Here is a 144,179-nt window from a genome sequence, read left to right on the forward strand (position 1 = left end):
CGGTTTACCTGGTAGGCGTGGCTAGCAGTCGTTTTTTATTAGCTAATCTCGATTGCGTAATTGTTACACACTGTTGGTTTTTTCGTTGTATCTTCCTGGTTTTTAGCTCTATTTCTTTCAAACCACAAAAGGTTAGAGTTTCAATAGTTAACCTATTCACCCACCGATTTTCAGCATACGCGGTTTACCCTGTAGGCGTGACAACATATTGGTGTTATTTTTCGTGAATAATCGCTCATAACTCTTTGCCTGTTTATCGTATTCCAGCCAAGGTTGGTACAGAGATGCGCCTTTATACCCCCCTTCTTCGTGCCAAATTTCAAGGCGATCGGATATGGCGTTCGCGTTTTATAGCGGTTTTTGTAAGTATGCGAAAAGATGAAGTAAAATAAGAAGAAAAAAACGAAGAAACTAAGCCAATTTTTGAAGTCGCATATCTCGAGAACGCTTGAAGCGATTTCGCTCAAATTTGGAATGTGGAGTGCTGAAGGTGGAGGGAGTGAGCACAGCAAAAATCGTCTTGTTTCATCAAGGCAGCACAGAGCTACGGAGGTGCGAAAATTGCGTTTCCTTTCTTCCTGTCAATATACTCACGAGTGTTACGCGCCGGCTTCTTGGGCCGCACGACACACTACCGTGTGTCTTGATTCTTCAAGTTCAAAACTTTGTGATCTGGAGGAAATTCAAACGAGGACCCAGAACTTGTAGGTAAGGACTTGCTGTGCATGCTAGGATCATGTGAAAATTGTTTCTCTACAAATGTTTCCATTGTTTTAACAGAATCTTCATGCATCCATGTAAGCAATAGATTCTTCCGTGTCAAATCCTGATGCAAGAAAACATTTCTGTACATATCCTGGTAACCTCTCTTTCATCAACGATAACAACTCTGGTGAAGAAACATCCGGCGAGGCAAAATCAGAATCACTACGAACAAAAACTAAATAAAAAAGGCATCAAAAATAAATTTTTAAAATGCATACCATCACTGCATGGCCACTGAGCTGGCGAGGGGCGAGGCTCTGGTTTAGCTATCACACTATTGCTCGCTGCTCACTAGGCTACTGGTATCTCGAGTTAGACACAGCTACTCAATCAACCACGTCGCGGACAACGTTCTATCTCTCTTGAATCCGTAAAAAGTCAGCTCAAACACTTTGAAGTAACGTTCAAAGTTATAGGTTCAAAGAACAACTAGGGCAGAACAGTCTTAGATACAGAGCGTAGGCGCGCGCTATTAAAATATCCGGAAGTCTCCTGAAATAAACGGAGTTCTAACGAGCCAAAGATTCCTGGGGATTTCGAGGGATTCCAAACGAGTTGTACGGGATTCCAGCTCGTGACGGACCCCTCGGAACCGTGACTTATACATACCGAACACGTTTTTCGAAATGGACTTGGCTAATGAAGATGTTGAGTGGGATACGAAGTTTACCGTTGATGACATGTGCCAGATGATCTACAAGTGGATGAAGTGGACATACGACAACATTACCAAGGATGCGCGAATCTTGTTCAACTTTCGTGACCTTCCGTTTTGCATGACTGTTGCTCCTGATCGCCTACTTTATGTGGTCCGTTTCCTCTCCAAGCTTCCAGTTGAGCATCGACCCTTTGCTCTTTGCTTTGAAGATCCCTTTGTGGAATACCTACCAGAAGAATTAGAAGCGTGGACAGCCAGCATGAGGAGGACCATGACAGCTATGGCTGGAATGATGGGAAAATACTTGTGCACATTCACCAGAAGTGGGATCTCCAGACAGCCTCACAGCTTGATTGTCTTACTGGTGGTGCAGATGGTGTGTGGGCCAGCCTGTTTGAAGAAGGTGCTGCTTTGGGTCACGCTTGCTCATCCATCACCATGATGAACCTAATTCGGCTTGGAAACACCAAAGTCCTGGAGAATTACAACTGTGTTGAATTGAGGAATGCTGCCAAAGAAGTTACCAAGATTACAACCGGGAGAAAGCCACACCCCAAACAAGTGCTGTATGGAGAACGTGCTACTGATTTAGTATTTGGCTTCTTGGGTAATGGTGATTTTGACATGGCTAAATTTTTTGGGTGTGATGCACCTAATCGAATAACTACACTTGCGACAACAGATATGATTGTAGATCGGATGGAGAATTTGTAAATTTTGTATGGCAAGAGTCCACATTTCACCGAAGAGATAACCATGAAGATGAAAGAACAGATGCTTTTGGATGTTCGCAATGGTAGAAAAGAAGAGTACAACAGTGCAGCCGGTCTTGCACTCTTATTTGATAGTGCTGGAGGAAAGCTTACAGAAAAAATGGCTGATGCGATTGCTCAAGTAGAAGTCAAGTCATCATACCACAAACAACTCATTGATGAGATACGGGAAGAGTGGGACAAATGGGACAAGAGAGATAAGGAACAAAATGATGGCCGCTTGCAGTTTGATAATTTCTACCATGGTTTTATGCAGTCGTATTTTGGGTGCTACCGATGTGTGACCACGAAAAAAGCTATTCATGCACTTGACATAGATGCACTTGACATAGATAAGGATAATTATGTCGACTGGAAATAATTTCTTGTTTACATCAAATGGGCTTTGCGCCAGTACCCAAATGTTGAAGATGCCGACTCACTGATGAGTATTGTTTTCGAGAAAGGGCTCATGCTTGCCATGCAAGATGAGAGGGTAAAGGACGAGGCCTTCAACCATATTAAATATTGAACACCATACTATCTTCATCAGACTAGTGTTATAATGAGCAGTATCCAAAGTAGTTGTACATGCACTGTTTTGTTCTAGTAGCATTTTTGAACATTAATTCCATGTTGAAGATGTGTGTAGCTATTAATGTAGTGTATATGGTTTAAGGTTTATATAGAGGGTTGGCTTACAAATGAACTCTATTAGCAGCGATGACTTACACATACACATAAGTTACTTGCTACACAGCAACTATTGTACTTGTACAAAACAATCAATTATGGCACGTGACAAGTAGAAAAGTTTTTACCACATCGTGCATAATAAACAACTGTCACACAATAACTAGAATTGTGTTGCTACTTAATTGCATACCTTTGTGGTTATGTAACTGAGTAAGAATAGTAAAATCATAAAGCATGAACCATTTCATATAGCTGTACCTTTAGATACCAACACAGAAGGCAGAGGTGTTTACCACAGCTAGGCCAAGGAGCCTAACAAAAAATTATTTTATACAGTAGCCTTATGTCAGTAAAGCAAAAGTTTGCAGAAAAGCTTGGAGGGCCTTCTGGATGGGTCTGCTCATTTACTTTGTAGGTCAGGCCCATGCCCAGGGAGGAGTTCAACCCTATAAACTGGAAATTTTATTTTTGCTTTAAGCATCTTTCCAACTAGTATGTGCTATAGCATTCATTACATGCCTTCCATGGCTTCCGCATGTGGCTTCCAGGGCTGCTATTTTGACTCAGGTTAGAGCTACTATATTTTGATTAATTCATGTATCATACAGTACGATAGTATCATACAGTACGATAGTACTGTATAGTAGGGACCACGAAGGAGTAGGCATAGCCCATGACATAACATCACCCAAAAACCAGCCTCAATTTTTCCTGTCGACAATGAAGCAGTATTGGTTAGTAAAGCTAAACCCAAACAAGCTTTCAGATTGACCAGAAATGCTTTCAACAGGTTGCTACAAAATTTTAAAAATAATTTATTTAACAGAATTTTCTACTGACTGAATACCTGACTGCCTGACTGCCTGATGCCTTCAGACAAACGTAACTTGATAATGGCTAAGGCTACGGGCTTGTTTTTTTTTGTTAGATGTCGCTTCAGCCCGAGAGGTGCCTTTTGGTATACCACAGTACATACAATGCATTCTTCATGGACTTGCCAGTGTCCTCCTTTGTGTCCCATTCATCTTTGTTGACAGTGAAAAGTGTCGATTTGGCAATAGCACATGATGGCTTTCCTCAAATCGTCTATATATATATTAATAGTGGCTGTTTTGATTGCAAAGGTGCTTTTCGAACAGTTCTTGATTCGTACTGCTGTGTATAACGGATTGAACATAACTGACAATGAAGCGTAATGGATACTTCACTTTTCAGATGATAATAGATATAACTGGGACGCGTGGCACCATTTCTTTCTTTCGGTATGCATGGACTGTAGAGGTGCTTTTCAAACAGTTCTTGATTCAAAATGATGTGTAACAGGTTGAACATAGCTGCAATTTCAGATGCACTGTGCATGGGTTCACCATTCATAATAATAATAATATTTTCAAACAAACAAGTACACAGAAAAATTTGGAATTTTCAACTAGAGTAGGGACCATACGAACATAGCACATTGATAAAAAGTACTGAAACAAGCTGGAGTAGTGCACGATATTAAATCACAGTAAAACAATATGAAGTGCTATATACATGTACGTACTGTGCTCAAGATATTTCTTATCGTTTTACTGTGATTTAATATCGTGTACTACTCCAGCTTGTTTCAGTATTTTTTACTGATATGCTATGGTCCCTACTCTAGTTGAAAATTCCAAATATTTTTTTTTTTCTGTGTACTTGTAGCTGTAATAGTATATATACGTAAAATTTGTGTGTATGCATAGATAATACACATAATGCATGTATGTATGTTTTCCCTAGCTGTGGGTACACGTTTTCCAAAATTCCAATCATAGCTCAGAATAGAACACCAGACCGGATGGACACTGCAACTGCTAGACTGTGAAGTATAACATAAGTAAGCCTGATTTGCTGCATTCAATGATATAAATTCTAAAGTGCCAAGAGTGTGAGTCTGCTGTTTTAACATTTAGATATATGGCTATCATCCATGTTTGGACAATGGTGGCTTAGCTTATAGGACCCTGAGCATGCAGTCTTAGAAATGATGAAGAAGTGTACATACACTACAATCCCTTGTTTGCATCACTGTGCAATGGGCTCATGCTGAGAGGAAATTGTGTCAATGTGTGAGAAGTTTATAATTTTAATCATTACATGTATTTCTGCATTTAAGCAATTTGAGGCTATTTTCAGGACATTGAATACTAAACCTTTCTCAGCATCTGGGGGCACAGCCCTCAGACCCATCTGGAGTCACCTTTAGAACTCCCATCCTGTGTATGGATCTGTGTTTAACATTATTAATTTGTGACCAGATCTTGGAAAACCTACCTTTTGGGCACAAGCAAACTTTTTCGAAAAACTCAAATGAGAATTTCAACACTTTTAAAAATTCATTTTTTTGTACATTTGGATAAAGCAACTATTAAACCTTCTTGCTGTGAAGTTTCATACCCATAGCTCCTTTTTCCAAGGAGATATGGATGATTATATCAGACCATGTAGTAATTTCACATATGTGGGATAACAATTAACGTACAAATTGGGTGATTTGTTCAGCTGCTGGAATAGCTAAAACTTAGTTTTAGACAATGACACATGGCATTTAATTGCAGAAAAGTACCAATACTACTTTATTAAACTATCAGAAATGTATTTAAAAGTATTTTAGATGGTAATAATGGAATTATTGGTAAACAAAGTGATTTGTCACTATTTGTCATCCTTAATCACTTACAGAATTCAATACATTACCATAAAAGTTAGTTTGTAATGTATAGGACAGGAAATTGGCTATATCTCAGGAATGCTTTAAGATATTAAGCTGAACTTTTAATATAAAATAGATGAGCACCCAGTCATTTAAGCTATAAAACAGAAAATTGACCAATGTGCCAAAAAGGTAGGTTTTCAAGATCAGGTCACATTTTATCACTTCATGGCACAAAAGGCCTGAGCATAGCATTAACTGTGCAACTGTTATTTTACATGCAATTATATCTTTAATATAATCAAACGATACAGTTTTGCTAACAATGGTATCGGGTGTGTTGAAGTAAATATATGCAAAATTAGGAAGTTTAAGTTGGAATAGGGATTGCATTGTGAAACAAGGGAATAACTACAGAGTGGTGAAACAAGGGAGGCTTTCTATGCTTGCAGATATACTAGTGGACATTGAATCCCTATACTTCACAGGGGAAGATCCAGACTTCTAAAAATGGTTTCACTCTGGAGCATGTTAATGGTAGCTCTTGTCTAGCTACATACCTAGTTGTAATATTTCAAAACAAACATTCACTTCCCAGCAATGTTTCATTCACTTTTAACCTTACAATTGAGGTTTCAAGAAATGCAACTGAAGCAGTAGCTGTAATATATAAAACAATAATATAATTGTTTTAGAGGTGCTTATTGTGTGTAAAAGTGCAGGGTAGTAGTTCCAAGTGATATTGCAGAAAACGGGTATTTTGTTGTGGAAACGTCTTTTAACAAGTATTTATTTGACTGATTATCTGATTGTAATTTTACTGATTAAAGAAAAACTTGTCAGCAGATTATCAAGTGATAGCCATCATGCAAGACTATTATTATTATTATTATTATATTTATTTATTACTGTACAGCAATCAAATGATTATAACACACAGGTGTGATCATAAAAATTACTTAAGTTATTACAAAACTCATTAGGGGTAGAGGAATTAATTACATCAGCAGGGAGTTGGTTCCATAATTTGATGGTTGATAGGAAAAAGGAAAATTTGTATGCATCAATTAGAGTCATTGGTTGGTGATAGTAGCCCTTCCTTAAGCTTGAAAGTTTGGGGGTAAGCTCATCTGTAGGCACAATCAAATATCCGTTAATTATTTCGTAAAAAGTACTTAATTTAACTTGAGTTCTTCTTGCCTGTAACAATGGTAGATTAAGAGAGAAGTTAGTAACACTTGAATACCTTGAAAACTCAGTAAAGCAAAAAACAATCTTGCAGCAGTTCTCTGGATTGATTCTAGCTTGCTTACTGTATATTCAACAAGGTATGCAGCATATTCAATGGATAAACCATAATCTTGTAACATTTACATTTAATGTGAATAGGTCCTGGGAATTTGCGTAAGTTATGATATAAAAGTTGTTTACTTGTTTGGCCTTGTTGGTAATCCTCTGGACATGCTCATTCCATGAAAGGTTTCTTGAAATTGTTACGTCAAGATATTTGGTATGAACAACTTTGACAATAGGTACAGCTTCAATGCAGTAACTGAAGACAATGGGTTCTTCTTATTAATAAATCTCAAAAAATTCACATTTGTTGGAGTTAAACTCCATCTGCCAAATTCATGCCCATTGTACGAGAGAATCTAGATCTTTTTGTTAAGCATGATAATCAGTTTTAGACTTTACGTAGGAGTAGAGCAATATGTACATCATCGTATGCAACTTTACTTTAGAGCGTACTCGAGAAGGTAAGTCCTTTATATACAATAGGAAAAGCAGTGGGGCTAACACTGTGCCTTGAGGAACTCCTGATGATACTGGGGTTGGATGGCTCTTTTGGTTATCTATGCGATGTATTGGTTAGGAAAGATTAAGAATGTACTATAATAGTGCTCCATGAATTCCATAGTGGTGAAATTCTTGGAAAAGACATGCATGAGGTAATTTGTACCATCATGTAATACAGAATATGACTGGGTTAAAGTAAACGATAGTGTCAGTATGAATGTTGCAAATGTTTTAACCAGTATGTATCCAATCTCATTGATCCCAATAGTAATGCTGTCACCAGCTGCAGATGTTTATGGACATATATTAAAAGCAGAAAACTAGATCACAGAGGAGTTGGTATGCTGAAACATCAAGGATCTGTCTATACTGACTCACAGAAAAAAAGCAGATTTGCTTGCAGACCACTTTTCATCTGTATTTACCCACAAAGTTGCGTCTCATATTCTAGACCTAAGTGGTGAAACATTACATAGTATCCCACAGATTATAGTGCATTCAGATGGTGTGGCCCAGCTATTGTTTAATATCAAAGTGAGCAGAGCATCTGGACCTGATAACCTTCAAGCACATTTCCTACAAGAGATTGCATATGAGATTGCACCAATCCTTACTGTTATCTTTCAAGTGTCATTAGACCAAATTGTTTTACCAAGCATTTAGAAGACAGCAGCAGTTGTCCCAATTTTTAAAAGAGGTAGCAGATCCGATCCAGGCAATAATAGGCCTTAACTTGCATTTGCTGTAAAACCTTAGAACATATTGTATAATCCAGCATTACCAAACACTTATAGTACCACAAAGTTTTATGTGGTGGGCAACATGGATTCCAACAGAAACGAAGCTGTGAATCACAACTAATCACCACCATTAATGATTTTGCCAAGTGTCTTAATGAGAAGGGTCAATGTGATGTCCTCTTGTTAGATTTCCATAAGGCCTTCAAGGCACATTGCTTTTTACATGTTAGATGCTTGATATAGCTGTTAATCCAAGGCTGGTGGTGCTTAGTTTAGGCTTTGCCAAAAGGGGGTCCCTTTGAACCCCCTAGATGCTCCCCTGCTTCAGTCTATTTAAATGTCCACTAGTATAGACCATGCAAGCACTAAACTGTGGCACATCTGTCAAAATAATGTATCCACCATTTTTTGAGGGGATAACATACACATTCTGTGCTAGGAAATTTTTTAATGCTAATACAAAGGAATCATACTGAATTCGAAAGATAGAGTAGTGCTGCTATAAAGTAAGTTACTAGGTAAAAATACATAACATACTTGTTCCATGGTGAGTTATTCCACTTACAGAAGGTTTTTGCAATAGAATTAATGCTCGATACTTTTGCCCTTGCTATTGTGGAGAAGGCAGGAGGTGATTCTTACACAACAGCATATCATCTGCAATTGTCACCAATTAACTAAACAATATCTGCTAATTTTGCTGTACAATATTAAGCTAAGAATGCTGTGTATCATTCATTACTGTCACATTGACATAGTAACAGCTTCTCAATATACTAATATCACAAGGACTATAGCTACTAATGAATGAAGTTTCTATATATTACCAATGAAATTATACAGGTATACACAGTTGTGGTTACATAATCCAAACATATGCAAATGCAACAGCTAGGTGTGAATTGAGGCAGTTGCTATATATAGTCACATTTTCAATGCAAGGGGAAAGTCTACGTTAACCACAAATGATCCCCATCATTAGTCAGCACTTTTATAACAACAAAACAGTGTATATATTTTTATACAACCCAGATCATATATACAGTGCACAGTTGACTGTATAATTATATACATTGTAGTGAGAATTTATTTTGGCTGTATGCAGTGCATTTGCTAACAATGAAATTACTCATACTGTTATTGTGTAAGTTGTAACATATTATTTAGTTACTGTATGCTATATTATATAAATTAATTGTTCTTTGCAGTACTTGTTTGTTGTGTTAGCACTGGTTATTGTGTGGAATGCGGGAGCAAACAGTGCAGCAGTTGGACATGGCTTTTGTATGACTATATATTTGACACAGATAACTGTAGAACGCAAGGAAGAAATTACTGGATAATTAACCTGATATTGAGCTTTATTCCACTACCTGGGATTAGTAGCTTATACAGAGGAAAAAGAATTGATGGAATATTTGAATTATTTCATGGAATCATTTCATATTGTTTATGTGCAGCATTAGATGATATCTCAAGAGGGCAAAGAGCTGATGATGGGTTTGGAGTAGGCGTGATACTCTTTACTTTGGTTGCGGATGGAGTAAAGATAGCATACATGTACTGCTTTGAAGTAGAAGCAATGGCTGACCTTGTAATAATAATTCCACTTACAATCCTAGCATTGTTTGCGAGTGTCATTAATTCTAACTACAGGTCTCGTGGTGTAGCTATTGCTCTTGGATTAACAGCACCAACAGGAATTGTAAAGTGGATAGAACACATAATTATGACTCTCGGAAATTTGGAGATGGACGTGAATAAGTGTACCCTGGTGTCAATTTTTAAGTAAAAAACTGTACATGCAATCAATGCAAAAACAATATGGGCTATATAGCTATATATATGTCAACAAGGCATCAGATATACATGTATGCGTAGTGTATAGAGCAGCTCATGTATTTTCGACCCCCATGAGTGTTCGGACGCGATATTTCCTAGAAGAACAATGAGAGCCGATCATTTATGGCACTATTATGAAGACCTATCACTATAACCTCCATGTATAAAATTTGAAAGGATTTGGTTATATCGTGTGGCTGCAGTGACCTTCGAAAGCCACTGTCCAAAAAAATGGATGCTCGGACAAAGTAACGTTCGTTCGGACTCCTCCATCTCTACCCTTCCCATGCAACTCAAATGCTATTGTGTGGTAGTGATTGGTAGAGCTATCCTTGAGCTATCCCGTGATATAAGCAGATTAGATTTTTATCAGCTACAGTTGCAGCTATCGCCTTTTTCCGAGACGTGGTAACTTGACGAATCGTCGGACACAAAATTGCAATTATAATTCCGGACACAGCAACTTATTGCGATTACTTTGGCATTTTTGAGTTTAAGTATAGTACTAGCTAAGGAACATTTGAAAACAGCTATTTAGGCACCTGTGTAGAGTGATTTTTTATCAATTCGAGATGGAAATAGTAGCTACCTCATTTAGCTACAATACATTAGGTCTAGAATAGCTACATAAAATTGCTCAAACTTAATAATTTTATATATTTGAACTTACTTGAGACAAGAGAGGTAAGAAATAAACCACAACAATACACAGGAGGTCACCACTGCTTTATAGCCTTAGTGACTGTTCTATTAGAGTATATTAAATTCTATATTAATTAAACTTCGTTAATTGCATCCATAGTATAATTTTATGCATATGCAGACTATCTAAAGGTGAATTAGTGCGAAAACCAGTTTAAAAACTGCGTTAAATTAATATACTCTAATAGAACAGTCACTAAGGCGATAAAGCAGTGGCGACCTTCTGTGCATTGCTGTGGTTTATTTCTTACCTCCCTTGTCTCAAGTAAGTTCAAATATATAAATTATTCTAAGTTTTAGCATTTTTATGTAGCTATTCTAGGCCTAATGTATTGTAGCTATATGAGGTAGCTACTATTTCCATCTCGAATTGATAAAAAATCACTCTACACATGCACAGGTGCCTAAATAGCTGTTTTCAAATGTTCCTTAGCTAGTACTATACTTAAACTCAAAAAATGCCAAAGTAATCGCAATAAGTTGTTGTGTCCGGAATTATAATTGCAATTTTGTGTCCGACGATTCGTCAAGTTACCACGTCTCGGAAAAAGGCGATAGCTGCAACTGTAGCTGATAAAAATCTAATCTGCTTATATCACGGGATAGCTCAAGGATAGCTCTACCAATCACTACCACACAATAGCATATAAGTTGCATGGGAAGGGTAGAGATGGAGGAGTCCGAACGAACGTTACTTTGTCCGAGCATCCATTTTTTTGGACAGTGGCTTTCGAAGGTCACTGCAGCCACACGATATAACCAAATCCTTTCAAATTTTACACTTGGAGGTTATAGTGATAGGTCTTCATAATAGTACCATAAATGATCGGCTCTCATTGTTCTTCTAGGAAATATCGCGTCCGAAAACTCATGGGGGTCGAAAATACATGAGCTGCTCTATATACGAAAATATATTCCATTTGCATACACACTGGTCACTGGATAGTTCACATGCAAAGTAGACAAATTTATATATATATTTTTAGAATAATGATGAATACCGTATAGCGGGTTTTTCTAGCGGACAAATTTACTTGCGTAAATAAAATCATGCAACACTTAATCTCACGAGGTGACAAATTCGCAACATTAAATTCCTCGTGCGAATTTATTACTCGTTGTAATAAATGTTCGCGTACGAGATGGAAAGCAGTGAAGTTTGTTCTCTTTGCCGTGTTTCTTTGTATCTATGTTTGTATCCACGATGAATTGATTCAGGCGCCTGAACGGCCCTGAAGTTCGCCAGGAAACGGGTAGGGTAGCCGCGTTCAGCGGTGTTTGTTGAAGAAACACGTGTTGTGTATTATGATTATGATTATTATGATTATTATTATTACTGAGCAGTCAGCCCTGCTGGTGTGCTCAGATTTGCCCGAATACATGTAACACAATTACAATAATGATTGTAGTCCAGCTCTAAAAATGTCAGCGTCTGCAACTTCAACAAGATCTACTGGTAAGGAGTTCCAATCATTAATTGTTCTTGAAAAATAACTATTTTGGTGTGCTGTGGTAGATACATGTGGTAAGATGTAGTGCAGTGGATGGTACTGTCTCGTGGATCGTGATGTTGGTAGGTAGTATGGAGGAATTGTAAGTGATATTTGTTGGTAAAAAATTTTGTGTAAAGTTTGTAGTCGAGATAATTTGCGGCGAGTCTGGAGAGTTGGTCATGAAAGCTGATTTAACATTGAGGTTACAGAACTAAGTCTACCATAATCATTCATTACCCAACGTGCTGCTCTTCGTTGTATTTTTTCTAGCTCTAAAATATCTCCAGTTTGGTGAGGGTCCCAGACGTCAGATGCATATTCTAGTTGTGGCCTGACCATTGTTAGATAAGCAGATTCTTTAACTTGTTCTGAACATTTGTTTAAGTTACGTTTCAGGAAATTAAGTGTTTTAGATGCTTTAGTAACAATACTAGAAATGTGTGGTGACCAAGATAGTGATGTATTAAGGATTACTCCCAAGTAAGTATGTTGATCAGATAGATTTAAGATGTGATTATTGAGGGTATAGATAAACTATGAATTATAGGTGGGGTCGACCCGTTCTCAGCGATTTTCGAATTTAGCAGACGGTTTTTCCTGCCTGTTCTGTGGAATCCATAACACTGGCCGTTTGTTACTTTGTTCTAAGGACTAGTTTTGTCACAGCTGAGCAGCTTAAAGCGTGGAAAGGCCTTGAAGCCTATAACCAGTTTGTATGCTAGTGGTTGGTTATATTAATTATACTGAACTGGAAAGTCACTGGCTGGGTAAGGTATATATTTCTTTATTGAACCATAGCCTCTGGTTGAATGACTATCTTCTTACATGTACAGTTCATTCTATACACATACAAAGTTGTAGTTATATATTATGTGTTGTATAGGTTTGTCATTCACAGATGATGAGTGAGATGCCACTGTGCACATGGAAAATTCTAGAGGAGACCAAGTCATGTCTGCTGTTCACGTTGCAATTGCAAGGCTGGCCTTGGAGAAGTCTGTACACATATACTGCATGTAGCAGTAGTGCTTTTTATCTGGTTCACACAGACAATTTTGAGGAAACAGGAAAAACAAACTTGTGCTTTTGCCAAGGTCCAGAGAAAGGATCCACAGTTGGTTGTGACAACAGTAACTGTAAATGATTTTACTTAAGCTCATGGCTGTTCCAAGGGGAAAGTGGTACTGCATGCCCTGAATGTAGAATTTGCCACAATTTCTAAAGGAAAAAGTAACAGTTAAAAACTACTTAAGTATGTGAGGCATGCCATATTATTTGTTGTACAACCATTCATGTAAAATAAAATATTTACTGTACAATTGTCCATTAATTTTAGTTTGAGTCACATACATTGATTAAAGCACAGCAAACACGGATTATTCAATCAATCAAAGGTACCTGTTCAATGTTGTTAGTACAGTACCACCTACTGAGTATATGGATAAGCTCTTTGATATGGATATACCCTCTCTGGAGTTTGTACCTGTTGATGCTGAATCAGTGTCATTGATTGTATCTTCTTTACATGTTCGGAAAGCTACTGGAGCTGATGGTCTTTCGACTAAGTTTATTAAGGCATCTCCTTTTATGTTAAGACTTATCACCGTTTTGATAAACAAGTGTATTGAGTCATCCTCAGTTCCTTTTCAATGGAAGCAGGCTATTGTCACACCGGTTCCCAAGCGAAAGCAATGCACAAGTCTAACTCATTTTCGTCCAATTTCTGTACTGCCTGTTTTGTCTAAGGTTTTGGAGCGTGTGTTGCACAATCAGATTCAATCACACCTTATGAAATATCATTTACTTTCTTCCCATCAATCTGGTTTTCGTACTGGTTATTCGACTCAGGATTTGCTACTGCGCGCATGTCACAGATAAATGGCTGAGAGCTATTGACGAAGGTAAATATACTGGTGCGGTATTCTTAGATTTGGCCAAAGCCTTTGACACTGTGGATCACTCGATTTTGTGTACTAAGTTAATGTACTATGGCTTTCGAGGGTCATCATATGACTTGTTAATTAATTACTTAGCTCAACGGCAGCAAAGAACTTTATTTCAATCTAAGATGTCTAAATGGGCTGCTGTTTCTATTGGTGTCCCTCAAGGATCCATCTTGGGTCCCTTGCTTTTTGCTTTATACATAAATGATTTGCCCTCGGTTGTAAGTCACTGCTTACTGGATCTTTATGCTGATGATGCTGAATTACATTTTTGTGGCTCGGATTTAAGGGTAGTGGAAAATGGTTTACAATCAGATCTGAATTCTGTGGCTACATGGTTAGGGAGCTCACGTTTGTGTTTAAATGTTGATAAGTCTAGTTGTATGCTCATTGGTAGCCGTCAGAGGGTGACAGGTCAGACCCTTTCTGTCTCAATTGGTGGTAGTGTGTTGTCTCGGGTGCATTCTGTTCGGTATCTTGGAGTATTAATTGACTCTGCGTTGTTTTGGAACTTGCATATTTGTAATATGTTGTCTAGAGTTAGATCAAGACTTGCTTCAATTATTCGGTTTGGGTCTCTGCCACCTGCAGTGTTGTGTGTATTATATTCAGCATTTGTGATGCCACTTTTTGATTACTGTGATGTTATCTGGACTCCATCTACGGCAAAACAGACTTGTATGATTGAAAGGATTCATTCCAAATTTATGCATAAGCTGCCGTCATCTTTCAGTTCCAAGTTTCAATTTACATTGACTGAACGTCGCCGTTTTCATACGGCTATTCAGATTTTAAAATCTTTACATCGAATTTCTCCTCCTTATTTACATGATATATTTCAGTTTTCGAAGGATGTTACTGGTCATCTTAGTCGTAATGTTAAACGTTTATTTGTTCCTAGAGTGTTTACCAACTATGGCAAACGAACTTTTTTTCTACCGAGGAACTGTTTTATGGAACAACCTTAAGTCCACTGTTACTGGGGCTGCCACTTTGTCGTCATTTCGTAATTATTATCTTAATTCTTAATTCCTGTGTAATTTTGTCTATGTATCCTTAGTTGTGTATGTATGTTTGTTTGTTTTTTTTTTGTATATTATTAGTTATTGTATGTGTCTATTGTATGTTTGTTCAGGGCTCCACTGAAAATCAGTTTTACTGAGTGGACTCCCTGCTTAAAAATTACAATTACAATTACAATTACAATTACCTTTTCACCTTTATTTTGTCTGATCAAATGAGTGCAATTGGAAACCTTTGCTGGACAGCTAACAACTGACACATTCCACGTGTGCAATAGATATAGTTAGCTTAACCTCTGCTGCTGACAGTTGACTCTTTGTGAATGCAGGAAGGTGCAATGTATCTTGCATGGCTCCCAAAGAAATAGTAACATCAAATCCACGGTCTGCCAACATTATATTCCCTGGCAAGAGTTTCTTCAAAATAGCTACCAGTGTTCTGTTAACTATTTGTCAGTGACACCCTAAACCTTGACATTCTGGTAGCTTTGTCAGCTGGCAAGGTCCTTCTCACACAATCAAATGTAGCCTTTAATACTCCTAAGTTAGGTAAACCGGCGTGTGCTCCAGTGAAATCGTCACTCACAAAACTTTCCTCACAGAATGGTGGTAGAGGTGAGGGTATAGAGGTTCAGTTGCTTGCTCAGTTAGTTCATGAATAGCTGTCTGGCAATCAGTAAGTTGATCCTGCACAGTTCCAGAACCATCACAATCTGACTTCTTATCAACATTCACTTAGCTGCATTATTAGCTACCCAGCCAGTTACTTTTCAGTTCAGTACGATATAAACATCCTTCCCCAACCACTAACATACAAACTGGTTGTAGGCTTCAAGGCTTTCTACGCTATAAGCTTCTCAGCTGTACGTGACAAAACTTGTCCTTAAAACAAAGTAACAAACCGGGTACAAACGATATCAATGGATTCCACAGGACAGGCAGGAGGAAAGCTCGGAAAAACCGTCAGCTAAATTCGCAAATCGTTGAGAAACTGGTCGATCCCACCTGTAGTTCATAATTTACCCTTGTATCGCTCTTTGTTTCGTCAGGAAGGCCTTCAGTCTAGCTTGACAATATCTACATTCGCAGTTCATATCAATCAGGTGGTGCACCAAAATGGCGTCTCGGTAAGGTTTACGTAATGTCGATCACGTGCTGAAACTGCTCTATACTGAAAATAAACTACAAGCGCTTACATTCGCAGCCATAACTTCCGTTTGGATTAGTCTACAACGTTGTAATGTGGCTTAAAACGTTCACCATAGATCAGTACATCAGCCAAGGTATAGTATTAGCCCTGTAGATACTTGCGCATATGGATATGAAGGCGGTTTGGTAGAAGAAACGATGACAATGTGTTTACGTTTACCGCATCGTAAACAAACGCACGTGACATGCATACCGTTGTAGCTGGAGAAACGAAACAGAGATTTTGGAACTCTCCATGAACAGGCGAATGAGATGGTATATAGTTTTAATCGATTTGCGTCTTCCTTCTTCGAGTACTGGCCCTATAAAAACTTGCGTCGTTTTTTTGTAGCATACATAATTTTACGAATTATTTTTAAATTTCGATTTTCAATATGCTTGTGCGAACAAGTCGGGTTTTTGCTGAGATGGTCACATATTTTATAAATACTCATTATTACCTATAGTATTCATTTTTATCTTGATTAATGGAAGGCATAGCCCTGGTTAACTTAAAAGGCTGTCGCATGATCAAAATTCTGGATATTAGTTAGTAAACTGACTAAGTAACACAAAGGCATGACATGGTTGTGTTACAAGGACTTGAAATTGTGATTGTTATATTTATACAGAATAGCTAGTAGTGGCAGGCAGAGTTGGGGTAGTTACTTCAGAAAAGTAACTAGCTACTAGTTACACGTTACTTTTATCCCATGTAACTTAGTTACAGTTACAGTTACTTTTCAAAAGGTAACTAAGTACTCTAGTTACTAGTTACTTTCATAGTATAAATTGTGACTTGTTTTTAGCTTTTGTAACATGCATTTTGCTCAGAAATGTATCATTAATGGATGCAATACATACATACACTTAAAATAACAATTCTGTTGCTCTTTCAGGTCAGTTTTAATTAATGCTATTTCTGTTACTCAAGCTGAATCATAGAGAACAGTACATAGAATCTGTCTACTTAATGTGGCTGTAGCATATATGGCACAAAAATTGAAGTGCTCTTGCTTTTAAAGCATAACTAGTTATAGTTACAATGTAACTATTGTAACTAGTTATAGTTACAATGTAACTATTGTAACTAGTTACCATTGTAACTTAGTTACTTTCAGACAATTACTCCTAGTTACAAGTTACTAGTTACAAAGTAAGTAACTAGTTAAATTACTAGTTACTTTAAAAGTAATCCGTTACGTAACTTAGTTACAAAAGTAACTAGTTACCCCAACTCTGGTGGCAGGTTAAAACAGCTGTACCGCACCCTCAAATAATGCTGGTGCAGCACTATTCAAAGGGTTGTATTCTAAACCCCTACAGCGCAAGTCAAGTAAATACAGTACATTTTCAGTGGCTAACACACCATACAAACTGCTGAATGTGTATGTATGGTGTGTATAAGACACATACAACGAAGAAAGTCATACACACATTGACTACAAAGGATAAGACAACTACAGTACTAACAGTACCATGCCAATCATTATAATTTAATTTGGTTGGTTTTCACGTGAGTCTCATTCAGAATTTTTGAACGACAGACAACCGACACGCAAATCACTGCAGGGGCGGTTTTAGGGAGGTTTCTGCTCTGAACTATCGCGCGACCCTACGATTCTTCTGGGAGACAAAAATTGCAAAGAGTTATACATTTTATGGCTCTTTCTATTGGCAAAAGTTCATAATTTTACCTTTGAAATCACGTTCACAGCGTTGAAAAGCACGTAGTGACCTTTTTTTTTTGGTCTTCAACTTGCAGCCAGAGTTGGGGTAACTAGTTACTTTTGTAACTAAGTTACGTAACGGATTACTTTTAAAGTAACTAGTAATATAACTAGTTACTTACTTTGTAACTAGTAACTTGTAACTAGGAGTAACTGTCTGAAAGTAACTAACCTTCAGTGCTGGTCACTGTAAAGTGCTAATAATAATAAATAATAATAAAGTTACAATGGTAACTAGTTACAATAGTTACATTGTAACTATAACTAGTTATGCTTTAAAAGCAAGAGCACTTCAATTTTTGTGCCATATATGCTACAGCCACATTAAGTAGACAGATTCTATGTACTGTTCTCTATGATTCAGCTTGAGTAACAGAAATGGCATTAATTAAAACTGACCTGAAAGAGCAACAGAATTGTTATTTTAAGTGTATGTATGTATTGCATCCATTAATGATACATTTCTGAGCAAAATGCATGTTACAAAAGCTAAAAACAAGTCACAATTTATACTATGAAAGTAACTAGTAACTAGAGTACTTAGTTACCTTTTGAAAAGTAACTGTAACTGTAACTAAGTTACATGGGATAAAAGTAACGTGTAACTAGTAGCTAGTTACTTTTCTGAAGTAACTACCCCAACTCTGCTTGCAGCTAGGCTTAAGTTGCAATTCCACAGAACCAGAAACCCCCTCTGAAAATTTCTAGATCTGCCCCTGCACTGTATAGCAGTCTGGCGCCCGCCTTGTTCGCAAAAATAAGAATAGGCGGGGGGCGCCAGATTACTGGTTGTAATAACCGGAACCAGAAGAATGGAACAGAACAGAACGGAACGGAATGACCAAATTGTTGTGCTTCCAGTGTAACGCCGAAAATGGTCAGGCCGGACTGCTACAGTCCCACCCACTGCGTGTGCCATGCCCATGCATCAAAAACATAGCTAGCTATCGCGTGGAGTATTTTGGCATAAAGCGACACACCGCCGGTGTCGGTGGTACCGAAATGTTTAACAAACCTGATTTTAAGACTTTAGCAGAGAGAAGAAATGAATCAAAATTGATATTTTTGTGAGTAATAGTTAGTAGAAATCAACACAGATGACATTCTTTTCTCCCGACTACCCTATTCATAATACAAGAGGGCACCAACTGAGATTTTTACCACCTTGTTGTTGTTATTAGAGCTTTACAGTGACCAGCACCTCCCACCAGAATCAACTCCTACCACTACTTTTTCCCTTCAACACTCAACGATGGAACCATCTTCCAGAATCTGTATTCAAGTGTTAAGTCTTTACTACGTAACTTAGAACTAGCTCGAGTCAAACTAGCTAGCTATAGTGTGCTTTTTATACACAATTTTGAGGTCTTACACAGTAATATAATGTATAAATAAAAAGTCAATCATGAAAAATATCTCATTGACCATGAACTCACACAAAAATCTCTCACTGAATCATATTAGGCTTCTCATTTTGGGTGCAAAAATATCACACTGTTAAATCAATTTGAGTTTTGAGGTAGCTATACATTATATTATAAGTTAGCACTGTAGCTAGGCTGGTGGCACGATGGTAAGATGCTTACAGCATATAATCAGCCCTGCAGTCACTAAGAGCCTAGTTACCACTCCAGTGTTGCTGTTGAAGAAGAAAACATTGTTATTATACTGCAATGTAGTGACAGTCAAAAGATGGTTCTGGCTTTGATATACACATGCTGGTGGGCAAAGGACTGGTACTCTAAACGTTTAAAATTTCCCTGAGCAAAGTAATTAAAGTGGCAAACTGTTGCTACAGTATCAAAATTTACCCTTTTGATTTTACAGTGTCTGTGCACACCATGCAGTTAGGGGGGTATCTATGCCAATGTAAGCTAATAGTAGGGCAATTTGTTTTAGTTTTTGGCTTTGCTGATTATCATGGGCTAGACTATGCTGCAAATCTTTATTCTACATTGTATAACCTCAGACATCAAAATAAATTTTCTAAAATGATTTTAGACTTATTAAGTTAGGAAAACTACTTTACCTACTGTAGCTTTATTAAGTCTGTTTTGTGTAAGTAAGCACACTTTCCTCAAGAGTTAAAAAGCACAAACGCCATTTATTTATTTATTTATATACAAAGCTTTGTTCAATTACTCTAATAATATATTATACATCTGTTGACTAAATACTCTAATAGAACAGTCATTATAATTGTAGCATTTACACACTTGACATTTTGGATAGTCAACACTTTCGTGTTGTGTTTGTGAAATTTTAAAATTAATGATCTGCCTTACCCATATATGAGTTGATATATTATGTACTGAGAAGTGGTGGTTTCTCTAGTTCTGCCATGTCATGAATGGTCCCACTATTAGGCCACTCCAATTGGTAATTATGTTTCTGGTCCACTGCCCGCATCCTTTTTTACAGCAAGCGAAATTTCAGAAATACATGGGGAATATGCCCGCATCAGATTTTTGAAAAAGCTGGATTTCAGAAACAAATATTGGGCCGCTACAAACATGCTAAATCTAACTGCTTACGTGTCACTATAATGTCTTATCCTTGCTTTTATCAGTGAAAGCCTGCAAGAAATGGGCAGAGTGCATATAGTACGGAACGATATACTCTAATAGAACAGTCAGTAAATCACAAAAATACTCTAATTGAGCAGTCACTTCATTGTTGCACATGCTTTGTTGCTGAATTCCGCCCGCCCGCATCTAAAACTAAACTTCAGATGACCAGAAACATAAAAACAAATTGGAGTGGCCTTAACTGTAGCATCTCATCCACTTTTATGCTACCGTTTCTTTCTAGTCTCTAAAAGTTTGTTTGAAAAGCTTTAAATATACAAGCAAAGTTTTTGGAAAGCCTTTGGAATTGGCACACTACTTAAAGCCCAAATCAAAGATCTGCCATGAAATTAGAGTACAATTTAAACTCAAGACATTAAATCTCACTATCACAGCTACATCGATACACTGTTGGCTCTGCAAAAAAAGGGATCTTATAGCCTTTCCAAATTTCAAACATAGCATGTACAAGTTGAGTTGAATCCTGAGAAACAGATAAAAAGGAAAAGTGTCTAAGAGAAATAACATTTCAGCCAACCAGAAGAAGCCATGTCATGTCTACACGGTAAACAGTGTAACAGCCTATTCTGGCTTTGACCATATGGCACTTCTGTCCTTTCCAGATATTGTCTAGCTGTTTCTGGTGTATACATATTAGCACCACATATGCATATATTGCTGAGAACTGTCTATCCTATACCCTGTTTCTTTGGACTTAATTGCATGTGTGTAACTCTCCCTTGTTACAGTTTTTCTGGAATTTACCATAATTGTTATGCTGACTAATATTAATTTTGCAGCTTATAATTGCTCCTGGGAACATGAATGTTGTAAATTATATAATATACATCTATGAATGTATGGGGGGGGGGGTAAAGGGAGGCTCTTGACCCCCTCCAAAATTTTTTAGTATACTAAGATCGAGATACTCTAATAGAGCAGTCACTCTAATAAAGCAGTCACAGTATTAGAGCAGTGTTTAGTGAGCTATGTAAGGATTTTTATGTACTTTATCAGTGATAAATGCGTAGTTGGTGAGGTGGGCAGCTATTGTCAGCTGGCTGTGACCTTTTTTTTTGGTCTCACCTTACCAAACCAGAGACAATGTAGTACCTCAGTTCATTTTGACCCCCCCCCCCTCCCCCCTTTCCATAAGTCTGGATCTGCCCCTGGTATGCATGTATATGTAACTAAGTATGTGCATGTGTGATACGTCTCCTTGTGCAGAAAATGTCCATGCAGCAGAAACGTCCTTTCATTTTTGCACTATACATAGGAGATAGGATGCCAGCACTGGCAGCACGGTCAATGGGAACAAATTCTTCACATCCTTTTTGGGTCCCTAAATAGCGTAGACCTTTTCAGTTCATTCTAAACATAGCATATCGACAGAAAATTAAGGGAGTCCAGATATATAGAGGCTTACTTGATTATGAAGTGATAAAGAACAGTTTTTCATAACACCACATCCTTCACCTCAAAATTGGGGTTTTAATTAAGCAAGCTGTGTTTGGCTGAACTCACTATATGGTTGTTTGCAGCAATTCAAACCAACATGCAGACAAAGAGTTATGGATCACTTAAGGTAGAGTAATTCACTAATTTCACTGATGTATTTTCAGATTATCTGCAAACAGGGTGTGATTTCGTTTATACTACAAGAGCATCCTGCACATCTTCTTATGCACCAATGTTGCAGAAACTTGTTAAAGTCTCAGACTTACCAGGTTCTTTGTCTGGACATGGCAGCCTTTCAAAAATTGGTCTGATTAATATGTATAATCGGAAGAATTTATTTATTTGTTTACACATCACACTTGTATCCACTTAACTGTTATATCTCACAAATTGTGCAGCTATTCAAGTACCATATAAAAATCTACAGTTATTTAATTGTTTCAATAGTGAATTACAGGCTGCTACTGTAGCAATAGATGATTTATTAAAATCAGGCCTTAAAACACATTGATAAGGATGATAATTTGGTACAAAAGTAGTAATTGAACAAGGGACACCTCTGTACCTGTGACAATACTTGGAAATCATATATTTCCTACCTCAGTCATGGCTATACCATTTTACAGGCTGTATTTGACTGAAAGTTAATTAATGTACACTGGTATAGTCACAGGTGTAAATGACCTCCCTTGTTTGATTGCCTTAGTTATCATACTCAAAATATAAAACTTTAATTTTTCCTTACACTTATACCATTATAGTATGTTCACGTTGAGCTGAATCCTGAAAAACAGCTAAAAATTAAAAGTGGACTTTTTCTCAACAGAGTTAACATTTCAGCCAACCAGATGACTATTGGCAACAGCAAAGGTGTCAACAACAGACACGTACAGTTTGGCTCCATTACAAGTTTGGGAAAGGGCTGTAGTAGACACTGTACTTATATGGCTTCCCCATAGGAAATGTATTGTGAAAATTTTGATTGACCATAAATATTACGTCAAACATTTGAACAAAAAGATTTTGAAATATTTTTAGTGGGTCAAGCAGTATTACAAATAAGCAAAATTTTAAGATCGTGTGTAATTGCATCCATGAGATATTAAATGTTTTTGAGGATTCAGCTCAACGTGAACATACTTTAGTCAGGAAATTTTTGTATGAGATAAATTAGTCCAACAATAGATTAATGTGTATTATCATTATTTTGGTGGACAGCTTAACCCACAAAAATATTACCAGCGAATTTTTCATTAAACAAGTAGCTATTCACCTTGATACTGTATCTGCAGTCAGCACACAATGATATGTGTTATTGTATAGTTGATGGAAGGTATGGTTTCAATATTCTGTATACACTATAAACAACTCCACCTGTTCATATATGTTGCTATAACATTAATTGTCACTTAAAGTTTGTTTCTATTGAAAGTGAAATGTACAGTAACAATACTCATAGCATATACTGTAACAGGAACTAAAACCTTCTGACTTGTTGAAATAAACTCTACAAACAAGTTTACAAATTTGGGTATATAGCTATCATAGTTTATAATATTTGTTTTTAAAGTTAGAGGTGTTATAGCCCAAAGTTAGGGACCCGCCGATTATGCTGGCATAATTTTGAGCATAATAGGCACCTTTGAGCATAATGCCAGCATAATAGGTTAAATATTTGTACGATAGTGTAAATTCTTGCTGGAAAAATGACAATTGCAAATAAGATCGATATACTCTAATAGAGCAGTCAGTAACTCTAATAGAACAATCATCAACCTGACTGTTCTATTAGAGTATATCGATCATGTCTCTTACATGCAGCAAGGATTTATTATTTGTGTTCCAGCCACTCATTTTTTTCTTTCTATATAGTGTTAAACTAGTAGCAAAGTATATGAACTAAGGTAGGGTTTCCACTCAAAATTGGAAGGTGCTTCATTTTCTTGTTTCTGGAGATTTTCACTCAGATTTATCTTTAAGGTAAAGCAAACAAGTGCTAATTTGTTATTGAAATGTTTGCAACAGTCGCTATCATCACAATTTTAACATATGTATAAATATCCAAAAAGTAGTGACGTGACCAAAAATCCCTTCAAATAGGATTTCCACTGCAAAATAAGGTGATGCCTCAGCCTTTTTCATTATTTCTGATGATTTTCATGTAGGCTTACCTTAAGATAAAACAAACAAGTGCTAATATATTAGTAAACTTTCCAATATCAGTGCAGTTTTAACTGTAAATACCCAAAAAGTGGTCACGAGGCTAACAATCCCATTACAGCTATAAAGGATGTGCTATAGCACTACAAGATGTAGAAGTCTTCATTATAAGGCAAGAAAATACACTAATTGTGACTTCGGTCACCCTAAAATACAATGATTTTCTAATAAGCTGCCCAATTCAACTATTATGATATTTTTGGTCACGTGACCACTTTTTGTATGTTTTGTGTGTTAAAGTTATGCTGATATCCAATGCTACAAGCAATCCAATAATAAATTAGCACTTGTTTACTTTATCTTAAAGGTCAGTCTGTGTGAAAATCACCAGAAACAACAAAAGGAAGCACCTTCTTATTTTGAGTTGGAAACCCTAACTAAGGCATGAACATTGAGCATAATCGAGCATAATAGGTAAATATAGAGCATTAATTTAAGCATAATAGGTGAATTTTTGAGCAGTGCAGCATAGCATAATAGGTAAAATTATGAGCATAATCGGCGGGTCCCTACCCAAAGTACTTAACTAATAAGTGCGAGGATTGATCATGTTGGCCCATAAACTGCATGGATTCAAATGCACATAAACCAAATACTCCATGTCCTTATGCTACTGTTATTGTTACTATTACTGAGCAGACCTCTGTAAAGACTAGCACAGATCACAACAAACAAATTACAATTAGCTATATATACTTAATTAATAATTGTTGATAGACCAGCTAATATTTGCATAAATTGCCCAATGTCCTTATGGAGTCAATCATGTGCTGGGGTGGAGAATTCCAGAGTTCGATATTGGAGGGAAAGAAGGAATATAAGTATATGTTAAAGCATAGCGCGAGTGCTATATGAAAAATAAAGTACGAGGCGCGCGGCCGAGATGCTGAGGCTAAGCGACGAGTACTTTATTTTTCATATAGCACGAGCAAGGCTATGCTTTAAATGATTTATGGAACTTTCTAGTCGTGTAGCTTCACCATACACTAGGACTCGTAATTAACAAGCGTTGCACGAACTATTAGCAGCCTGAACGCACACAAACTAGTTTAACAAAGTAACTCACGCGTATTTCACCGTAGTTTGGCATAGTAGACGTTCATCGCGTCTTTTGGCAGGTTTTGCTCGCAACCCACAATCGATTCTATTGCGAGTCACATGGTGAAGTATTTCCGTGATATCTCCAGGACTTGTCCGTTTACATTAACAAACGTAACAGCAACGTTATCTTCTCCCACCCATCATCGAAGCATTTAGGTATGTCTATAAAAGCAATCCAGTGGTGGAACTCGTATCGGCTGGGGTGATTGATCACTCAGCGCGGCGACGCTATCAGCCTTCACCGGCTTGGGTGATTAGTCGTACTGGCGCGAGCCCCGTAGGCTATTAGCCTACACTAAGGCACGTGGGAAACTGTGCTTTATTGCCCACAAAGAGTGCTTTATTGCACCGCAAAGAGTGCTTTATTGAACGAATAAAGCACTCTTTGCGGTGCAATAAAGCACTCTTTGTGGTCGATGAAGCAGTTGGCCGGCTGAGAGTGTACTGTATGAAATTTAAAGTACACTTTTCCCTTTGATCTCGCCCACGCAAAGTTCTATAAATGTGACCGGATTTCATATAACAAGGCTTCCACACACACAAAATCAAACTTACGATTTTACCAGAAATGGATTGCTGGTCTAATATACTATCATATTTCACACTGTACTTCCTTCAGCACTGGCAAGTCTGGTTTCTGTAGCAGCTTTCTTCCGACCCTGTCAAAGCCACGAGTGTGAGATTGGCACCATTAAATGGCCATGGCTTTGTGATAATGGTGTGTAGTGAGCTGGGACTTCACAGAGAGCTCGCCAATAGTGTTCTCAGTCAATTTGGAGTAATTTGAGGGCCATGGAGGGCCATGGAGAGCCCAAACTTGGCCTCTGGACTCCAATCGTCTTCTTACTCCATTTTATACCCGTATATTAAGACCACCGTCCACCCCCACCCTCCCACCCTTAGTACTACCCCCACCCTCCCACCCTTAGTACTACCATCTGTGATATTATTACCCGCTCGAAAAAAGCTGCTCAAAACAGGGCAAATTTTGGATATCAGAAATGTATACACCCACTCAGTGATAGCTAGTGAACAGATGAACAATTGGTGCAAATTTTGTTTGCACAGCTGTAGGCACTGGGAAGTTATTACACAATGATTCCTTAAAATCGCCATATCTCCTAACAAAGCTTTGTGCGTCGAAGCCTTGTTTTGTCAAATTCAGTCACAAATGGAGATAATTATTGTCATTGGATGTATAAACCTCTTGCTATGGCCTCTTGTACACTGTTAAAAATAGGGTGTAATCCAATCACCTTTAGAGGAGTTCTAACTGCTGTTTAAATTAAACTCCTTTGAAGGGAGTTGTAGTACTCCCCAGGGGTGCTCTAGGAGCAACTAAAAGGTGTTACAAAGGCGTTACAATACTCCCTAAGGGTGTTCTAGGAATAGCTATAAAGGCGTCACAGTACACTTTAAAGGTGTTCTAGTGCTCTCCATGGTGGCATTTTGTTGAAAAGAAATGTAGGCTTGCTATAACATTCCGGTAACCTTCATGTTGATTTCAATTTATACGCAATGATTAACAACAAACCACATTAGCAGTACACAATTATATTTTTGCAACACTTTTATACTTATCACATGGTTGTTTCCAAGTCACTCTTATAGAAGTTAACAAAATGTATTTATAACCTAATTTTTAATAGAAGCATCCGATTGTGGGTTTCAATATACCAAGGTGTAGGCAAACACCCTTACAGTGGCTTAGCTATTATGGGGAATAAAGTGACATTTGTGGTGTTCGATAACACCCCTAGTGCTACAGTACTCCCTTAGGGTGTTGTAAATACCATGGGTGTACATGAACACCTTTACGATGGGTGCATCTGTAACACCTCATTTTAACAGTGTATCATGTAATATGGGTACTGGTGTTAGACTTGAGGCAGTGCAAGGATGCCAGTTTTAATACTGTTACATTTTTGCTTGGTTGTGTGGCTATTAAATATGTATGTAGCAGCCATTAAATATAATAAATATAAAATTCTAATAATTGACATGAAAGCCATACCACTTTATGCAATTATTTCACTAGTACTGATTTTCACAGGGTAGCTTGAAACTTGATCAAGAATAATGGGATTTAAATACTATAATAGCCTTGGTAGTTCAATAAGCAGGTAGCTGAACTGCAAACTGTCTGCTATAATACTACACGATAAAAAGAGCTACAAATTAATGTACCTAGTGAGAATGTAACAGTAGGGTGCATGCTTAGCTAACTATACTAGCAGTGTGACAACAAGGATCAAATTATATTGCTAACTTGATCGAACCTGATACACAAGCGCCGGTTATTCCTCACTAATCTAATAATTATTTCAAAGTTCTCTATGCAATGACAGTGTTCCCAAGTTCAGTGTGACTAAAAGGCTTGTACATTGCACAGCCTTTCAGTGTGCTGTGCAATGACAGTGTACCAGCTACTTCAATACCACTGAGTCTTTTGGGCAATTTTCTATCTCAACTCATAATTATATAAGATGAAAGTACCCTGTACAACAACAGTATAAACCACCAGCAAATCTTCATAATGCAACTGCTATGTAGAATAAACAAATAACAGTATAAACTATTCTGTCACTCCTCATTATTCTTTAACCCATACATTATAGTTTATAGGAACAATGCACCGCCTTTCTAATTAATACTATAACACATTGATAGTCATGGTGTAGGTACAATGAAATCTAGCTATGCTGAATGGTTTGATAAAAGACTTATCAAAGTCCAAAAACTACCGATGGACATTCTTCTAGATCTGCCAACTTGAAAGTACAATTACTCTAGTTATTAGCATATTTGTACTATTCCTTTGCTGCACATCATCTCATTATACAGCTACAAGGTCATGAAATTATGAATGTACATGAATGTACATGTTATTGAAATTAATTTACTATAGTTAGTTGTCATACTGATTGTATTTCACCACAGATTTCTTTGCACATCCAAGAAAGTAAAAGTGACTGGAAATAAAAAGAGCTGGGGCAGATTAAAGGGTGAGGGAGGGGGGTTCTACCGAAATTTTTCTGTGTTAATTTTCAGTGCTGCTCATTGAGCATAACTACAGGAACCTTAGACTTAATTCAAACATTTTTGATGTAGTTATAACTATAATAATAATATAAATCTATCTTTAGCAAACTACTACCCATACTATGCATATCACAAGAGGAACTAGATGGGTTAGAGCCTAGAGATTGAGATGTTCTAATAGAACAGTCATATACAGTGGAAAACCTAAGTTATCCGGACCCCACTTATCCGGATTCTTGTTTAACTGATTGAATCATGGAAATGACTGTTCTATTAGAGTAGTGACTGTTCTATTAGGGTAGTTGATGATATTGCTATTTCTAATAAGTTTCTTGTAAGGTTATTTATACACAGTTTCAGAGATATGGACTTTTCAGGCTTATAGACCACGCCTGGTCCCAAGGGGATTTGGATAACTGGGGTTCCACTGTACTGCAATAAACAGTCAAGAGTTTGCATAATTATAAAACACCATTGATCAGTTTAAACAACAAAGAAACACTTGTTCTAAGTTAAGTTACTGACTCTATCCACACCCTAGTTAATGTGACTATAGAAATTCTCTGGAGATGAAAGCTCATGCATTGGCACACCACATGCCAGCAATATCTATGTTTAAATGTTTTGCAATTCTTGTGCTTTAGTATAGCTTAGACCCTATTGTAATTCTGTGTTGTAGACCAGTAATATTAGAACATTCACTAAAATTCTTCAACCAAAAACTGAAAATTGCCACCAAAATCATTCTCAAAATGTCAATTTCTTAAATTTCTTTAAGAGCAGCCTATATAGACCTAACTCAGTAGCATTCATGCTTCCAGCATTGAATTTTCGTAAACATTCACAAATGCTTTTAGACAAAATTGCTACCAAATTCAATCCCCAAAACATAAATTTTTCAAAATTTCTTAGAAGAGGGAGGGTGGGAGGCATGCCCCAGACCTCCTAGAAAGCTCATGATTCACATTTTGTAGAGTGTGCTTTACACACTGTGGAGTCATTTCTACCAGTGTGTCCCCCCCCCCCCCCCCCCCCCCCATCCCTGGCAAAATCCTAGATCCACACATGGCCAAGAATGAATGTCAATACAACCAAGAGTTCATAAATTATAAAAAGAGAGGAGAGTGCCCTACTTCAGAATAGCCAGTACAAATGCATATCTTGAAGTAATACAGTTACCACTAATTGTTGGATTTTCTAGAAAGGGTTGATGTTTTGGTTCTATACATTAATATTAAAGAAGTATAAATTAACTGCAGTAAGTAGGTGGTCTTTCAATACAGGTGGTCACTAACACAGGTTGCACTGTACCTAGACACCTTCACTCTGTAAGACAAACTTGGCATGGCCTTGTTGGAGTGGTTATTGGAGGTGTACACTCCCATACAGCAATAAAATTCCACTGCATACAGCAACATAGTTCATTATATCTCTTGAGCCCATTGTGGTTCCACCACGAAAAGTTTATCAAACATAGAGCATCATGACCCAATTATTATTCACACAAATATTTGAAGAATTTCAATCAGCATTTTTGAAATATAAACAATTAAAGTTTTCAATAAAGTACTTTTGAACCATAATTAAGTAGAATTCTCATAATTTAGGGATCACTGGAAAGGTCAATCATCAGTCTTCCACCACTGAAAATTGTGTTTAAAATTTACACAGTGTGAAGTTACGGTCGATTTAATAACTAGAGAGTAGAGATAGACCGATTCATGGGATGTTCAAAATATTTATGGTCATAAATCAGAAACTATGAGATGTCTGAAGCTAAAAATTTGCATGAATGATAAGCACCACAAGTACTACAAAGACACCTAGTTTTGTGAAAATACAAGAGGTGATCCTAACTTCCTTGTTGAGTTGACATGGAATGACCCCATAATCACGTTTCCTCATACAGTGCCTTCCACTTGTGTTTATACATAGTTACAAATATGTGTTCACTGTTTTAAATATATAGGAATAGCCATATACAGCCCTATAGCTCAACCACTTTATGTAATATTCTGTGCATGTGCAACTTTCGTGATCTCTAAGGAAGAGCAGCATCAGTTGTTTTAGCTTGATAATAGTGTCTCCATGTACTATATAGAAGAGCTATATTATATAAAATGTCCAAATTATGGTTCAGTATATAGCTATTCCAGCAAAGTTGCCCAAGCAATACATTATGCCCAAATGAAATTCACACCAAGTGTTTAACTGTTAATTCTATCCCACTAAAGCCCTACATTAAACTAGAAGACCAGCTGCCAGAGATTCTATACTCTGGCCAGCCCACCAACTACTTGTTCTGCCACTGGTCACAGGATATGGATATGGACAAATTGTTGTTATTGTTTACAGTGGCCAGCACTGAAGGTCAAATGTACTACTGCCTAAACTTCTATTAAGTGTATGTATATACAACTTGTTATTGCTATAGCCAGGCCCAGGAGTAATTTTTATACACACAATTATGTGCCATATACACTATAACTTGTTTGAAGAGATGTCTCTTGCAAGTCAGCACTTGAGCTGTTTATGAATATGTGTGTCAAGTTTTTGCTTGACCTAGCAAGTGGGCTGGAGAGTATAATACTAATGAAAGTACTTTTATCTAGACGTATAGACAAAGACTTTCAGAATAATTATATGGCTGCTATTAGTAGTATACACGTCTTTTATATGTCACATGTTGTATGGTTGTAATCCAGTTACTTGATATATTATAGTAAGATATCTCTATCTGCAGGAGCTGTGAACATTTTAACTCATTGTTTACGTATAGTGCAAGGTACAGTATCATGAAGTGGACTGCCATTGTATTATATTGTATTTTGATCTCTTCATATGCTACTAAGATATATTATGTAATGCCAAATGATTCAACCAACACAAGTTGTCCATCTCAACCATGTGATACATTCAGTCATTATCTTCAGCAGAATGACAACTCTATGCCTACCATATCAAATGTTGAGTATCGCTTCCTACCTGGGGAGCACAATGTTACCAAAATGGTTGTTAGGCATGCTCATAACATCTCTTTGCTGGGCATGGTAGAAGATTTGTCCCCAGTTGTAATAAAATTGTCCACATATTTTGCCATTTTTGATGACTGTACAAATGTATCTATTGCTAAGTTAGTATTAGAATACAGTGATCCTGCTGAACGCAATGACCATGAGCCAATCATTTACATTGTTTCATGTGTATTTTGTATCATTGAACATGTGACACTTAACCACTTAATGCTATACATAGAAAATATGATGGGAAAATCTTACTTAGACCACATCACCATTAATATAGATTACAAAGTGGCATATAAATTTAGTATCCAGCATGGAATTCTTATTATATACACAGATGATCTACAGATGCCAAGCATTACAAACAATCAAGATATCATTCTTGTAATGAACAGCCTTATCATTAGGGGTATAAATTGTGAATACTATCAAAAGATTTTACATAGTGCAGTTAATGTTATAGCTATGCATATAGGGATATTAAGTAAGTTTGGAGTTACAGTCATTGTGCAAAATTCAATTATTATTAATGTTCAGTCTTCTATTCGTCCTATTTTGAGTACTGAATTACACTCACCAATACATAAATTCTCACATTTATTCTTTGAAAGATTTACTTTTAAAAATAACAAGTTTTCACATGATTTTACAATCAACAAAGCAGCTGTGGACATAAAATTTACTGACATTAATACATCAATATCTTTTATTGAGTGCTATTTTCTCTCCAATTTGCCATTTACTCCAGTAAATGGCTTTGAAGTTGCTAATACAATTCTTTTGTATGCTGTGGTAAAAAAAAATATCTTCCCAGACCCTATGTTCATGGCTTACCTAGCATAATGACTATAAAGAATTCTAAGCTGGAAGGAAATGGTGGTGTACAGCTAAGCATTAGAAGTGCTGGTGATCACAAGGCATTACTTTATTTTTGTGAAAATGTGTCTATTTTATACAACAATGCTACCACTTTCGCTGGCATTCCTGAATTAAACAGTTTGATGTATATTGAAGATGTTGACGTTATATTCAATGGAACAGTCATCATCAGTAAGAACACTGCTTATTCTGCAAGTATTATAGCATTTCAATCTAGTAGGATATCATTTTATAGCAGAGTAGAATTTTCATTAAACAACTGTACTGAAATCATTTCCTTACAAAACCAATATCCCTACATTATTGTTGCAGAACATGCTAATATAACATTTGTACAAAATGTATTTGAGCAAACAATTTCAGTGCAAGATAATGAAGATGATGCTATTAACCCACTATGTCTGTTTCAGTACATGAGTGCAGAGAACACAAATAATGTTTCACCTAGCCATTTCTGTATTATTTTCATTAATAACAGACATATGAGTAATGCGCCAGACAGTATAGGAAATTTTTTTCTCAATTATTACACATCTCACTGTAGGTGGTTACCTTTTGCAGCATTCCATGTGTACCATCCTAAGGAAATAAATCAACAGATAATCAAAATTTATGACCAAGGATTAAAGTTGCACTCTCACACAACAATATGCTATTGTTCTCAGTTTAGTGAGCACAATTGTACACATGATACACTGGGTCCTATACATCCTGGTCAGAGGTTACAAGTAGGCTTGTCTGTGCCATACAATAATGAAACTTCCATTGTATATGCAGAAACACATTCAGCTTCTTTACCAAACTCAGCTTGTAAGATTGCTCATCAATCTGAGCTAGTGAACACTTTAACAAAACAATGTAAAGTGGTAAACTTTACCATTGTTTCAACTATTAATGAAGAATGTGAATTGTTCCTAACAGCCCAACCAGATTTAAATAAGCGCTATGATGTCTTCCACATAAACCTTTTACCATGTCCAGTTGGATTTGTTTTAATCAATGGAATATGTGAATGTGACCCCATTCTTAATAACAATCATTTGTCTATAAAAATGTGCCACATTGATGACTCTACTATCCAACGTCCTGCTAACAGTTGGATAAAGAGTGATACGATATCAAATGATATTATGACAACATATTTCATATCTATTTGCCCAATGGATTATTGTTTACCACACTCATCACATTTGAATCTGGCTACTCCCGACTTACAGTGTCAGTTTAATAGAAGTGGTATATTATGTTCACAATGTCAACATGGACTTAGTATGGTATTTGGATCATCAAGGTGTATGAAGTGTACTAATGTACATATTCTTATCACTCTCATAGTAATAGTGGCAGGAATTGTTTTGGTAGTGTTACTGTACCTCCTCAACCTCACAGTTACTAATGGAACTATCAATGGAATAATATTTTATGCTAACATTGTTAGTATCAATGACCCTGTCTTTCTGGTAAATGATACTGTGTTTATGCCTCTTAAAGTGTTTATCTCTTTTACTAACTTAGATTTGGGTATTGAAACATGTTACTACAATGGGATGGACAGTTATGCTAAGGTGTGGCTACAGTTATTTTTTCCATTGTATCTGATATTGATAGCTACTTTCATTATCATAGCAAGTCGTTATTCCTCTAGAATACTACGATGGACATATACTAGATCTCTTCCTGTACTAGCTACATTGTTCCTACTATCCTACACAGGTATCCTCAGAGCTGTATCAACAGTGTTGTTCTCTTATTTTACCATAACTGAACTACCAAGTGGTCATCAACAGGTAGCATGGTCTGTTGATGCCAGTGTTCCATTGTTTGGTGCAAAGTTTACCATACTGTTTATCACATGTTCATTGTTATTCTTAGTACTAATTCCTTTCAACATCATCTTGCTGTTTACAAGATATCTGTTGAGATTTAAGACTGTTTATCGATTTGTTCCATTATTGGATGCCTTTCAAGGATCATACAAAATTAAACACCATTACTGGAGTGCCATATACATCATTGTACGAAATGTGCTATTTGCTGTAACTGCACTATCTCAACAAATCACTATAATTATCACCACATTTGGTATTTTAATACTTACTGTATTTCATGGATACATCCACCCTAATAAGAACAAATCAATAAACATACAAGAATTGATTTTGTTAGTAAACCTTACCATATTGTACACCACGGCTGCAGCTTTATATAACACTTCAATCGTTATCACTGTAAATGTCACGATTGGCTGTGCACTTCTTCAGTTTAGTGTAATTGTGCTATATCACTTTGTCACATTCACCCTTCACTGGAATATTATTGACATTTTCCAAATGGTCAAAGGCAAATTGATGAACAAATTCTACACTACAACATCCCATGAAAACACTTTGTTGTTTAACATTCCTGAACGCACCTTCAATTACAATGAGTATCGTGAAGGGCTTACTAGTGATGACTTTATATAAACCAGGCAGCAACTGTAGGAACTGTACATACGTAGCTAAAACATGTCTTCACTGTATAATTATGTCTTTGTATATAGCACTGGTATGTGTACGTTTGCATGTGTACTAAGCATAATACATGATAAATGAATATAAATTGATCGATGCCACTTGTAGTGTTAGTGCCGGTATCAATACCAGTATTAATATCAGTACCAGTATTAGAATGATGTATCGATCATAGCCAACCTTCCAATGTGACCACATTTTCACTCTGTGAAATGCAACAAATATCTGTGACCAGAATCAGTTTTAGATTTATACAATAAATTGTGCTCCCATTAAGACAGTTACTCACCTATTGCCGGGATTATTTAATCAAATTTGTTGCAATTCAAGACACTGACTAATGATATAAATTATTATCTTACATTGTATTGGAAATTCCCAAAATATTTGGTATCTATTGCCATACGTTTGTTTGTCTACACAACACATGTAGCTCTTATGATATGAATGATTACATTTTTATGCATTGCAAACATGACAAGCCTTGTATTTTCTCTGAGCCTCTTGAATAGTTTCTACTGCAGGTTGTCTTGCTGAAGACAGCGATAAAAATAACTCTTCTTTGTAATCTGTCTCTGAGATAGGACTCCATTCAGTAGGAGGTACACACTGGTAAAACCGATGTGCTATGGTAGCACCTAAAATGCTATGGCACCTAAAAGTGCTAAATTGTGACTGCCCCCTTCAGTCAAAAATAGCATCTAGAAGTGTTACCATAGCACTCCATTCAGTAGGAGGTATATATGAGTTCAGCTTCAGTTGGGTACCGGCAATCTATACCAAGAGAGCAAATATGAGGGCTTTTCACTTGTGGCATTGTTGGTTGTAATAATTATCCCACTGTGTACCACATTTGCTGACGTGCTTGCATTAGCATTGCTTTGAGGGTTCTGTTGAACCACTTAACCAGGTCGTCACATTCAGGGTGGTATGCAGTAGTGTTTAACTTCGTAATTCACAGCCTTGCACACATCGAGTGACTCAATCAGTTTGTGTCTCGGTCTGAAAGAAGGCCTTCAGGCACTTCATAAAGAGAAATGAGTTCCTTGGTCAATAGGTTAACTAGTCTAATCACATTGTGATCAAGTACTGCATACGCTAGGGGCTATTCGTGATTGGGCCTGCAAAAATAGGGCATGTGGGCACATAAAATTTGCGTACTTTTTCACACTTTGATTTTCCATAACTTTTTTGTACCATAATTTACAATATGGCTTTGAAATTTTCAGCAGGTATTAAGCAATTCATACAGGTTTCAGAATGCCAATATTCAATACTGGTACTGAGGTATGACTTGTTACATGATGGGGTATATTTTGTGCCCACATGCTCTATATTTGCAGACCCAGTCACAGTTGATAAAGTAGCCTTGAAACACTAGTTCCCACTTTCCATCACTGACTGGCTGATCCATGATGCCTGAAACCACATTAAGAAAGCTGTTTTACCATTTTCACAGTTAGTTACCCTGTAAGTAATCTAACTGTAAACTAACGGATGGGACACTGTAGATTACCTTTTGGTTTGCTTCTAAGATTTACTTCACAGTAAACTAACAGTTATTAGTTGGTCTAAGTTTTACGAATCAGAGTAAACTAACAGTTACTAGCTATTCTTTTTAGTATCAGCTGTACTATAACCTTTTGTCTAAATACTCAAAACTGTATGCTGTAGTAAGCAATGGTGGTAAGTCTCAACCACTTAAATTGCAGGGAATGTAGCATGTGCAGAAACTGTTAGTAGATTTGACATCTTTACCATGATGCACTTTGTGGACCAAGTCTGCAATCATAGGTTTTTGGGTTGTGTGCATGTCTTGAGTGTAGTCTGATCATTGTGCTAAAGTGTTTCAACAGAAACGTGTATCAATGTCAGCTTACAATTTGGTTCACTTTTTTTCATATATGCTTCAAGGGCTTTGAAAGAATCCAAGCACATATGTACCAAAGCAGCCAAGCTGTGAAAAATGTGCAGCCCCCAAACATAACTTGGGTGAAAAGGTTGTGAATAAAAGTTGGTGGTCAAGAAATGGCTGCAGCATTAAGTGACAAGTGTGGTCATGCAAATTATCAAGCAGTATGATAGTACTGTATATTGTAGATCATGAAGGCTTGTGCTTTTCTGGCCAAAAATATCACACCAAAATCAGCCTCACAATACCTTCATGGTGCCTTGCAGTATTGGTGAGTTATCACAATGAAATAGCAATCAGTGACCACTATGATCACGTGGTGAAGAAGTGTACTCTTCAAGGAGACTACCTATCAAAGTTTGGCTCCTATGGCAGTGGAGATGACCAATTTAATAATCTTCAAGGACTAACATTTATTGTTAAAGGTTTGTGGTGGACTATAGTAACTATACAGTTCAAGTACTTGACAACAATAACAAATTCTTATTTAAATTTGGCTCTAAAGGATCTAATCCAGGGGATTCATGTTATATTGCTCTGGATAGCAGTGACCAAATGTATGTGACTGACTATAGTAGTGGAACAGTAATTGTGTTTAGTGATGATGGTCACTTCATTAAGAAGATCAATTGTGACGATCCATTTGCTATTTGTCTTACTCCTGATGATTATATAATAACTACTAATGGTGACATCCTCACAGTGTTCAGCCCCACCTACCAGTACAAAAGGAAGTCAAACAGGAGAATTTCAATAACATTGATCCTTGGTATAGCAGTCAACAGTGTTGGTAATATCTTTGTTACAGAGCAGTACAATCGTCATCTTCAAGTTAGTACCACCTGACATTAATATTATCAGTTATGACCCTATTGTAAGTATTGTTTTGTACAATTTATGTACAACTTCTACACACAAGCCTGTAATAGGATTACTGTGTGATTTGTGTATTAGTATATTATTGGATGTGTATTAATAGAAGTTAATAAATTTTGTTATGGGAATACACAACAAAACAATAATATAACTGACGTACTGTATACTTACAACTCCAGTATGTAGATATATAATTATGATAATGTGTGTAGTGGGAACATGTCAGCTTAATAAGTTGTTTCATAGCTCGGCAAATCTGTATTTTCCATAGATCAAAAAAATTAGTAAAGAATTGAGCTAGTCTTAACCCCACTTTTTAAAGGTGTGGTTCACGTATCTTCTCAATACACACTGTGTCTCCAAATGAGCTAGTGTCATTTCAACACCATGCCCCCTTGTACTAAAATTGGGTTGCTAAACTGCCAGCCCAATACTCCTGAAAGTTTTGCTCATGAAATATAAAAATCAGTGAATACTACAATTACTCCCATCAGTTCACTTGAGCCAGGGGCAGGGCCAGTGCCTACCTTAGACATAATTCAAACCTTTTTGATAAAGTTATGACTAATACTGACTATGTATAACATAATAAATCTGTCTGTAGCAAATTGTTACCCATATATAGCACAAACAAGGGAACTAGGTGGGTTAGAACACCCTCTACAGTTACAAATCAAGATACGGTCATTTATTCTAATAAAAGTCAAGACCCTTCATAAGGCACAGGTACACTGACAGGTGAGTATCTTTACCATCACCATTACTAGCTGGATAAACATACATACACATTTTGTATCTTGTAATATTATCAATTTAAAATGAATCGCTATACCATACAGTGTCATCTTCCTTCTTTTCATGACAGTCAGAGTTATTAGACACATGCAGTTGATCACCTAATTTCATCATTGCCACTGCAGCTGTTAATTCAGTACACCAGTTAGCTATTGACAAAAATGGTACGTCGACACAAAACATTCCATTGGGTACTTGTGGAACAAATGTTTGTACTACAACCATAGTGTGTATTGACTTGTTTCATTGCATTGGCAAGTTGTGATTTAGCACCTGACAATTCTTTATTAGAAGCAGTCAGTCGACATTTGGTCAAGGAAAGATGCTCTTTTATCTTCTCATCTGCATGTTTCTCCAGGTCCTTATGCATCATCCTCCCCTCACACCCACATTGTGATACTCACACTGGATCATCTCATCCTGTGTGCTTCCAGGTCTTCACAAGGGAAGCCCCTACTTCACACTTGTTGGGACAGGTCAGGGGAAGCTTGGACACTGTTCCTTGTGTTCTCCCTCAATAAACTGATGTTCTCCTGCAATTTAGCAGCGTTGACAGTCAACCATATGACATGGACAGTTTTTTCAACATGACTGGTCAGATATTGTCATTGTAACATCTTCCCACATTCATTGGAACACTCACACTGACTGGCTACCATCACTGTTGCCAAGGTGATTGTTGATGTCATTCAGTTCACCCTGCCACTCACAACCTCTCTCCTTGTTAGTGCACATCACATGAAGACTTTTAACTTCTCTATCAACTTGTTTGTTTGTAAATACTTCATCTCAGCAAATAGGGCAAGCATCGGTAACAGTGGCAGCTTTCTTGACATTACCCAGACAAGACTTACAGAACACTTGTCCACAACACACACTCAGGTAAGGATCTTGGCTTGGAAGATGACAATTAATGTTACAGGCATAACGATAAGATGGAGTACATGAATTTGCTGTCATTTCATTGGGCATATGTGGCTATGGCTATAGTGCAACTAGACAATGAACATTAACACTATGGTAATACTTCAGGTATGTTACAGATCCAATTTTGGAAACTAATAGACTGCTCAGAAATTACCAAAAGTGACAATTTCTGGCAACCAAAAGTAGCCCTTTTCGACAACTTTTGATGGCTCAAAAAGTTTAGGCAGTGGAAGAAAGATGCCAATTCTAGCAAGTTTCTAGTTGCCCGTAATTGCCATCTTTGGCATATATGAGCAGTTCAAAAGTTGCCAAAACTGAAACTTTCCAAAATTGGCAACTATTATTTTGCTTTGAGCAACCACAACAAATGGTGCTCCAGCCTCCAAAGCTACCAAATCTGGTATTTTTACTTATAAAGGACGATAAACTCATTGACTGTGGGATTTAGTTTGCCAAAAGTTACCAGAAGTGGCAACTTTTTGATGCTGAGAAATTAGTGAGCAGTTCAAAAGTTGCCTAACTTGGTAAATTTTGGTTGCCAGAAATTACCATATTTGGCAATTTAGCTATTTCTGACAACTAAACATATCACTTTTTATGCAAATGCAAAGTTGTAAGTTTTTGTGACCAAATTGGCAAGTTCTTAACTACACAGAATTATCATAGCTATTAGACACTATCATAAAAATTCACTTATTTTTTGTTATTTTTCTTTTCGCAACACTTTAGAAAAACCACTATATTCGTGCATGCTTTAGTTGATTTTCTTCAAATTTGGAGGGCAGTTGAAACTGATTGCCTGAAGAGATATAATAATTGCAACTTAGCTGTGTGGGTGAATAGACTATTTTCGTGATATAATAAGCATTTTCTTAAAGCATCAACTTCTTATTTGAAGTGATTTTAGTCACTCTGAAAACACATTTTGGTTTGATTCTACCTAACCAATACTGCCAAGGTGCCATGAAGGGACTGTGAAGCTGGTTTCTGGTCATATTATTTTTTTGTGAAAAGGTGCAAATTATTTATGATTCCTAATAATTATACAGTCCTACTGTATTGTATGATGCACTATATAAAAATTGCAGAAATTGCCCAAAATGGAAATTGTGAGCACCTTAAAAGTTGCCAAAAGTGGCACTTTTTGTTGCCAGATGTGGCAATTATATAAATTGCCAATTTGCCATTTTTGGCAAACTAAATCCCACAATCGATTAGTTCATCATCCTTTATAAAAGGAGTACACTTATTGCCAGTAACTTTGAACACCATCTTGTGGTTGTTCAAAGCAAAAAAAAAAATAGAAGTTGCGGAAACTGTAAACAGTTTCCAGTTTTGTCAATTCTTGGCCTGCTCAGAAATTGCCAAATATAGCAATTATGAGCAGTTAAAAGGTTGCCAGAAGTGGCAACTTTTTGCTGCTCAAAAATTGTGAGCAGTTCAAAAGTCGCCAAAGTTGGCAACCTTTGGTAGCCAGAAATTGCCATGTTTTGGCAATTTCTGAGCAGGTCTAAAATTGCCATAATTGGTTTGTAACATACCTCAATACTCTGCCTTACTGTACTTAAGAGAAATTTTGGCAGTGGAAGAACCGGTAACTTTGAAAATGTCCGATTGACTTTTAAAGGCTACTGGAAGGGCCAACTAAATCCAAACATTAAACAGTAGAAATATGCTTAAATAATTATGTGAGCCATGCACATTACACTGAAGTTCATGAAATAAATCAATGTAACTGTGGGGTTCTACACCATACACTCTAGTAGTCATGTGCCCAAACCATTTTTCGTATTGGGGTGGGGAAAAAGGGTTTGGTGTAACTCCAATAGCCATATGCATTTCGTTTTGAATCCCTAGATTCTGGGGATTGTTTGAAGGGTTGCAATGAATAGAAAACCTATGTTTTGTGCACCTGTTGCAGAAATCACTCAGGTAGTATAGCTGCAGCAGGCGTAAAGAACAAGAAAACATCTTATTTTCCCCCAACCAAATACAAAAGGTTCTGGGCACAAAACTACCAGTGCAGTAATACTCTTCAGAACAGGAATCTGTCTGCAATTTTATGGTGACGGAAGAATAGTGGAACTGTGGATGGTCACGAATTACAAGTTCAGTTGGCAACAAGTACGGAAGTCATGACTTTACTAGTCAAAAAGTGGCTGGCCATTGAAGTTTTGCAGAAAAAGTGTAACTACCCAGTTTACATCAAAGACTCCTCAACTTTATGTGTTCAGTATACGACACCAAGAGTTGTGAAAAAGGCTAAAGAACAGCCTAAATAGCTACACACTTGTGAAGTATTCCCGCGTTCATTGATGAAGGACAGTTAATTGTTTACTGGCCAACCAACAGCTGCCACAACAAAAATTAATGTAAGTGTTTTGACTGTATTCAATGTTGAACAACAAAATACACATTCTAATTAACTACAATGTCAGTTATAAATCCAAGTCAGATTTTCACCTCTTAGATTAATGTATTATTATCTTTGAGATCCAGGACAGTTTGTTCGCAATCAAATCACTTATAAAATTATGTCACCTACAAAAATTTTTGACATCAATATAATTAAATTATCAAGGATACACCAGATCTTCTACATGCAACAAACTGAAACATCATCTCCACACTGTAGGACTTCCTATTTTTCATTGCCTAGTGATGTGCAATATATCAATACTATTGTGTATCATAATAAATTTCTATAATTATTGTGATTAAAAAATAGATTTTATATATTTATATTGTGATATTATTGTGACTCATAATGCTGTAGTACTTTTACACAAAGTTTACTAGAAAATGATGTTTAAGATAGTACTGCAAAACGGTAATAGAGAGTTCCAGTATAAGTTAGGTGGTACTATATTGTATGGTATTGGTACTTTTTATATATGTGACCTGATTTGCGATAAGGGGCCTTCCATATATACACATTTAATTTACTAACTTTAATTGTTGACTCATAACTTCAGATCGGTATAAGCTATTGACTTAACATTTGGTCAGTGATAAGTACCAACATCGGTTAAAGGATGACGAAAGTTTCAGCTTTGTATGTTTCTCAAAACCTAAGTTATGATCTTCAAGTTCATAGAATTACATATATGTGCCCTTTTGCAAATCCAGTCACATACAAAAGGCGTAAGTGTTACATTTGTAATTTACCATGACTTCATGCTGATTTGTATATCATGATAATTTATTGTATTATGATAAAAATGTATGAAATAAATCCCAATAATTGTGATAGGTGATGTACAAATATTTTATATCATACAACACTACTTGTTTGTGGAATGCCCTTATTCCAGTTGTTGATATCATAACCTTCCTTTTGTAATTACGTAACTATAAAGGCCAACTATAATTCATGTGAATCACACTGTGGATCATTTTAATGATAAGAACCACTGTACTAATCATTATTAATATTTTATGCCCATGCATGCAGTAAACTTCCAGCACCAACAAACTTTCAGACACCATACTGTAAGTTAAGTAGCTACTGTAGTTTTCATTGTACTATACTTATGTACATGTACTGAGCTGTAAGCATTGGTTGCCTCCAGATCCTTGGCATCCGTGCCATAAAAGTATATAAATGATTACATAAAATAGCTGGCTGGTGTAGTTGAGCCCCTTAACTTTTTTCATGGCCGCTTTTGTAATTGAGAGTATTTATTGCAATTGAATGCTCTGTTAGAGTATCTGAATCATTTTCACTGAAGGATTTAGCAATGCTGGCAGCATTTGCTGCAGTGAAGCACTTAGGTGAAATTCAACCATTTTAAATACCTTTATCAGACATTTTTGTTGGTCACAGAATTCTATGTACTTATGCCACAATCACACAAAGAAACCAGGTTCACGCACACATTGTTCAATAAAAAGTGATATCAAATGGTCGGTGTCCAACCTGGGCAACAGTATAAAGCACACTATATAGCTGGTTGTTTTTGTCAAAGTTTTGATGTTCACCAGTGTCAATAGCACCATGGTTGAAAAGAAAGAAAGTCCTGAGAAATTGTTAAGAAATTGCTGGCTGTATCTTGTCACTGCAGTGGGTTTTTAATGGCAATACTCTTATGGTTAGTTCTTAGTAAACATAATTTGGCATGTACAAATCTATCCATTATATGGTATACCGGCACCTAAGAAGTAGCTGTAGCTAATTATGAATCTACATAACCATAACATCAATACTTGTTATACTTAAACAGCTTTCTATTTGATTGGCTATTTTGTTGTGTCACTTCCTTGTTGCACTTCTAAAGACTTCTGTGATTCTGTCATTCTTTTGGCAGTGAATTACAAAAAAAATGCACTCCTACTATTAGAACAAATGTATTGCAAACTAAATCATGATTATTTGTAACTTGCTAGCTATACAATTATGCCACTATCTAAGGAACTTGATGTATAGTACTACGTAGGATGTTGATAAATTATAGAGATAGCTATTGTACTACTGGTATAGTGGTACATGTAGGATGTAGCTGTCTTAAAGCAGTTTACTTCAAAACAATGTATCTATAACTAATGCTAGATAAACAGGTAAGTTGTTATGGTTTCAAGATTGCTATATTTGTTACTTAGCGTCAGATTCAGTTACCTTAAGTTTATACTTTAAACTAGTTAGATGTCAACAGTGTTAATGCTGGGCACTTACTAATACAAAGTAGCTATTTTTCATGTTGAGTTTCATGAGGATACATTTATCACTACAGTAATAATAGCTATTATAGCTGTACCTATTGCTGATTATTGGAAGTGAGGTAAGTTAATACACATTCTTTTGTTTAAGGCACCTAGTAACTAGTAGGAGTACATTGTGTATTGCTTGCTTACTAGAAAAGAATGGATATGTGGTCATTACTTTGTTACAATAGTTGTAAGGGTAATAGCAAATGAGTAATATGTTCCTGTGCATGAAAAACATGTAAAGCGCTATATGTTTTGAAATGCTGCATGGTCTCATTAGTGTGTGTAGCTTCATGCAGAAATTCAGGTACAGTCGAACCTTTCTAAACCAGCACCTGTGTATCATCTCTAATTGAACCAAAAATTAATGTCATGTATCAACACTTTGTATAGCAAACAGCCTCTGTATTCTGACACAGGTAATCCTAAGGCTGCAGCACATGTTGCTGCAGACCTTCAGTGCTGGTCACTGTAAAGCATTAATACAATACAATACAATACACCTCTGTACTCTGTAAACTGACACAAAATTTACTTGGAACTATATTGTTTTTGACCTTTGTAATCCAACAAAAAATAATAGCAACATTAATAATAAGAACAATCACAGAATATACTTTTTAGCAACCAAAGCAATTAATCAGTTGACAATCATAGAAAAAAAGTTGTAATACTTGCACATTCTAAAATTAGTTCATGTTAAAATCCTTGTGTGTAATTTATTGACATAATTCTAGATATTGTAAGATTTCAGATTACAGTGGTGAATTGATAATCCAACAACCTCATTAATCCAGAAAAACTTATGTCTCCTATTGTGTGTCAGATTAGAAAGGTTTGACTGTAATGCAAAAACATCTTAGACTACTAAAGCCTGTATATATAGCAGAGAGTAAAAAACATGGTATTTGTTGAATGCAGAACCAAATCCTAGACCAGGTGGTGACTTGATCCACAGACAGTTTGCAGTCTACCTGAGTAGCAATGCACACAGCCTGGGATCCAGGATTTCCTCTGCAGTCAACCACTTACACATCATGACTTCTTGTCGTACTTCATAGGAGGGTTACATTGTGACAGATCCTTCAGGGATGTCTGTAGTTACTGGGGCCATATGGTTTCCCACAATTTGAAATTTTTGTTCTAAACAAAAATTCTGATCTAGTTTAGAAGCCTATCGTGAACACCAAACAAATATGGAAATATGTGACCGGATTTGACAAAACCAGGCTTCCACACACATCCAATTCTTGACTCTTATCATTTGTAACTTGACAACTCAGTATGCTATTGACCTACAATTTTCACACAATGTTTTCATTGCATTATACAATAACAGGTCCAAATTTGTTACTGATAACATACTCCTACATTGTGTTATGGTTCTTTAAAGTCATAAATCTGGATGTGTGTGGAAGCCTGGCTTTGTCAAATCTGGTCACATATGTAGGTACACTTATAGCTGTTATAACATATAAAATGCTATGTAAAACATATAGATAGTTACATTGTAGTGATCATGCAGTTTTACTACAAAAATACTGCTGATAATGCATGTATACAGGTAAACAAGTAGTGTACTGCTTTTTATGGAAATTATAAATTTAAGGTTAGTAAATTAGGGATCCTGATTAGAATAAAAGTAGTTAAACCAGATGTGATGGCTCCAGGTATAACATAGAAAGCTTCCTTTACACTGTATATGTACGAACAAAATTATAACTGCAACCCCCTGCCACTGCAAACCAATTTTCCATGTTATACCACAACTTTTTAAGTTTATAATAAACAGCAGCTTTTGCTTAACAAGCTTACTCATCTAACGTAGTGGCCAATAATGGGTAAAGGATTTGCTAATCAATGGGTCTACCTTACTATCTGTTATAGGTCCTCCACCACAACCATAGTTGTGACAAGAACTACTATGAAGAGTTTAGTTATCACTTCACTTTTCAACTCTACATTCACTGTTCTTGTATTGAGCAGCAATTATATACTTGCATCCTCTTCTACAAGCATGACAGCTACACTTCCAACTCCTACACCAAGTATGTGCCAAACTCTTTTGTGTGGTTTAGTGTGGTCTTATTTTGGTTATGTCTTAATAGCAGGTGACCTTCCTCCAACTTTGGAATTACTGTCACCACAGCCAGTTAAAATATATGGCATACAAAGAACACTTAATATTCAAATAATTGCTACTTTTGCCATTGAAAATGGTTCAATTGTTATAGCAGACTCTTCTTTACTGGCTGCATCATTGATATCTTCTGCTGCTAATGTTGTCATAAACATATTATCGTATGATGCTGCAACCGGTCAATTAGTTTTACCTGTTCCATCAGAATTTTCTTACTATTGTGTAAATGCAGCCATTAACAGTACCTACTTTAACATCACATTGACCTCACCAGTATCATCCCTAGTGTCATCCATTGCATTTGCTGCAGAATACTTGGGTAAGCAAACAATGTCTTTGGAGATAGCATTATGTACATCCACAGATGTTGTCAATGTGACATCCATATATGGACGAGATACGTTTGCCATTGGAGAAGAAATTGCCTTGAGGTGTAATACTATTCCACCTTACCTACCTGTAACTTGGGAGTTTATAAGTATAGAATTAAATTATGAACTGGTTGATGCTCAAATACAATATGACCCACCTTCACATCGTACTGTCTTAAGACTAATGGTGACATCAATATCTGAAAGAGGCAGATATTTTTGTCGCGGTACAGATCAGTTGGTGAACGAGACTTCTTCTGGAATTGATGTAGACATAATACCAGGTATGAACTATCTATAAGCATCTGGTCTTAATACAGGTGTAGTCCAACTATATAATAATGGCAGTGGTGGATCTAGATAAAATCCTAGAACACTACCAAGTGCTGTTGGTTAAGTAATGCTCTAGCTATTTAGTACCATCTAGCTATGGTGACAATAGAAGAATTTCAAAATTGCCACTAGCAACCCAAATTTTTGTAGGGGTGAATGTTAATATCTCCAAGTTTTAAAAGGATGGTCATGAGATATGACATTTTAAAGTTTGTAACGTAGTTTTCCAATGTGTTGCCTTTGCGAGAGGGCAACAGTTGCCCTTATCTATATGATTGTCCAGCTGCAAACTTTAAAATGTGCAATAATAGGCCTAGGGCATGTGGGCACAAACTACACCCTGTCACACAATAGATCATATCTTAGTACTGAAGTAGAATATCTGCATTCTATAACTTGCATTATAATGCCAATTAAATGTGTAATATATGCTGAAATATTCATGGCCATACCTTAATGGTATCAAAAGTTATGAGACATAAAAGCTTGAAACATTATATAGGCAAATTTTATGTGCCCACATGCCCTATTTTCACAGGCCTGGTCACAAATGTCATATCTCATGACCTATACATGCTCAGTAGAAGCAAACTTAAAAGATATATATATATATTTCAGCAACATGCATTTAAAGCAACTTTAATTTTGTTATACATAGCAGCTACAGTACTGTAAGTAAAATTCAGCAACACTTAAAGTTAGAGACTCACTTTGCAGTTACTTAGTATGACTAGTGGGGCAAAAAAATTATTAATTTTCAACAAGTAGAATAGGGATCAAAGATTTGATTTTGAAAAAAACTGCGTAAACAAGAAGTAATAGGGATGATAATCCACAAAATTCTATGCATCATCAGTTCAAAGCAAGTTATTTGAATAGTGTACACTCAATTTGCGATTCCTATTTCAACATTTTAACAAAATTTAACCACAAGTTGAAATAGGAATCGCAAATTGAGTGTACACTATTCAAATAACTTGCTTTGAACTGATGATGCATAGAATTTTGTGGATTATCATCCCTATTACTTCTTGTTTACGCAGTTTTTTTCAAAATCAAATCTTTGATCCCTATTCTACTTGTTGAAAATTAATAATTTTTTTGCCCCACTAGTTTCATGATTTTTTTCATGTCCATGCACATGGACTACTTCTTAAATATACGTTCAACAGTACATGATTGTTTAATAAAGAAACCCATTGTAATATCAACTGGCAATAAATAATTACATAAATAAGTTTAATAAACAATTAGTTAACAATACAGTTAACAATACAGTAAACAATACCACTTTCCTTTGACGAGTAGATAAATCCACTAGTGTGACCGTTTACTGCAACGAAGCGGTGCGAAATCTCAACACGAGTAAAACACACGCTTGACAAAACGTGGTCGACTCCAATTAAAGTGCTGAGTATACGGAGTATCCCGCTTTTTATTTTTCAATCGCGTACGGAAGGGACACACCCCTTTTCAATTCGAAATTTACCCGTGTGTTCCAATAGCTTACAAGCCTTGTTATGTCGACTCTTAGCTGGTAAACAGCTGAAGAATATAATAGAAAGTATACACGAAAGGCGTACAGTAATAGTTTAAGTGACGAGGTGCGGGCCACACCCCCTTCACTGTCTCGTAATGAAGGAAGTCTAAAACCCGAGTTTCAGTGAACAATAGTTATGTTTAATGTTTAGTGTGATACAACTTGATGCATTTTAGTCCTGTGAGCTAAAGCAATGGAATTTTAAACAATTCTATATTATCATCTGTATGGCTTCTCGATCGAATGGCGTCTCGAAGAGTGATTCTTGCTCTATATCTCGCAATCGCATTAGAGAGGGAAGATTTTAATACCACACAGACCTGGGTACGAATGTTTTTTAAATACGCCATACGTTTTTAGGGCTGATATCTACTTCCTACGAGCTGTAGGCGCGCGAAACAAGAAAGAAAGAAGAAAGAAGAAAGAAAGAAGAAGATGGAGAATCTAACCATTTTCAAAATTTTAAAAAAACACCTAAAACCATTTCCCTTACTTTTAATACTTGTTGGCTAGTGTTGTAAACACAAAAGAAAGGTCTAGAATGTTTTAGAAATAAAATCTAAAGCCCCGAAGGCTGCTTTTGGCGTGCGTTCTATTAGAGTGTTTTGAAAAATTTCTGCCTGATCCCTATTATGTACCACTACCGTGGTACATGATAATGGTTCAATTTCATTCCTAGTGCACTAAGACTATAGAAACCTTTTGAAGTCTTATTTGCATGTTTAAAGCATGCTTAATCACACTGTGACAGTATAATTTTGAGTAGTGCACCAATTCAGTAATGACATATTCAGCAACACTATATATAAGCAGACAATGATATAGTCAATACTATAATTATAGGCCTGCCTATATCCTCTATATATAATATATAATTATTCTTTAAAACTTTGGTTAATAGTCTCTCCAAACTAAGAACACAATTGAAAAATCTTTCATAATAAGGACAAAGGTTTTGGTATTACTCTTAATCGCAGCAAACATTATTATGTATATAGCCCTATAAAAAGTTTATTTACAAAGTTCCATATAGAGAGGCTCCACTGTTACTGTAACAGTAATTTAAATAATGTACAATGAATTAATGAATTAATGTAATTATAGTTTAATGTCATACATAGAAACTCTGAGTATTCATCTCAGTTACATGGTGAATAATGGTCCAACTGAACAGATGTACTTGGTAAACAGATCAGCTTTTGTGCTACCATCACAATTCATTGAGTATGGTGGCAGTATGACTCTATTGTGTATCGGGGTTCTGGAAAGCTACTACACAGAGATAATGTTTGGATCTGTTATTACCACAATCGGAGTTTCTACCTCTAATTATGTTGTTTTTAGAGGATCTCTTTACGGATCTGGGGATTTTGTAGGCATAACATTTTATAACTTTTTGAATTCAAATACTGGATATTACACTTGTCGTTCCAGAAATTCTGCTTCTGATAAAACAGTTGTAATTGCTAGTAAGTGAATAATGCAACAAAAAAACAGTTATTGTTGTCATTTTCCATTATTTTTGTAGAGGACACAGTTGCAATGTTATTGTCATCACCCACAGTACGAGTTACTGAAGGACAAAATGCTACATTTGTATATCGCATAGCTTTGGCTGATGATGTCAATGTACTACAGAGCGTCAAAGTTGTCATAACTAATTTAGAACTTTCTGGTACTAACTTATCAATCATTGTTGATCTAGGAAATGACATATATGAAGTAATATTTCCTACAGGAATCAGTATTCTTGATCAAGTTCGGTTTGTACTTCAGATAAATCAGTCTACAGTAACAGGAACTGCTCATATAGCTGTTCTACGTGAGTACTTTATTAGTGAGAGTTGTATGCACACAAATGTATAGTTTCAATTTCTTGCAGCATATAATATTGTTGTAAATCCAGAAGAGTTTGCGGTCACATCAGTTGGTGAAGGTGTACAGTTACAATGTACTCCAACTAACACCTCAATACCAATTGTTTGGTATAAAGGAATAGAATTACTTCATTCAAGTTCCAAGCACACTTTTTCACCACTGGGACTCCAACATACTCTTACAATTAATGACTCTCAGATTAGTGATAGTGGAAATTACTATTGTACATTTTATGATGGCGAAATAAGAGATGATCTTAGAATTAAAGTATTTGTCATTGAGGGTAAGTGCATCTATCTAAACCATTTGCAGCTTATTATGCGCATGGCTTAGCTAGGACCATAAGCATGTTACTAACATTTGTGGCCATGATGGCACCATTATTTTTTTTATTTCTAGAACCAGTAGCCATAATTCTGAATGGTGTAGCAATTCCAAGGTCTGCTGTGATAAATGATCCTGAAGTACCCCCTCAACTGACAATGATGTGCGTTGGGACTGAAGGAAATAGACGTTTGGCGCTACACTCCAGTAGTTCTACCCTACCCAATCCAGTGATTCCTGGCATCTATCAGTCTACTGATAATCCTGTTCTTTATACTATGGCAGAGTATGATAATGTGATCATGTTAAGTGTTAGTAATATCACCCATTTGCAACAATTAGTTGGCAATGAGTCATACGTTTGTGAGTCTTTACAATCTTCTGCAACTGCCACACTTTATATCACTAATGGTAAGTTAATCAGTAAGAGTAATAAACTCACTACTATAATGTGTTTGCTGCTTGGTATAAAACACTATTTTAAAATTTTAATTCTGCATACCTACACGTTCCTTTCTGTATGTGATATACTTTCAAATAATAGCTTTGATCACCAAAACACACACAAATGAACCAAAATACAAGTCTATTTATACTTAATATGTAAACCTTACTATACTGTAGTTACAATGCAAAAACAAGTTGTTTACCAATTAACAATGAAATTTACACACCTGTGAATAAGGTGTTTATGTAAGTGCCAATGACTTAATTACAAAACTTAACCAAAATAGTTCATAGGTACAGCTTCTGTTTACCACAAAATTTAACCGTAGACCAGCTTTGGGACTGTCTTTTTCTTCTGCATGCAGGACAGATTAACTCAATACAGCATTATTATTAGAAATGTTTTGTGTTTTGCAAATTTTTTGTACTCAGAGCCTTCAGAAATTTTAGAACTTCTATTGGCATAGAACTCATTAACTTTAACATTCAAAATAGATTTAAGCTAAACCTTTTGTTAATAAAACTAAAGGAATTGGACAGCTGGCAGAGGTGACTCAATGCTTTGCATGGGTGTTGTTAAATGTGAAATAATTAAAACTGTATACGCAGTAAGCTTGTTTCTAATAGTTTTAGGGCAAATTTTATACTGTTATATTATACACTATCACAATAGTACTGCACAAGCTTGGTGTTTGCCTCATAGCTCCATTGCTATATTACTGTGACTATTTTTAAACCACAATAAAGTTTAAGCTATGATAGTTAGCCTGTCTACAGACTGATTGTAATTGTAAACTTTAGGTGAGGCAACAACCCACATTTTGTGATTTCCCAAATTACATATAACTTCCCAATTAAAGGTCTGCAAAAATTGTATCATAAATAATGCATTTTAACATGCTTATTAAGTATCCATCCTTATTTGAAGTACACTGGATAATTAAGTAGACACCTGCTATTTGTCTGACGATAATGATTTGACATAAAGCTATGAACATTCCATGCCCTGGATTAAATCCTATTGATATCTACTCTGAAACAGCAGAGTTGAGAAAATAATTTTGCCTTTATTTATTAATTTTATTAATGCTTTACAGCACTTTAAAACTTAGAGTACGTATATAATAAATTAATGGTGAAATAAAAGGTTGGGGCAATAGTTAATCACATTTTAATACCTAGACAACTTCATGGCTACCACCTTTTACTTTAAATTTTGACTTCAGTCCTTGAAAGCTGCTGCACCTTTTCCACAACTTAGCTGTGTTGGTACACTGTAAGTTTCTTAATAATGTATTATTGTCAAATGGCATATCTTTTGCAAATTTTTGTGTTTGATTGAGTGTCTGACAAATTTTTCATCGTCAAAAATTAACACCTATATATCAGGATTTGTTCAATGCTCATCTACAAAAATTACTTACGTACCTCAAAAACTTGACTGTGTGTGTATACGGTACACAACATTATCAATAGTTTTGTTCTCTGTTATGAACAAGTACTGTAGTTGTTTCTATTATATATGTTATCATCTTTCAATGTAATCTTTCTTTTCTAATGTTTTTCTCCAACTTGTTTTCATATGCAGCAACATTATTTGTACAAGCACATGAAGAAAGTATACAGATTAACTATGGTCAACCAGTTAATATACTTTACACCGTTGCATTCTTCTCCAATGGAACAGAGAACCTAAACAATACTGTACTTGAATTAACCATCGGATATTTAACATCTGAAGATAGTAGTAACCCACCACTTAGCCTTGATCTCAATCTTTTAAGTGTAGTATCTGGAAACCAGTACCAACTAACTGTACCATTTGCTATCAGTGGAGTCTATAGTCTTTTTGCACAATGTAAGTTACGTACATAAACTACAGTATCTATATATGCAATAAAGCAGATTAATTTATGCAATTGTATGCTACATAGTGCCTCAAGGAAATGCATCATCAACAGCTTCAGTTTATGTTGCAGCCATCCGTAAGTTGATAATATAGCATATATACATAATTCACTGTTCACTGTAGTATTGTTGTAGTTCCTCAGCTATCAGTAGAACCAAGAATGCTGTATGAACTTATGGGCTACAATGTAAGCTTTAATTGTACTATGAGTTTCCCTGATGGCTCAGCAGTCTCTAATATACCTGTAACCTGGTTTTATGGTAATGAAAGAAATTTTACAGATGCATCGTCTTTGAACAATGCAGACTTTCTACCTCAAAATCTAAAGCACACAATTTTGTTACAATTTGTTGATTTTAGTGATGCAGGTACTTACATTTGTGCCATTGTTCAAAATGGAGCCAGAATTTCTGAGATGTCTGTTGAACTATTAGTATTTCCAAGTGAGCTAATTTTATTGTGATAATGATATTATGATATAATGCAATTGCTATATAACAGATTTGATTAATGTTGGATATAACTATCACCAAACATTCCTTCCTTACTGGGCTGTTATCAATCAGTTAGATGCAATACCAGCTGAGGCCAGTGGAATACTGACTCTTACATGTTTCACGGTTACTGGACAGGAGTATCCTGAGTGGAGAAGAACTGGTATTTATGGAAGAATGCTACCAAACCTCACTGCAGGAGATACAACTATTACTAACCAATACCAAGCCGCCACACTAACCTTCAATAGATTTGAGCCTCGAATGAATGGATATTATTATTGCAACATACCACCGTATGGGCCGTCAGTACTACTTGTACTCACTACAAGTAATGCTATGTATATACAATTTTTATGTGTATTTAATCTGCTTTTAGGTGATCCATATGTGAACAGAGTGGATTATTCACCGCTGTATGTTCGGCAGTGTAACTCATTTACCTTGGCATTTCAAGTGGCACTCTCTTCTGATGGGTTCTCTAATGCTGTAGAAACTGTTAGACTGGAACAATTCAGAAATGGAGAAAGTGTCACAAATTACACTTTAACACAAACTTCATTTAGACCACAATACATTTATACAAAGGATTTCATGGCATTGAGTTCAAGTGCTGGGGAATATTTTGCTTGTAAGACCCTATAATGGTGTACATAGTATAATCAAAGCATGTAAAAAGGCGTGTGCAGGGGTGTGTAGTGTGTATATGTGAGCGTGTCACAGACAGGTGTTATACGTAATATTGGCCTAAAACTTAGTGGTAATACTTGCCCTAAAACACAGTTTAACACTTGTGTGGCCTGCAATGCTGAACGTGCTACTTTACTGCACTAGCTTGGAGAAGAGACCCCAGAACTATTGTGAAAAAATCACATTTTATTACTCCTGCATGCATGTAAATAACACAGGTGTGATGTGTCAGTTTCTTTGCTGCATGATATACCACTATGTGTTTTGATTGGTATTTTAAGAAAACATTTGTAATGTAGCAAAGTTCAGTTTTGGTGTCAATTAGCTTTAGGTGATCAGACTACACTTCATATAAATTTAAAATACCTCAAAACATCTTACTGTTACGTGATACACAAATTTCTCTGAATTACATAAATGAATTTAAGTGAGGAGATAGACTGTGATATTTACAGCTAGATATTGTGGAAAATTTTCGATTCATAAACTTTGTAAAAATAAATTAGCTCTTCATAACATATAAAACTATGCTTTGTATTTTAGATTTAGCAGAGTATCCAAATGAAAATGATAGTATAGAAGTGATCATAACTTGTGAGTTGATTTGTAGAGCGCACATTGTCCATCATGAATTGCATTATCTTTTTAATCACTTAGATCCTACCTTGTCATTGCTCACTAACAATACTTTCACAGTCTTTAGAGGAGATAATGTTACATTTCAATGCATTCCATCAAATTTAAGCCTTCCAATTCAGTGGAGGTTGTATAATACAGAAAGAAATGATGTAATTATTACTCCTGATGTTGAAGGACAAGATAACACTATTACCTCTAGTACTCAGTTTGAAACCCCAACACCCGGATTGTTTCACCAAATAACTCTTTTCAATATTTCACTCTCAGCCAATGGAACATTTAGTTGTGAATTATTGTCACCATGTTCAGATGTTCTTGTGATAGCAAAGAATATATCATTGACTGTTATACCAGGTTAGCATAGCCCAGTACTATAAATATTATTATTATTATATACACATCAAATATAACCCAGTCTGCGAAAAAGGGTCTTATAGCCTTTCTAAATCGTACGTGTGACTAATCATAACTACTCATTTTTCCAACCTATCATCTTCATATTATACCAAGCCATAGTGCTATATTAGGGGTATAAGGGTATCAAAGTTCAGGGTGATAACACATTCACAAGTAAAGTTACAGGTTGCCAAGTACATGCAATTGAAAAGGCTATAAGACCCCTTTTCACAGACCGGTTTAACATTAATATTGTGTACACTCATTATGTGCATATTATGTGCATTTTATTTACTGTTTAGCCTGCAATGAAGTAATTGAAGTAGTGCTGTGGCCTAAGACACCTATATCTACCTTGGCTATGATTCGTTGTGCAGATATTGACTCATCTTTCCAATTTGGTCCATACATTACAAGGAGATGCAATGAAGAGGAGATGTGGGACTCACCAGATTTCTCCCAGTGTACAGTAAGAGATGGATCACATTCATTGCTAGTGGTCTCAGTACAGCTTGAAGTATTAGATGCACCAGGAGAAATACCAAATGCTATGGAGATTGAAAGAATGGTAAATAGTTATTCAACACAGTTTTACATACATATAGATTAATTATATATATGTAGTTTGAGATGTTCAAAGGTGAACAATAAAAAGCATGCCATTTGAAAGTTATGTTGTGGAAAATAATTGGCAATTGTGTTGAAAATCCTTTCCAGAGCTTTAGTCATTTTAGTTCTCAAATTTTGTAATCAATTTCACTTGCCATACAGTACATGTATAAATGTAACTTAATGTTTTGTTACTTTAGATACTGGACTACATGAATTCAAATGAAGGTGTGACAGTGATGGTGGGCATGTACAAAATAGGATACTTTGTTTCTGTTGCAATTCAATTGCCTGTTGGTCCAGTGAATAACATCACTGTTTCAGATTTGCAGGATTATTTTAATTCCTATGCACCATTTGGAGAATTTAGTGTGATTGTACCACCAAAGTTTACAGTCTTTAAACACAGTGGTACGTTCTCCTTTTATTATCCTCACTATCCATAGCTCAGATCAAAGTAAACTACAGATCTTATAGTTATATGTTGTCCTGAAAACAGGGTGATATTAAGATACATGTATACAGCCTACATAACAGGTGCGTACAACATGTAACAGCTGTCTTAGCTACATGCAGCTCTGCTGTTTAACATCACATGAGTGACATTGTTTCAGTATACTAGCAAGGTTGCAGCCTTATGCTATTAAAAGCTTGGTTTTATTAAATTAATTTATGAATTTTAGTTAATGTGGAGGATCAAGTGCAGATAATTAATGATAGTGTGCATATTTTGTAATGTAATTTGTTTACTTGAAAGAAATTTGTCTTGTGTTATACAAACTTCTAATCCTGCATATTGGTTGCATTTAAACAGAAGTAGAAGTTCAAGTATGGATGGCAGGGGCGGATCCAGACTTATGGAAAGGGGGGTCAAAATGAACTGAGGCACTACATTGTCTGGTGAAACCAAAAAAATAATAAAATTCACAGCTAGGTGACAATAGTTTCCCACCTCACCAACTATGTATTTATCGCTGATCGCTGATAAAGTACATAAAAATCCTTACAAAGCTTGCTACACACTGTTCTGATACTGTGACTGCTTTATTAGAGTGACTGTTCTATTAGAGTATCTCGATCGCATACTAAAAATTTTTGGAGGGGGACCAAGAGCCCCCCTTGATCCCCCTGTATCCGCCCCTGATGGATGGGGCTGGTCTATCTGTCGCAAATACAGATTCCTTTGATGTAGTTGTGTGTATATGAAATCTAAAATAAATTTGACTTAAACACTCTTTGTCACCACACTTTTAATGTTACTGTAGATACATGCTACTGTTATGTGGCAATGGGGAATGATGATGGCAGTGGTGATTCTGAAAGATCAACAACTTCTGCTCTAACATTTGTGGATGTTTGTGTTGGTCCAGCAGTAGCTCCATGCTTGTGTGACACATTCATGTGTAGGGTAAGATTATATTATATAGATTATTTACCCAACCACAGAAAAAATATGTAACTAGAAAGCAGTGCCCATATACAGGAAAAACCAAGGGGTCTGACACTTAAGGAATCTAGCATTAACAAAAACTTTTTTACACAGTTGTAGGTACTGGGAAGTTACTACACAATGATTACTTAATCGCCATAATTATCTCCTAGCGAAGCTTTGTGTGTCAAAGCCGGGTTTTGTCAAATCCAGCCACATTTGTTCCACAATGTTAATCCATGCAATTATGTTGAATTTATTACTGCTCTATATAATTATTGACTGCTGCAAATGATATTTCAAGCACCCTTTATGCTTATAGCTTTATTAATGATGATAATTTTTCCATACCGGCAGTGCAATGCTCCTGCTTTTTCTGGCAATGGTACATTGTGTGCGAGGGATAGTGATGGTGACACAATACCTGATATTGGTTTAGACTGCGATGGAATACTGTGTGAGAAAGTACATTACATTTCTGTACCACAGTAGTATGTATGTATATAACACACATCTTCTTTTACAGGATTTATGTCCAACAGTGTTCAGTTTATTGCAAGATGGTACTCAAGACAGATCTGTATGTACAGTCACTTCTATTCAAGGTAGGATATAAAACTGCATAATATACACCACAAAGAGTAAGTAAATACTAAGGAAGTCAACATAGTACACCGGTGTGTTATCAACTGAAACAACTGGTAACTAAATAAATCTTATTTGCACACTAAGACTTGGCCTGAGTCAAATATGCTCAAAATTGTGCCCAGGAATTTCCTAAAACGTTCACCTTTTATGCTCTTCAGTGTACACTTGCATTGTGCTCCTAGGTTAGCAACATTCCGTACAGTTATCTTAAAAGATTTTAGTCAATGAATGCTCAATTAGAGTATTATTCACTACAAAGTGACTGTTCTATGAGAGAGCATTCATCATTTGAGTGCTCTGTTGCAGTTTGCAGTTTCCAATGACTGCTTTATTAAGGAGTATCAATCTATATTTTTAATGGAGTAAAATTCCATAATTTCAAATATCCACCTGATGTGCTAGCATTATGTTGGCATAGCACTATACCGTATTATGCTTTTTATTGTGCTGGCGTATTTGACGTAGGCCTAACCAAGACCGAATCCTTTTCACACGCTTACGGTACAAAAGTATATATACATTGTCATATCCTTGAAATTTTAAAAGGCAAAGTTAGTACTGAAATCCCAATGGTAGAACCAGCATAATATTATGCATACTCTATTATACATAAATGACTGCAGCTCCCTGGTTAGTTTAAGATAATGCAGATATTTCCCAAACTGTCTGCTCACTTGCTTTTATCAGAATTTATTCTTTCCATGGAACTTACTGTATGCACAGAGAAATGTATATTAAACTGTAGATGAGTTAAGGTGTCCAATGGAAGCAGATAAATTTGGTCTTATCTGGCCAGTTACAGTAGCTAGCACCATGGCTACTATTTCATGTCCCAGAGGAATTGGTAAGTAATTGTAAACTGACTCCAATGTTCATGCTACATATAATATTGAATATGCATATGTTTTCAAATATATAACCAGGAATGTCTACTCGTTACTGCAATGCTTTTGGTGAATGGCAACCATCTAATGTCACAATGTGCAGATCCTATGACTATGTTGCAATATCAATGCAGGTTTGGATTTGTGCATGCAGCATAATGTTATATTGCTTTAATAAATTTATTTCAAGGCACAAGAAATCAACACCATGCAACCACAGCAAGCTGCTGAAATGTCAGCTGACACTGTCAACTATTTAGCTGCAATAACTGAACAAACAGAAGGTGTTTCAACACTCCCTCTTGACCTAGGAAGTACTGTGGATATTATTAATACTGTAATCAGGTATGCTGGTAGCTTACTCATATACTGTAGCATTAACCATAGCAAAAATAATACTATGATGTAGTATTGCGACTACAAGTGGAGCAATTGAACAAGATGAGTTTGTTAATGTATGTACAGTATGGTTTTAATGCTGCATGGAGTGTCAACATAAAACATGTGCTCCATGTACAGTGGAACCTCAGTTATCTGGACCCCACTTAACCGGTTATCCAAACTACAGAAATGACTACTCGATTAGAGTAGTGACTGTTCTATTATGGTAGTTAATAATATAGAAATTTTTTAAAATGTCCTTATGGTTATTTATACATGGTTTCAGGGGATATGGACTTTTCAAACTTATGGACCACCCTGGTCCCAAGGGATTCAGATAACTGAGGTTCCACTGTATTATATATACACATATGCAAACATGACAATACATGTACACATTCACAGCTTGAATGCACACATGCGCACACTCATTTTACAATCACACCACAAAAATAATAATTATGTATGTTGTGTTAGGATGTTGTTCAAGTCTACAACAATATTTTAAATGCAACAAACACACCTGGATGGATAGCTCTTCAAGAGGTTATTTACATTAATAATCTTGCACCTTATGATCTCCATTCGCTGTTACCAGATAAATCGTACACAAGGTCAAGTACTGTTAATGAATGCAGAACAATTTAGTTTCCAGATGGCTAATGCACTTAATGTTTCACAAGCAAACAATAGAACAATTGCTGCTGAAAATATAGGTAAAACTTATACAAAAGCACTGGTTATATGTTGTAATTATCTAACCAGTGATATCTGTCGAAGCAGTTGATGTCAGGAATGATGAAAACATAACAGACTTCTTGTGGCCATCAGCAGATGTACTAGAGCAAACTAATTTGTTTAAAGGTAGTATTCCATCAGTTTCTATTTTAATCCCAGGAGATTTGATTCAGAAGAGGGGAGTGTCCTCAGGTTATTGATAACTGTTGCTTTATGTAATGTACACACATCTAATTGCAGAAAATGGAATGACATTCATTTCAAATGTAGTATACCAAAATTTTGAATCTGTCCTACCAAGTGCTAACATGTAAGCCAGTTACAGACAGCTATCATATATATTGACTCACAGTGTTCAGTAGTTCTAGAGATGCCAATATAATCCAACCTGCAAGTTTGGTGCTAACAAGTCAAGTTAGCACACAGAATACATCAGCATTACCACTGCCATCTGATAGTAACCCTGTGGTGTTGACATTTAACTATTCTATGGTTTGTGAATGTGGTAATGGAGTATGGTGATATGCTTTTTGAATATGAAGATCGATTTTAAAGAAGTTAGCAATTTGACATGTGGCTTTTGGGATTTTGATTTAGATCAAGGAAGGTAATTTTACTGAATGAAGTGTTCTACATACAAGCACTGTATGTATATGTGTGCATATTGTACAGTACACCAGATCTGTCTTCTATATGCATATGTAATACTTTGCACGGGAAGAACAAATTTTGGCATGGGTATCAGTTATACCCTGTGGTGAGGGCATGCCTATATCTTCCAGGACTATGTACATAACTACAGTATCTGTATACTGTGGAGGCATGCATGGATAATGTAGGTGTATCTATAAAGAAATAGGTCCACCCACTGAATGTGGGTTCCCTGCTAATACACAGCTGACCATACAGCTGGTTTTATTTTATATCTGCTTATATAGTCAGCAGTATAAGTGCATGGACTAGGGACTGAAGTACCTTTATAATAAATTGCATTACACATTACACTGATTGAACTGCCAAACATTTAATAGAACATTTTTATTTGTCAATCTCTCCTGATAAAACTTATATAAGCATACATGATGTGCTCTGCCAAATAAACCATCTTTTATAAATTTGTATATTTATTTATTTATTTCATTATTTATTTATTAAGGCTTTACAGCACAAGTGCTGAAGATCTGCAGGATACCTGGTCCTACAGCCAGTTTAAATATGTTACACTGTAATAAAAGTATTTGTAAAGTTGTAGAAAGGAAAAAAACTCCATGACTGAGTCTTGCATTGGCAGCCTTGATCCTACAGCCACCCTTGAATGCTTACAGAAGATAATGTCCACATGGGGTACTGTGAGATAATTAAGTCACTCTATTGGGTTCCTATGGAGGATGCATGAAATTGTAGGGAAAACATCCTAACTGATTATCTAGCAGACTGCTGTAAATGTTCGAGTGTCGATTGGATGGCTGCAGGATCAAGGCTCAATCATGGATGTTTTCTCCTTTCTGCAACTTTTCAAATTACATTCAATATAACATCTTTAAACAGGCTATAGGACCAGGTGTCCTGCACTTGTGCAGTAAAGCCTTAATAAAACAAAACAACACAAAACAAAACAAAAAAAATCTAGATATGATTCCAAACTTGTACCTTGCATATGTATGTGTATTTGTGTGCCCATAACATCAATTTACCTTTTCCAGTAATGCTTCTCCTGGTGGTTGGTCTAGTGCTGGACTAAGCATTGAGACATTGACTAATGCTACCATTAAATGTTTTAGTAGACATCTGACCAGCTTTGCTGTTTTAGTGGACGTGTCAGGAGCATCTCAGGTTGTTAAGCAAATATTTTGCAGAAGTTGCACAGTATTTAATTCGTAGACTGCTACCTCTGCAGTGCAAAGAAAGGCATTATCTATTGTTACTTATATTGGCTGTGGTATATCACTAATCTGCCTTATAATGTCAATTATCTTGTTCATAATTTACAGGTCAGTTCTTTACATTTATATATAAATTAGAAAAGTATAATTAACTTCAAGATTTGTGTTTATGCGTATTAATGTAGGCTAGCAGCTTAGCATGTTTACATCTATAATGATTGTGCCTCATGCAGGAACTCACTGCTAAAAGGAATCCACAATTTTGTCCATCTCAATCTTTCGATTGCTTTAGCTACAGCTCTGCTGGCATTTGTTGCTGGCATTGAGAGTGCTAAAGACAACAAAGTAAGTACTTCACTAAACAGTTTCAGCATTAAAATACCACTTTAATGTTACAGGTCGGCTGCACAATTGTGGCAGCTTTGTTGCATTACTTCTTCACTGCTGTGCTTAGTTGGATGTTGTGTGAGGGCATCATCATATATTTTATGTTGGTCAAAATATTTAACACTGGACTGGGGCACAATAATTATTTCTATCTTGCTATAGGATGGGGTGGGTAAATAAGACATTACTGTATATGTTTGGTGTTTGTATGGCTCAATAGGGACACCGCTGCCAGTAGTTGCTATTGCTGTCGGTGTAGCTCATGACCACTATGGTACTGATGACTAGTAAGTAATACATACTGCTTGATGCCATATTTGTGTATAGTTGTTATATTGTACTTAGTAGTTGTGCACATTTGCAAATTTTTTTGATAACTTTAAAAAGGAAATGAGAATCAAGTTATAATTTTGATTACATTTATCTGTTGCTTAATTTGTGCTAAAAAGTACTTTAAGTAAAGTATAATCAAGGTCTAACATTTGAGCACTGTATAGTGTTAACAGTAGAGATTATTGCACTAAGTACCAAGTACCAATAGCTTATTCAAAATTCTTAGAATCTTAATCCATGCATTGTCACATTTTACAATGTACAAAAATTTAGTTATCCATAACCAACTTGTTCTTATGTAGTATACAGTCGTTTAACCAGTTTTGTTTGATTCAATTTATATACAATTCATTATACTTTTATGTAGCTGCTGGATATCTACTAGTGGTGGAGTGATATGGGCTTTTGTAGTTCCAATGTTAGCTATTATATTGGTGAGGTTCAACTATACTGTGCTGCTATAAAATAATATTCCAGATAAAAATATATTATATTTTCATGAGGGCAATTTCAATAATAGTCTAATAGAAATGATATTTACAATAGTTAGTACTTCTCATTTCCTGTTCTTCAAAGTCTAGTTTCTCCATATCTAATTTTCATTCCTTAGTAGCTTCACAGCTGTTTTCTGACGATACGGTAGACACGAGCCCATTTCGCTGCACTGTAAAGTTGTAACATAACATAACTGTAGCCCTATAATTAGCTAGTAGGTCACATTTTTAAATTAGTGCTCATACATTGTCTGTGTTACAGACATGTAATTGATATAAATTTGTATTGCCTCAGAGACAGAAATGTGAGATGAAAACAAGGGATCTGAGATTTATATCCTGCATAAGCAACTAATTGTTAAATGTCTATAATATAATCTTTGTGTATCATCATAATTTACATTATCTACCATATAGCGCAAAAGTTGTAATGGGGGAAATTTTTGATTCATTTGACAATTTTCATCAAGACTTTGCCTGTAGTATATCCTTTTGTACAATATTGGAGCAATTTGTCAAAATATTACTCATGAAAATGCTCAATCATCTAATCCGTCAAATTTTTTCCTAGCCAAATATTAGCCCTATACAGTACATACTTTTGATATTCATAGGAATAATAGCTAACTCACAACTAAGTGAAATGCTTGAATTTGATTACAAGAATTTGATACTGTATAGACTCTATGTCAAATAGGCATGAGACCATTATACTCATCATACAGTACGGTAGTACTGCATATGAGAGATAATCACCTTATCCCTAATGCCAAACTGTTTTACACATAATAATCTAAACTCATAATTTGCAGGTTAATTTAGGATTCATTGCTTTGGCTTTCCGTGCTATTTTTGTCATCAAAAAGAGCAAGGCTGATGGACAAGGAGCATCTAATTCAGCACTAGCAATGTAACAGTTAATCATATTAAACAGAAATACTAAGTGACTATTGTTGTTGCTATATCATGTAGAGCATTAATGAAGGCAACATTGATATTGCTTCCATTGCTTGGGACTACATGGATATTTGGTGTCTTTGCAGTCAATGAAGAATCTGTAGCATTTGCCTGGATTTTTACTATACTAAACTCCTTGCAGGTATGGTACATATTGTAGTATATGGATGTAAAATAATTGTTGTTTTGACAAATTGTCTCCTCTAGGGTGCTTTTATATTTGTTTTCCATGTACTAAGGAATGAAAAGGTGCTCAATCTTAACTGTGTTATAGTAGTATAGAATATACTAGCATTTGTACAGATTAAAAATAAAATGAAGTCATATTTTGGAAAGGGATCCAAGTATTCCACTAACATGGTAAGTTATTACAGAGTATATAAGAATAGTTTTATTAGGCAATATTCCCTAATCCACTTATATAGCTAGCTATAATCAAGTATCATACTATAGCTGTGTAGCCTATGTACACATTATAACAGAAATATATAGCTGTATGCATTTGCATGTCTTTAGATACTCTGTCTGCCCTGCAAATGTTGTGGATAGTAGCTAGTATATTAACTATAGCTATTCATACTTTAGATTGCAGGTGAAAGCAGTATACGTACTAGTAGTAGAGGAAGAACTAAGAAAGGTATTTACTGTATGTATATAGTATAGTTTCAAGTTTTGGTGCAGTATATTATATTGTATTTCTTTGGTTAAATGCCACTCCTTTAATAGTCTGACATTTGAATAGCGGCTGCATGACTGTGCCTTTAAGAGATAGTGCATAAATTCTGTCCTTCAATTAGTACCGTGGCTATATTTTGAATCCTTAGTTCTCAATAGTTATCTGCTTGTCCTTGGGTTAGAAAGGTGAAGTAGGCTATCCTGCAGTGTTATTCAGTTCTATTTGCAGTAAGGAAAGAGCACTAGTCATCTACACTGTGCGATTGGAGGCCATACCTTTCATCTACTTTGGTGCACATCGTGCTAATACAAATAAGTACATGCTCTTATAACAACAGCTGTTGTTTGATATACAGAATAGTTGCAGCACTTTAAGAGTTGTTTTTATGCTATAAACACTGCCTTTGCCACCCTTGAATAGTACTCGCAGTGGTTTTTGACACTAGGCCGCAGCATTTTACCGAGTAAATACAGTACAAGTATACATGTATGCACAATCAACTGATTCAGAAACAGTTCATTATGATAATATAAGCACATCACATTAATTGTAAACAAGAGATTACATTTAAAGGAGTCACTACTTCAAGTAATTTTTGTTTTCCATTTTAGTACTAATTTTAATAATTTAATGACTGGTCTTTTAGAGTACCTTACTGTTGTATTAGAGTATTATTAATTTATGAATGAATTACAAAATCCATCTACTACTGCAATATACACATGTATACACCATTCACATACGTTCAGGTTGTGCTGTTTCTAACAATACTAGGTGCACAGTTAAGAAAATAAGTAGAAATTAATGACCAAGGGATAGTTAGTAAATGATAAACCATGTGCATAACAACAGCTGTTCTTCTTAAACAATGCATATAATAGTGACCAGATTTGCGTCTTCCACACATCCTTCCACACATCCTATTGTATGAACTTGGGATAACATACCTTAGTGTCCAAGGAACATAAAAACCTGAAATTTTCTCCATCCATTCTACCATGTTGGTTTTCGCTGCTGACCGAATTTCAAGTAAATAGCATTTTGTAATCTGAAGTTATGAATTGTTAAAGTTGGTCCCCTGTTTGCAAAACTAGTCACATTTAACAGGCACAATAATCTTCCTGCCTTTTAAAACACATTAAACATTTCAACAAATTAAATCTGATTGGCAGAAAACAAGGTTTCTTAAGCATATAGCTATCCATGTGTGGTGTAACCGATACAGAGAGGCCACACTCTGGCACTATTTATAATTATGAAATTAATTCCTGTAATGTTACACTAAGAGGTGGGTTCCATTGTTCACATTGCATGTTGCTTTGTTATCACTGCACTAACAGCTATAAATAAATCCACATGTGGTACTTTGAGATAATAAGTCACTCTCTAGAGTTCCTATGGATAGAATCTAACAAGGGGAAAATATGCTGACCACCTGGCAGACTCCTGTAAGCATTCGAGCGTTAATCTGGCTGCAGGTTCGAGGCTTCCCAGGTCCAGTCATGGATTTTGTCTTCTTCTCCACCTTTCAATAGGCATGCGTCTATTATTCCGGCATAATTTCGGGAATAATAGGTACTGAAAAGCATTGGGGAATATTCCGGAATAATCGGATGAATTCTAAGAATAATGGGTACAAAATTATAAGTTTTTGTTGTGGTGTAGTGTAAAAATCTTTTAGATTTACTACCAAAACAGTGCAAGCATAAAAACGGTGAAAACGATCGAGATACTCTAATAGAGCAGTCACTTATTCTAATAGAACAGTCAACTTCTAGTCCATAATTCTAATAGAGCAATCACTTGTTTAAAAACCCTAACAAAAATACTAATTTGACACACATATTTGGGAATAATTTGAGAATAATAGGTAGACTTAGGAATAAATTTGAGCATAATAGGTGAATAATAAAAAGAAGTGCCAGAAAGAATAATAGGAAGATTTTGGAGCATAATAGACTTAAGCCTACCTTTCAAACATACTTTCTGTAACAAATTTAAACAGGCTGTAGAACCAGATGTCCTAAAGACCTTCAGCACTACTTGTGCTGCAAAGCCTTAATAAAAAAAAGCTGAAAGGTGTATTATTAATTGAGCTGAACTCTAGGAATTCATTTTTTAGTTCAACAAATTTTTGCCATCAAAAGATCTCAGCTCTGCTTCAGTGATTATAGCATTATTCCTTCAGGTTGTTTATCCACTGAAGTCTTACCTACTGTATAATTATATACTGAGAATCATGAGATTAAATTCTTATCATAATTCCAATTACTTTATGTAGTTTTAATGACGAAGTTGACTAATAAGCCTGGAAGTAGCTGTGCAGTAGAATTTAGTGTGATCAACAGTACAAGTTTGGACAATGACACAACAGTTTCAAAAGGTTATAAACACATTGCTGATGATCTAGCTGATAGTCAGGCAATATAGGTAAATATTTTTTTAGAGAATTTTATGTGTCTGTGTTCTATAGTGTTGCTGCATATGTATATTGTGTCAATTCATCTGTATAATAATCCTGACAGGAAATCTGAGTTTTTAATAAAAACATTAGTTCAGGATTGAGAGGTATTTTAGGTACAAAAAGTTAACAAAGGTATTTTTAGATACTGATGTGTTTCTCTAAAATATGTACTGAAATACCAATTTTAATGTAGTAATTAAATTTTTGGTGTTTTAGTGGTGGCCATGTATGAAGCTACCTCATGCTGTCATGCTGTCACTTTTACAGTGCAGTAGACCTATATGTGTGAAAGTATCACTCGCTTTATAAAAGTTTCATCACTATAATTATTATACTGGGATACTTCAACCTTACTTTGTAGTACAGTTATTATTTTTATTTGAACCTTAGAAAACTTTTACCATCAATGCAGGGCATGATTGTACAGTGGAATGTCCCTTATCTGGACCTCTAAGATCTGGGTACCTCCATTGTCCAGACAGCCCATATTGGTCATGTGGTGTGTAGTTTATGATCATAATGCAGTTTGGTTTAGATGAAAGCACAAGGAGGGAGCCAAAAGGTTATTGTTTACCTGTTTGGTGGCTTTTTTTATTCTACCAATAATAACTACCACTGGTGATAATGCATTTTTACAGCCCAGGGGAGGGTAAGTATAATTCGAGGAAAACGGGAACGGGACGGAAAGCAGAAATGGGAATAACTCATGGAAAATACCTGATAAAGGTCATCAAGTGTCATCATGCTGAACAGGTTGGATTTTGCAACACATTGTTTCTTTTTGCAGCATTGTATGGATCCTTTTGCTAAAATGAGTGAAACACTCTAATAGAGCAGTCAAGATTGTTTTGGTAATTATTGCACCAGGGACCCACATAGATGGCCTGTGATGGACTATAGCCATCACAGATTAGGTATACAGACTAGCTAAGTCATCAACATTAAAAGTTAGCTACTCCCTTGAAACCTTACAAAGGATCCTAATTAACTGACAGTACCTGCATATAGATGTGGGAAGTTGTACCTGCAACCTCAGGAACAAGTCACATGATGGGTATGTGGTAACTGGAGTATGTGTATAGGTGCATGGCTCCAATGAAGAGACTAAGCAGTCATGCATGGGGACTCAACAAGCATACCAGTGCTGCATACATAACTTAACTCCCACCATATGACTTCTTATCTGGAAGCAGTAGTTAACTAAGATACTTTGTGAATCTCAGTTTTGTTCAGTATTAATTTCAAGTCAAAATAACAATTGAAAAAAGTTAAATGTTTAACATTTTAAAATGTTTATGCCAGGTTTCAAAGAAATAGCTAACTTTCAATATTGATGACTTAGCTAGTCTACAAATCTATGACAGCTACAGTCCATTAATTCACAGGACATTAACGTGGGTCCCTGGTAGGATAGTTAACAAAAATTCTTGACTGCTCTATTAGAGTATTCAGTGCAGGTGACTGCTCTATTAGAGTGTTTCAACCATTGTAGCAAAAGGATCCAGACAATACTGCAAAGAAACACTGTGCTGCAAAGTTCAACCTGTCCAGCCTGTGTTATTGCTTGATGACCTTTATCAGGCATTTTCCGTGAGTAGTTGCCGTTTCCATTTTCTGTTCCCGCCCTGTTTCCATTTTCCTCGAATTCTACTTACCCGACAATGAATGCTCTGTAGTGACTTCCCCCTCTGCCCACTAAACTGCATAGCACTAACTGATTGCAGCACCAACACTACTTGTATTTAAGTTAGTCACTTTAGCATAATAGCATGTTATTATTCTTAGTTAGGATATTTCTGAGATATAGACAATAGTATGTACCAGACCACCTGGATAAGAGAGGTTCCACTGTAAGTGTAAAATATAATGTACCCATCTTTTAGTGAGTACAAATTGCCTAGATTGCATGTAGCAGAGGATCAAGTCATCACTGGGTCTGGGATATTGTTCTGCATTCTTCACAGATTTAGATACATGTTTCTGACTCCCTGTATTTACAGGCCTACCCTTCAGGTACCTAGTGGGGGATAGCACTTTATGTACCACTCTGCATGGGCAGTCAAAGGTGCCGCCAGTGCCATAATTTGTATATGGCAGACTGCAGCAAGTGCATTATAACTTATAATGCACTGATTGTGGTTTTGCAGACTGCAATGAGTGCATTATCAGTTATAATACACTGACTGCAGTGCAATATACAGATATTGCACTGGCTGCGGTTTTGTGCAGCATTGCACAAGTGCTAGCAGTCGAGACCATTACAACACCTCACCTAATAGGTGGGAAGACGCTTCATAATTCACTTGAATTCTTTTATAGCCTAACATGTAAAAGTTGATTGTGGGTCCATAACGTCACAGATCAAAGGTCAACCTAGCAGCTAATGGTGATTGAAAAAGCCTACGCAGTAGCCAAAATTCTAGTCTACAGTACATACTTATAATCCCTTAGGCTACTAATTCAATTCAATTCAATTATTAGCAATGCTACAGGTGTGGTTGTACAACAATAAAAGTGAGTTAAGTGTACAATTGCACTAAAGGTAATCTGGTAAGTACCAGACCCCATAACACAATAACTTGATGCCATCCGAGCCTAGATTAGACCATAGTCCATCTTTGACAATGAGTCAATAAAATTATTATTCTAAATACTCCTCACTGTTACATTCAATTATGGCAGCCAGTTTTTGTCTTGCCACTAGATTCGAGTTTAGCCAGTGTAAATGGTAAGAATTAGACTAGTAGTGGTTCAGTAGTTAGGTTTTGTTTACTTTGACCATTTTTAGCTGCTTTTCTTCAAGAAAACAATCACAAGCAATCGAGTTGATCACATGATATGCTGAGCACCATCGACGATCAAGAGCCAAACAGTGAATTCAGGTTAATGCCATGCTATGGCCCATAGCATACTAGCTTTGATCAACACGATATCTCAGGTCGCTGTGGTACTATAGAGGGAACGTCACTGCAAATTTCAGCTTGGTCATGCACCCACACAAAGAAACCTGGCCTTTATAAGAGGTGCAGCTGCCTTTGAGACTCTCCCAGTGAGTGGTACATAGCAGTTATACAATGTGCACTCGTGCTCAGCCAGCATAAATGCACTCACCTTCGGGCCTAATGGCCCTCAGGCTTGTGCGTTTATTTCAGGCAGAGCACTCATGCCCATTGTATAACTATATAATATACATACAGTATATAAAATATTATAATGTATATAGTGATAATGAGGTATCTTTCTCAATAACATATTGTTCTTCAAAATGAAATACGGCCATCTCTAGCTGTACTTGCATGAATTGTGATAAACTGAATTATAATATTTACAGTGGAACTCCTCTAGGACGGGGGAATTTATTTGTGTCCTTCATAAAGAGGTGTCCTTTATTCAGGGGTTCATAAAGCACTGGTACTATTGATTTGCAGGGACCTAGACATCTGTCCTTTATTTAGAGGCTGTCCTCAATTCAGGGGTGTCTTTTAAGAGGGGTTCCACCGTATGCAGTACTTTAATGCTTCAGCATCACTGACAAAATGTATGCTTTTGTGTAACCACAGACTAATTTTTTTTTATACACTGGATATTCCATGATATTACTGTGGTACAGAATTGTTAACAGTGTATACCGTAGAGTCTGGTTGTTAAGCGCATGTATTTATTAAGCGCATATTGTTTGTTAAGCGCACACTCGGTTCTGGTACTTAACCATGGTTGATAAGCGCATGTATGGATGAACACGAAAATCCAGCGCTAGTTGCAGCTGTACAAGAGAAGAAACGCTAAGGGTTCGCTAACAGTGCAAGGCACGAAATTTAGTGCGATATATGGAGGTGTGGCCATCGATATGGCCTAATAGCTAGGGTCCGCAACACGAAAAATCGATATCCTCAAATCAACTAACTAACTATTGTCATGTGTTAGGCTAAGTGTAACTTAAATAACACCAGCGTGGCAGCCAAGTTTGTCACTTTCTTCTGGTAGAAAACGGTACAAATGTCTTAAAATCACGTGATTTTTCGTTGCAGCAGTTCGTAGGGTTCTTCGTATGCCACAATATTCACTCTCAACATTGTTCAAGTAGTCTATCATCAACTCAAAGTATTGGTGGTTTGATTATATTGGTCAGTTTCTGGTGGCAGCACGATCTGTGCGGCTTTTTGGCGACAGGCAAAATGTTTCTTCCTCTGGAGCACAGGACAAGCAGAGCAGCAACTGCGCCGTGGGTCAGCAATGACCAGTACTAGGTAAAGTACCTGCATGCGGAGTATGGTTATAATTGAAGCTTGTTAGCCATCTGGCTGAGCCATCTATATACTGAAATTCGGCCAAAATGAAACGATTTTTACAAATAAATACCAGAATGGTTGATACATCAATGAGACAGTCTCCAACAGCAAGGATACGAAGCTTATAAACACATAACAATACGGCTATCTCGCCCAGTAAACGCATAGAGTAATCTAATGCATGAAATAGGCACTCACGTGATCGAAATTCAAATCGCTGAAATATCCATGAAATCGCTTTGATTTCTGAATAGGAACCATGCAGTGTGCTCCTTTTGTAAATATTTGTGTTAAATGCTCACTCAGGTGTGGTCTGGGCCAACGCAGGTGTGTTTTATGCTGTGATGGCATCATAGGGAGAGTCTCAGACTGCTGGGCTAATCGAGATGCTGAACCTAATGCACACAAACTGATTGTCACTTGATTCCAAGTGATTTTAATATCATTGGAATAGATCATGGTTGTATTTTTCGAGATTTGATTATCGATCACGTGAGTGCTTATTTCATGCATTGGATTGCTCTATGCGTTTACTGGGCGAGATAGCTGTATTGTTAGGTGTTTATAAGCTTCGTATCCTTGCTGTTGGAGACTGTCTCATTGATGTATCAACCATTCTGGTATTTATTTGTAAAAATCGCTTCATTTTGGCCGAATTTCAGCATATAGATGGCTCAGCCAGATGGCTAACAAGCTTCAATTATAACCATACTCCGCATGCAGGTACTTCACCTAGTACTGGTCATTGCTGACTCACGGCGCAGTTGCTGTTCTGCTTATCCTGTGCTCCAGAGGAAGAAACATTTTGTCTGTCGCCAAAAAGCTGCACAGATCGTGCTGCCACCAGAAACTGACCAATAAAATCAAACCACCAATACTTTGAGTTGATGATAGACTACTTGAACAATGTTGAGAGTGAATATCGTGACATACGAAGAACCCCACGAACTGCTGCAACGAAAAATCACGTGATTTTAAGACATTTGTATCGTTTTCTACCAGAAGAAAGTGACAAACTTGGCTGCCACGCTGGTGTTATTTAAGTTACACTTAGCCTAACACAGGACAATAGTTAGGTAGTTGATTGGAGGATGTCGATTTTTCGTGTTGCGGACCCTATAATAGCGTACCTTCCACTAAAGTAACGGTGTCATCTAAACTATAAATTCATGCTATTCACGAAGGATTTGAACACAAACTGAGTCAAAATGCGAAGCAACTGCAAACCATACCACCACAAGAGGAACAAATCCATCATAAAATGTTTATTAGGCGCATGCGCTTAACAAGTATATGTTAATTTCAAATTTTTTCGTCAAACATTTATTAAGCGTATGCACTTAACAACCAGACTCTACGGTATGTAACAATTATTGCTGAGATAACACTGATGCTGACATATATCTGGAGCAGCAAGAATACAAGTAACTATGTATATGCAATAATCAAAGCATATTATCGTTGACTCTTATGCTCTACATTCTGTCTTGCTGCATTCAGTCCTTATTTTTCCTTTGAAGAGCATGTAGAACATGAGTCAATGATTAAAGCTCAAATAAAATTAATGTTACATAGTTGTACTAATATTCATTCTTGACTGCTCCAGATATCAGCTCTTTCAGTTGTCAGTTACTTTTCCCACCTATTTTACAATCAAGCTGTGTTTGCGCGGAGGATTAATTTACTATTTTTAAATCAAATGCATTGATATAAATTTGCATTATGGGTATGTAATTTAGATTCTGTTGCTTCAAGGTACAGCTTGTGTAGCCATTGTTGGCAGCCACATGACCAACTGGTAAAGATCTTACTGCTGCAATAATGCACCCGCAACATTAAAGACGATTCAGTTTTTTGCTCCTTTATGCTCATATGTAGTACAGTAGATATGTTTGCTCTATTTAACTGAGTGGCTGAAACAGATCATAATCAGTGGGAAGTTAAGTTAACTTATAATCTTCCTCCCAAAGTTTGAGCCTCTTGGTGGAGCAAAGTAAACGTGAATGAAAAATAGCTATAGGAGGACAAGCTCGGCAAAGAAAGTTACACAGTAGGGCAGACCAGTTTGATGGGATTTGTCACTCTTGGAAGTGCCCCCAAAATTTTATTAGCTTTGTGTAAGCTTGTGTCACTGGGTAGCCATTTATGCAGAAAAATTTGTAGTAACTCTTCTGAAAATTCTTATGGTGGTTGACTGCTCTATTAGAGTATATTGATCTGTTGTAGTGTCTGCAGGACCAATAAAATCTTCCTTTCCATCAGACCACCACCTTTGCTCTGAAAACCTGCATTAGTAACAATACTATAACTTGTACTGGAACACATGTCAATTATCTCTCACCAACTCTAGTTTGATGATATCCAGTAACCTAATAATAGTGTGCAAAAAGATGCATTTCCTGGGGTTTTGTGCAAATCAAATTATGACAAGATTTCCAGTGTCGGGAATGTACAAAATTCCTGGATTGAAGGAAATTTAAATGGAACTGTGTAAAGAATTTATTTACATTTTGTTAATTTTTACAAAGGAGTGTGCCAAATTATATTCAAGAATTTTTTGTGAAAAGCATTATATACTTTTCCTGAAAGTTTCATTTAAGTCTTAGTATAGAAATATCATGGAACATTATATTTTCACAGTGTAAATTCATGCACATAATTATAACGAATCATTATACCTTTCAAACATTATATTCTTTGAAACTTTTGAAGTATATTCATAATTCATAATGATGATGCTGATTGTATTTAGGTAGTCTTGTTCAAAGCAAATTATTTGTTAAAGAATTTCAAATTGCCAGGATCTGACAAAATGCCTGATAGCAGCAGTGTCCAGTATAAATGAAACAATGATTGTAGTAAAAAGTTGATAGAAACATTAAGAGGCCAAAAAATTAAGAAAGCATAATCATATGGCTTCATGCACAATCTAAATTTAGGGAAGATATAAACGATGGCTAACTGGCTGGGCGTGTGTAACAGATGCTGCTTTTTCAGGACTGATTTGCTTCAAACTATAGGTCAATGACTTACAGTAGCATTGATGTGTACAAATACTGTTTGTGTCTAATATTGTGTTGAAAGCTTGTATCATGTCTATGAGCCTAAGTGACATCACATGAATTGTGGTGAGGATTACAAAACTATTGACTCACTGTTGTAGTGCCTCACATTGGTGATCAGATTTGTGAAAGGGGTCTTCCACACATCCAATTCTTTGAAGTCCAATTCTATGAATTTGGAAGAAGACCATAACTCAATGCTCAAGAAACACATTAACCTGAGAAATTTTCCATCCACTAAGCTATGTTGGTGTTCACTACTGATCAAATTTCAAGTCTATAGCCTTTTCCATCTGTAGTTATGAGTTGTCAAAGTTGGTAAATTAGATGTGTGTGGAAGATCATTTTGCAAATCCGGTTACATTTATTTTATGAGATGTGCACTTTTACTTTCTAGACTGCACTACTCACTACCATGAGTCTTGATAAAATAGGTATATAAACAAAGTACTGGCTGCCTAAGAAATTACTGTTAGTTCATTTGCACAATTCCAGATAGGCCTGCGCCTATTATGCCGGCATAATCTTGAGAATAATAGGTCACCAATTTAGTGAGAATAATTCAGGAATTATAAGATGGTTACACTAACAGGCATAATTTTAGAATAATCGGACGACCACGGGAATAATCGGTGGAATTAGCAGACGTGTCTCTTCTTGATTACCTAGAAGAAAGAGTTAAACTACTACAAATGATATAAAGCTGACAGGAGTGCTGGCTGAAAAGTACATGAAAGCCTCTAAAAGATTGATATACTCTAATAGAACGCTCAAATACTCTAATAGAGCAGTCAGATCGTTCCATGTTACCAATCTGCAGCCAGCATCAGGGATTTAACTGCACAATTATCTGCAATTCTGAAACTTGTACATCTTATACCGGTGTATCTTCTTCAAGTCTTTGAGCATTATTATCTACCTAACTTAGTACAGTAGATACAACACATTATAATACACTAATAATTAAATACACTTGAATTATTGCTGTAGGTAGCTATTCTAAGTCTGCTGTAACTATCATGGGCTAGAAAAATGATGTGTAAGGTGGAATGCTTCATATATGGCTATTAATAATTCAAACACAACTACTTATAGCAGCATCTTGAAAACTAAGTGACTAGCCACATATATATACTGAATGAGATTAATTATGGAATAATAGGCTGGATACAAGAATAACAAAAAGAATAATAGGGGGATTTTTTGGGAAATTCTGGAAAGAATAATAGGTAAATTTTTTAGCATAATAGGCTCAGGCCTAATTCCAGAACAGCATTGCAATAGCCAAGGAACACAGGGAAATAAGAGTGGATTCTATGCACAGTACATCTCATATAACAGATGACCATGACTGCATTTATATATAGAGACTATATTTCAGCAGGGGAAATCTATATAGTCCCAAACATTCCGAGCTATACTATTATAATCAATTCTGGGTGAATCCATTTTTTAAAGCATCAATTTTAAAGCCTTAAAATTCTAATAGATTTCTCCCAAATCTACCTGACGTAAATAAGTAAAGGAAAGTAGATGGACAGATGAAAGTCTCAGTTTAGAAAACCAGCCTAATAGAATACGATTGAGAATTGCAGAGCATATATATTAATTTTTAGAATCATACACACCAGAGCTAATTCTAGTATGCTAACACAATAAGGAGAGGGGGAAGTGATTACATAAATGCAGTGGTCTTGTATGATACTACTAAACAACTTTCTTATTACAGGTTAGATATTTTATGGAGAGAAAGACTTTGCTGTAAGATACGTCACAGCTTTATTGTGCATTTGAGAGCATACATACATGTATTTCTACTCAGCTTGTACCATGTAAGTCATTATATTTATTATTATATTACATACACAGTTACATTATATTCCTTAACCATGTAAAGATATTTTAATTTTATCAATAAGAGTAAATAATGAAGCTTTGGTTTTCTGCAGCAACTACAAAATTTAATGCATAGAAGTTATTTGACATTTTTGCAATAAAAGCACATCAGTAAGGAAAGTTATAGGTGCCATGACTTATTTAATCCATAGCAACCTAGCTACTGATAGCTACAACCATGATTTTGAGCACCTTTATTCAAGACAATATCTGTAGTACAAGCACACATCACCATGGGTGGTGGTGGTGGGAGTCTTTGGTATAATTATGAGCAGAAAACGGCTGAGTAGGTCATATGGTGGTGACTCCAGTCTTAATATTGTGCTCTCAAGATCACTTGTGCCACTGAAATTGAAAGAAATATAAGTAAGATGTCAGAGCCAACTGTCCAATGTCTCTAGCCTCATGTTTCAGCTGGTCAGTGGTATTTCTAGGTTCCAGAGCAATTCCAGTGGCTGGCACACGTTTCTAGAAATCCACTTGTGAAAAGCAGCCAGAGTAAATCAGTGGCATCCATGGCTGTGGTATATATTTGTAGTGTCTTGGTGTGGATAGCTATCCATGCAATCATGGGAAAAGTGAACTTCATTGAACAGCTAAAGGATCTGATGTTATATTATACACTATGAGAGCGTATGGTTTGATAAACTAGTCCTTAACTTTCATTTTTACAACACTACAATATCTGTAACTATTACTTAATGACAATGCCTTACAATTCCAACACTAATTTGGACTGCCATATAGATTATTAGGACCCTTGTCTAAAGTTTTGAACCTACAGAAAAATGGAACTGAATCAATTATAGTGATTTCAGCTAGCAAGCTTACTTTCAGGCTAGATGGATTGTCCTTGCCACCACTCCTAATTCTGACTGTCAAGTGCTGGATAGCTGAATCACATTAGCTATATAGCCCTGATTGTGACCAGCAACTGCACTATATAGCTAACTAGATCAGTACATGTGGGATGGTGTGAAAAGATCAATTACTCAGGGGCCCAGCTAGTCTGATCTCCGTACATAACTCATTCTCTTTTTAGAGGGGGTAGGGCATGAGATCATTTAGGGTCTGAGATGAGTGACTTCATTTCTGAGCCAATTTCATACATTGACAGTTCTACTAATTTCACACATTGACACTTCTATTGGAGTAACTGACTGCTCTATTAGAGTATTCTGATCACTATAATAATTGTTTTATTTTAATTTCCGGTGTACTGTCACTTTGCTTATGAATACACAGAATTTTTAACTATGAGACCTTTTCAGAATTTTATAATTAAAAATTGGAGCATCTATAGTTAAAAACTGGAGAAATTGGAGCATTAAATATGCAGAATTTTTAACTATGAGACCTTTTCAAAGGCTCCACCTTACAGAAATTGTGTTTGAAAAGGCTCCACCTTTTCAAATGCACTTTCTGTAACAACTTCAAACAGGCTGTAGGAACAGGTGTCCTACAGACCTTCAGCACTTGTGCTGTAAAGCCTTAATAAATAAAAAATAAATAAATAAAAATAAATAAATAAAAAATGAGGTTGGTTTTTATGCGATGCTTGTCTCCCTCTGACCAATTAATTATTATATGTATACAAAGTAAAAGCATAACATTGCCAAATAGAGAGGCTGGCACCCCCTCCCAGGTTGCTATTTCTATGAGATAGCATCACTCTTAGAAATAAGTACATGCCCTTGTCAAGGCTCTTGTAAACTGATTGCAAGGCTTTATCGTGAATAGTTCAAACAGTGTGATGGTAAAAGGATTTAAAACAATTCCACATGAAGTGTAAGCACACTGCAATAATGCTTGGGAGAAATTTTGAACCAGGGAGAACAAGCAGTTCAGGGTCGAAACTTTTGTCACGGTCATATATACTGCCACGCAAAATAACAGTTTTGTGGAAACATAAAAATTCTACACAGGTTAATATTACAGTAAGACCTGCAGTGCTGGTCACTGTAAAGCACTAATAGCAATAACAGTAAAGTGCTTATAGGTACATATGCACATTTAATGTTTAATTGATTTGCTACATTAGCTGTTTGTCAAAGGCAATAATTTAACACCCTACTGAACTGTAATTGCCTAACCAATAACTACCATACAGTTACATTAAATTCTTTGAAGTATATTGTAAATTGCATACATAACAAATTATAATTATTGTCTACATGGCAGCACTTCTATACATTTCGTAACATTTGTAGACCACACCAATGTCAGTGTAAATAGCTTCTATCCAGCACCTACAGTATGTAGCTGCATGTGAATAGTCATCTATATACAGCAATGTCACAGAATCATGTATATTCAAAGTGCTATAAGGACGGCCTCCAAAACAGATAGTCTTGTACTGAAATGTACTCTTTGTTAGGGTTGTACAATGTACATTAGTGCATGGTTGGCAATCAAAATGCAGTGGCCATATAATGTGCTTATAAAGCTGCATACAAAGCCATATACATCAAAGCACCCAAAAGGTTTTCACTAGGATATAAGCCAGTTATATCAAAGATTCAAAGCAGTCGTAGAATATCTAGCTATTGACAACTGTCCTCAGCTTCACTCTAACTTGCATCAATGACTAAGATATTCTACTCCTACTGTGCTACAGCTATAGATTAGTTCCCCAGTTATCTATTAAAAGATCAGATCCAAAGCAGCAAAACAATCCTAACGGGAATGCACCTGTATAGTGTATACACAATTTCTTAATTGTCTATTGCAAAATTGCATACACTGTAATTACATGTTATAACATTAAATGTGGTAATCTAATTCTTTACCAGCGGCAGATCCACAGAGGAGGTTCCAGAAACAGATCAAGGCACCCGTACAGAGCAGTCACCCTCACCCACTTCTGGTTTCCAATCCATACTTTTTGTGGTGCCAGAGCCTAACTACAAGGCACTGGTGCTAAAATTATGATCATGAGGCTAGGCAACTCCAGAGTGATACGAAAACACTATAGTATTTGAAACATGCTTATCTAGGGGATCTGGGGGCATGCCTCCCTAGGGAAACACTTGAAAGTTAGACCCTCTGAAGTTGTAATTTCAGCAGTTCATTAAATACTATACTATATTAAATTATGCTTGACTGTCATCAAAAATTCCTGATGATAGTTGTGATTACAAACGTTTGACATGAATTAGGTCAATGTGAATTAGAATGGAAGCAAATGCCATATATGTAGCTACTACAGAGTACAGACTAGAGATGTGGTGTTCTTCAAACTGCATGATTATATATACATTATCATAAATTTAATATCAAAAATGTTTATGTAGTTTTATGTACTGGAGCACAATTGATTGACTGTAGTTTGGCTAGTGATCACACTTATATCACAGCCTTTACAAAAAAGTATTTACCAGAAAAATATCAATTGATTGCAATGGCAGGACTGCTTGGCATATACCCTTCTGTTATGATATTCACACACAGGCTGATATAGTAGCCATTCATCAACAATATACTTCAATTACTTTGGTAACAATTTACAAGTAATGACATTAATTTTTAAGATGAACAAGTTTTTTTTTATTTATGCAAAAATTAGAACACTCTACAGTACTAGAAATTATACTAGCAGCATTGTCACTTTACTAAAGGTGCACACACTTTGTGTTTAACTTTGAATGTGGTTCTATCACACATTGCATGCACTGCAGGTTATAATCACAGTTCTTTGTCATCCATTTACATTTTGCTAATTTGGAAGAAAACTAAATCATATTTTAGATATTGACATGTGGGAGTGACCTTGTGGAGGTTTTCATTTGAAATGAACTGATAAAATCCACAACCACTGCTAGCCATAACACTATCTGTGACTCTATTGGTAGCATCATCATCATCAACCTCATCATAGTTCATTGTCTCAGAACAATGTTCACAGTCACTGATCTGGTTCAACAGTTTCACTTCAAACTTTTCCTTCAGTGGCCATGTTAGCTCATCATCATGTGAACCCTTCATGAGACGCAGAGATACTGATAGGTGAGTACCTTTTCCGGGACCAATACCGGTGAAATAAACATAGAGACACAATTTATATCCACTGCTGTGTGAGTAGAAAGGGTCACTGCACCAGACAACTCTCTTTTTATTCTCAGATAGAATCGGTATTTTCATAATTACAGGGCATATATGACTAACTTCAGTATCCCTTACTGCCACAGCATTTAAATGAAGAGACCATTGTGCTGAGCTGGTGAGCTTATTGGAAGACTCAGTAGAGTTTATAAAATGGTACAACATCACTTCAAGATTATTGACTCTATTCTCTGTGCAGCATAATTTAATTTCATTGGCTGCAAGTTTGTGCATAGTTTGAGACAGCTTAAGTTTTGTCATCAGTAAATGTTCTTCCATTTTTTCCTCCTCGTGATTCCTCTTCCTCTTGCGCATCATCCTCTCCTCACACCCCACATTGTGATACTCACACTGGACCATCTCAAGAGGACAATCCTTCTTGTGTGCTTCCATCTCTTCACGAGGGACACTTTCTAACTCACACTTGTTGGGACAGGGCAGGGGAAACTTGGGACACTGTTCCTTATGTTCTCCCTCGATAAATTCACGTTCTCCTATAATGTGGCAGTGTTGACAGTCAATCATACGATGTGGACACTCAGTCTTAACATGGATGTCCAAATACCATCTATGTAACATCTTTCCACACTCATTGGGACACTTTATATACTGAAATTGACAGCCATCACTGTTTCCAAGGTGATTGTTGATGGCATTCAGTTCACCCTGCCACTCACAACCACTCTCCTTGTTAGTACACATCACATGAAGACCTTTGACTTCTCTATCAACTTGTTTGTGCTACAAATTCTACCTGGCGACAAGCTGGGCAAACCATTCTTAAAGCATTTACCCTTTGGAAATCATCCAGACAAGATTTACAAAAAACATATCCACAATATGTAGTGAGGTAAGGATCTCGACTGGGAAAATGACAAATGGTACAGAGAAGACGATCTGGTGGAGTGTCAACGAACTTGTAGTGGTACCCACAAGTTTCACTGTATCTGATTATGGACATCATCTGACAGTGTCTGAATAAAGTGCTTGTAAAAAGATAAAAAGCATGTATATAATCTCAAACATCAGACGTATTATCCCTTTTCAGTCCGAGCCTTTAGAGTTTTCTGTATGCCTTATTCTGCAACCTAGCTATAATCACCCTCGGTGTAACTCACTTATGACACAGATAGCTAGTTCCTTCACCAATGTCTTCTGGGATTCTGAGTTTCCTACTAATCACACTTTACGTACATAGGAGTGAAGGACAAAATAATGCCGGGTGACCTCATAGTATTAGAGGCGCTTATAAACGTCTCTATAGCCATCGGAATCACGTGATCTAGCATACTTCGTTTGTTTTGCGTTTCACAGCACATATATGAAAGGCCTGAGTGGCCTCTCCATACACACTGCAGTTACTTCTGGGGGTACTTAGCTATGCAAGTGCCTTTTTCTGTGAAAGAGGTACTCATCACAGTCATCAGTTATAGCGACTAATATCAGTCATAGAATGTATCTCAGCTAGTGAATTGTTAGCTTTAAAAGGTAGCTAGCTACGTACTCCTAACACAGTTTAACTATATTATTATTTTCTGTTGCTTGTGGCTTGGTGGCTCACGTGAATGTGTGATATTTAACCAATTTCATCTTCGGCAGCAATGTAGGTATATATAAGGTTTTTTATGTACTTTATCAGTGATATTAATAGTGGAGGGCAATTATTCTCAGCATGCAGTTACCTTTTTTTTTTTGGTCTTTACTCTCTTGATCAGCATTAAAGTAATCAGTCACCAAAATTCTTAATAAGACTTAACACAAAATTTAACCAGATTTCATATCATGCATATAACTACAGGCACTACCCCTCTGGACATTATTGTTGTTGCCGAAATATTTCTCAAGGCATTCAATAATTCAACTTTTTTCGTTTTCCAGGTCGTTGTATTTACCTAGTTAAATGTTGATCCTACTGAAACTGAAACAAAGCCAATTCATGACCAGTAAACGATTTTCTACAAGTCTTCAATGGCTTGCTCACCAAAGTTTAGACAGCAGGTACCAGGTAAATGCAGGTTGAAGAATTTTAGTAGATTCCTTATTATAATAATTTTGATATCCTGGTCTTGTATCATTGACAATTGATGCACTAGCAAAATTTCCTTACAGCTGGAATAACAAGTCATATGAACCAGCAGCTTATCCACTTCATTGTCTATTTAGAAAAGAAAAGATATACTGAGCTACATACACAAGCATATAGCTATCCTCAGATAAAAGCAACAAATAGTCTACATGTGCTTAGAGTGGTGAATGGCCATCTTCATATGCTACACATGATATCCATTGTAAACATGCAGTACATGCCAAGCACTAGGTAATAGATGGGATAGCAACATTTTCAATTATATGGATCAATTGAATAGACAAAGTTCATTATGTAATGTAAACAGCATTTAATGGCAAACAAGACAAACTGAAAGTAGATAATGCAATAATAAATTTAATAATTATTTGTGCACACAACTTTTGCTCTTGTGCTTTACATTAAACAGTCAATACTCAGTACAATTGTGCATAGAAAATTTGAAAGTAAAAAATAGACCCTTTGTTGATTAACAATCAAGTTGTTATACAGGTACTATTGCACATTAGAAGTATATTCATTTGTGAGTAGTTCTTCTGAACTAGCAACACAATAATATTGAAGAAACCATCAGTTTCACATAATATTTATTCTGAAGTATACTGTATTTTAAAAACGATCCAGCAAGAAATAAAGGTATTGAATGGTTTGCAATATAATGTGCATAATTATGTGTGTGTATAATAAAATGTTACGTATGTATGTATTTATGTATATGTATACAAACAGGCTCCATAATTATTATGAGTATAGTGTATATATGCCCTAAATCAGTCTTCACAATCAAAAACTTGTAGTTACATAGTATACAATGACAATATATTTATATCGTACGTACTGTAACTATACGTATGCATGCATGTACAATAAAAATATAATATTCTCAGATTATCATGATATCACTATCACTGCTGCTACTATCACCACTACTTCACATTACAACTGCTAGTGTCTACAATGTGACACTTGATGATCACCACTATCATAACACTACATTGTCATAACCTACAACACTACCTGCTCAATACCACCAAATACTTCACCTATAACACTCAACTACTCTTCCTACCAGGACTACATCACCTTCACACTGATCTCATCATACAAAATGTTCACAACCAGCGTTGAAACCGGGTCGGGTCATCTGGGTCACATTTTCTCCGGGTCATCTGGGTCTGACCCGGTTTACAATTTATCCGGGTCTGACCCGGATTGGATCACGTGAGAAACGAAATTGTTCGTTTGACGACGTGGAACCTATAAACGCTATCGCGTAGCTCTTTCGTGAGCCACGCCCACTTATCGCATTACCAACATATGCTCAGCCACACCCATTTGTTAGTAAGTGCAGTATGTAGCACGAAACTGAGGGTATCTATGGTGAGGGGTAGCTACTGTCAGTAGGTGAAGACCTTTTTTTTTTTTTTTGGTCTTCAACCTATACAGCTAGGCTGAAGTTGCAATATTTACTCAACACGAATCGAACGCTCAAAATGTAGACTCGTTCGCTCGCTCGAGACTAGCCGAAACACGTCTCGGCTTTAATTAATCCGGGTCAGTGGGTCATCCGGATCAGCAGTAGTGACCCGGTTTCAACAACATTTCACTCATTGGTAGTACAACTAATGCCACAACACCAGACACAGTAATCCAGTGTAACTCATAAAGTTGCTTGTTGATATATGCTGCAACTTCATCCTGATAGCAAACTGGACCACGTTTAATGCCTGCAGCACTAGTATTGGAACAATCCTGCAGACAACATGTCTACATGAGGTAAGGATCTTGACTGGGAAGGTGGCAAATATTGCAGATAAGATGATCAGCATGAGTATCAACAAAAGTGTGGTCATATCTGCCAAATTCACTGGATCTGACTATGGCCATGAATGATTGCTGGAAATTATCTGAAAAATCCGGACAAGTTAGTTACGTATAGTTGGTTAAACTACACTTGTCACACTAGATACATCTAACCTGCAGAATGCTTCTAATACAACTAGATTATAAATAATTATCTAGTTAGACAAATGCACTTCTTGCACTGTAATATTAATGTATACATGTAACCCTTTATAGTACAATTCTATACTTAGCTTCAGTTTTTACTGCCCATGTCTAGCAGACCTGAGATCAGTTCACACAAGAGTTAGCTTTTTTCCAGCCTTCTAGTTTAGCATTCTTTACAAACAATTTTCACATATATATAAGCTTCCTAAGCCATGCAGTTGATGGTTGCACAGGCTTCTGTGTAAACCCCTCCAGTACAAGACTGGTTTTAATTATTAAATGATAACACATAAATTTTTTAAGTTAAGGTCTTTTTAGTCAATGGCTTACACAATAGCTATGATACGGTGTGTGGATCGATCAGTTTGCATAAGACCATATGTATTAAATGTACTGATTATTGCTTGAAGGTCAGGAAAAATAGAAATAAAAAACAATACAACTCCTTTTTACAGCTGGTTACTATATGTATTAATGTGATGAAAATCATTTTACCAAACATGCATGGAAAATAACTGCAAATTAGCTTTAAAATGGGTCGGTATAGAGTCTAAGCAACAATTACATGTACAACTTTTCAAATAGGCATGGCCTACAAAAAATTCATGAAATTTGTCACAGAGATGTGTTACATTTAACTGCTCAACTGCAACTCCTTGACATGCAGCAAGGCATACTACTTCAAACAAAATAATTAACCTTTAATCTAATTAATGAAAACTCTGAAGGAAGATATATGATTCACATTCATGAGATACAGAGTGCATCGGCCTGCATGTATTCATTGGCATATGGAACTGGAAAAAACACTTAAAACATTATGTCCTTGGTACATGCATAGTACTGAATTTTGGAAAATCACCCTTATGGGCACAATCGACACATTAAATATTTAGTTCTGAAATACAGCATTATAAGTTAAATTCCTACCCATTTAAGGATAGAATAAATTATACATACCTTGAATTACAAGAAATAAATTTTTTGAAAAGCTATACAGACTGTTACAACATTTATTAATTATCTAGAGGGGTAACCTTTGCTGAAGAGTATATAGTTATTTGAAAAGTCTGTGTTTGAAAATGTGGTGAACCACTATAGTGAATATGCTATAGCATTAGTTTTCACCTCAAATCAAAGTTTCTCAAGTGATAAATACAATTACTTACACTTGACTGCTCAGAACATCAAACGTATTCTAATGGAGCATATCTTAGCATTAATTTAGAATTCCTCAAGTAATTGTCACCCCTACTTTCTTCTAACTTTGCATTTACTTATTCAGAAATACATCAGACAATCTATATATCAAAATATAATGTCTTTTTTATGTTCATCAAGGAAGCCACATTGAACTAAATGCAATTTGCACAGTGACTGAGCAGTCCCAAGGTCAGACTTAGGAGGTGCTTGGGGTGCATTCTTTCAATTTTTTAGCTAGGAAGCTAGTAAAAGCATGTTATGTACAGACAAAAAAGCAAGGGGAAAGCTGATTTCTTCCATACCAGTAAAGGGTAGTTACAACTATAATATATAATAGTAGAATGAAAGATCAAAATATTCTAATAGAATAGTCAATCACACCGATAGAATTTATATTTTAAGTGAAGGAAACGCTTGGGTCCTTTATGCATAATTCATGACATAATTCATAAAATGACAAAGCTATACAGGCTACTAGGGATATTTTCAAGAGTTCATAATATAGAGAGGGAGGGAGAGTATCCAACACTGTATTACCTGGTCAAAACACACTGCATTCAAAGATTGTGCAATGACTATCAGCATCAAAACTAATTAAATCACTACTGAAAGGATGTTAATTCTATTAAAGCAAAGCACTAAGAATGCTTCCCTTTGATAAATCAACACCTATCAATGCTCTTCAGTAGGTGAAGCCAGGTGACGAATTTGTATGGAATTATACTGAAATATTCAGGATATGATGCAATCTTTGAATGCAGTGTGTTTTGACCAGGTAATACAGTGTTGGACACTCTCCCTCCCTCTTTATATTATGAACTCTTGATATTATCCATGATCAATTAATGCTCTACACATAACACCAATAATGTGCAACTAACACGACTAATATAACATAACTAAACTATACAAAACAACAATATAACACAACTAAAGTAAAGTGGTGGTCCATATGTCTGAAAATTCCATATCTCTGAAATTGTGTATAAAATAGCATAAGAACATTTTTTTAAATTTCAGTATTATCAACTACCCTTATAGAACAGTCACTACTCTAATAGAGCAGTCATTTCCATAGTTCATATAACCGAGAATCTGGATAAGTGGGGTCCGGATAACCGAGGTTCCACTGTATATGGCTTACACGAGTATGTCATACCTTCTCTGCAATTTAATATGCTAATATTATGTACACACATTGCTTACTAAAGCTGCATGCATGTTGTTCTGTTATAGTTCCGAAGTACAACCATGTCTACAGTTTGCTAACTTGCAGGAAGATATAATCATCTTTGAGATACTGACATGTGGGAGTAACCTTAAGGAGGCCTTCATTGGAAATAAATTGTGGATACCCCCAACCGTTTTTAGCTTTGTCACCATCAATAACTCTGCCAGCAAACTCCTCTGGGACTTTATCAATGTAATAGTCTACAGTCAATGAAAAATGTTCACAGTCACTGGTCTGGTTCAACAGTTTCACTTGAAACTTTTTCCTCAGTGGCCATGTTAGCTCATCATCATGTGGACCCTTCATGAGGAACAAGAACACTGACAGGTGAGTACCTTCATCATCGCCTTCACCAGCAGGGTAAGCACGTAGACACATCTTATACCCCTTATCATGAGAGTAGAAAGAGTCACTGTACCATTGTACTTCATTGTTCTTCTTTTCACTATATCCAGCTATTTTCACAACTACTGGACACACCTGACTACCAGATTTCATCAACATAGACATTGAAGTTAACTCAGTCCACCTTTTTGTGAATGGAATATCAGATGCTGCACCACTGATGTAGCTGCTGTGTCCAAGTGCCTGATGTAACACTAACTTTAATGTGTTGATTTCCTCTACAGCACTAGCAAGCTTTGATTTGGTATCAGCCAGCTCAGCCTTAGTTAAACACACTTCTCCGTGACTATTAGTTAGCCTATACTTCATTAACAACAGGTGCTCTTCCATCTTCTCCTCTTCATGTTCCTTCTTCCTCTTACGCATCATTCTCTCCTCACACTCCACATTGTGATATTCACAATGGACCATCTCAAGAGGACACTCTTTTTTGTGTGCTTCCATGTCTTCACGAGGGACACTCCCTACCTCACACTTATTGGGACAGGATAGGGAAACCTTGGGACACTGTTCCTTGTGTTCTCCCTCAATAAACTGATGTTCTCCTGTAATGTGGCAGTACTGACAGTCAACCTTACGATGTGGACACTCAGTCTCAACATGATTGGTCACATATCGTCGTTGTAGCAACTTCCCACACTCATTGGAACACTTCACATCCTCAAACTGACAACCATCATTGTTTCCAAGGTGATTGTTGATGTCATTCAGTTCACCCTGCCACTCACAACCTCTCTCCTTGTTAGTGCACATCACATGAAAATTCCTAATCTCACAATCAGCTTGCTTGTTGATGTATGCCACAAATTTTTCCTCACGGCAGACTGGACAAACGTTACTTACAGCGATGGTTTTCTTAGAATCATCCAGACAAGACTTACAGAAAACATGTCCACAACTGTAGTAAGGTAAGGATCTCGACTGGGAAGGTGACAAATGTTACAGACAAGACGATCTGGTGGAGCATCAACAAATTTGTAGTCTAGTCTGCCAGTTTTACTTGACGGGGCTATGGCAATAGCTGCAGTGAACTGTGTGGCTGGTCTAGTGTAAATAAAAATAACAATGTGCTAGCGTAGTAAACAATAGACAGTGTAAATTGAGAGGGACAAGGGAGTAATCATTTGATATTGGATGGCCCACAGCACTACTGGACATTAATGTAATCATTGTAACTAAAACCATGAAACTCTAATAGAGCAGTCAAACCCTTGCATAGTATTATATCATTTACATTTTCTAAAAATCACCTACGTTCCAATTTATTATATTAAGGGAAACACAGTGACAATAGTACAAAATATCACCTTAAAGCTTGCCTCTAATTCATTCTTTATACCCTCATCAAAATGGCAATGAGAACAATTGGTTGTTGTGCTACTTTGATGTCTAATTAATACTAAATCACCTTTAAATAGAGAATATCAATAATCTATAATGTAGGAGTGTCTAGCTACTAAAGTAATGTCTCTTGTTTGTTCACAGAAAAATAGCTTGACCTTATGATACCAATTTAATACTGATCATCATGATGTTCTCTATCACCGGGATTGTATACCGCCGGTTTTCAAGGAACATTCCGTGTTGTACTTGTTAACACTTTATCTTTGTAGTCTACCACACAAGTGGTGTACTAGGCTACATAGTACTGGAGCTCTGCAGCATCATATCCGCTACCCTCTACAGTTCCAATGGGTAGAGGACAGATCCTGATTGGCTGCTACCATATTTCATTGCGTAATGTTTCAGAAAACCAGCTGTCATGCCTACCTTAAACTGTCCATCTGTATCCATTAAACAAACAGCATCATATGATTATAGTAACTGACATCTTTAGCCATTTAACAGGAGCTCGGAGCTCCAAATACGTTCTAAGCAATACGAATCGGATACCGTTGTTGTACCACTCTACTTGTATTGATCAACTGACTTTGATATTTGACATAAATTATCACAAAGTTTGGGGCATGTAAAATCACTTTCACAACACACATGCTGTACGTCAAGCGTTTCCTGGTAATTTAGTCTATTGAGGTGTATCTTTTTACCGTCTACTAAACGTTGAAGAGGTTAAAACCTTTGTATTACTAAAAGTGCCAGGAGACAGTAAGTTTCACAGAAAACATTTGCAATAACTACTGAAACACCCGTGTATTGAAGTACAACGCGGACTGTACGTATCAATAAGTGTCAACGTCCGACTCAACAAACTTGGTACGCAATCCGGGTACATAGTATGATATCTATGATTTAATCAAAGGTTAAACCAGATGTGCATGCTCCCACATCCTTGCTGTGAATGTATTGACATCAAAATCAATGTGTCTGTCAATACACCCACATGAGCAAGTCTCAATCCTATAGGAAGACACCAGTTTTCCTTGTCACTAGCACACATGACTATCCAGAGGGCCAACTACCCTGCATGTTTAAGTGCTGCTAAAACATATTATGCAAACGCTTCATTAAATTCCAATGATGCAGCACCTAAGTAACAGTTTAGTACTAACTTGCAAAGATGTGACATATTAAATCAAGAGTTCATAACATTTGTATGGGGGGAGAGTGTCTAACTGGAGTATATTCAGCAAACACACTGTTGCAAGTAACACCTCACGAGGCTAGAGGTGAACATGTGATCAAAAGTGAACTTGCAGCAGTGTGTTTGTACAGACCATACTGGTAGTTAGACACTCTCCCCCATACAGATATTATGAACTCCTGAACAAATGTCACCACCTTAAAAGTATTTCTTAAAACTACAACTAAACACAACTGCAATGCCAAATGATCAAGGCTCCAGTGAAAAGGTATGCGATTTAACAGCAATAATTTAAGTAGCACATAAAAACATGTTGGCCCCTTCTCTGGTGCCTACCTATGTGGTGGGAAGGAGTGTTATATAACTAAACACGGTGCCATAATAAGACATATGAAGATTCAGTACAGAGTATATGGTTATACATGCTTGCTGTGTGTTGTGTTTCACACGACCCCTCCCTCCACAGCCTGTTTCATAGCCTCTTGATATTCTTCAAAACAAAACATGTATAAACCATGATATAAATCTAACCTTTGTAATGATCCTGGCTTTGGTTGTTCTGTTAAGCAAACTTGCAGTATTAAAATTCCGAGACTGAAAACTGACCGGGGTCAATCACTGTCAGAATTAGTAATTGTGGGTTACTATGGCGTGGTGTGCGCTAAATAGTATCCGCTGACTGCAGAACAGAACTATGCTGGAACGGAACCGAGTGGCTAAAGGGAACTACGAGCGGAACTGGTATATTGGACAAAAATAGCTCAACGAAACGTCATCAGAACGGCGAAAAGGTGAATGAGTTTAGTCCAGCATGCATGGTGTAGTCTCGCGTAGCCTTTGAGCAGGCTGTAGGACCAGGTGTCCTACAGACCTTCAGCACTTGTGCCGTAAAGCATTAATAAATAAACTAGTGTCCATTAGGTTCTACTTGGAGTACTTAGAAATATTGAGTTATTCTCTAGAATTCCTATGGATATAATTACATGAAAATAACAAGGAGAAAACATCTTGACCACCTGGTAGACTCCTGTAAGTGTTCGAGCATAAATTGGATGGCTGCAGGTTTGAGGCTACCTAGTTCCAATCATGGATTTTTTCTCCTTTCTCCAACTTTTCAAACACACCTTATGTAGCTAAAGTCTTTGAGCAGGCTGTAGGACCAGGTGTCCTACAGACCTTCAGCACTTGTGCTGTAAAACATTAATAAAAGCCAGACCACTATACTTTTCTTTTGTGTGGGGGTGGAAAAAGTAGGGTGTGGCTTCACTTTTTAACAGGTCTAAGAAGTTTAGGACTTGCCAATCAGCAGCAATCAACATTCACCCTGAATGCAGTGGACCATCACACAATTTGTAATGTAGGTGTACCAGACCCCTTTTTTTCCCCGACGCCCACACAAAAAAAGCGGTCTGGCTATGCGAGACTATACAGGGTGTAGGTGCACCCATTATAATATATATGTGACCCAGTCTGGGAAAACCGGGCTTATCGCCTATATAAAAGTATCGAGAAATGCTGGTTTTAAGTATTTAGTGTGTTGTAGCTCGTCAATGGTTGAAGCTATGTGTACCAAATTTACACCAATTCCTTACCTTCCACAGCATCCACTGTGCAAGTAGCCAACAACTAAGTTTCCCGCCATTTTAGATAGCTTTTAAACCGAGGTTGACTGTATCAGGCGAGCTGCAATATGGGTGGGAGGCGGGGTGGGCTAGATGGTGTTCAAAAATTGAAAAGGAAGGCGTAGGGATGAATTAGGCCAAGTTTTGGGCCATTGAGGTATTAAAACTGGCTAAAATGAAAGGAAATTGACAGCATAGGTACTTATCCAATACCACAGAGCTATACAGCCACATACAGTCATCTCCAGGCTGACCAGAGCTCCATTAAGGCCCCACACCGCATGTACGGATCGCCACTGGGCTTGGGAAAAGCAGCCAACAAACCAGACCACTCAAGTCTAGCTGATTTTGATTGTGGAATTAGATAGTTTATTCATGTAGCTTTGTGTCCTGGGTGAAAAATCGAATCTGCTGACATGGGCGATAAGACCGGTTTTCTCAGACTGGGTCACATATTATCTATGGTGCACCAAACTCCAGACAGTTTCTGTGTCGGCAGTGCTCGTTCTCCCGGCACCATGCAAGCTGACGAACCAACTCAATCTTAAAGTATGATGGCAATGGCATATCAGGAAGTTTGAGGCCAGCTGCAGGTGATTAGTCCAATTATAATCAAAGCAATTTAGCAGCTGCAATTATTTTAACTTGTTATATTTCATTGATTAAAGGCTTTACTGTTGCTGTTTTTTCAGGTTTTTGAGACATTCCTGCTTAAGGTGGCGCTAAAGTAATAACGCGCATTCTTGACAACAATCTGCTGTGTCTCAACATGGTCTCAATTTAAGACATATTGAAAGCTAGTACTTAATTTTGCATACAAATAAACTATGCATACAGGAATCTATCATTCGTAGAGAGTATAAAGCGTAGAACTGCTCTCAAACCAAGAAATCGGTGGTACTTAGTGGACCACAGAAGACGCGTTATCTCTCAATAACCTCAAGTTTTAGCTCCAATACTTCACATGATGAAAGCATACTATTACAAGAATCATCCTACGTATCAATAAGTGGAAGCGATTTACAAGTCGAAATATATGGCGTTTAAAAGCAGATGATAGCCTTGTTTCACCGTTCGCACCAAGCGAAGAAGCCATAGAATGGACATATGATATACCGATACGTAGAATTATTCAGACACTATTGCTTACCATTCATACGAGGTTTCGTGGCTGTTCAACCCGTGTCTACAGAGAAAAGATAATGTTTGTAACAGGCTGTAAGGTGAGTCGAAACAAATAATAATTATTAGTAGCGCTTGTTTTCACGTTGTCAAGGTTGTCAATTTGTTGTAAAGGTGAGTTACATTCCACCTGAAATGTGTAACAGCAGCTGCTTGTTGTTTTTGCTAACAACTCACCTGTTATTCGTTTTACGCTTGGTAAGTTTATTATGGTTCTGCGCTGAATTAGCCCCCGCCTGATTTACCACAAATTACGTAGTATATGATATGTTACGTCATATGTATTTGCTATGGCTTCTTGTGCGCGTCATTGCTTTATCGCCACCTTAAGGAGTCATCATAGACTGTCTATGCTGTGTATAGTATATTCATGACAGGTGTACTGGAACATTAGAACTTTAGTACTCATGCAGAACTTCTTTAATAAAATCATTTTAAAGCTCTGTATTAATTCTAAGGAGTGATTTATAGTTAAAGCCTTGCTGTGTGTTACTAGTCAGACCTAGCCAGACAGAGTCCGTGCCAAATCAAAGTAATAATCTCGCTCAGAACCACGCACATATTTAACCTCCAACTTTGCCATAGTTTTGACGAGTGATAGTTTATGCTATACAGTAAGTGCTCAGTATAGCTTGTTGGAATCGCTCAAGAATAAGCTAAAAGAATGTAGCTGCGAATCTGAGATAATCCAAACATGTAACGAGATATGAATGAATCTATTAGAATCATCAAAATTCCCCTTGGAAATGTATTGTAGATGATTGTGTTCCTTTATTGTGAAAATGACGAGCAGAGTTTTCATGTACTGAGTTTCATTTGGTACCATCCTGTTTGCCAAGAGTTGCTCTTTCTCATGGTACTTGCGAATCTGAAATTCGTCTTTTGAGTGAAAAGATATGTGAGTACACAGTGTCAGTACAAAGTGGCAGTACAATAGAAACTATGCAACTTTTAGTGAACAAATTGATGCAGCTGGACCAAATCTCCGCAAACTTCTTGATATGCCTATCAGTCTAGCAGGTTTCATCGAAATGACAAAGAACCATCAGTAAATGAGATAAATACATACATATATTCAGTCCAGCTGGTGCGACTGTTACAGTCATCATAGAAAATATCTTGTGTGTAACTAGGTAGCTAAGTGTTCCTAGTTCTGGACAGTCTAACTCCAGACGCTTAAAATTAGAGATAGGCGTTAATATGATGCTGAAAGGGTCAATACTGATACAGGTCCCTCACCTGATCACTTAGTAAGATTTCATTGCAAATGGGAAGTGACTACTATTTGGAACATCTTTAGATGGCACTTAATACTTGATCAAGCCATTGTTTATACTTATAACTACCAACTTGTGTTGTATACCAAGATACCTTCATTTCAGCAGCTTTTGAGCCACACTGGTATGGTATTGTATTGATACACATGTACTTTACAAGAAAGTATCAAATAATGGACCAAATCAAAAATCCTTGTATTGCCTAGCCTTACTTGAATTATTTGACATACCTCCATGACTATCTACAGCATTTACTTGCAATTTTAGGTGATTAGTGGTTCGTATACAATGATGCTATGGTCGTAAAATCAGCTTAAAAGCCCTACTTAGTTTTTTTCAAATGGGGTAACTATTTATTGCCATGTGTGGCACTAATTATCATTGATAATCAGTGATTATTCCCAAACTTAAAGCACTATCTTGTTGTTTTTTAATGCAATGCAGAGGGACAGTACCAAGTTTTGTGTGCTAACAATCAGCCAAACACTTGCTATAGACAATTTTGTAAGAACCAGTCCAATTGGAGCTAGTCTCGTGTCCAGACCCCTTTTGTATAACACTACATTGAAGCTACAAGAGTATTTTCGGAAATACATCTTAATTTGAAATACCCAAAAATCATGTATGAAGTGGGCAACTGATGCAAGTGTTTATAACGTGGCAGTGTTTGAAATTTTAATGCAACCTTACAAATTCAGTTTTGTTGTATAGCAACTTATTGAAAGCATTTTGGGTTGATCTGAAGGATTGTTTGGGCTTTGCTTTACCTAACCAACACTGCTTCATCATTGTTAGGGAAAAAGTGAGGATGGTTTTTGGGTGTTTCTTATATGGGCCACACCTAAATAATAGTTAGACGTCAAGAACCCAGTGGTTCTTGATGTCTAACTTATTTAGATTACAACTCATTATTGTACCTTGAGTTGACAGCTGCTTGTATATGGGAAATGTATGGCTAATTACTAGAAACAAGCCCTCTACACCTCCCTACATGGTGGGACCTCAGCGTGCCAATGTTACAGGCGCGTGCTATGTATCGAAGTACTGGACTATGTATCGAAGACTACAACTCATTGTTGCTGTTGTTGTGCCCCGACAGCTGCTTGTAAGCAAGTAATGTAGTGTTGATTAGTACAAACAAGCCCATTACACCTCCCTCTAATTCAGTACGGCTGTTACTAGCCATTTAAACGCCCATGTGTTGCCAATGTTACAGGCGCGTAATTATCATGTTTCGTATCGCCTCAGAGCGTGGTCTCTATTCACGTTTTCAGCCAATCAAATTTCAGTATCAAACTTGTTGTAGTCTAAACCTTTGTAGTCCCCACCATACACGTACTGTATGATAATTGAGTATAACTACCAAGCAATTGTGTGCACTTAGCACAGTAGGACAGTATCAGAAATGTAATAATGTTGTTATGGTTATGGCTGTTATCCCAGCAAATGTAGTTGTGTTTAAAGGCTAATATCCCAGCAAAAGTAAGCCTAAGACAGAAGGCACAAAATGTACAGGTCATTCCTGTTGCTGTAAGAAATTTTAATGGAAGGAATTTATAGCCATATTGAAACCTTTTAGTAGAAGGTTTTTGGTACAAGTATTTGGCACTTGTCTGGGGTTCATTCTTTTATCATGCCTGAAACAGCTCTTTCTATTAACTGACTAAGTAACTGACTGATTCCTTCCGACAAGCGTAACTTGATAATGGCTAAGGCTACGGGCTTGATTTTTTTTGTGTACTTGTTAACTTTTTTGTAACATAAAATTATGACTGGTGAACCACGCATACCGCATCAAAAGGAATAATGGTGCCGCGTGCCCCAGCTATCAATCATCTATCGTCTGAAAAGTGAAGTATCCATTATGCTTTGTTGTCTGCTATGTTCAACCTGTTACACAGCATTACGAATCAAGAACTGTTTGAAAAGTACCTCTGCAATCAAAGTAGCCACTATGAAAAAAAGGACGATTTCCGTTATGACTAGAAATGCGTAATATTATATAAATACTGAAATTGCCAGGTGTCAAAACCAATGTTTTCCTGATCATCTGATGCTAAATCATATATTAATGGATGGCTGACAACTTCTGATACTATTTAGCTAACAGCAGCTAGCAGTCTTTTCACTGCTACACTATGTTGCCTTAAATTTGCATTCTTAGCTATATGTTTGCAATACATTCTTTTCCCTTTTTTTGATCATAACGTCATGTACAGACAAAGTTGGTAATGAAACCCTGACTAAACTAAACCGGTTATTATTTGTTGGCTGAGTCACCATCCAACTACTGAGGGACCTGCAACAAGCTGGCTACTGAAAGCCTGTGCCTGAAGCTGAGGATCATAAACATAGAACTAAATTATTCACCTTTCAGTGACAGGGTTAGTTAACATGTTAACATAGTCTGGCCCCCTAGCTTTTCTGCGAAGGGGCGGGCGGCTTGTACGAATTTTAATTATTTAATACACAGCATGTGCTCGTATATCACAATCAATCATGCTGTTGATCCCGCGGTTGACCTAAGTTGCCAGATTGCCGTGACTGTCTTCTCTTACAGCAAGTCAAAGAGCGAATGTTGTAAAGGTTAGGTTGTTTCATTGATTTTTTAATATCGAAGAGGTTTGAAAAATTTTATGCACTTACTGTATCAATGTTAGGACAGGCAAACTTGATTAACCCCGCCCGCATCCCTTTTTACCTCATGGCCTCTATTGTTGTTATCAATCACGTGCGCATGTATTTAGATGCTAAGAATGCTGGCTATCATTTTACAGCACAGCAAAAGTCACTTGCACCTCAGAAATGGTGGTATAACATAAATACTAGTTCTTAAAAGGCTTTAGCTAACCTTTGTAGTAACAGATTTGGAGTATTTTCTTTAATAATGAATAGTGACTTCCCGCCTGCATGGAAATCCGAATTTTTGTGGATGAGGGGGTAGAAGGGGAGGGGAAAATGATGTAATATTTCCCTGTTTGGGGTCCCAGATTTGGTGGCCCTACTTTTATTTCTGCCCCTTGTCACTGTTGGTCCTGCCAGTGTGCTGTCAGATGATCTGATGAAATAAATATGCCTAGTTGCAGGAATGGGGTGAAGTACTTTGGTACTTGTACTTAAGGACACTTAAGTACACCTTCTTGAGTACTTGTACTTATACTTAAGTTCTAAGCAATGTACTTAAGGTACTTCAAAGTACTTTGAAGTACTTGTAAGTACTTTGAAGTACATGAAGTACAATGAAGTCCTTTTACATATGTATAAGTGAAATAAGTTGTAGCTATATATATATTGGCTCAAAGATAATATATTCCTGGATTGACATGGTCAGCTTTTGGTTGAAGTCACAATTGCTGCATTTGCTCTAAAAACAGGATTTAAAAGGTTTCCCATCTTCTGATTCATTTCTCTGTTGATCTTAGAAATAGTTGTACTGCTTTTGGCCTGAAAGATTTAGTTGATCATTACAACAAGCAGGCAGCTATAGCAGCTAAGAAGAAAGATTATGTCCTGAACAGAAAGTCAAAAACAACGAAGTACACTCACTAAGCAGGTGGATGAATACATTGAAGCTGACGCAGTAACAATGGCCCAAAGTCCAGCAAATAAGATAACCAAAGGAAATATCCTCTGCTTTCAAGGTTGGCAAAAAACATCCTAGGAGTACCATCTTCCTCTGTGCCTGTTGAGAGACCCTTTAGCATTGCAGGAAAGGTATTTACTCCTGAAAGATTTCGCCTTACAGATGGCAGATTTTCACAATTTTATTAGGTGCAACCAAAACTACATAAATGCAATTGTGAACACTGTAAACATAATCTGTACTTGTACTTGTACTTAAATACTTTCAAAAGTACTTGTACTTTACTTAAGTATTTCTCTCAAAACAATGTCATGTACTTGTACTTGTACTTCAACAAATGTCAAAGTACTTGTACTTTACTTAAGTACTTTCACATGTACTTTGCCCCATGCCTGCCTAGTTGACTACCACCTTATCAGAGTAAAGGTGTAGAGAATAAAAGAGGGGCCTGTACAATATGGAAAAGTACACTAAATGTGACTGAATTTTGGAAAATCACCCATATATGCACACGTGAAATAATTGGAAAGTTTTCATGTTTAGTGGGTCACAAATAAGAGCAGGGTGTAGTTTTAAAAATATTTCAAGAACTTTCTTGTAATTTAAAGTATTGAGAATGACTTACAACCATTAACAAGAAGATTTGCACTATAAAGTTTGCAATTTGATGATTAAATATTTTGGGTGTCAAATGCACCCATATGGGTGATTTTCCAAAATTCAGTCACAGATACGTTTTTACTAAGACCTCAAACAGGAAAAGATTGTTCTAGTTGCCCCCATTCTTCCAGGTCAAATCCCCATCCTCCCCATACTGGGGGGAGTGGGGCTTAAGGCCAAGCAAACTTGATTACAATTCTGCTATACCGTAGCATAGTATCGTACTCGACTTCACCTTCTAAATACAGTAGGTTGGTTGTGAGCTACAACACAGTTGATATACGAGACTGAGCCTTCAGAAATATAAATGGCTCAGATCATGCAGTGATTGTATGCTATTTGGGATTATATGAAGAAAGTGAAGTCGCGCATATCAATGGTTCCACCTGCCCTGCCCTACAACTGTCATGCACTTGGCTTGATATCAGAAGGCCAAAGGTGTGAAAGCGTAACAAATTTTATATCAATGCTTTGTACATGCGCAGCAGCACGTGTGTTTCATATCCTATTATTTTTATGACTAACCAGCTGTAACTCTAGAAAGTCAAGCCTACACCATTGATATGCTCGACTTCACCTTCTTTATGTAATCCCATGAAAATAAGAGTAAATTTGCTAGATAATTTCCAGATTTGGTTGGCTATCCCCCACTACTGGGAATACCCTACACAATTTATATGCAAATTTTACAGTAGCTGATGAGCTACAGCAGGATACCAGTGGACACCAGAAGCAATCTTTTATTTGCTCAGCTGTAAGGTTACCAATACACAAACACCTAGAAACAGTTCTCATAGGAGCCCATTTTCATATGGGCTCCTACTTAATTTTGTTAATCAAAGATGTGTACATTAGTTAACTAAGTACCGTGTACTTAAATGTGTAACTAGCTAGCCTACTACAAAATGTCTAAGATAAACCGCATGGGCTACTACAATTGTTTACAAGATTAAATGCCAAACATTTTCCGTGCCTAGCTGTATAGATGGGTTACCTCACGGTTGCCTAAGTGATGCAGCAACACCTTACGTGTGATGTTGCAAATAGCTGCTGTACTGTAATGCTTTTATGGCTTTGCAAGTGCATGATGTCTCAAAACCATGACTCTTGCTCTATATATCTCACAATTGCTTGAGAAAACAAAGATTTTAATACCACTGGGTAGGAATGTTTTAAAAACACACCATTCGTATTTACTGCTGAATTCTGGGCTGTAGACATCCGAAAAAAGAAAGAAAGAAAATGGAGATTTGGGGCTATTTTGGAAAATTAAAAAAAAATCTAAAACCACTTCCTTGTGTATAATACTCCTTGGTCAGTCTTTACAATACTAGAGGAAGGTCTAGAAGGTTTTAACAACCAGTTTGGCATGTGTACTATTAATTTATGTATGATGGTTCATGATGGACAAATTGTTTTGTCTGAAATACATTTACTGTTTCCTTTTCACTTGATACTTACTAGTGGACTTATACTCATTGCAAAGAACGACCAGAGAGTTGTTTTGAGTTGAAGGATGCTTTTCAAGGTGGTTTTTACTCAGCAAAATTGTGTTCCAATACAACCTATTCTTTATTCAGTATTGGAACGACTATTTTAAAAAGCTCCCTATAACGAGACAAACCGAACCTCAAATCTATAGATGACTCTAATGTTATTCACTATTGGGGGCTGTGGTCTATTTTTGTTTGAGCCAAGGTAGAATTTTTGGACTATTGGTTCCAACACCAAAACATAGACAGAATAAATACAATCAGTTTTTGTGTATGAATTATGCTGTCTTAGGTGTGCGTTCTATTAGGATTTTTGCAAAAATCATGGGCGATCCCCACTATGAACCCACTATCGTGGTTCATGATAGTTGCACTGCCTTGTATTATGCTAGGAGGGAGACATCAGACCTAAAGTTGGCATTTAATTTAGATGGTTTAGTGGTGACCACAAACCATTCCCCAGTGAACAGTGAAATTTGTAGCTCATAATATTGTGCCAACCTGCTTGTCTTGTATAATTTACAAATGGTGAAATGTACTTACAGTGCAACCTTGCTATGTGTGATATAGTTTTTGTGCAAGCAACTTGAATTTTAGGCCAGCAATAGTGCCATATGCTCATATTATGATTATACACCTTGTATATAGTAGCACTAGAGCCATAGCCCCCATCCCTCTCCCCTTATCTGTCTGTCTATGCTACCAATTGTTTTAGTGTGCTAGCTAGTACATTGTACACTACCATAATTTATTTATTTTCATTCTAGGTCTTGAAAAGCCAGCCACACAGTTCATGGAAGGTATGGCCATAGCCATGCCCAATGGATACGACTACAAATATGTCGATAGTCCACCAGATCGTCTTGTTTGCAACATTTGTCACCTTCCCAGTCGAGATCCTTACCTCACTACATGTTGTGGACATGTTTTCTGTAAGTCTTGTCTGGACTATTTCAAGAAATCCACTGTTTTAAGTAATGTTTGTCCAGTTTGTCGTGCAGAAGAATATGTGGTTTATATCAACAAACAACTTGATAGAGAGGTTAAAAGTCTTCATGTGATGTGTACTAACAAGGAGAGAGGTTGTGAGTGGCAGGGTGAACTGAATGACATCAACAATCACCTTGGAAACAGTGATGGTTGTCAGTTTGAGGATGTGAAGTGTTCCAATGAGTGTGGGAAGATGTTACAACGACAATATCTAACCAGTCATATTGAAACTGAGTGTGCATATCGTAAGGTTGACTGTCAGTACTGTCACATTACAGGAGAACATCAGTTTATTGAGAGAGAACACAAGGAACAGTGTCCCAAGCTTCCCCTACCCTGTCCCAACAAATGTGAGGTAGGGAGTGTCCCTCGTGAAGACATGGAAGCACACAGGAAGGAGTGTCCTCTTGAGATTGTCCAGTGTGAGTATCACAATGTGGGGTGTGAGGAGAGGATGAGGCGCAAGAGGAAGAGGGAACATGAGGAGGAGAAGATGGAAGAACACTTGTTGTTAACAAAGTGTAGGCTAACTAATAATCACCATGAGCTGTCTTTTACTAAGGCTGAGCTGACTGATATTAAATCACAACTTGCTGATACCAAATCACAACTTGCTAGTACTGTAGAGGAAGTCAACACTTTAAAGTTAGTATTACATCAGGCACTTGGACACACCGGCAACATCAGTGATGTAGCATCAGATATTTCAGTGACGAAAAGGTGGACTGAGTTAACCGCAATGTCTATGTTGATGAAATCAGGCAGTCAGGCATGTCCTGTAGTTGTGAAAATGACTGGTTATAGTGAAAAGAAGAATAATGAGGTACAATGGTACAGTGACCCTTTCTACTCTCATGATAAGGGATACAAGATATGTCTGTGTGTTAATCCTGCTGGTAATGGTGATGGGAACGGTACTCACCTGTCAATGTTCCTGTACCTCATGAAGGGTCCACATGATGATGAGCTCACATGGCCACTGAGGGGAAAATTTGACGTGAAACTGTTGAACCACATCAGCGACTGTGAACATTGTTCCAAGACAGTCATATATGATAATCAAACCCCAGATGTTCGTGCTGGTAGAGTCACAACTGGCAACAGGGCTAGAGGCTGGGGAACATCAAAGTTGATTTCCAATGAAGACCTCCACAAGGTCACTCCCACAACTCAGTATGTCAAAGATGATTGTATCTTCCTCCAAGTTACCAAACTGTAATTATAAATCAAAGTGACTTATAATTGCATAAACACCATCTTGTCAAAAAACTGCTGACACATCATCATTAATGCCTGTATGGCTCAAAAAGAATAGCAAGTCATTTATGTATGATGTATAACTGGATGATATTAGTCTACTCCTTTATACTCTTTAATCACCTCTGAAACAACACAGCTATGTATAATAAGCTTTGTTCTTCCTCCTCTCATCTAAACACTTGTCTCTTCTTGTCATTCTCTCTTCTAAATCTTCCCCACTCTTACATACCATATTTCTTTATTGATGCACTTTTACAAGAGTTCATAATATTTGTATGGGGGAGAGTGTCTAACTGGAGTACATTCAGCAAACACTGCTGCAAGTAACACCTCAGGCTTCTCTTAGAAAAAGGCTTGGCATTATCACTTTTTTATTAGAATCAGGCTAGAGGTGTACATATGATCAAAAGTGAACTTGCAGCAGTGTGTTTGTACAGGCCATACTGGTAGTTTCCATACAAATATAATGAATTCTTGACCTGAATCTTTAATCCACTATTATAAACACAATGGTTCTCCATCTACAAGTTACAGTATAAATATTAATACTGGTGTAAGTGAGGTCTTGATGAACTACATCTTTCTACCTTTTCCTTGGATGTAGTAGGACAACTAGTCTTTGTCACTTTGTTAGATTCTCATACTTTCCAATGGATAACTTGAGTCTTCATTCTGACAATTATAGCCCTGTATCTCTACACTTTCCCCTTCTGTCATGCTGATGTATTCTGACCACTGCTGCTTGTTGGAGATGTCTGCCATAATGTGGGGTAGTGTTTAATCACTGGACCGGAATACCAGACTGATATGTTATAATAATTTGATATCCTATAGTGATAATTTTTTAACAGTAATAATGTTGACTCCACTACAAATACAAAAATCATAAGCCCAAATGGTATACAGTTCAACAGTTGTTCATGTATAAAGTAGCGTAACTAGCTAGCCATGCTCCAATCTGTAAGAGCGTAAGGTCTGGATCCGGCAGTAGGTGGCCATGTATATATAACTGTCACACCAGCCATACATCCACCCGTGTGGTGACATACAGCCGCATACTGTACATGGATGGAGGTAGCCAGTGCCTAAAATAACTTTTATTTAACACTGCTTCTAGGTTTTAATGGAAAAGGAAACAACCTTTTTGGGGGGACTGAACATTCAGGGGCATAGCCATACTAACTGGCTATGATGCCAGAGCTAGGTGATACAGTAACTGTATTAATGTAAAAGGACAGCACACCTAGTTTGCAAAACTATGCATCCATGTATCGTAATGTATTTAGGCATGGAGCTATAATCTCTTCTTACTCCGCTAGATTTATGGGCATACACATGGTCTGCTTTCCTCATGGCTCTCTTGTCTTTTAGGTAAACATATCAGTAGCTTTATGTACAATTTTGTATTATAAAGTATGTATACAAAGCTGATCATAATATACATATTGGAATTTTCAAGTATAAAGATACGGAACAGTCTGTGGTAGTGCAGTAAATCCTAGATGCAGGAGTTTGGGAGCAAAGCCCTCATTATGCTGACAAAATTCCAATTTTGTAAAGGAAATTCAACATACATGTACCTAAACACCTTTAAACTTCAAAACTGCATGTGTAAACTTACAATCTGGACCTTTACTGACAAACTAAATTGTTGGCTTATCATCAGCATTTACTCGTGCAAAAAAGATAATTTTAGTTACAAGAATTGGTATCTATAAAATTAATAACCATACATTACCATTCACAAAACACTCAATACATGGTGCCATGAAGTATGCTGCTTATGTATGTATATTATATAGTGAGCATGCACATGTATAGCTACCAACTAAAGAAGATTTAAGCATGAAAGTTTTATAGTGTGGGTCACAAATTGTGTAGAACTGTTTATGTCAACACTGAGTTAATCCAGGTCAACACTATATGGCTTAGCTCTATTAACTTAGCTTATGAAACATACAAATTCTAGTTTTATCAGACTGCTTAAGCCTGGCCACTTGTAATGTACCAGATACTTGAATTGTTGTTTCCTTATTCTTATCCATGCTTATTTTTGGTGAAGATGGACATAGCTGCATACATATGTGAGTATGTGATATCATACTCTTGATGATGTAATTTGTTATGGAATTTACCATAATTTTAACACTGCACAAATAGCATTTTATCACTGCACACTTTTGCTTTAACACTGCAAAAATGTGCAGTGTTAAGGCCTTATTTTAGGCCCTGGAGATAGCAAAGATAAGGGTACTTGATGATGGTACGTATACAGATGGTGGAAAACTGTCTACTCTGAAACAGGAAGCTGCAAGTTGTTAACTTGTGACCACTGCCACAGATGGCCAGTGGCCTCTGCGCTTGAGGAAGCTGTGTTCCTTTTTGACCTCTTCCTTTGAACATAGCAGCTTCAGCTAATTTGCTCACATTTGGAGCATACTTGAGTTTTTTGTACCAAGTGACAAAGTCAATTTACCACACCATTCAGCAAGAACATATTTTTATACCTTTCCAGTTAGGTCACAAGCAAAACTACCTCCATTCTTTAGTACAAACAAGTGAGGTTTTTCCCTGAACACATATTTAGCATCCTTTCCAATGCCGCCGTTACACCGGGGCTGACACAATATATATATATACATGTATATATATATTATTATGGCATCATCAGTTCTTAATAACTCAGCAGCTTTGTTCCATATGCCTTTGAGTGAGACAATTGAGAGGAACACGAACTAAGCCTGCAACAGCATCAACACTAACAGACAAGCTAGAAGCTAAGGTTATATCTCTTCCAATAGTCTGTTCAGGGCTATCATCAGGTAAGCTGCTGTTGACACGTTTGGGAAGATGTAATTGCCGCTGTGAAGTATCCATAACAAATCATAGATTCTTGGACCTCATTATTTACCATGCTCAATTATTGCTCTCTCAATTTCTCAGTCGTGTTCAATTATAAGCTCCTTGAACTTTTGAAGAAACTCAAAGGTTTCATTCTTTTTGTAATTGGTGTGACTTTTCAACATAGAATTAGCTGCTTCACAAGCATTTGGTGATGAATGGAACAGGTGGACAGCCCAGACCGCCTGACTACATAAAGCTGTTGACAACATAGTCTCTCAATGACCACAGACTTTGTTTGAAACCAACAGAGGAAACCATATTAGCTGAACTCGGTAAGATAAAATCACACCATTTGCTAACTAATTTCCTGAGAATCTCTTCCACTCAGTGCACTCACTGCATGCATCTATCAACCCTTCAACATGTGCACTGCCAATATTCAGCACTACTAAGGTAATTTGGTATCTCACATTCATGTAGCTTATCATGTCCTTGATGTTTCTTCGGTCATGAATAAAGTAAGTCAAGTGTTGTGCAAAGCCAAATTCATGATCTATTAGTGCTTTCTCACCATCTGTGTCTATTACTCAAACCTCTTCAAGGTTAGAATACTGACCAATACTGGTAGATGCAAAGAGAACACTTATGTAGCAAATGACTTCTTATAATGGATACAACATGGCACGATGAATACAAGTAACAAGAGGATTTCCATATCATTTTGACTGCAGCAATAGGTGCTTGTAAGATATCAGTGTTACATCACAAGACCCTAAACAAAATGTTGGGTCTACAGTCAGAGGACAACATTCAAGAGAACTGCAGCAAAATTTTGAAAGGTCTTGCAGTTGATGATCTGTGGACACTACAATAGCTGACTCTAGTGCAGCATTAACAACCCTCACTTATCTCTTTGAGGGTCTTCTAAGTATGCTTTTTGCACAACAAGAAACAAATCATCAGAAGCGGCATCTTTTCTGACATGGAAAGCATGTGAATGTAAAGTGAGGATTTCCAAATTCCCTTGCTTTAAAATTTATATTATCTGCTTTTCATTTCCTGGTAACTGGCCAGGTGCAGATGCACTCATAATTCCTCCAACTATATATACATAGGCACTGGCAGCTACAATGTTTTGGTCCAGAGTCAACTCAGCATTGTTTGGTCTCCTCCTTAGTGCTATACCACGTAGGATGGAAAGACCCTTTCATTATGGAATTTCCATGTGGCTTAATTTCTGGGATGGATCCATCTGCTGGGAAGTGGTAGACCACCAAACAAAGATGATGTGGATTAAATTCTCCATCTACAATCAGAATAAAATACAATGAAATCAAGTTGCATAAGGTTTCTGTTATAAATATTAGGCAAGAAATTTAAATGAACAGTGCATGGCTGCTTAAGTAAAAATGATTATTATGTACAGTTCCATACAATACAATGCAATAGTTTGTATGTGAACTTTTCCAGTGGATTGACTTGGATGCACAAATTACATACATATTAAAGCATGCATTTACATTTATTGCAATTAAGAAATTCCAATTGTTTAAGATTACAAAATGTATGATGATTTGTGACCAACTCCTCTACAGTGAATTGCAAGGTGCATTGTTGTCATTCACAAAATAATGTGACTGAATTTTGGAAAAACAATGCAAAATGCACATTAGAAGTAAGAAGTTTCAAGATAAATGGTTTTGAAGAATTCAAGCAAGCATACCTTGCCAAGGATAGCAAGCACACGTACAAAATTTACTCAAGGTATGCATCAATCTAAATATTACCTTTTAGACCACTTCCAGTACTTGTAGCTGTTTGTAGAGTTTCCTGCCTGAGCAGTTGGATAAGTGAGTATTAAATATCACAAAGGTGGGGGGAGTCTGGGCAAGAGATAGACTTCAAAATGAAGGTAGACCATGATTGAACAAGATTACAGGGCTGTGCTGGCTTCTTAGAGGCTGATAGGCAGCAAAATCAGCAGAGAAAAACATTTGACCAACATAATCAGGCCATCCACCAGTAAACCACTTATTCTTTCCAAGCCAGGCCCTTCACAAGGCCATTCAAGCTCTCCATAGTTTTAGTTTGAACACAGTTTGAGTAGTACTGAGGGTCAAAACTAGTGGTATGATATGTAGTTATCTACTGGTGGTGTTAGTTTGATTTTGTCTGATGTGCGATTTGGATCGGTTTTTGTAAATTTATCTGGTCACAATTATTGATTACTAATATCACATGAAAAAGAGTCAATAGGATACTTCCTAAGAATTAAAGTGTCTGCTCAGCTTATATTGGCAGAGTTTGACATGGGTCACATTTAATTTTTGTAGCACGTCCAGATTCACAAAGCCATGTAAAGAGTAATAAGTTAACAAGCATATATATATATCAAGACACACGGTAGTGTGTTGTGCGGCCCAAGAAGCCGGCGCGCTACACCGTGAGTATATTTACAGGAAAAAAGTAAACGCGATTTTCACACCTTTGTAGCTCCGTGATTCCTTATCCGATTGAAACCAAAGTTGCTAAAGAAGTGTCGGCTAAGTAGGGGAGTTCACATTCCAACTTTGAAGAAAATTGCTCCACCCATTTCCGAAATACGAGCGGCCAAAGTTTGGGTTTTTTTTCTTCTTCTTTTCGCACATTTCGCAAAATTTGCCATAAAACACGAATGCGTGCTCCAATCGGGCTGAAATTTGGCATACGTAAAGGGCACATTAAGGCGAATATCAGTACCAAGTTTGGTAGGGATCCGATGAACATTCACGGAGTTATTACCGATTATTTGCTTAAAATAAGGTCGAAGGTCTGTCACGCCCACAGGGTAAACCGCTTGAAGGAATGAGCTGAAAATTGCTATGTAGATGGAGTAACTATCGTAGGAGTATCTTTTTGTGGTTTGAAAGGAATCCAGTTAAGGGCCATCGAGATATGACACAAAATCCAACCTGTGTCATAATTACGAGATCGATTTTTATGAATAAAAAACTATTAGTTTTCACGCCTACCAGGCAAACCGCTTAGAGCAATGAGCTGAAAATCGGTGTGTAGCTGGAATAATTATCATAGCAAGTCCTTGCAGTAGTACAGAAGAATCGGATTACATACCACTGAGTTATGATTCCAAAGCCAACTACGTGTAGCATATGCGAGATCGAGATACTCTAATAGAACAGTCACCCTAATAGAGCATTCAGCTACGTTTATAACTTATAGAATTATATTACATTGCAAGTTATTCTGTAGGGAGTTCAGCTACAACAGTTGATCTTATAGACAATTCCAGTGGCGGATCTAGGAATTTATAAAGGGAGTTTCCAGTTTAGAAGGTGGAGAAATACACTGACATGAGATATGCAAAAGTTGGCACTACATTATCCGGTTTAGTAAGGTGAGATCAACAAAAATAAATAAAAAGGTCACAGCCTATTGATAGTACATAAAATACCTTAAATAACTTGCTACACACTGCTTTAATAGCTACTGTGACTGCTCTATTAGAGTATCTCGATCGAGGCGCACGCCGTAATAATAAAACATTAATTGTTACGCAATCATTTTTCAAAGGGGGTTTCCGTGGAAACCTTGAAACCCCCCTAAATCCGCCACTGAATTCACTACAAGCAAGTCACCCTGTAGAGAGTTCAGCTACAGATATGTCGCTGTAGAGATTCAAAACATTATAAGTCACACTGAAGAGAATTCAGTTATAAACAAGTCATCCTGTAGAGAATTCGGCTACAAACAAGTCACTGCGTAGAGGGTTCAGCTACAAAAAAGCTACCCAGTAGAGAGTTCATCTAGATCAGCTACAAACAAGTTACTTTACACAATGTTCAGCTACAAGTAAGTCACTCTGTAGAGAGTTCAGCTACAACCAAGTCACTCTGTAGTACAAACAAATCACCGTGTAGCTGGAGAGTTCAGCAACCAATCAAAAAAACCACTCTGTAAAGAGTTCAGCTATACAAACATGTTATAACTCTATAGAAAAAGTTATAACTCCATAGAGAGATCAGCTACAAGACATTACCTTATACAGAGTTCAGTTTCAAAGAAACCACAATGTAGAGAGTTCAGCTGCAAACAAATCACCCTGTAGAGAGTTCAGCTATGAACAGATCACCCTATAGAGAGTTCAGTTAGAAAAAGTCATCCTGTAGAGAGATCAGCTAGAAGGATCACCTTGTAGAGAGCTCAACTGCAAATAAATCACCCTGCATATAGTTCAGCTACAAACAAGTCACCCTGTAGAGAGATCAGCTACAAGAAGTTACCTTGTAGAGAGTTCAGCTACAAAAAACCATCATATAAAGAGCTCAGCTGCAAACAAATCACCCTGTAGAGAGTTCAGCTATGAACAGATCACCCTGTAGAGAGTTCAGCTAGAAAAAGTCATCCTGTAGACAGATCAGCTAGAAGGATCACATTGTAGAGAATTCAACTACAAAATTAATAAATCACCCTGCAGATAGTTCAGCTACAAAAAACCCATCATATAAAGAGCTCAGCTGCAAACAAATCACCCTGTAGAGAGTCCAGCTACGAACAGATCACTCTGTAGAGAGATCAGCTAGAAGAAATCACCTTGTAGAGAATTCAGCTATAAAGAAACCACCATGTAGAGAGTTCAGCTGCAAACAAATCATCTGTAGAGAGTTCAGCCAGAACAAGTTCACCCTGTAGAGAGATCAGCTACAAAGAAACCATCCTGTAGAGAGTTCAATTACAAATAGATAACCCTACAGAGAGTTCAGCTAGAAACAAGTCACCCTGTAGAGAGATCAGCTACAAAGAAACCATCCTGTAGAGAGTTCAATTACAAATAGATAACCCTACAGAGAGTTCAGCTAGAAACAAGTCACCGTGTAGAGAGATCAGCTAGAAACAAGTCATCCAGAGATCAGCTAGAAACAAGTCACCCTGTAGAGAGATCAGCTAGAAGTAAGTCACCCTGTAGAGAGATCAGCTATAAAGAAACCATACTGTAGAGAGTTCAGCTACAATCAAGTTACACTATAGAGAGATCAGCTAGAAACAAACCATCTTGTAGAGAGTTCAGTTGCAAAAAAATCATCCTGTGGAGAGTTCAGCCACCCTGTAGAGAGTTCAGCTAGAACAAGTTACCTTGTATAGAGTTCAGCTACAAAGAAACCATCTGTAGAGAGTTCAGCCAGAAACAAGTCACCCTGTAGAGAGATCAGCTAGAAACAAGTCACCCTGTAGAGAGATCAGCTATAAAGAAACCATACTGTAGAGAGTTCAGCTACAATCAAGTTACACTATAGAGAGATCAGCTAGAAACAAACCATCTTGTAGAGAGTTCAGTTGCAAAAAAATCATCCTGTAGAGAGTTCAGCTAGAACAAGTTACCTTGTAGAGTTCAGCTACAAAGAAACCACCATGTAGAGAGTTCGGCTACAAAGAAATCATCTGTAGAGAGTTCAGCCAGAAACAAGTTCACCCTGTAGAGAGATCAGCTAGAAATAAGTCACGCTGTAGAGAGATCAGCTACAAAGAAGCCATCCTGTAGAGAGTTCAATTACAAACAGATAACCCTATAGAGAGTTCAGCTAGAAACAAGTCACCGTGTAGAGAGATCAGCTAGAAACAAGTCATCCAGAGATCAGCTAGAAACAAGTTACCCTGTAGAGAGATCAGCTAGAAACAAGTCACCCTGTAGAGTGATCAGCTACAAAGAAACCATCCTGTAGAGAATTCAGTTACAAACAGATAACCCTATAGAGAGTACAGCTAGAAACAAGTCACCGTGTAGAGAGATCAGCTAGAATGAAGTCACCCTGTAGAGAAATCAGCTAGAAACAAGTCACCCTGTATAGAGATCAGCTACAAAGAAACCATCCTGTAGAGAGTTCAATTACAAACAGATGACCTTATAGAGAGTTCAGCTAGAAACAAGTCACCGCGTAGAGAGATCAGCTAGAAACAAGTTAGACCAGCTAGAAACAAGTCACCTGTAGAGAGATCAGCTACAAAGAAACCATCCTATAGAGAGTTCAGCTACAATGAAGTTACACTATAGAGAGATCAGCTAGAAACAAATCATCTTGCAGAGAGTTCAGTTGCAAACAAATTACCCTGTAGAGAGTTCAGCCACCCTGTAGAGAGTTCAGCTAGAACAAGTCACCTTGTAAGAGTTCAGCTACAAAGAAACCACCAAGTAGAGAGTTCAGCTGCAAACAAATCACCCTGTAGAGAGTTCAGCTAGAAACAAATCATCCTGTAGAGAGTTCAGCAAGAAATAAATCACCCTGAAAAGAGTTCAGCTACAAACAATGAGAGTTTCAGCTACAGTTCAGTTATGTAAGAAGTCACCTTATTAACTACAGTATGTGATAATCATCATTCAATGTTAAATATGCAAATATTTCATCACACAAAAGCTATACACACTCCTTTGTTCCACAATTCCTGCAGTAAAAAAAAACAAAAAACAAGTTAAAAGGAAGCATCAAAGCCATATGGCCAGTTTTGTGGCTTGCAATACAAAAAGCAGTGATATCTAAACCAAAACAGCCAAGCTGTAAAAAAAGAGTGCGGCCCCCAAAAGGGCCAAGGTGAAAAAAGATGTGAAATCCAAGGTGGCGGCCAAGAAATGGCTGTGATGGTAGGTTAATGGCAAAAATTTTAATTACGACAATTCATGTGAATTTGGTGCCAAATCCTAGTGGAGGAGGCAACGCAAATTCACCTGAATTTTCGTAATTAAATTTTTTGCCATTAACCTACCATCAGAGCCATTTCTAGGCCACCACCTTGGATTTGACATCTTTTTTCACCATAGCCTTTTTGGGGGCCGCACTCTTTTTTTACAGCTTGGCTGTTTTGGTTTAGATTTCATTACCATGTACATTACATAATGTGAATGGGCCTACAAGAATAGGGACTGTGGGCACAAACTACGTACACATTGTCACACGATAGGACGTATCTAATTACTGAAACACAATGTTTGCATTCTGCAACTTATATTATAAAACCAATTAATTGCTTAGTAAGTGCTGAAAATGTCAAAGTCATTAAAAAATGGCACCAAAAATAGGTCTATTTTATGTACTCACATGCCCTAGGGATTTTGCTGGTCCGGTCACATTACACATGCACACTTTACTGGTCTTGTGATGTTGGTAACCCACCTCTAAGTAGTGTACAAGTATAATTAACTTTAATAACTGTATTAAAATTAACCAATAAAGCATGCTATTACTGTGTTTCATTAATAGGAATTCACAATGGTGACGTAACCATGGACAATTCTCCATTATGAGTTTGACTTGTCTTGTGCCTTGTTGTGGTCCTTGCCACAAAACTTATTGCTGCCACACCTGGGGCCTGGGTGACCGTAGTGATGAAATTTGAAACAAACTGGCTGGGTTCTGCCATGGTTTCATAACACCAATTGAAAAGGAAATTTTTGAGGTAAATTCACAAATAAGCAAAATAGAGGATTCCCCGTACATTAAACTCTTGGTTCTTATGGAAATTGTGAATTCCTATAATTGTTGTCTATGTATGGTATTATCACCATACTCCGGGTCTTCTAAAAATAAGCATATAGCATCAATGTACACATTACTGTATTTATAATAATAGTAACATGAAGTTATTGTGTGTAACTGAACCTGGGAAAACTATTCTTGCTGCCCATGAAAGCAGGTTTGATTTTTTTACACAAACACAAAAGCTACATGAACATGTACAACTGGCATTTCTCAATACTTGCAATTAGGCAATAAGACCATGCAGTTTTCCTAGACAGTGAAATATAACAAAAGTCAATACCAGTAGTTCAGATGATGTCAGTGGCTACTGATACTTACAATGTACAGTGCTTGGTGAGAAGTCATGATGTATTGACAACAGTACTTGTATTGCTCCAATTGATATTCTTTGTTTGTGCTGGTTAACCAACGTCCTATGCTCCTATAATGCATACAGTATGATGAAACTAATAATAGTATACATATACGCATACACCCTACCACAAACACATGTACAAAGTTCACAGCGTATACATAACTAAAATGAAAACAAGCCTCATTGCTTCTTCTTCAGTACGATTTAATAATTATAATTATCCTGCTAAAAATAAATTTCTCACATTTTGCAGTACAGTATTAGGCCACTATTTGGTGATTTTCTGTTTCTCATCAGCACCCGCATATATTTTTGCTGCCGCACATATTTCCCGTTATACACACATTTGACATTTCACCATTATTATTCAATAATGAAATATTGAACATGCAACATGCACATGTCGGTTTTCAAGATTGCCACACCTGGTGCACTGTGAGTGCAAAGTAATTAATGCCTTTTGGGTAGTCAGATCTGTGCAATAAGCCTTCCAACATTAGCTATAGCTATGATGTTTACAAAATTTTGCAAGCATGTAGTTAACCGACTAGCTGTACAGGCATGTCAAACAGATGCCTTGAGAGTGCCACTGTGTTGTTAGTGGAGCTGATTGCACATCAGAAATGGACCAGTATCTTGTGAAACGGGATATAGCCAAGCTATTGTGGCATGTAGTGTATGGATAATGGTAATGACCAATACTCCATTTTTGATTAGAAAGGCCTTAGTGGTTAACTGCTGGTTACAAGTTTCCCTATTGTTGACATAGTTACTGGGCATTTAAAATTCAATAAACAAAGTTAACAAGAGGCTGTTACAGTAGAATTCTCTTTCCAATATTACAGATGTCATGCAGTTCATGTATCCACCTCCTTCACAAGGACAGCCAATTTTAACTTAATATTGAAAAGAAGTTACATACACGGGAAAACAGCATCAGTGTGTTTTTCAACAGTGTAATAGTTCTTAATGCCTCTCATTACTGTAAATTAGTGATAAAATAATTATTATTAACATGACATTCAAAATTATGACAAAATTTCTATTTTTCTTGGCATACCATATTTACTTGGTTAAACGCCGCATCTTTAAGAGTCGCCGCACTTGAGTGGTGCCACACCCGATTTTAAAATTACGAGCTTCAACATCATTTTTGAGCATTGAGTGGTGGTCAATTTCAAATAGTTGCCACATCAATTTTTAAAACTAAGGTAATAAACATCGTGGCATTTAACCAAGTAAATACGGTATTTCATGGCATGCAAGAAAATGACATGTCATGGCACATTTCATTGGGATCATTTTAGTTTTCATGAATAAGCCATAGGTAACTGGATTTGCGAAAAGGTACCTTTTCACACAAAAAATTTAACCCATTTTTTTGAACTTTGAAGCTTCATAAATTTTTGTTAATGGCATATAATTGCCTGAAATCTTCCATGAGTGTAGCTACAGTATTTGGCTGCATTTTGATGCTAAAGGTACATTAATCAGTAAAATGAGTCACGTGTTACATCATTTTGTTCGCTTGTATGTAAAATGTGTGGAAAAGGTACCTTTCGCAAATCCAGTCACATATTAGGTATTTTATCAGAGGAGGGTGGAAGCAGTTTAAAGGCTGTTAAAATGATCATGAAATATGCAAAACCCTCAGTTTCTGGAATGTGTGGATGATGTAACCAAGTGTGGTATCATTGTTTGGTTTAGAACACAAACCTGGCTAGCACTGGAATTGCACTATTTTACATCTTGTGACAGTGCAGTCCAAGCTTTGATATTAGCTGTTGACATCAATTTGACAAGCCAAGTATGATTTGTGGGTACTTATAAACTTAAACATACCTTGATATTGATAAATTAGCGTAGCTACACGTATTAATGCAAGGCTCACAACAGAAGCTGCCTGCTGCAAAACTATAGTTGAGGAATTTGCATACGATTAGTTGGCGTGGCTCAATGTAAGCTTGCACGAATAACAAGACTGCAATATACTCATTGATAAATGGGCGAGACTCTATATATGCATACAGACAGTAACAAATGATCTAGTGTGGCTCATGAAAGAAATAGGGCTGTGGTAGGACTAGATTAAGCCTTTGCCACCACCCCCAGCACTGGCTGTCAAATGTTGAACAGTTGGGAATTACCAGCTACTGAAAAAATCACTTGAGGATTCCAAACAAAAGGCAACCCTCAGAGTATGTAGGCTGATTCAAAATCACGTGTTATCAGATGACAAGCCGATGATCAATGTCAGTCTTATAGTAGCGGGATTAGAAGTTCCACCAGTTTTTTTTATTCAGGTCCACTGTGACCAGATTGAATGGAGTGAGGTCTATCGTATGGCCATTATTATGACTTTTGGAGCACTTGACCTTGCTGGCAATACCTGAGGGTCGCTGTGCTTCCATTATTGATTCCCTTATGATTGGAGCCCAGCACTTAGTAGTGGAGTGTGGTGGCAAAGCCTCAGGAATACCGGGTTTAACATTCAGCCTCGCATTTAACAGTGGCATACCTTGAACAATTGAAATCATCAACTGGCCATGGGCCTACTCCCACCATGCACTGCCAGGTCCGTGTCAATCAATCTCTGCCAACATCGAGTCCCACATCTCAACACGCCACGTCACGTGGCACAACCAAATCCTATACCGCATACTATAACCGTTTATTTCTGTGTTTTGTATATATGTATGTCAAACTTTTTCTAAGTCAAAACCTCGTCCAAAAAAACAAAATTTGCCCGTCGCGGTTGTAGCAGCTACGTACCCCACCCCAACGGATCAATTCCATCAGTTTATCAGCAAGATTCTCTCTTTGTTTCCTTCTCCAAGCCTTCCGCGCGCTTAGATATTGAAGTTTGCTGATGACATGAAATGTTTTATGACCATCTCGTGTGATGAGGACCGCATCAAGCTCCAGCAAGATGTTGACTCTATCATTCACCAAACATTCCTAACTATCAACTTTACCAAGTGTGTACATGTTCCCTTCAAATAAACGTCCAATACCAGATAGCTACCTTATTTCCAGCACACTGAGAAATCAATTGTCAGGAGACTCAAAAAGACCTGGGAGTGATTGTCTCCAGTGACCTGAAGTGGTCAAATCACTACAATTCTATAATATCTAAAGCATATAAATCGTTGGCTCTGATACAACGTACTTTTTGTTCCCGGCAATCACTACCCATCAGTCAAGCTACATCTGTATATTACTTTAGTTCATCCTCATCTTACCTATTGCTCTCAGTTATGGCGACCGTACTTAATCAAGGACATCTTATGTTTTGAGCGTATTCAACGTCGAGCAACCAAACACATCTTGAATAATTATAATATCAGCTACAAATCCAGGTTATTAGAACTTCATCTTCTACCATTCATGTATATCCTCGAGATTCAGGATGTTTTGTTTGCGATCAAGTCACTTAAGTCACCCACAAGAAACTTTGACATTAATAGGTACATTACATTTACTCAGGGTCACACCAGATCCTCTACACATAATAAACTCAAACATCGTCTCCATAGTACAAACTTAAATAGAAACTCTTATTTCCACCGTCTTCCTCGTTTGTGGAATGCTCTTCCTGTAATCAATACCAATTTATCAATTGCAACCATCAAGGCTAAACTAAAGAAATTTATGTGGAATCATTTTGTAACTCATTTTGACGATGACAATCACTGTACCTACGTCCGTGCAGCAAATGTCATGATCTCTCGCCACCATCAAACTTTCAAACATTATAGCTAAGTTATAATTAGTTAAAGTAATTATAATGTATGTATAACTTGTGTTTTAGGCTGCAAGCACCAGTTGCTTGCAGACCCTTGGCATACTTGCCATAAAGTAATAATAAATAAATAAATAAATAGATGTCATGCTTCTACACGATTCAAATGTACTGATTCTATTGATTCGTTTGTGCTTGCATTACATATGTGCACCAAAAATGGCGGATGCATGGGTTTTTACAAGAATTATGTAACTTGGATCACGTGCTGAAACAGCCCTATTTATTTAGCTATTCATTACCATTTATTATGTACTTTTAATTGCTTTTCTTGCTATCTTAAGCAGGCATGGGGCGAAGTACTTTCTTGAGTACTTGTACTTATACTTAAGTTCTAAGCAATGTACTTAAGGTACTTAAAGTACTTCAAAGTACTTATAAGTACTTTGAAGTACATGAAGTCATTTTACATATGTATAAGTGAAATAAGTTGTAGCTATCATATATATATATATATATATTGGCTCAAAGATAATATATTCCTGGATTGACATGGTCAGCTTTTGGTTGAAGTCACAATTGCTGCATTTGCTCTAAAAACAGGATTTAAAAGGTTTCCCATCTTCTATATAGCTACAATGTACCAAAGTACTTCGCCCCATGCCTGACACTCACTAAGCAGGTGGATGAATACATTGAAGCTGACGCAGTAACAATGGCCCAAAGTCCAGCAAATAAGATAACCAAAGGAAATATCCTCTGCTTTCAAGGTTGGCAAAAAACATCCTAGGGGTACCATCTTCCTCTGTGCCTGTTGAGAGACCCTTTAGCATTGCAGGAAAGGTATTTACTCTTGAAAGATTTCGCCTTACAGATGGCAGATTTTCACAATTTTATTAGGTGCAACCAAAACTACATAAATGCAATCATGAACACTGTAAACATAATCTGTACTTGTACTTAAATACTTCAAAAGTACTTGTACTTTACTTAAGTATTTCTCTTAAAACAATGTCATGTACTTGTACTTCAACGAAATTAATGTCAAAGTACTTGTACTTTGCTTAAGTACTTTCACATGTACTTCACCCCATGCCTGATCTTAAGTAATTAATTTCAGGTAATTCTTCCATAATTTGAAGAACAGCATCATCTGCCATTGTATAATTATTGTAATCACCACCTGTTATTGTTAACTGAGTGACTGCCATCCAGTTAATAGCATGATTTGGAAGTAAATGATCAGCTGCGGTCCAGTACCACCCATGTTTAGTTGGAATAAACCAAATACCAGTCATTTGTATGGATAGTCCACGACATACTATTGCACGATCACTATAGGGGTAAACAGGCCAACCATTGTCACCTGCCTTGAAAATTGACAATCTTTTCCCTGCTATCTCTAATTCTTCCATGCATTCATCAAATTTGGGGTTACAAATGAAAACAAATTGTTCTGGTTCATAATACTGTTCAATACAATAATTGAGTGCATATAATACAGCTTGCATGGAAACTGCCAGATTACGACGTTCTGATGCTATCGAAGCCTTATGTATCCCAATGACATTTATATCTTCCCCTACATGAAACAAGACGGGGGAACCTGATGATCTGGAATTAGTGGAAACTTGGTGGAGGAAGTCAAAGCCAAATTCACCTATATATGGTCCTGCAGCAATTTTTGTATGTACTGAATCCATTGGTCTTTGTATCACTGTTATTATTGTTCCTAGGGTTATTGGATCAAGCTCCCTCAGTTCCAAAAATGCAATTTTTGGATTTGACCTTAAACATTTGATTGTATCTTCTTCAAATTTAATGAAAGTCACATCCAAAATATAACAAGTAAAACAGAAGCAATTTTCTAAATAGTCGTCCAGCCAGATTCTCTGTGATTCTGGATCATCACTGCAGCGAAAATGAAGTGATGCATACAGTTCATATTTCTTTATGCTATCAAGTTTCTTTTCATTAAGTACATGATTGTTTGTAAATAACCCAGCATATTGTTCACCATATTTTGCAAGGAAACCAGTGCCTAATCGTCTCGGAACAAATGGTTGTCTTGGCAATGACATCTGCAATTCACACACAGCGTGTGCTTCCGCTAAATTTGTATCTTTGAAATACCAGTCAAGATTAAGATTTCGACTCGGCGGCGAAGGTCCCATTTCAATTTCCTGCTGCAGTAATGGTGAAGGATTGTAGGGTGAAGGATGTTTTCCAATTTTTGCTTTCGGAAATTCTTCTGATGGTATATTAGTCTCTGCTAGCATCTTTCCTTCGAAACTTGCAACTGGTGAGGATATTGGATCAGTTCTTGTGTTTGTCAGTGAGGTATCATTTTGAGTATCCTTGCTTTCATTCACTTTCAGTGTCAGTGGTCTTCCTTGAAACTTTTTCATTTCTGTTCAGACCGCTTCAGCATCCGAGTTATAGCTATTAGCTCAACACTGTCCATTCCGCATGCACGTGAAATTTTGTCTACAGTGCGCTCCTTTCATTTGTACGTAGTGAATAGTTAGTAGCTATGTAGCGGCTAGCCGCTAGCTTATAGAATGTAAGACTGTCAGCTCCAAGCTAGGTCAGCTCACAGAATAATTCAAGTTTCCGGCTGTCTAAAATAATCGTGAATCAGTAATTCCGCAAACTATATGACTGAATGGTCGCTAGCTATACTGGCCGGGCTAAAGTCACAACAAATATTTTACAGCCAAAAATTGCTTAATCTCAGTAGACTGGATGTAAAGCTACTAGACTGTGTATTACACAAATCACAATACAAAAGAACAAGAACTACACTGTCATAACTGGAACCTCCCTTCAGAAGAATAGACCCAAATATAGAAGTACAATACCTTAAAAGGCAAAGACGTATACGAGACAATTAAAAATACACGTGACAAGTAGCTATATTGCATGACTCCGGCATGCACGTACCGCAAATCATTGCGGTCAACCGTGTTTATTTTTTCAACAAGGGAATTATCTGGACACTTGTAGATCAGGATTCTCTAGTGTGCAGAATTTAGTATAGTTGTAGCTAAAGGTAGGGTAGCTACACAAACGGTCCGGCAGGACCAATAATGTCTGCGGATATATTGTGACAACAAATTACTGGTCCAACATAGCTATATAGCTAACATAAAATTAATAGTCCGGGCAAATTCTTTTTTTGGGCACACTTTGGACTTAGTGTATACGTCTGTCGGATCTCTCTGCTGGTCAGATCTGACAGACTTCTCTCTGACGGTGTGTGAGGGATAGCCTCGCGGCGCCCGACCCTAAAAAGAGGGTCTGGTGAAACTCTGTACTAAAAGTTTGAGCTCTGGAATGTTTATTGGACGACGTTCACGTCAGTGTTACGTATTTACGTCACAACATCCATTCAACCAGATCCGCTTACAGCATCACCAAACTAATGGCGCTACTTAATTTGTTCAACACTGAAACGAACTCAACAGAATTGTATGGCTGTTTTCTCAACGATTTTAAGCGGCGAAGCCGTGCCGGATGTAATTAACCGTAAGCCGCGAATCTTTTGATGTACGCATTACATAATCAATTTGAAATGGAGCGATCTGATTGGAGCTTCCAACATACCGGCAGCGCCAAACTTTTTGTATCGATAAATGGTCATACCACCAACATCAACAACCACAAAACGTGATTCGATAAATGTGCTAAACACAGTTTCACCAGACCCTCTTTTTAGAGTCGGGCGCCGCGAGACTGTGAGGGAAAGCTCCCTTTGGGAAAAAAAAACTTAGCCCGGATACTGAAATGTTGAAGACTAGTTCGCAGGGCCAACAACGTCTCGTTCTCCGCCAGGCTGGCATCAGTTAGAAAATAAGTCTTTGGTAAGCTATTTCATCGATTACTGTCTCTCCGTTTGGAGAAGTTCGCTTTGAACAACAAATAGTTAGACCCCTCACTCCAGAAAGGCTTTCTCTATGGAGTGAACGGCACTATGGAACATATATTCCGAGATATATTCAGTATTGAATCACTATTGGAGAATGCCAGAGCTACTAAGAATCCTATTGTTATGTCATTTCTTGACCTGAGGAATGTCTTTGGGTCAGTATGTCATCAATACCTCTTTGGTATCTAAGTTACATCAAGGTGCCTTCTCCTGTTATTTCATACATTAATAGCTGTTATTCAAAACTGTCAGCATATTTGTCTACCAAGAACTGGAACACTTCAGTATTTTCTATTCAACGACTTTATCACCTTTGTTATTCAACTTAGCCATTAATCCGTTATTAGCTTATCTCTCCACATCAGAGTATTGTGGCTACTCTGCTCAACTACAGGCTACCAACTCTGTTGGGCTGCCTCCTGTTGAGACTGCAATCTATGTGTTATGGTCTGATTCCTCGGATGATCCACCATCTGGTTGGTACAGAGCAATCGTGACCTCTTATCATTGTGATGGCTCCTGTGATCTAGTTTATGACAATGGTGATAGTGAGCAGTCTGTGGATCTTCACACTGTGGAATGGTGCTATGCAGGCAGATATCGCAAAGTTTATCACTCTGATAAACCTAATACCCAACCATCAACCTCTACTAGCAGCGTTGAAACCGGGTCGGGTCATCCGGGTCACATTTTCTCCGGGTCTGACCCGGATTGGATCACGTGAGAAACGAAATTGTTCGTTTGACGACGTGGAACTTATAAACGCTATCGCGTAGCTCTTTCGTGAGCCACGCCCACTTATCGAATTACCAACATATGCTCAGCCACGCCTATTTGTTAGTAGGCATTCCAGTATCCGAGATTTTTAAATAAAAAAATTCTCCGTATATTCCCCAATAGAACCCTGGCACAAAATAACAACTCGTGTTTAACTTGGGATTGCTCCGTCGTCCGAGCTCCAATGAAGATGAAAATCGCTGTGGGGTTTGTCCACATGCTGATCATTATGAAAATCTTAGTTTTATCGTGCGCGTTACATATAAGTAAGTTTTGTGTTGTTTTGTAATCTTTTCAAGCCATGCAATGTATGTAGAATACTTTAAAACTTTAAAAAACGTACTGTTGGGTGGAAGGTAGTCACTGGTGCTTACTTTAAAGTGCGTAGTTACTTCGCTCGGGTTAGCGATTTTCAGCTCCAGAACAATTTTCTGATGGCTGTGTCATCAGCTCAAAACTATAAACCACTTCGAAGTCGGCCAACAATGCCATAATTGAAACCACAACTCCACCTTAGGTATTGTTGCATCATTGTAGCACCTCCACTTTAGTTGTTTACCTTTATAAGTTGTTAACGTGATGGTTTTACTTACTTGAGATAGCCACTTGCCTAAAGGTAGCTATACACCATTGTATTGAGAAGTGTGCAGTGGGTGAAACATATTTGCTCACCACAAAGCATACAAAGATCACTGAGATCCGATAACATCTGAAGTTACTCTCATTACATGTACAAACTTGCAGCTAGAAGCAACTATAGTTTCAAGATAGTCCAGATTGCTAGATGGCTTCCTGATTCAATTGTGCCATTTTTCCCTTTAAAATGTATGGGGAGCCCCGGAGAAAAAAATGTACCTTTTTCAGTTTTTAAGCACTGTGCATGCCAAAGTAGCTAATTCCAACCCAACAAACTATATATTTCTGAGATCAGCAATCAATACTCTATCTATTGAGCATATAAAAAGCCCATTTTTCCAAAATTTAAAAATCGGGCTGGAATGCCTATTGTTAGTAAGTGCAGTATGTAGCACGAAACTGAGGGTATCTATGGTGAGGGGTAGCTATTGTCAGTAGGTGAAGACTTTTTTTTTTTTTTTGGTCTTCAACCTACAGCTAGGCTGAAGTTGCAATATTTACTCAACACGAATCGAACGCTCAAAATGTAGACTCGTTCGCTCACCCGAGACTAGCCGAAACACGTCTCGGCTTTAATTAATCTGGGTCTGACCCAGATTGCTATCCGGGTCAGTGGGTCATCCGGGTCAGCAGTAGTGACCCGGTTTCAACGCTGTCTACTAGTGCAGCTGCTGCTCTACCTAAGATTTGTTATTCATCAATGCATAGAGCAAAGGGTTTTGCTGATGACTTGACTGTCATCTCCAAAGATGTCAAGTCTCATCAGCAGGCTTTATCATCACTTGTCCTAAAGGCAATAGACATATGTTTTGAATTTCAACCTCCAAAGTGTATTTCCCTTTACTTTAATGGTCATCATATGGTTTCCTCTACTGTATTTTCAATGGCGGCTGGGAATACCATTAATATCTGTAATGTGGATTGTACTAAGTTTCTGGGTCGCACTATTGGTGTTTCTCCAACTATTGCTCGATCGGTAGCTTCTGCTAACACGAAGCAACAAATTTTACAATTTTCACAATCCATCGATAAGTGTTCTGTTCGAGGAGAATATAAGATATGGATCTTAAAAAACTTTGTGTCTTCTGTTCTACATTTTCATTTAGCTGTTGAGAGGCTTACCGTGTCTTCTATTATTTCAGCACAGTCATCAGTATTGAAATTTGTGAAAAATTGGTTGAACCTCCCCAGAAATTGTACTCCTGGAACTATTTTCCACCCGGATATGTTGGATCTCCCCTTTTTACCACACCTGAAGCAATCAGCCAAGCTTTCATACATTCTGGCTATTGAACGGTCAGTTGATCCACTGATTATAGAGCTGCGACATTCTATTTTAGCTAACAGATCCGATATCTCTTCCACTGTCCTTGACTGTTTATCTGCTGCTAAGGCTTCAGTTGCCAACATTCACTCTGCAACTCTCAAGAACCATGCTCGCCACAACTTATGTTCTGCTCACATTGAATATTGGAAATCAAAACTGGAACCATTAACTGTTCAAAATAAATTTTTAGATATTGTATCTCTAGAGCAAGCTTGCCCTCTGTGGAAGAGATTAATGTATGGCCTCCCTGAAAAACAGCTGTCCTTCCTGCTACGTGCTGGTTGTGACACTCTACCAACCCCTATGAACCTGGCCAGATGGAACATCATTACTGATCCTAGATGTGCTCTTTGTCAAGCTCCTCAACCCACAACAAACCATATTTTGACTGGCTGTCCTGCTGCTCTAGATCAAGGCAGGTATACCTGGAGACATGATTCAGTTTTACAGGTCCTTGTTCATGGGCTCCAACAGCATTTACCTGAAACATTCAAACTTTACGCTGACCTTCCAGGTTATCTAGCTAGTTCCAGCCCCCTAGTACAATCCCAACCAATCTTTCCTCCACCCTCAGCAGGCCTGACTTGGTATTGGTTTCTAATGATTCCATTTGTTTGTTCGAATTGACAGTACCAACTAATACCCAGCAACATCTTCTTGCTGCTAGAGCTAGAAAGGAAGATCGATATAGCTCCTTGCAATATGACCTCCAGCTTTCTGGGTTAACTGTCAATCTTGTTCCCATTGAAATTGGCTGTTTAGGCCACTTTTTGTCAGAAACAATTGCTCAAATGGCTACTGCTTGTGAAGTGCCAAAGAAAACCGTAAGATCCTTGTTTGAGCAGGCAGCTCGCATTGCTGTGTCCTGTTCTTACAGAATTTTTAATTCTAGAGCCTCCCCAGGCTGGGATCTTTTAGACCACCTTAGGTAAACTTTAAGTATTACATATATGTAGATATAGATTTTTTTTTTGGTGTATTGTAATTTAATTTACTTTTAGTTAATGTAAGTCTTGCCAGGGCTCCTGTACTGATCCATCAGCACATGGTACCCCTGTGTCTAGGCCCCTGTATGCTTGTAATGTATATTTTGTCTTAATCATTAAGACGTTTATTCTCCTTCCCATAATAAAAAAGGGCGAAAAATTTATTTCAGAAGATCCAGTTTAGAAGAACTCTTCTCCTGCCGTTTTTTCAGAAGTGCATGGTGCAGACTGTGTTTATGGCTTGTTTCTCACACTGGCTACCTCATCAACTGATGTCAGTGGCGTCTCGCATTACCTGGCAGCGCAGATCTATTTACAGCTATTGGTGAAACTGATTATGTGAGTGTGAAGCAGCTTGTGTTTTATTCTTGTGACACCACTGTGTGTAGTGTAGTGTGTGTGTGTTGTGTGTGTGTTGTGTGTGTGTGGGCAGACACTAGCAAGATATCCTGGTAGAGTTTAAAAATGTCAGGCAAGTGCTGTTGGAGTCCATGAGTGAGAACCTGTAGGACTGAATCATGTCTCAACTCTCCTGGTATATATACCTGCCTTGATCAAGAACATGCAACAGGACGTCCAGTAAAGATATGGCTTGTTGTGGGCTTGGGAGCTTAACAAAGAGCACATTTAGGGCTAGTAATGAAGCTGCCATTAAAATAATCATTGAGATTTGACAAAACACACCTTCATGGAAGAGTCTTAGTTGTCTAACATCAGCATCTAGCATTTAGACTTAGAAACATTTTATGGTTTGTTTTAAAAACTTGCCTTTGCCTTTCTTCCTTACTTCTTCTTGTCATCATTACTATATTGAAATGTTAATTTTCCACTAAACACACCTTACATGATCTATCACACACAGTGTACCTCTATCAGTGGCTCACTAACAAGATCAAGATACTCTAATAAAGCAGCCACCCTAATACAACAGCTGTGTACTCTAATATAACAGTCACATGTATAACATGTGCTATATAACAAAACTAATTAATTGAAATGAGGTAGGGATCCAAGTGATAACTAGTAGTGATGCAAGATATATGAATGATGGTATACTGCAGCATAACTACTGTATATGGAAGAATTGATCCCTCCTTTAGCATTGAACTCTCCAATGTATGGCATGGATTTTCTCACATAGGTATGTTATAATACCAAGAATTCATAATACGAGTCAATATTTTTATTATGAACTCTTGACAATACCTAGTCTTTTTTGCTGCCTTACTTTATCCAATTTTTATACACACCCACATAAACTACACATACACCTGATAGCTAGGCCAAATTCGCCAATGAGGTGGTATTATTAACAAGGTCATCATGACCACATTAATAACACCACCTCATTGTAGTAACCATGTCAAGTAGGTTCCAAACATAGCTAAGGTGTACTTCTTCACCTCCACCACCATATTAGTTACCATGTCAAGTAGGTGTCAAATACCACATTTCAAGTTTGATCTTACTTCTAAATGTTCTGCCTTGTAACTTTAATAATAAAGTAGAGGAGAATCTAATCACATCATTACATATGTATCTAGCATTGACAGTTTCTTTTTAACCTGTGTGACACTTTTCCTCTTCTTCATTTCTTTTTGATTTACATAATTATATCAACCTGTTGGGTAGTTCATTAAAAGGTGGTGGGTACGTTAATGATTTAGTCATTGACATTCTCTCTATGATGGATACAAATAAACTGTTACATGAACAATACTGACATTAAAGCATACTTGTAGTGTAGTAATGTTGTTGTTTAAATGTAAAGTGGCCTCTGGCTCTCCTGCGATCACTCTGCTATGGTCGTTAATCTTCTCCTTTGCACATGATCTGGAATTCAGCATGGGTGTGGTACTGGGTATTATATAGGATTGCACATTTGTTTAAGTCATCAGCACAAACAGGCATAATTATTGTACGTTTGTGCCTTCGTTCACAGGAAATCTATTGCTGGTTAGTACATGTCTCTAGGCCTCGTAGTTTTCGGGAACATTAATTATTTATGATGTAATTTTAACCGCATTTCTTAGTGTTTGGTTGTATACTTATTAATACAGGGAAAAAAGGCATAAGCCTGTGAGTCCTTCTTATGTACAAAAAACTAATTCATTAAAGATAAAAATCATCAAATAGAATTTTGAAGTATTTACTGATTCAGTCGATATTACTTTTTATGGAAAAGGAATTACTTCGAACAGTTCTTTGGGCATGAGGCTTGAATAATTTGAGATTGCGTCCTCTTGTTATGCTAGACGATTGCTGGTGAAAACTACTTCAGGTTGTAAACTGACATTGCCATGTAAAATATTGTATACCATGCATCAACATAACTGCATGATGTCTTTGGTAAGTTAGTAAAGGAAGATTTAGAGCACTTTGACGACCATCGTATTCTAAATTGAAAAGTTCTGGAACACATTTGGTAGCTCTTCTTTGTACCCTGTGACATTCACCAATATAATTAGGTCCCCAGACAACATTAGTATACTCTACATGTTTAAAATCAGATTTTTTCAGTTGTATTTACTGTAACACTATATTGGAGGAGGCAACATGAATTCACCTGAATTGTCATTATTAAAATTTTTACCATTAACCTACCATCATAGTCATTGCTTGGCCACCACCTTTGATTTCATATCTTTTTTCACCCAGGCTTTTTGCGGGGCCGCACCCTTTTTTTCGCAGCTTGGCTGTTTTTGTATAGTATATCAAGACTCACGGTAGTGAGTCGCGCGGCCAGTAAAGCAGAAACGCGCGCCGCAGACAATAAATGACGCGACCACTACGTGAGGATTTTACAGGAACGAACGTTGTCAAATTAGGCCTTCCTGTAACTCACCCGCCACTTACGCTATCCCTCTGAAACTCTAGGATTGAACTCATCGTGTCACTAGTAACTACCACACAAGCAGTGAAGCAAATCCATGCCGATTGTTTCGTGATCGAGATTGCCGACATCAAAGGGGAAGTTTCATTTTTTTTATTTATTTTTTTTTTATCGCATGCGGTTAGACGCAACCGCATGTGTATGCCTTGCGTTCCTTTGTGCATTCCAAACATTGATTGCCCTGCTATCGCTTCAGTATTCACTCAATCGCCTCAAGATTCACATCATCGATTTCACCATACATGATTACCCTACAGTCTTAACTTCAGCACCAAACGAAGTTTCAGTCGTCCTCAGTCGACCTAGAGGCCAAATACAAATCCCAGATTGTTGTTTTCCGCAATACTCCCTTGGCATGTAGGGCAATGTATCTTTAAACTGTTCTAAAAGTTTCGTTCAGATTGAAACATTTGTTTTCGAGAATGGCTAGTTTGAAATTTGAATTTAGTCGCCCCCACGTAATTTGCTCTCTAAGAATTTTACTCGGAATTTAAAGAATGACGCAAAGCACAACTGCGGTCACTGGGTATTGATGAACTGCATGGCGCTCTATGTAGTTAATCAGTGCATATAGCCACAAAGAAGTGTGCTGCCATAGATTATAGTCCACAGATATAATCTATGGTGCTACATACCATCGTTCGTTTTTAAATTTGAATTTAGTCGCCCCCACTATGACGTAATTTGTCCTCTAAGGGCGCGGCTTAAAGAATGACACAGAGTACAACTGTGGTTACCAGTTGTTGACACAAGCTGCGAGTAATTAGCACATGTAGCTAGCCAATTGTCACCATGCATTATTGCATTTTACAGCACCCCCACACAAAAATTACACATGTAATTACAACATACAGAGGACACAAGAATACCAAACACTTTTCACAACAATAATGTAAGAATTGTACAATAATGACTGTAATATAACTGCTACGAAAATGTTTTCCAGTGGCCCGCCATGGTAGCAAGTCTCACATGACGGCATGTATATTCATCCAAACACAATGGGAGTAGCTAACAAGTAAGTATGATGACAAGTTGATATGACTCCATTTGTAGAATCCAGATGAGTGGGTGTTGCTCCAGTATGTCTAAACAGTTAACAAACATTCCTGTTATAAATATGTACTAGAGTTGCAATATAATAGTATAGTATTTAAATGCAACAATACATAGTCTCCATTGCATCACTATCAAACGACACTAAGTGGAGGATATTGTTGCATCTCTAGTATGTACACTCTATCAGTACAACCTGTCTTAATGGCCACCAGTATAGAAAGACAACCTCTCTTGAAAAGCCAATTCCAATTGAGAATTTATACACTGTTACCTGTTTATTGAGTGAAGGTGGCAATAAACAAGTTCCACCGTAATTTATACACGTGATGTGATCCTGTATATTCTGTCAGTGGATGAGATCCACTTGGCCAGGACAAAATGTGACTCAAATGTCCTGGATGATCCATACTCAACCCACTTATGACCCAGTGGCACAATGGAACTGAGTATAGAGAATACAATTATATTTATTTCTAAGATGTGTGGATGTGTGGACACATTACAACACATTACATGTACATACAAGACATGCTACGTACTGTTTTAGCAATTCAAGTCACCAAATTATGTACGGACCAGTCAACAATGCTTCATAGTGCCCATCAGTAAACCTGAAGAAAAGTTATGAAAAATAAAAATTCACATAAGTACAATGAAGCCTCATTAATATGGCCAGCTGTGGAACCAAAAAATTTGGCCTGAATAACAAGGTGGCCTTATTAATGAGGTCATAAAGTACTGCTTAGCTATATTTGGGATCTACTAGAGGTGGCCAATATAATGAGGTGGTCTTATTAAAGAGGTGGCCACTAAGTGAGGTTTCACTGTACATACAGTTCACAATCACAATGGTGAACAATATTAATGGTTAACAATATACACTGAAACCTGCAGGTCACTTCTTGTGGAAGATTGCTCTCTACACTAAATGACACATTCAGAGATTGTATTTAGATAGATGATACAGTAACACATTGTGACTTCAATACTCGTGATGTGTCAATGCTAGGCAGCAACCATATACACGGCATTGCCAATGCACAACATCACACTTGCTCGCACACACAATTTTGCTCAAGATTTTACAAATTGATAATTAAGAGGTGTGGAAACTAGCTGTTCGCTCGAAAGACTGTGTGGCAGCTGTTTTCCTTCTGTACAAGTGGCCACCAAGACAGGTCCACTGTGGATGAAAGCCAGGCATTAGATATTTGGTATTTTATGTGTTGAAGGCATTCCAGGGCTTCCGGTAGTCTCAAATCTCACCACAGTTTACCTCAGGCAGTGTTGTGGTCACCACTAAACCACCGGAATGCTGTGCTACGTTCATCTTATGCTTGGCTACTGTATTGTAGAACTGAAATGGATACTCTGAAAAATATATCCTATGGATAATGACTTCATCACTTTCTTCATCAGGAGCTTATAAGGACCAATAGTGAAACTTTTACACTTTGGGCTGACAGCCAACTGCCTAAGTCTTAAGCAGTGCCTTTGGTGCTCTGACAGATTGGCTGCCCCCTTGCTGACAGCACTCACTGTCTCATACGCTGTCACACACTAAATCCATCTCTATAGCCAGTTAGAACAGCATGCTTCTTACCTTTTTTAAGGCCGCAAAATGCAGCCACCTCTTTAAAAAGCTAGGTCAGAAATTTTTTGTCCCTACGACCTGAATAATGACAAGTTTTCACTGTACTATTAGTGATTAGTGATCATGGAGGATTATTTATTAAGATACTAAGATATACAAACGCTACAACCTCTAAATATAGCAGTAAATTTTTTTACCCTGGTCCAATGTCTCGCAATAATTGTGAGAGACTCTACTGTGACAAATACATGTTTATCATGATATGTACTAATCGCCTTTTTACAATTAAGTTTTACAACAGAAATACATGTATAGTTAAACTCACCAATTGTGACTAAATCCCTTCAACACGAAAAGACAAGTAATGAGACAACCTTGGAGACAACAGCCACACAAGCCTATTCTTGTGCGCTTATTTAGTAGTAATAAAAATTTTAAAGGCGTTTATTTACAACAGGACATAATTACGCGCCCTTCTATTGTCTCTGTACATACTTGCCTTTTCTTTACTATTCTCATTTCATTTCACAAGATCTCTTGGCAGGGGCGTAGCTTCTTCACTTGAATCAGTCAATGCTTGAAGTAGATCGAGATACTGTAATAGAACAGTCACATTTCTACAAGTGCCATATTTTATATTGTAAAGTCTGTAAGTAGCTAGTAATTTAAACTATAGAATCCGATGCTAAGCAGAAGTTGTAACTATGCTAAATATTGATTGCTGTGTTACAGCTGTTTTGTGACTGCTCTAATAGAGTATCTTGATCGTTTTAATGCAGTACAAGATGAAAGGCAAAGTGTTATTAAGGGTTTACTAGTTAAAATGGGTGGTAGTTGACTGCAGTTGCATGCCACTAACAGGGCCGTCCAGAGAAATTAGAGAGCCCAGGGAAAAGAGTTAAAGAGGGGCCCAGGGGCAAGGAAGAGTCTAGATCCTGACTGCTCTATTAGAGTATATCGATCTTTCTTTAAACAGGTATTCAAGGGGCCCCTTTCGGGCTGGGGCAGGGGGAAAAATACCCCAGTTGCCCCCCCCCCATGTGGGCGGCCCTGGCCACTAAAATTACAGTTATATTTTAATATTCTGTCATTGTAATCTGGGGTTTCTGTCAAAACCATGGAAACTCACTTACTGTTATCAACAGTGCATTGCTTATTCTAACAAAAAGTATTGAAATCCCATCCAAAAACAGCTTATAGCTGTAAAAAAAGTGCGCGTCCAAGTAAAGCAGAGTTAACTGCGACAAAAAGTAATGATATCATAATGCGGCCATGTGCGAGGTGTGCAAGTTGTAAAATTAATATTAGCTAATCAGATAATACAATGTTATTGTTAAAGTGTTAATGAGAACTATGTGATGCTGCTATTTTTAAGTGTGTGAGCATCTTCATAAATGCCACACAAATTTAATTCTCAATAAAGCAATGTGTATAGATTCTCTGATAGTAATAAATAGTTTGAGTTTGGCCGTCTTTCCTGTATACGGCAATGCTATGAACAAAGGAAAGGTGGCCAAACTCAAACTATTTATTGCTATCAGAGAATCTATACACATTGCTTTATTGAGAATTAAATTTGTGTGGCATTTATGAAGATGCTCACACACTTAAAAATAGCAGCATCACATAGTTCTCATTAACACTTTAACAATAACATTGTATTATCTGATTAGCTAATATTAATTTTACAACTTGCACACCTCGCACATGGCCGCATTATGATATCATTACTTTTTGTCGCAGTTAACTCTGCTTTACTTGGACGTGCACTTTTTTTACAGCTATAAGCTGTTTTTGGATGGTATATATATATTAATGGTAAGGCTGCTACAGTATGTACAAACAATGGCTTCCCACCCCATATGCATTTATCACTGATAAAGTACATACATGAGTTGCTATACACACTACTCTAATACTGTGACTGTTTTATTAGAGTGACTGTTCTATTAGAGTGTCTTGATCTTATATTATACTAAAAAAAATTGTAGGAAAAAGATATGACTGGATACAAAATAAACACTGATTCTTTTTGGGGATTTTACTACAAAGTGCATGACTGTTCCATTACAATGCATTAATTTTGAATGCTCTATTACAGTTTGCATTTTTCATTGACTGCTCTATTAGGAAGTATCTATTAATTTTCAAGGAATTTAACTTCTGTAGTTTGAAATATTGCTAGCATTATGTTGGCACAGCACTCTAGCCTACTATATATCTCATAATACATGGTTTTTATTATGTTGGTATATTTGACACAAGCCCATCATCTGTCCTAGCTAGGGACCTGTCAAAAGGCTGAAGCTCTTTAACATAGGAAGTCAGAATACAATAGGTGACACAAAAAAAGTCTACATTTCATTTTATTTTATGATTTTGCATTATATAGGATGAAAATATGGATTGTTTTATTGCATCAAAATTTTCAAACTATTGCTTTTGTACAGGTTTTTAAAATGATTATCAATCATCAGAAATCCAGTCACATTTATGATCATAAATAAAGCCGAAATGTAGACGTTTTATTAGTGTTGTTCCAGTATCAGCTTGTTATTTCAGTTCCAGTTCCAGTTTTAGAATCATAAACCTTTGGAATTACAGTTCCAGTTCCAGTCTAGAACTATAACTGTTAGAATTACAGTTCCAGTTCCAGTTCTGGAACCATAGATTTTAGAATTACGGTTCCAGTTCTAGTTCTAGAACTACAACCTTTAAGATTACAGTTCTGTTTTTAGTTCTGCATAATTAGTTTACTATTTACAATGACCTACCAGCTCTAGTGAACTCTCAGATACAACTCTATGCTGATGATATACTTATTTTTAGACCAATTTATTCAAATGAAGATACTTTAGCATTGCAGAGAGACCTTGATGCCATAGTGAGGTGGAGTGAAGACTAGCAAATGTTTTTCAACCTTAGCAAATGTGTACACCTCAAGATCACTAACAGAATATTATCAACTAACTCAACATATTTTATGAAACAACATCAAATTTGTAGATCTAACAATGCCACTTACCTGGGAGTAACAATAGATGAACACCTGAAATGGACAAACCATATCTAACATGTTACCTGTAAAGCGAACTCAGCCAATGCCTTTTTGCGACGTAATATTAGCTCTTGCACTCAACGAACTAAGAAGCTGTGTTATCTAGCAATGGTACGTCCTATCTTAGAGTATGCATCAACTGTCTGGTCTCCATACACTAACAATAACATCTACAAGTTAGAAATGGTCCAACGAAGAGCTGCAAGGTTTATTACAAACAATTATTCACCCTGGGCTAGTGTAACTGAAATCACCTGAATCTACCAACTCTTGAACAGCGACGGAACAATTTGAAGCTAGTTATGATGTATAAAATGGTGCATAGACAAGTTCACATTGATAATAGAAACTATTTAATCCCAACAGCAAGCCAAACACGAGGTCACAATCAACAATTTTTGCAGCCACACTCCAGAATTGACTCTTACCTTTACTCTTATTACCCTTCTACAATTAAATTATGGAATCACCTACCTTAAGCACATTTAAACAATGTATTAATTATATACAATCACTACAATTTATTCTTAATTTAATCTGTTGTACTATATACTCCATATGGAGGTTTCTGTACAGTAAACAAATAATAATAATAGTTTAGTGCTCCATTTCTAAAACAATGCACAGTGTGTGTGCTAAACTATGGGTTTTGGTTTGAATGTGTTATGTATCTAGGCAGAGCAACTACTACAAAACTAACTATACATGCAAGGCATTGATGCTCCAAGGCTTCAATTATGAGGGATGATTTGAAGTTAATTATCAAACAGTAAACTAGATATAAACATATTTCAGAATGACAGGTAGTGGTTTCACTTCAGTGTTGCATTGGGTGTATATAATCACTGGACTGGATCATGGACTAAACCAGTGTACAGACCACATGGACTGGACCAGTGGACAGACCACATGGACTGGACCAGTGGACAACCCATGGACTGGACTAGTGGATAGACCATAGCCTGGACAAGTGTCTTTCTTTTTATTGCAAGTATTTAGGAAACTGGTTGTAACTACAGTATTTTTTCCACAGCGGCACTAAATTTAGACTATACATGTAGGTGGACCTGTCAACTTACAGCTTGTATATATATGGAAAAGCAAGATTGACAGACAAACTACAGCTACTTAATTTTGCTTACTCAAATGCCTATAGCTTGTGTTCGAGGATACATATATATACAATATTAAAATTAAGAACAAGAAGGATGGTGGATGCACACACACAGAGGTAAGAGTTTAACTGTAAATGGAAGTAGTTAATGCCTCAATTTTTAACAGCTATTTTGCATGTGTTTCAAGATTGACAAACAAACAATTCCTGCTCAAAACATTAACACAAGTTGTTATTTTGTAAACAACCCTAGAAAAATGAACAAGCAATGTCGGTGGGCAAAGTTGATAGGTTCATTTGCATATTCTACACATGTGTATATAGCAATATCATTTCTTTTATAGCATTGTAGCTAAGTTCAATTAAAATTGACCTCAGAAACAAGAAAGAATTAACTCTAACAATGTAATGGTTTCTCCAAGCCTAAATATTTATATAAGGCATGAGTCCAGCTGTCCAGTCCTCCAGTTTAAGCCCAGTGTTTCTAACTATATAACCTTTTGCATCATTCTATTGAATACTTATCAGTTCTTGATTTTATCAGCACACTAACTGTAGTCTTGTAATGAGCATCGTATTTGCTAGTTTTATTGATAATAACTAAATGATTATTACCAATTTCAGTTCCAGTATCAGTTCCAGTACTTGATAAATTTTCATTTTAGTTCCAGTTCTAGTTCCAGTATTGAGAAAAGTAAAATTATTGTCCAGTTCCAATTCTAGTACTGGAACTAGGCCTGTGCCTATTATGCCGGCATAATCTTGAGAATAATAGGTCACCAATTTCGTGAGAATAATTCCGGAATTATAGGATGGTTACAAGCATAATTTTAGAATAATTGGACGACCACAGGAATAATTGGTGGAATTAGGGGGCACACCTCTTCTTGATTACCAAGAAGAAAGAGTTAAGCTACTACAAATGATATAAAGCTGACAGGAGTGCTGGCTGAAAGGAGTTGAAAAGCCTCTAAAAGATCGATATACTCTAATAGAACGCTCAAATACTCTAATAGAGCAGTCAGATCGTTTCATGTTAACAATCTGCAGCCAGTTTCAGGGTTTAACTGCATGATTATCTGCAATTCTGAAACTTGTACATCTTATACCAGTGTATCTTCTTCAAGTCTTTGAGCATTATTATCTACCTAACTTAGTAGCTATACAATAGTTGCAGCATATTATTGTAATACACTAATAATTAATAAAATACACTTGAATTGTTACTGTAGATAGCTATTCTAAGTCTGCTGTAACTACTATGGATAGAAAAATGATGTTTAAGGTGGATTACTTCATATATAGCTATTAATAATTTGGACAAACCTACTAATAGCAGCAACTTGAAAACTAAACGACTAGCCACAGATATATACTGAATGAGAATAATCATGGAATAATAGGCTGGATACAAGAATAACAAAAAGAATAATAGGCGAATTTTTTGGGAAATTCTGGAAAGAATAATAGGTAAAATTTTGAGCATAATAGGCTCAGGCCTAACTGGAACTAAAATAAAATTGCTGGCAGGGCCGCCCACAGGGGGGGGGCAACTGGGGCATTTTGCCCCGGGCCCCAGCCTGAAAGGGGCCCCAGGAGGCCCCATGCATGAAGGGCCCCCTGAATACCTGTTTAAAAGATCGATATACTCTAATAGAGCAGTCAGATCTAAATACTCTAATAGAGCAGTCACAGTATTCTTCAGAGGAGCAGTATAGCAAGCTTATAGATAAGGAGATATGGTTGGTGATGGGTAGTTATTGTCATTGCCAGCAGGTTGTGACCTTTTTTTTTTTTTTGGTCTTCACCTTACAACTTGGGTCAAGGGCCCCACTTTAACTCTTTGCCCTGGGCCCCTTAATTTCTCTGGGCGGCCCTGATTGCTGGTACTGGAATTACTTAGTTCCAGTACTAAGAACTGGAACAACACTACTTTTTATGTCACCTGCTGTAACAACTCCAATGATTCAATCTCTGGAAATACATCAAGAGAATAAAAGAAACCAACTCCAAACAAAGTTCCAGTTCCAGTATTGAGAAAAGTAAAATTATTGTCCAGTTCCAGTTCTAGTACTGGAACTAAAATAAAATTGCTGGTACTAGAATTACTTAGTTCCAGTACTAAGAACTGGAACAACACTACTTTTTATGTCACCTACTGTAACAACTCCAATGATTCAATCTCTGGAAATACATTAAGAGAATAAAAGAAACCAACTCCAAATAAAGCAGCCCTCAAGGGCAGATCAAGGAGTTAGCAAGGCGAGCGGCACATTGGTCAAGGAGAAAATTCCCTTCACAGTTGTATTATAGCATTAATACATGCACACATAATTCATATAACAGTAAAGTATTTATTGCTGTATAGTTTAGTACCACTGTTAATTAATTTTTATTTTGCAATGACTGTTCTATAAAGTGAATGAATGCTCTATTAGAGTATCTCAAAATAGAAGGCTGTCAAATAATTTTATCATTTGTCAGCAGCATAAATGCAATGTTATTTATACATCAATATCCTATCTCCATTTATGCATACTGTTTAGTGGAATATATATATAAAGCTGTCTGTCTGCATTTTTCCATGCATCAACATGACACTCTGGAAAAATTAAGTACTCATCTGGCAACTTCAAATTCGTATTGGTATATATGCAGTTTTGTTCATTCTCTATAGAGTATTGAAGACATCATGTACAGGAAACCTTGAGCTACGTTCCTGTGAAACCATGAAAAAACAGCCCCATTAGCTGATAATATTGTAAAACCAAAAGTCCACAGTTCCCACAACAACTTTTCCTTCTCAGTACCTCCTTTTTGTGAAATCGTTGTATTACGTGTCAGATATTTACGATGCTTACTCACCAATCAATGCAAATACAGTATGACCACAATTCACGTGCACGAAATGCTCATCATCTGTTTACCTCAAAAAGTTTATTGCAAGTTTCTACATGATTTCCTTCATCCACTACAGCGCATTGAATGCCATGATGTAGAGTTTACTGCAAACCATAGGACAAGCTGTTGAGTGGTACAGCGCCTCCTTAAAGTTGCTTTTGTTATTATAGAGTACTGGTTCAAATCCCACCAGTGTCATAATTATTTTGTCATTTTATAAACCTTTTTGGTGCACACTTAACTGTTTTGATAATAAGAAAGTTCATAGCATCTTGGTATTGCTTCACAGTATGTGAACTGTTGAAAAAGTATATATATAGCACATTTCATAGGTATGCCCAATTGGATTCATGTTTTCTGTCTGTGCTGTGTGTTCTATTAGAGTATGCCATGTCTCTTCATTTCTTACTTCATGATGTTAACTACTGGCCTAAATAACAGAAATAATTAACCTAGGCACCAGGAAGTGTGCACCTACATGTAAAGTTAATCTTGCTCAATTTGCTTGCAATAATTATAGCACTGCAATTAGTACTGCTTTAAATTCTTTTGCACAAACTAATTTCTTTTGTTGATCATGTTACAGTACATGTGTTTAACAACAAATACTACCAAAATCACATACTCTGCATATTATGTGTTGGTATAACTGATCCAGTTTATACATGCTATTCTGCCATTTAATTAGTTAACCTGCATGTTCACAACTAGCTTTCATGACTGTATATAGTTTATACATAGAAACGGTTCATGTACAGAAATTTAAAAGAAACATCACCATGCACACTACGTTGTAATGAATGATCTTCCCTAATGCATTAATTTTTTAATGTTATTGTGCAAAGTGAATTGTCCTGTACGTAATGATGGTATGGCCGGTACCAATGCTAGTATATATAATGTAACCAGGCCTGCAAAAACTGACATAGTGTTAACTACTTTTTTCAGTCTATTATAGTATGGCCATGCAATTGTCAGTAGGCCTGCGTCAAATATGCCAGCATAATAAAAGCATCATAGGCTACAGGGGCGTAGCAAAGCAAAAAACTATAGGGGGGCCACTGTTGGTAACTAAAGCAGTGGCGGAGGAGGGTGTAGCTACTTGTGGGTACATGCACAGTGTACAAAGCGCACTCAGAGCATGTAAAGCATGCTCTCCTTTTAGGGGGGTCTGGGGGCATGCCCCCCCAGGGAAATTTTGAAAAATAGGTGCTATGAGGTTGAATCTGGAGGCAATTTTAGCCAATAATCATAATCACAGTTATGCTAGATAAGTAGTCTTATAGCAACCTTGTATACCATGTTAATGACGTGATGGGACTGATGACATCACAAAACACATTTAATAAGGGGACCACCTTGTACAGGCACTTAGCCTTTTGTGTACCCTGTCATTGACGAAATTGATAATAATAAAAAAGGGGCTGTTACTTGAACTAATTTCATGTTGTTAAATATATCCCCCAGAAGTTATAAATTACTTGTATGCGGGATGAATTAACGTCTTACCCCCTGAGTATTAGCTACATTCTGCGTTAGTTCGCTGATCCGTATAGTCAGGAAGTGGGACTGCTCTGATTCAGCTTCCTCCATCAAAGGTTCATTATTAGGGCTAGAGCCAAGGCTAGAACAAAGCTACCTCCGCTAGAACCGCTCTGGGAACTGCTATAGTAGAAGCTCCTTCACTAACTGGACTCTTTGAAATAGGTCTACCACGACTACGAATTAATTCTGACAGTTTCCTGGTAGTGAGATTGAGACATAAGTTAACTCTCTGCAGCTGCACAGTTCTTTAATTATTTTCTAACACGAATTACAAGTGAGGTGTACGTAGCTTATTATCACTTTAAGCGCCTCTAATATTATTTCAAATAAACCAGGACCAACATTTTAATCAGTGAGAAAGGAACATAGCTTATCAGTGTCCAAGTAGGCCAATGATCTATAATTATTACGTGTCACATGGTGCATTACTGTAAAAATGATTCCTGCTGTAAACTGGAGGGGCCCTGGCCTGTTCTATCTATCCATGGCGACAGACTAAGGGGGCCCTGGCCCCCCCTGTTCCTACGCCCATGGGCTAGAGTGCTATGTCAGTGTAATGTTATTAGGTGGAAATTTCAAACTATGCATGAGCTTAGTTCCTTGAAAATAGATCGATAGTTCCTAATAGAACAGTCAGTGGAAACCACAAACTGCAATACAGCACTCAAATGCATTGTACATAGCTCTTTAGATCAATACTCTCTAATAGAACAGTCACTCTGTAGTGAAATACTCTAATAGAGCATTCACTGATTAAAATGTCTCAAGATATTGTAAGAAATGTTTGTTAACTTAGGAGCATAATGCAAGCATAATGAGAACACTAAAGAGCATAATAAAATTTGGGAAACTCCTGAAGGTGTTTCGGGCAAAATTTGAGTATGTTTGACTCAGGCTTAATTTTCAGCCATGGCTTTGTAATAAATACATACAGTAGTGCTGAAACAAATAGCAATTTTTGCTATTCAATGGTTGTGAACAAAACAACTGATTATTCTACCAATTAATAAGCACTGAAATGTTTGTTGAGTGGTTATGGGTAAAGCTTCTACCCATTCTAAAATTGCCACTTAATTTAGAATCTCAAAGGTCTAGCTGTATTCATGTGATCACGGCTTACTAAAGTGCTACTGAATATATGAGTAGCATGTTAACAAATCTAATAACGTCATGCCAACCAAACAGTCAATTATCCAAATAATTATTTCAGCACTAGCATACAGACCCTCCAGCACTGACATGAGATATACGACCTGACACTTTTAGCAGTACAATTATTTAGCTCAAAGTTTTACTTAATTTCTTCAACCTATGGGAAAGGTAGGCCCATGAAACAATTAACTTTAAATAGCTTCAAATAAATAGTTTACTATGTACAGTAATTACAGACACTTTATTTGCAAAACTGCTTGATCAAAGCCAGCTTTGAATAGCAGCCTACTACAATATGTTCCAAAATGAAATTCTACAGTTTACTAACTTGGAAGAAGATACAATCATCTTTGAGATACTGACATGTGGGCGTGACCTTGAGGAAGTCTTCATTGGAAATGAACCGTGACTTTCCCCAACCTCTAACAAAATTATCATCTGTGACCCTACCAGCAGTATCATCATCAGTACAACCATCATAGGTCACTGTACCAGAATGATGCTCACAGTCACTGATCTGGTTTAACAACTTGAACTCAAACTTTCCCCCCAGTGGCCATGTTAACTCATCATCATATGGACCCTTCATTAAGCGGAGGAACACTGACAGGTGAGTACCTTTCCCACCACTAATACCAGAACGATAAGCACGCAGGCACATCTTGTATCCTTTACTGTGTGAGTAAAAGCTATCACTACATAAAACATCATCTTCTGAATGAGTGAACTTTTGAATTATCAAAGTAACCGGGCATATCTGAGTCACTGATGTAACCCTTGCTGCCATTAAATGACTGGACCATTGCAAGGATCCAACAAGCTTATTGGAAGAAGCAGAAGTGTTGATAAGTTGATGCATCATCACCTCAAGATTTGTAAGTCTAGATTCTGTGGATGCAAGTTTCTCTTCTGTTAAACGTAGTTTAAGATTAGTCATCAACAAATGCTCCTTTACTTTCTCATCTTCATGTTCCTTCTTCCTCTTTCGCATCATCCTATCCTCACACCCAACGTTGTAATACTCACACTCGACCATCTCAAGAGAACACTCCTTCCTGTGTGCTTTCATGTTTTCATGAAGGAGGCTTTCAAGCCCACACTTATTTGGACAAGGCAAGGGACGCTTGGGACACTGTTCCTTGTGTTCTCCCTCAATAAACTGATGTTCTCCTGTAATGTGGCAGTACTGACAGTCAACTTTTCGACATGGACACTCGGTTTCAACATGACTGGTCAGATATCGTCGTTGTAAAATATTTCCACATTTATGCAAGCATTTAACTTCCTGAAGAGGACACTTCTCCTTGTGTGCCTCCATTTCTTCACGAGGGACAAACTTAATTACCTCTGTGGGATATGAGTCATCGTGTCCGTTATGACCACAAACTAAATGAGAGAAACTAACCGTACAATTGTTAGGACAAGGCAAAGGAAGCTTGGGACACTGTTCCTTGTGTTCTCCCTCAATAAACTGATGTTCTCCTGTAATGTGACAGTATTGACAGTTAACCTTATGAAGTGGACACTCAGTTTCAACATGACTGGTCAGATATTGTTGTTGTAACATCTTCCCACACTCATTGGAACACATTACATCCTCAAACTGACAACCATCACTGTTTCCAAGGTGATTGTTGATGTCATTCAGTTCACCCTGCCACTCACAACCTCTCTCCTGGTAAGTACACATCACATGAAGACTCCTAATTTCTCGATCAGCTTGTTTGTTGACGTATGCCACAAATTCTTCTTCACGACAAACTGGACAAACATTACTTACAGCAATGGATTTCTTAGAATCATCCAGACAAGACTTACAAAAAACATGTCCACAACATGTAGTTAGGTAAGGATCTCGACTGGTAAGGTGACAAATGTTACAGACAAGACGATCTGGTGGAAAATTAATGAATTTGTAGTCATATCCGCCAACTTCACCAGGTCTGGATATGGTTATGGCCATGGCCACCTTGAACTGTGTTTGACTAACTAAGGCTGGCTTTCCAAAATCCTAGTATGAATGATAAAAAAAAAACAATGCAATGTACTATCTCATAACAGCACAGGAAGTGGGATACAGGATGGGGGGGGGACATCATTGTAACAAAGATAATGAAACACTAATAGAGTAGACAAACAACATTTTTAAAGGCAATATGGTGAAAATAGTCCAAAATACCATCTCAAAGCTTACAAATTCTTTGATTTTGATATATTCACTAAAACATTGATTAAGGCTTTACAGCACAGGTGTTGTAGGTCTGTAGGACACCTGGTCCTACAGCCTGTTTAAAGATGTTATATAAAGTGTAGGTTTGAAAAGGTGTAGAATGGAGAAGTAATAAGCACGTGATCTTTAACACGTCATGACAGTGAACAAATGTATTGGGGCATGTGGCAGGAAGTGCAAATCAACTCATTATACATAAGTTCAGGCTATGACGTCTCTGGTTGGCAAACGCAGCACGGGACTCAAATACTGGCCAGAGAAAAACAAATTTTTATACAAACTGTTCACAAAAAGATTAAAGAAATAAAAAGGAACTAAGAACCAAGTTGTTTCGAGACAAAACTTATGTGCTTAAAGACTTGCCAACCACGCGGCTCGGCGCCGTTCTGCACTAAGTACATAGCTCTGTATAGGGACAGTAGACCAGAGCCACAAATTCATTCTACCTAGGAAGTAGTGCAACTGGTGAGAGAAGGCTTGTCCCAAACTTTAGTGGTGAATTTATATAGCATGTACAAATTGTAGTAAAAACCCAACTTGTTTGCACAAGAGCATGCGTATTGAAAAAATTGAAGCTTAAAAATAATTCGTAAAATTATGCATGCTACATAAAAAAACTATGCAAGTTTTTATCAGGCCAGTACTCAAAGAAGGAAGACTCAAATCAATTAAAACTACATATATACCATCTTATTCGACTATTAATGAAGAATTCGAAAATCTTTATTTCGTTTCTCTAGCTCCAACGGTATGCGCGTCACTTGTGTTTGTTTACGATGTGGTAAACATAAACAAGATCGTCAATTGTTTCTTCTACCAAACCGCCTTCATATCCATATGTGCAAGTATCTACAGGGCTAACACTATACTTTGGCTGATGTGTTGATCCATGGTAAACATTTTAAGCCAAATTGCAGCATCGTAGACTAATCTAAATGGCAGTTATGGCTGTGAATGTAAGCACCTGTAGTATATTTTCAGTATAGTCACTGTAAAATCAATTATCTTGCTTTTCCTACTGTCTAGCACTATAATTCCAAAACTACGCACCACAGAAGGCTGAAACTTTGGTGGTCCATTCCTTGGACACTGCAGAAATTGCTGAGTGAATAGTTTTTTTTTTTTAAACTGTGCAAACAAGTTGGGTTTTTGCTGAGACAGTCACAATTGAGCTGGATCCTAAAAATTAAAAGTCTATTTTTTTCTAACATTTCAGCCAACCAGATTAGTGGTAACAGCAAAGGTGTCAACAGAAGACACGTACGGTTTGGTTCCATTACAAGTTTGGAAAAAGGCTGTAATGGACACTGTACTTTTATGGCTTCCCATAGGAAATGCATGGTGGAAATTTTGATTGGCTGTAAATATTGTCAGACATTCAAACAAAAATATTTTAGTGGGTCAAGTAGTACTACAAATGAGCCAAATTTGAATATTGTGTGTAATTGCATCCATGAGTTATACGTTCGTAAGGATCTAGCTCAATGCATACATACTATAGTCTGAGCCTGACCTGCCTGAGTCTGAGCCACATTTGCTACCCATACCTTTATATGGGATTTTTGTAAAAGTTGGGTAGTTATTCACCATCCATGAAAGTGCCACCATAGATTTTTCCATCTCCTTGATGACCAAAATTGGTGCCGTTCAGCCATATTTATGAACATCAGTATCAAGCATTCTTTAAAAGGTTAGCGTACTATAGCGTACCGTACATTTTATATCTTACCCAATACCAAGCCCATCCACAACTTGGACTGTTAGTTGTTAGTGGTTTACGCAGACTTCAACTTGTCCATAAGCCCACTATGTACAAAATTGTTCAACAATATGCCGACGAAAACGGTTGTCAAGGAGATGAAAAAGCTCTATACCACATTTTGATCATTTTTCGTTCAAATATTAATACAGTGTGCATACCCTCTACTCATGAGAGATTACAGCGGAGTGAAGACCACTCGAGTTCTTGTAAACAGTAATAGAAGGGAAACATCTATCCCCAAGAGAAAAATCCCTAGGACACGTGTGCGGAAAAATGCGATTTCCACACACATAACAAAACTAACTAACCTTTGATAGGGTCCGCAACGCGAAAAATCGATATCCTCCAATCAACTATCTAACTATTGTCATGTGTTAGGCTAAGTGTAACTTGAATAACACCAGCGTGGCAGCCAAGTTTGTCACTTTCTTCTGGTAGAAAACGATACAAATGTCTCAAAATCACGTGATTTTTCGTTCCAGCAGTTCGTAGGGTTCTTCGTATGCCACGATATTCACTCTCAACATTGTTCAAGTAGTTTATCATCAACTCAATGTATTGGTGGTTTGATTTTATTGGTCAGTTTACGGTGGCAGCACGATCTGTGCAGCTTTTTGGCGACAGACAAAATGTTTCTTGCTCTGGAGCACAGGACAAGCAGAGCAGCAACTGCGCCGTGGGTCAGCAATGACCAGTACTAGGTAAAGTACCTGCATGAGGAGTATGGTTATAATTGAAGCTTGTTAGCCATCTGGCTGAGCCATCTATATGCTGAAATTCGGCCAAAAT

At 37.0% G+C, this 144,179-nt stretch overlaps 6 protein-coding genes, 3 long non-coding RNA genes and 1 pseudogene across 10 annotated transcripts; 6 read left to right on the forward strand and 4 right to left on the reverse strand.

The window, feature by feature from the left end:
* The first annotated feature begins 1,343 nt into the window (after positions 1-1,343).
* Positions 1,344-2,707, forward strand: LOC136253483 (uncharacterized; annotated as a pseudogene).
* An 8,829-nt stretch (positions 2,708-11,536) lies between these two features.
* Positions 11,537-15,285, forward strand: LOC136253999 (uncharacterized). Its single transcript, XR_010700237.1, has 2 exons — positions 11,537-12,327; positions 12,396-15,285. It is a non-coding gene; the product is annotated as an uncharacterized lncRNA (long non-coding RNA).
* A 16,976-nt stretch (positions 15,286-32,261) lies between these two features.
* On the forward strand, positions 32,262-34,885 carry LOC136253484 (uncharacterized). The gene is made up of 2 exons (XM_066046159.1): positions 32,262-34,011; positions 34,171-34,885. Exons 1-2 carry the CDS (start codon positions 32,262-32,264, stop codon positions 34,761-34,763), a joined length of 2,343 nt encoding a protein of 780 aa, XP_065902231.1. The 3' UTR covers positions 34,764-34,885.
* Positions 34,886-46,042: 11,157 nt separating this feature from the next.
* On the forward strand, positions 46,043-64,211 carry LOC136253485 (uncharacterized). Its single transcript, XM_066046160.1, has 38 exons — positions 46,043-46,073; positions 46,134-46,484; positions 46,530-46,820; positions 49,531-49,878; positions 49,938-50,231; positions 50,292-50,570; positions 50,687-51,022; positions 52,647-52,916; positions 52,993-53,043; positions 53,102-53,410; positions 53,469-53,792; positions 53,841-54,092; positions 54,695-54,745; positions 54,809-55,144; positions 55,489-55,754; positions 55,996-56,206; positions 57,061-57,203; positions 57,582-57,689; positions 57,751-57,829; positions 58,618-58,716; positions 58,796-58,890; positions 58,947-59,101; positions 59,166-59,211; positions 59,615-59,683; positions 59,736-59,853; positions 59,903-60,067; positions 60,116-60,185; positions 60,238-60,367; positions 60,418-60,482; positions 61,579-61,708; positions 61,757-61,866; positions 61,992-62,103; positions 62,157-62,313; positions 62,366-62,432; positions 62,846-62,912; positions 63,785-63,882; positions 63,945-64,071; positions 64,137-64,211. The coding sequence occupies exons 1-38, from the start codon at positions 46,043-46,045 to the stop codon at positions 64,209-64,211; spliced, it is 6,285 nt and encodes a 2,094-aa protein (XP_065902232.1).
* Positions 64,212-64,225: 14 nt separating this feature from the next.
* Positions 64,226-76,335, forward strand: LOC136253349 (uncharacterized). Its single transcript, XR_010700086.1, has 4 exons — positions 64,226-64,289; positions 64,515-64,566; positions 66,887-67,035; positions 76,150-76,335. It is a non-coding gene; the product is annotated as an uncharacterized lncRNA (long non-coding RNA).
* A 3,469-nt stretch (positions 76,336-79,804) lies between these two features.
* On the reverse strand, positions 79,805-81,119 carry LOC136253487 (TNF receptor-associated factor 4-like). Its single transcript, XM_066046161.1, has one exon. The coding sequence runs from the start codon at positions 81,117-81,119 to the stop codon at positions 80,022-80,024; it is 1,098 nt and encodes a 365-aa protein (XP_065902233.1). The 3' UTR covers positions 79,805-80,021.
* A 5,750-nt stretch (positions 81,120-86,869) lies between these two features.
* Positions 86,870-90,515, reverse strand: LOC136252757 (TNF receptor-associated factor 4-like). Its single transcript, XM_066045324.1, has 2 exons — positions 90,426-90,515; positions 86,870-88,396 (listed from the first exon to the last, which is right to left on the reverse strand). The coding sequence occupies exon 2, from the start codon at positions 88,103-88,105 to the stop codon at positions 86,972-86,974; it is 1,134 nt and encodes a 377-aa protein (XP_065901396.1). The 5' UTR covers positions 88,106-88,396; positions 90,426-90,515; the 3' UTR covers positions 86,870-86,971.
* Positions 90,516-90,538: 23 nt separating this feature from the next.
* On the forward strand, positions 90,539-102,065 carry LOC136252761 (TNF receptor-associated factor 4-like). Its single transcript, XM_066045327.1, has 2 exons — positions 90,539-90,685; positions 100,479-102,065. The coding sequence occupies exon 2, from the start codon at positions 100,505-100,507 to the stop codon at positions 101,918-101,920; it is 1,416 nt and encodes a 471-aa protein (XP_065901399.1). The 5' UTR covers positions 90,539-90,685; positions 100,479-100,504; the 3' UTR covers positions 101,921-102,065.
* A 25,513-nt stretch (positions 102,066-127,578) lies between these two features.
* Positions 127,579-130,041, reverse strand: LOC136254521 (uncharacterized). 2 transcript variants are annotated; one of them, XR_010700539.1, is made up of 3 exons: positions 129,954-130,041; positions 128,306-128,645; positions 127,579-128,063 (listed from the first exon to the last, which is right to left on the reverse strand). It is a non-coding gene; the product is annotated as an uncharacterized lncRNA (long non-coding RNA). The 2 variants fall into 2 exon arrangements; XR_010700540.1 differs by having other exon boundaries at positions 127,589-128,063; positions 128,574-128,645.
* A 9,556-nt stretch (positions 130,042-139,597) lies between these two features.
* LOC136253079 (TNF receptor-associated factor 4-like) lies at positions 139,598-141,406 on the reverse strand. The gene has a single exon (XM_066045679.1). The coding sequence runs from the start codon at positions 141,359-141,361 to the stop codon at positions 139,712-139,714; it is 1,650 nt and encodes a 549-aa protein (XP_065901751.1). The 5' UTR covers positions 141,362-141,406; the 3' UTR covers positions 139,598-139,711.
* Positions 141,407-144,179: the final 2,773 nt, after the last annotated feature.

This window comes from Dysidea avara, chromosome 4, assembly GCF_963678975.1.
Source record: "Dysidea avara chromosome 4, odDysAvar1.4, whole genome shotgun sequence".
NCBI classification, from domain to species: Eukaryota; Metazoa; Porifera; class Demospongiae; order Dictyoceratida; family Dysideidae; genus Dysidea; species Dysidea avara.

Coding starts and splice junctions, on each gene's coding strand:
- LOC136253484 (XM_066046159.1), top strand. CDS start 32,262: ATGACTATAAAGAATTCTAAGCTGGAAGGAAATGGTGGTGTACAGCTA. Junction 34,012..34,170: donor GTTCCTACTATCCTACACAG/GTATCCTCAGAG, acceptor TGTTATTCTTAG/TACTAATTCCTTTCAACATC.
- LOC136253485 (XM_066046160.1), top strand. CDS start 46,043: ATGACAGCTACACTTCCAACTCCTACACCAA. Junction 46,485..46,529: donor ATTTGCTGCAGAATACTTGG/GTAAGCAAACAA, acceptor GTACATCCACAG/ATGTTGTCAATGTGACATCC. Junction 59,212..59,614: donor AACAAGATGAGTTTGTTAAT/GTATGTACAGTA, acceptor ATGTTGTGTTAG/GATGTTGTTCAAGTCTACAA.
- LOC136253487 (XM_066046161.1), bottom strand. CDS start 81,119: ATGTGTACTAACAAGGAGAGTGGTTGTGAGTGGCAGGGTGAACTGAAT.
- LOC136252757 (XM_066045324.1), bottom strand. CDS start 88,105: ATGTGCACTAACAAGGAGAGAGGTTGTGAGTGGCAGGGTGAACTGAAT.
- LOC136252761 (XM_066045327.1), top strand. CDS start 100,505: ATGGAAGGTATGGCCATAGCCATGCCCAATGGATACGACTACAAATAT.
- LOC136253079 (XM_066045679.1), bottom strand. CDS start 141,361: ATGGCCATAACCATATCCAGACCTGGTGAAGTTGGCGGATATGACTAC.